Source organism: Anabrus simplex, chromosome X, assembly GCF_040414725.1.
Source record: "Anabrus simplex isolate iqAnaSimp1 chromosome X, ASM4041472v1, whole genome shotgun sequence".
NCBI classification, from domain to species: Eukaryota; Metazoa; Arthropoda; class Insecta; order Orthoptera; family Tettigoniidae; genus Anabrus; species Anabrus simplex.
The window spans coordinates 140359082-140503260 of NC_090279.1; the positions used below are offsets into that span (position 1 = coordinate 140359082).

At 40.9% G+C, this 144179-nt stretch overlaps 1 protein-coding gene and 1 non-coding gene across 3 annotated transcripts; both read right to left on the bottom strand.

Moving 5' to 3' along the window:
* Window positions 1–31528: 31528 nt before the first annotated feature.
* Window positions 31529–110876, bottom strand: LOC136886706 (uncharacterized). 2 transcript variants are annotated; one of them, XM_068230509.1, is made up of 4 exons: window positions 110219–110876; window positions 104149–104244; window positions 82993–83075; window positions 31529–32920 (listed from the first exon to the last, which is right to left on the bottom strand). In XM_068230509.1, exons 1-4 carry the CDS (start codon window positions 110282–110284, stop codon window positions 32902–32904), a joined length of 264 nt encoding a protein of 87 aa, XP_068086610.1. In that variant the 5' UTR covers window positions 110285–110876; the 3' UTR covers window positions 31529–32901. The 2 variants fall into 2 exon arrangements, with proteins under 2 accessions (XP_068086610.1, XP_067015612.2); XM_067159511.2 differs by lacking the exon at window positions 31529–32920 and having other exon boundaries at window positions 82875–83075.
* Window positions 110877–112633: 1757 nt separating this feature from the next.
* TRNAS-CGA (transfer RNA serine (anticodon CGA)) lies at window positions 112634–112710 on the bottom strand. The gene has a single exon. It is a non-coding gene; the product is annotated as a tRNA-Ser (tRNA).
* Window positions 112711–144179: the final 31469 nt, after the last annotated feature.

The following is a 144179-nucleotide window of genomic DNA, read 5'->3' on the forward strand; positions in this document are numbered from 1 at the left end:
GGTGTAGAAGAAGCGTACCTCTTAGCGTAGAGTTCTGTTTTTAAATTATGCTGTAGGTCACTGTTCCAATATCTCTCCAGAAATGCTTTCTTAAACCCTTCAAAATCTTCAAATGAATACTTGAACGCTTCATACCATGTTAATACTGAATTCTCCAAATAGCGTTCAGTCACCCTTAATTGGCGTTCAGGAGGTATCTTGTTATCTCTAAAATATTCTTGAAGTTCACGAATGAAGCTTTTGGGAGTAACGCCTTTAACATTATTGAACTTCTTTGGCTGTTCCTCATGTAATTTAATAATATTAACGATTTGAGTCTGACCTGAAATATTTGCTGAATTTATCCCACTACTGTCCTGATTTATGTAAGGATTTGTGTTATTTATGGGATTAGCCATGTCCACCCTATTATCTACTTTTGGAGTTGAAGACGGGACTTCACCAGACATCCGCTTTTCCAATTGACCTTGCCTTTCCAATAATGTTGAAGTGACAATATTGTGACTCTCGCCCTGAAGTTTGATTATCTTAAGCTCTTCAACCAGTTCGTTAATTCCATCCTGAAGTTCACTTTCGATGCTTCGGACTCAGCTTTTACTTCGCTAATTTCCTTGTCCACTTTCGTTTTCATTTCTTTAAGACCTGTCTGTGTTTCTTCGATAGTCTCATAGAAATATTCTAGCCTTTCTGACGTGGTTACATGAGAAAGTTTTATTTCTGCTACGACTCCCTTTTCCACCTGTTTCAAAGTTTCGTAAAGGCCGGTAAACTTTTTACTCCATGCTGCCTTAGTCGCTGTAAGGTCCTCTGCATTGTCCACAATTTTCTCCTCAATATTCTGAAAGTTTTTCTCCACCTCATTTTTGTATTTATCAAGCCCCTGTAGTACGTCTGTCTGGACTTTAGCGAGTCTCTCACTAACTTCGTTCGACATATCAGCTAACGAACTTGTAATACCCGCCTGTGTTTCACCTTTGAAGTCTGAGAAATTCTGTTTGACTGCTACAAGTTCACTTTGAATGGATGTTATTTTCCCATTAAATAATTTCACATCCATGTGCAGTTTTTTAATGTTTTCGTCCGTCCTATTCTGTATTTCTTCCAATGCACTTTTAAGATCGGATTTAAATTTATCCTGTCCCTCGTTCAGTTCTAATTTTAGATTTTCATTATTCTCACTTAGATCCTGTTTCAACTCCTGTTTTAATTTAGCACTATTTTCACTTAATTCAGCACTAAGTTCCTGTTTCAGCCTATCATTGCTATCCTTCAGGTCCTGCTTCAAGCTATCTTTCAAATTTCCTAACGCATTTTCCAAAAATGCACGCCATTCATCCATAATAACCATCTTTTTTCAAAGAAACGGCAGTTCAGACCTCGGGGAGAATAATATCAGAGTATAAACCAGAGTCCAGTTCCACGTCCACTAATGAATTAAGCTCACCTCCTTAGGGGAAGATTTTTATATCATTTCAATAATATTTAACCATTAAAATCCTAAATGTTGCGCAAATGCAGTCGCATAAAAAAAATGAAATTTTCCTAATCTCCAAGATTTTGTTTCAGGTATTCAACATGGCCCTTCCTGACTTTAACTAAAGTGCACTCTGCCACAGAGATCTGGGCTAATAAATGTTATCAAATAACCCAAAAATCCTATTGTCGCCGCATCTTGCTTATGTCCAAATTTTGGACTACAAGATCGAGTCCTTAGATTGGCGTCGCCGATGAAATTCGGGCCAAGCACGTTACGGGCGCCAAATTTGTACTACCTGCCCCCGTTTTGCCGGGCAGCTCAGCCGGTAAGCAAAAGTCCCAGAGGCGGAACGTTCGCTTACAGGCAACGCTAAATTATAGGGGACAGGGACAATCTAAGGACTGACGACAAATGAAAACACTAAAAAGAAATGGGTTTTAACATTTATTAAATAAAATATCAGCACTTTCCAGATTCTATAAATATTTTCAAAATCTTGAAATAAAAATATTTATCTCTTCCCTGCTGGAATTCACCCACAGTTCTTCATTAATTTGCATTCTGTAAAAATACGAAAGTGGGTCTTAATAAATCGTATTAGGAAATTAAATAAATTATTATTTGAGAAAATCCTATCTCAAAATATCAAAAATCTGAATTATTTTTTTTAAAAATTATTATTTAAGTTAACAGTACTCTGCGATTCATATTACCGTGAGTCAAATTTTTACCTCACACGAAAAATCAAATAAATCATTTCTATTAATTAAATATTATTCCAATTAATTATTTAAGCTTCCAATTATATAATAAAATTATTTTGAAATCCAATATCCAACTCATTAGATTCTTATTTTTATGTCAATTGTCCTAGTGTTGTGCACAACTCACAATAAAGACTTAAAATTCTCGCATTGTAGAGCTAAACATTTTACATTTTGTGAGCTTAGTTCATTGACGCGATCCTTGCTTAAGTATTTTCCCTCGAAGCAAAGATCCTAATCTATCTTATTCCGTCATAAAATTACTTAAAGATTCATAATTGAGCCAAATATGCTCGCCACAAAACAACAAAAAAATCGAAACTTTACGCTCTCAGCGTACACATAACATGAAGAAATATAACCATGGAAATCACAATTACAAACAAATCAGTCATTCATCCATCTCACATTCAAGCTTTGGTCCACGGCAATATTATCAAATAGATTTATCGAACCCTATCTCTTGATTTTTAATTTTAAATTTTATTTGAAATATGAGAGTTTCTCCCGACGACAATATCAGACAAGGGCTACAATTACGATCGTCTGACGTGTGATTGTGACAAGATTATCACTTTTCCAATGAAATAGATTCCACAACGATGTTCCAGGGTAATTTTACAGTAGAAATCACCACTAAAAATTCCATAGAACTGCCTACAGTCACAGATAAATAAATATTCGCGCATACGGTCTATGAGTCACGACTGCGTTATTTTTAATCTCCTATTATCTCAAATTATCGATCAATATGTGCTGCATAAGAAGAAATTATGTTCAAAGACACACTCTCTTCCTTAAGTGACTCATGTAATGGACACACAAATAAAATCCTATCTTAAGATCAATTTACAAGTCTCAAAAATATCAATGACAGTAAATGCAAAATTTGTGGACATTCAAACCACGACCAATATTCCAGGCCAACATCTACTTCAATATAGCACACATTAATCACTTACAAGCACAGCAATAATTACACTCATGACCTTTAAACATTCTATTAGACCGTAATAATGTCAATTATTATTATTATTATTATTATTATTATTATTATTATTATTATTATTATTATTATTATTATTATTATTATTATTATTATTATTATACGCGCGCGGTCGCGTCATCGCAGGCTATGGTTTAATGAAATCATAGATGACTCTATCCTATTTCGAATCTATGGTAAACCACAAAACATCAAGGAAAAATCCTAAATTCACAGAACACTTCGATATTCTGTCCCAAATAATTCAAAATTATTCCATCATTATTTTATAAATTAATAACTATTATCGCGTGGGTCAAATATTTTTAACACTTATCATCGACTTATCATGGGACAGTTAGAACATGTCACGAGGCACTCACTCAAATAGAACAAATTATAGGTCCCAAATACACTCTCACACACATCAAATCTACCAACACCATTGAAAGAAGAGTGAAATTCCTGACTACAAAGACTATTAGAAATGATTTCAAATATTCAAGCAAGGACTACGTCTACATAATTATTACAACAGAAAATAGAGAAAAGTATAATTTAAAATCTTAGCTGTAGTAGACTTGGCTTCTGGGCTCGGTTGATGATCAGTGAATATTTAACCAAACTCCATCTCCGATATTATTCTCTCCCGGGCTGAATTATGCCTCACATTTTAATTATACATGGCTGCAGCAGGCGAGGACTTAGGACAATTACAAACTCCGTTGTAATGCTGAAGTTCCATTCTTCCGAAATATTTCAGGACTACTAGGGATCTTCCGTCTTCTGGTGAGAGCTGAAACTAAAAGATATGTCTTAGAAATAGTCCCCAACACACACTCGATTCTTCAAGATGGCACAGTTTTTACCTACTTTAGAAATTCTCTTCAGATTTATAAAGTTAAGGAAATCTGAACTGCTGCGTTTCCGATATTTCTGTGTCACAAAATTTCCTCAGAAGCAGAAAAATTATCGTCTTTCATCAAATGAATGCTGGTAATGTTCCACGACGGATACGCCGTTTCCAATAATACATGTGCTCGAACAATTAATCCCGTAGACAACTGAGCAACTGAGCGAACGAGCAGAATGCACATGAGCAAAAAAGCAAAAGAGCAAAAGAGAATGATTTCCCCAGATACATGGGTATTTATTTCTTCAAGACGTAGGTGTGTTTGTTAATTGAATTTTATTGGCTAAGATTTAGCGATCGGGCTAACCTTGCGATTCAATTGGTTAAATATCATGACGTCAATATCTCAAAGTATTGATCGCTTTTAATCTGGTAGAGTTCCTGTCCACGTGCCACTCGTCTGGTGTCTTCAACAAGGTACAAAAAAAAACCAGACTCGCTTACACGGCACGGGAAAAACCTGTTTCCCTGCGGGCTAGCAGACAGTGCAGAGTTGAAATCACCTGCCTGGATGATAAATTTATGCATTGTTCCACCCCAGTAATAAAATATTCTTTCCATACAAACCAATAACCAATTTTCAAGGGTGCAGTGGTAAGATGCCAGTTTCTACCATGACACTGTCAACAACTGTCCAATTACTGAGCAGGAAGCTCTGCATGAAGAAGAATTCTGATCCTCTTAAAAAGAAGCTACTTGCAGTTATTGTTTTTTATTCTTAACCTACGGACAGGGACTACAATATGTTCATTACAATGGTTACAAGGTCAGTTCTCGATGAGAGAACATGAACCGTATTGAAGAATGTAATGTCCTATAAGACGGAATGAATATGTTTGCTGATTTTTTGTTAAAACTATAATATTGTTTAGGATCACTTCATAATTCTCCGATTTCTAAATGTTGTAGATTGATTGAGAAGCGACATTGTAACGGAAACTCAAATTAAAATCAAAACTAAAGGACAGGGATGAAAATTTCGTTTATATTTTCACAGAAAATTCTGTTCACTTGGAAAACTGTATGCATCCAGAAAACAAAATTTTCAATTTTCTTACCTTCAGGGATGGGATCTGGAATCCGTATTATAGGAATAAAGGGACTTTTACTAGTTATATGCAAATTCAAAAATTTCGTTTGTAAATTCCTTTTTGTATCTCTCCTGTTAAATGCAATATTTTGGACGTGTCCCCTTTTCCAGATGACCGACTCAGTCAGTGCCAATCGCTCAGCTTGACTTACGTCAGGAGAAAGTTTCTGTTCACCACAGGAACTGACTCCAGAGGTGAGAGAACTCAGTTCGTTCTGATAACTACTAGCAGTAGAACTTTGCTGTGTACCTCAAGAACTGACTCTAGACATGAGAGAACTCAGTTCGTTTTGATAACTACTAGCCGTAGAACGAGGAACTCTCAGTAACGTTATCAAGTCTAGCCGTTACTAGGAACGTACAACTTACCGGAAGTTCCATGGAAAGGTAAACATCGTTGCGCTAAGAAATGAGCAATGCAAATTACAACGCCTCAGTTCTCTTTGAATGAGAATCCAATTGCTTTTAGATGTTTCCTATTCGCTGAGATACGAGTATAAATGTCCTCCATCACCAGTGAGAGAAATTTGGCTACAAGTGAACAAAACGCATGGTGCATTCCCTAGTACAGCTACGAGGAAGAACGAAATCACTTTGGGCCCATGAATTAACCTGGTACTCATTTCTGGAGCAGGCTGAGTGAACCTCTGGGTCATGTGCTGCTCGAGAAAATGAAATCTATATTCTCACGTTTCTTGAACTCACACCCTTCCAGGAGAATCAAGGACGTGTTGGCAACCTCGACTATGCAGCCCTTGTTAAATAGAGGTCTTACTGTAAGGGTGAGTCCCAGTTCTGTGAAGACAGGTGACTGGTGTAAATTCAGGATATTTTTCCCTCTCTCGGACGACCAATGAGTTACATCCAAGTGTTAGGCGATTTAATACGCCTGCCTAACGGGCAACACAGGTGTTCATAGACAATAAAACTGCATTTTATTCGTCGTAATTTGACATTGAAAGAATGTTTACTCTGCGCGTTTAGCAGTTACAAGAACAAACAGGTGTTTTAGAAAATAACCTCAGATTGCTCGTAAGAAAGGCGTTGGTAATAAACAGTTGTACACCGCGGGTGTGATTGTACTTCTTAAAGTAGCTCACATTACGGTATCTGTAATGAGAAAATGTGTAGATCTGTTTTTATCGTGAGAGGAATGAGAACTACAAAGTATATCCAGATATATTCATGTAACAAACGTTGAAGAAACTGCAACTCAGGTACATTTTACCGCACGAGCTACTCATCTCATCATACATCACAATGAAAACAATAACAAGATATTCATAGCACAGCGGACATTGAGCAGGTACGGCAATTGCTTGTTTTAACCACTTGGAATATAATTAACCACTTCTAAATCCCGTAATGGTCCACATTGTTTATTTTCGTGTTATATTAGTTATATTACTCGATTGTAAGCACTTCTGATACGAATAATGGAAACACTCACTCGGATCATGAACTTAATAGTGGGCACTAGGAAAGTTTTGCAATACGCAGAACCAGTTGGCTGGACACCGCATTTATGGTGAGGGATGAAAAGAGGGTGAAAACCGGTCGAGAAGACAGCAAGGCGCGACCTTCACACCATTTGTTACCAAGCAGTGGGATTGATAGCATGTTAAGATGTCAGTGTGGTCTAAGGGTGAATATCGCGCAAATATCCGCTACAATTTTGCTCGTTTATTAACTGTTAACCAGTGCCTGGAGGAAATGACTCCGGTGCTGGGGAAAGACTGTCCACATCGGACACAAATTTTCCTCTGGTATAAGCAGTTCCAGAGGGGAAATTTTGGGGTTCAAGACGATCCTCATTCTGGGCGACCCTTTGAATCAGTGACTGAGGAAAACATTGAAGCTCTGAGGAAAATGTTGCAGCAAGAGGGACGGATGACATATCGGCAGGTGGAAGAGACCTTCCACATCCCTGCACCAGCTATTCATTCAATTCTACACGACCATCTCCATGATAGAAAGGTTTGTTCCCTTAGGATGCCCCATTCACTTTCAGAGCAAAGGGCACATCGAGTGAAATGGTACCGAAAAATGCTAAAACAGTTTGAAAATGAGACTTCACGTAACGCCAATAGCATCGTTACAGGTGACGAAACTTGACTCCATTATTAAGATGTCCCAACAAAATCTCAGAACGAGGTGTGCCTGTTTGAAGATGAGGGTACTCCTGTGACTGAGCGAAAGTCAAGGTCAGTGAAGAAAAGGATGATTGCAGTATTCTTCACTAAAGGGGTCATCCTGACTCAGGTTGTGCTAGGAACACAAAGGGGAGTTACTGCGAAGTGGTACAGTGAGACTTGTCTGCCTCAGGTCACCCAGGCTCTGAAGCAGCTCCGTCCAAGGTCACGGCTCAACACTTGGATCTTGCATCACGACAATGTTCCATCACAAACAATTTTCGGCTGGTATAAGGAGTTCCAGAGGGGAAATTTTGGGGTTGAAGACGATCGTCATTCTGGACGACCGTCTGAATCAGTGACTGGGGAAAATATTGAAGCTGTGAGGAAAATGTTGCAGCAAGAGGGACATCGTGCTAATGCAACAATGGATTTTCTTGCCAGATCAGGGTTGACTGTGCTTGTTCGCCCCCCATACAGTCCTGATCTTGTCCTTGTGACTTCGCACTCTTCCCAGAAGTGAAGATGAAGCTGAAGGGGTGGCGTTTTGCATCCAACGAGGAGCTTCTGGCAGCATGGGATCAAGCGTGTGAAAATGTAATCGAAGAAAAGTGGCAGAGTTGGTTCAGTGACTGGTTTTGACGTATGTAGAAGTAAATTGAGTGGGGTGGAAATTATTTTGAAAAAGTCTAAAGCGTTCACTCACATTGCAAAACTTTCCTAGTGCCCTTTGTATTGGGCATTTGGAAAGAGATCCTCTAGCAAACACCAATCCATGAGCAAGGGAGATGGAGGGAAAATATTTCGTTGATCAGTCACAGGCAGTGTGTGGGCTGAGAGCACAAGATTATCAGTATCAGTCAAGTAATTGAACGATAGGAAGAGAGAGTTATGCTCATGGCAGAGCACCAGGAGACCGTGAACAGATTGTTACAGAACTGATGACAACCTTCCTCTCTTAACACCAATCAGAGGACAATGAAGCTATCGATAAAAGGAAGGGAAGACTCAAACCTAACAGCGTCAGAGTCGGAAAAGATTAGGAGTTGACTAAGGAAGATCGGACAGTGAATACGAAAGTTAGGAGGCTCACAAAAATAACTAGATAGTGTGTTAGACTCAGCTACGAGTTTCGTGGTCACCAAGCGTAGAGTCAAGGAGAGGTTACCTCTTCTTTCTCCTACTTAGGATTATGTGATTCAGAGACGGACGATCTTTTCTACAGCTGTCCCCTATCAGTTCAATATGTCGCATCACTAATCAGATAACTTGGAGGTTACATAGAGTTAGGCACCCCTGTAAGTCCTTTCTTACGACCGCGCTCAGGGTGATTCTGTTCAGTCTGGTTGTTTGTATACTACATTTAAAATGATGAGCTTCGTATTGTAGCCAGAGAAGGGGTGTTAGGTCAGAGTGGCGACCGTGGAATCACGAGCTGGGTAAGACAATGTTTCCTCTCTCCCTGTCCGATATCTCTTGGTAAAGTCCTGGTCTCTTCTGACGCACAGTAAATCCCCCATTTTCTGTGGACATGTCTTCATTGCATTCTATTTTCTCCTTTGTTTTACCTGCGCGCTGTACCGTCCTGGTCACAATCCATACTTTGTAAGGAGCACGAACACTACATTTATGAAGAGCTCGCTTCCAAAATTGGCAAGTTATTGAATTACATGTAAAAATTACTTTATTTGTAATTTTTACTCGTAATTAACTTCTGATATTAAAATTGCAATCGTTACATTGTAGTAATCGAGATACATCGCAACAAGAGCTTGGTAACTTTGGAGCCCCAGCACTCGCAGCTTGTTGAGATTTAGGTAATCGTGTACTACATTGTTCAGACGGTGGTGGTAATTATTGTTCTAAGAGGAAGTACAACTGGACAACCATCCTCCATTAACACTAAGCAGAGGGAAAATGGAGGAGATATGACATTTAAAGTTATCGGCAAAAGAAAGAGTGGACTCCATAGGACTCGAGCACCTCAAAAAACCGTGGAAGAGACTCACACAAGACTCAGCTAGCGGAACCGTGGAGGAGCCTTACACAAGAGCCAGCTAGCGGAACAGTGGAGGGGGTCACACAACACTGAGGTAGCGGAACCGTGGAGGAGCCTCATACAAGAGCCAGCTAGCGGAACAGTGGAGGAGCCTCACACAAGACTCAGCTAGCGGAACAGTGGAGGAGCCTCACACAAGAGCCAGCTAACAGAGCCATGGAGGAGCCTCACACAAGAGCCAGCTAGCGTAACCGTGGAGGAGCCTCACACAAGACTCAGCTAGCGGAACAGTGGAGGAGCCTCATACAAGAGCCAGCTAGCGGAATCGTGGCGGAGCCTCACACAAGAGGCAGCTAGCGGAACCGTGGAGGAGCCTCACACAAGAACCAGTTAGCGGAACCGTGGAGGAGACTCACACAAGACTCAGCTAGCGGAACCGTGGAGGAGCCTCACACAAGAGCCAGTTAGCGGAACTTGGGAGGAGCCTCACACAAGAACCAGCTAGCGGAACCGTGGAGGAGCCTCACACAAGACTCAGCTAGCGGAACCGTGGAGGAGCCTCACACAGGAGCCAGCTAGTGGAATCGTGGAGGAGCCTCACACAAGACTCAGCTAGCGGAACCGTGGAGGAGCCTCACACAAGAACCAGCTAGCGGAACCGTGGAGGAGCCTCACACAAGAGCCAGCTAGCGGAACTTGGGAGGTACCTCACACAAGACTCAACTAGCGGAACCGTAGAGGAGCCTCACACAAGACTCAGCTAGCGGAACCGTGGAGGAGCCTCACACAAGACTCAGCTAGCGGAACAGTGGAGGAGCCTCACACAAGAGCCAGTTAGCGGAACCGTGGAGGAGCCTCACACAAGAGCCAGTTAGCGGTACTTGGGAGGTACCTCACACAAGACTCAGGTAGCGGAACCGTGGAGGAGCCTCACACAAGACTCAGCTAGCGGAACCGTGGAGGAGCCTCACACAAGGCTGAGCTAGCGGAACCGTGGAGGAGCCTCACACAAGAGCCAGTTAGCGGAACTTGGGAGGAGCCTCACACAAGACTCAACTAGCGGAATCGTGGAGGAGCCTCACGCAAGACTCAACTAGCGGAACCGTGGAGGAACCTCACACAAGACTCAGATAGCGGAACCGTGGAGGAGCCTCACACAAGACTCAGCTAGCGGAACCGTGGAGGAGCCTCACACAAGAGCCAGCTAGCGGAACCGTGGAGGAGCCTCACACAAGAGCCAGTTAGCGGAACCGTGGAGGAGCCTCACACAAGGCTGAGCTAGCGGAACCGTGGAGGAGCCTCACACAAGAGCCAGCTAGCGGAACCGTGGAGGAGCCTCACACAAGAGCCAGTTAGCGGAACCGTGGAGGAGCCTCACACAAGGCTGAGCTAGCGGAACCGTGGAGGAGCCTCACACAAGAGCCAGCTAGCGGAACCTGGGAGGTACCTCACACAAGAATCAACTAGCGGAACCGGGGAGGAGCCTCACACAAGAGCCAGTTAGCGGAACTTGGGAGGAGCCTCACACAAGACTCAGCTAGCGGAACCGTGGATGAGCCTCACACAAGAGCCAGCCAGCGGAACCTGGCAGGAGCCTCACACAAGACTGAGTTAGCGGAATCGTGGAGGAACCTCACACAAGACTCAGATAGCGGAACAGTGGAAGAGCCTCACACAAGAGCCAGTTAGCGGAACTTGGGAGGTACCTCACACAAGACTCAACTAGCGGAATCGTGTAGGAACCTCACACAAGACTCAGATAGCGGAACAGTGGAAGAGCCTCACACAAGACTGAGCTAGCGGAACCGTGGAGGATCCTCACACAAGACTGAGCTAGCGAAAACGTGGAGGATATTCACACAAGACCGAGCTAGCGGATGCGTGGAAGAGCCTCACACAAGACCGAGCTAGCGGAACCGTGGAGGTATCTCACACCGTTACCGAGGTAACTTTTTTAGCCTTCCCCTTTTATGTTTTGGACTGGCTATCGCTGTAGAAATTAGTGTCGCATCATGCTCATCTTTCAAACTGGTTTTCTACGACTACTTCTAAGTTACTGGGGGCCATACTCCTAACTTATTATTTCTACTTGCCTAAAACACTCTGTTCTATTTTAATTCAAGAACTGTCTGTTTGTGTTTTGCGTTATTCTGTGCCAGGTATGGACCATTGATGGACTAATTATTTGATCCTAAGTATAAAGTGTGCACTATGGAACAGTTAAATGAACTAAAGTGATATGCGGGAGAAATGGTCACAACATTTTGTAACTTTCTATTGTAGTTTAATTTTAGAGTTATCCTTGTAGTATATCGTCATTTTTAACTTTAACTATTAGAACGTAATATATATATATATATATAAAATAACTTGTCATGACTGACTGACTGATTCATCATCGCAGAGCCAAAACTACTGGACGTAAAGAAATGAAATTTTGGGGATATATTCATATTAAGATGTAGGTGCTCGCTAAGAGAGGATTTTTGGATATTCCTTCGCTAAGGGGGTGAAAAGAGGGGTGAAATTTTAAAATGAGTGTGTCTATATCTCGAAAGTTTAAAAGTTTACAGATGTAAAAATTGGTATTTAGAATCTTCTTTAAAAATAAGGAAACACGTATTTTTTTTGTTTTCAGAAAATCCCAATAGGAGGGGTGAAAAGGGGTGAAAATGTGGAAAATGGGTTGAATGCCCTTAATCAGGATACCAGTACTTATATCTCAGAAACTGAAGATATTACAGACCTGAAAAATTGGTACTTTTGATCTCTTCAAAATAAAGAAACACGTATTTTTTTGTTTTTGGAAAATCCAATTAATGGGAGGGTGAAAAGGGGGTGAATTTTAAAATGAGTGAATCTATATCTCCAAACTTTTAAAGTTTGCAGATGTAAAAATTGGTATTTAGAATCTTCATTAAACATAAAGAAACAAGTATTTTTTTTGTTTTCGGAAAATCGCAATAGGAGGGGTGAAAAGGGGTGAGAAAGGGGTTGTATGCCTTTGATGAGGCTACTTATATTTCAGAAACTGAAGATATTACAGACCTGAAAATTGGTGTTTGGGATCTCCTTTAAAAATAAAGAACAAGTATTTTTTGTTTTTGGAAAGTCCAGTTAATGGGGGGGGGGGTGAAATGGGGTGATTTATTAAAATGAGTGTATCTAGATCTCATAACTGTTACAGTTTATAGATGTAAAAATTGGTATTTAGAATCTCCTTTAAAAATAAAGAAACACGTATTCTTTTGTTTTCGGAAAATCCCAATAGGAAGGGTGTAAAACGGTGAAAAATGGGTTGAATGCCTTTAACGAGGCTACTTATATTTCAGAACCTGAAGATATTACAGACCTGAAAATTGGTATTTGGGATCTACTTTAAATGTAAAGAAACACGTATTTTTCGTTTTTGGAAAATCCTAATATTGAGGGGTGAAAAGGGGGGTGAATTTGTTAAAATGAATGTGTCTACATCATAAAACTTTAAAATTTACAGATGTAAAAATTGGTAGTTAGAATCTGCTCTAAAAATAAAGGAACACGTATTTTTTTGTTTCCTGTAAATCCCAACAGGAGGGGTGTAAAAGGGTAAAGAGATTGGTTGAATGCCTTTAATGAGGATGCATATATCTCAGAAACGGAAGATATTACAGAACTGAAAATTTGTATATGGGATCTCCTTTAAAAATAAAGAAAAACGTATTTTTTAGTTTTTGGAAAATCCTATTAATGGCGGTTAAACAGAAGTGACAAATTGGGGTGAATTTTTTGAAAGATTATCTTGGAAACGTAAAATGTTACAGACGTAAAAAGTGGGTGTTTGGAATCTCCTGTAAATGTAAAGAAACATAGGTGATTTGTTTTTGGAAACTCCACTTAAGGGGAACCCAAAAGGTGTGAAATTTTAAAATGAGAACTTTTACAGTATATCTAAAAAAAATTAACATGTTACAAAAGTGAAAAATGGCATTTTTATCTCTATTAAACATAAAGATACGTGTATTTTTAATTTTCGGAAATACCACTTGGGTGGAGGTGGGGGGGGGTTAAAGTGACTGAAAATTGTGTTAAATTCTTTTAATTAGGCTACTGATATCTTAAAAATGAAGATGTTACAGACGTGAAATTTGATATTTTCAATCTGCTTTAAAAGTAAAGAAACACGTAGTCTCGGAAAATCCAATGAAGCGGGGGGAGGGGTGTGAAAGAATTGAAAAATTAATTGACTTTAATTGTATGAGAATATATACATCTAATAAAAACTAAAGTTGTTACAGACGTGAAAATTCGTTTTGGATCTCCTTTAAAAACAAAGAAAAACGCGTTTGGGGGGAAAAAATCTTAGGGGGCGGGAGTGTAAAGGAGTTGAATTCCTTTCATGAGAACACATAAATGTAAAAGTGAAGAAGTTAGAGTCGTGATAATTGGTATTTAGAAGATCCTTCACTATTAAAGAAACAAGTATTTTTTGCGGGAAAATTCACTTAGTGGGGGAGGGGAGTAGTTTGAAATGAAGTGACAAAAGTAAATTATATTTATGGGGATACATATATCTCAAAACTGAAGGTAATAGACGTGAACATTGGTGTTTGGAATCTCCCTTAAACATAAAGAAACACGCCTTCTTTTAATTTCTTTTGGGGGGGGGGGGTTGGCAGTAAAAACTAACGGCGGTGGGGTGTAAAAGGAGGTGAGACCAATTGATTTTACTGTTCTTAATGTACTTATAAGGATCCTCCGTTGCTCAGGCGGAAGCGCGCCGGCCTCTCACAGCTGCGTTCCGTGGTTCAAATCCCGGTCACTCCATGTGACATTCGAGCTGGACAAAACGGAGGCGGGACAGGTTTTTCTCCGGATACTCCGGTTTTCCCTGTCATCATTCATTCCAGCAACACATAATAGTAATAATAATAATAATAATAATAACATTAATAATAATAATAATAATAATAATAATAATAATAATAATAATAATAATAATAATAATAATAATAATAATAATAATAATAATAATAATAATAATAATAATAATAATAATGTTCCGGACCGTCGTCAAATATGCGTACCGCGCTGGAAAGGGCTCCTGGACGGGTAATGACTAAGAATACAGTCCGGCCGCGGGTTCAGTGCCGCCAAGGCACCCAATATGACACCACGCCGGATCTCCTGAAGGATTTTATCCAGATTAAAAATGATTATAGGAAAATACGGTATGGCAAAAATTTACGGACCCAACTGACCGGGAAGAATACCTGAGCCTAGCCCAGGAAGTACGAAATCGATTGCTGGAAAGGAAGATTGAAAAATGGGAGGAAACGTGCCATAATCTAATAGAAAACGAGTCAGATCGGGAATTTTGGTGGATTCTCGCTGAAAACGTGTCAGATCGCGAATTTCGGCGGATTATATATCTAAAACAATAAGCATTCAATTATAAATTTCAGTATAATACCGTAGCGAAGCACGGGTACCTTGCTAGTTAGTAATATAGTTTACTTTTGCTTGCCGTAGTGGTAGATTGGTGTTAATAGCAGCAGACTTGGTTCAGTGCCTTATTTTTGTCGTGTTTATTTCCACTTACATTATTGACACATTGCCATTATCGTATTGATCGCTGTAAATTGTTATTTCCATTCCCATTATTGTCATAATCATCTCCAACGTTACTGAGAACAACGTAAGTTATAGTACCCCTGATGAACTTGAGACAAACGAACAGGCTCCCCTATTCCTTGCAAACAGTCCTCAAAACCTTTCATTTACTCCACCCTCCCCCACTGTCGCTGGAACCAGCTTTGCAGGCAACACACATCTATTGTCATCTGAGATTTCTTGCCATTCCCAGTCGAAAAGGGACATCATTAACCACCTGCTTTCTCCGTACAGTAATGCTCTAAATATTTGCAATATAAACGCTCAAAGCTTCCTTGCGGTGGCGCGAATGGATGAAATAAAAGCCCTATTTATGCCTCCCAGTTTGCACGCAATATTAATAACTGAATCTTGGTTAAAACCACACCACGCAATAGAAAGACTGCAGCTGGCGGGTTATACATTTCTTAGATCCGACAGATTAAGTAATCCCTCCGGGGGTACTGCCGCATATGTTACGACCAGCTTACGCCCTAAAATAATCTGTAGGTCTCCAGGTCCGTACGAGCGAAAACTTGAGTTCATGTTCCCGGAAATAACTGTGAGTGAAGTAAAATGTCTTCTGGGTGTAGTATATATAAACCACCGACAGCGGGTTTTTTATGCGATCTAGAGACTCTAATACAAGATTAAGTCCCTGATTACTCAAATATAATTATAACGGTTGACTTCAACATCAACCTTCTTGAACTTAACTATCCTCAGACAACCCACCTACTAACTTCTTTTAAAGCTTGCGATTTAACGTTTCTCCCTCTCAACGCTACACATCACACAGACACATCACACACTTTAATAGATCTCATTACCACTAACCAACCTGAATTAGTTCCTCATCGTGGTCAAATTAGTGCCCCAGGCATATCGAGACATGATGCTATATTTATGGCCTATTCTATTGAAAGTCCCAAGTTCAAACCTAAAATAATTTCATATAGAGATCTACGAAGAATTGATAAGAATAAACTTTTACAAGACACAGTTGCAGTGTCATGGCATGATATATTTAAACTTAAATACATAAATGACAAAGTGACTCTCTTCAATCAACATATGACTAAACTGTACGATAGACATGCCCCTGAAAAAAAGGCTCGATTTACGCGAAAGCCAGCTCCCTGCCTCTCAGATGAGATTAGAGCACTAATGGCTGAACGCGATGCTGCTTATAAACGAGTTAAGAAACATTGCACTCCTGACAATCTCCTGAACTATAAGAGACTAAAAACGCTACGACCCAACAGATTAGAAACGCGAAACTACGACACGCCCACAGTTTAATTCAAACAAATGCTTCAACAGCTGTATTGTGGAAATCCATAAAGAGCTTTGGAATTACCAAAGGACGAGACGACGACGAAAAAAACATACCCTTGGAAAAACTGAACGATTATTTTTCATCTAACTGCACATTAAATGCAGCCCTGAAACAGGAAGTTCTAGACGGGAATTATGCAAAGACGCGAACAGATAGAGAAAACTTCTACTTCCGTCCAACAACCCACTCACAAGTCAGGTTTGCTATAAATCGGATAACATCAGCGGCAAAAGGAAATGACAGTATAGGAATAGAGATGACAAAAATTATTCTGGATGTGATATTACCTGCACTAATTAACAAATTTAGCTCTTCCCTTGTAGAGAGCACATTTCCCGAAATATGGAAAGTGGGCAATATACGTCCTCTAAAAAAGTAGCATCCCCTTCTGAACCATCTGACTACAGAGCCATCTGCATACTTTCTGCTTCATCCAACGCGCTACAGTTCATCGCTCATAGACAAATAACAGACTACATGACGACTTACAACATACTTCATCCATTACAATCTGGTTTTCGTCAAGCACACAGTACTACAACGGCACTACTGAAGGTCACAGAAGACATCCGAGAAGCTATGGACAACAAGGAAGTGACAGTTTTAATACTCCTAGACTTGAGCAAAGCTTTTGACTCTGTTGAAATTGACATTTTGCTCTCGAAATTGTATTTCCTCTATTACTCGGACAGCGCCCTCCTTTGGTTGCATTCCTACTTATAAGGCCGTCAGCAGTGTGTTACAGATAGAATAAACAAATCAATTTGGCGGTCTGTGCAGTGTTGTGTACCCCAAGGTTCGGTGTTAGGACCCCTTCATTTTTCTATTTACATTAATGACGTCTCCCAAATCCTAACACACTGCAAATACCATATTTATGCTGATGGTGTACAAATGTACCTCCATACATCAACAAATCTAATATTTTTGGCCGTAGACAAAATCAATCAGGATTTAACATCGTTTTCTTCTTGGTCTTCGAGATGTGGTCTTAGGTTAAACCCAGCAAAAACGCAAGCCATCATCCTTGGATACCCGAAAATACTCGCGAAGGTCAATCCACCAGAGATTCCATCTATGAGGTTGTGTAATACTAACATACTATTCATGTCATCAGTAAAAGTCCTAGGTGTTACTTTCGACAAACTGGGGCAAATATTCATTTATAGGAAGAGGAGTTAGAGATTGGAATAACTTACCAAGGGAGACGTTCAAAAAATTTCCAATTTCTTTGAAATCATTTAGGAAAAGGCTAGGTAAAGCAACAGATAGGGAATCTGCCACCTGGGCGACTGCCCTAAATGCAGATCAGTATTGATTGATCGATGATGACATGTCATGGAAAACGCATATTACAAACCTCACCCAGAAAACATTCTCTGCATTGCACATGCTGCGCGGGTATAAATACTTATTTTCCTGAAAAACTCAAAAAATACTGGTAGAAGCTCTGTTTTTCCCTCATTTCGACTATTGTGACGCGATTTATAGAGACACTCGGAAGATGTTATTGAGCAGATTATAACGTGGTCAAAATGCATGTGTGAGATACGTCTGTAACCTACGGTACTATGACCACGTAACTCCTTCATATAACCACCTATCTTGGCCCCGACTAGAAATCCGTCGCACTGTGCATACCCTATGCCATCTCCATAAAATCCTTAATTCTTCAAAACCATTTTACCTTACTTCATATTTCAAATACCTATCCTCTTATCATACTCTTACCACCAGATCTGCTAATAATTCCATCCTTGCTTTACCTACCCATAGAACTGCCATCTACGATAAATCATTCACAGTAATTGCCTGCCGTGAGTGGAACCTCCTTCCCGAAAGTATCAGGTGGTTAAACGCTATTCGCACTTTCAAGGAAGCACTTTGGAGACATTTTATGCACTAGTAAGGATCATCTGTAAACTTGATGCTGCGACTTACAACCATTCTCTTGTTATGGATGTCCTGGTAGAGAGTCTAAAATTCTTATCCGATTTGTTTTTAAAATCAAGTTTTATGTACTGCCTCTTTCTTTTACATGTACAATATTAGTTTGAATAATTTATCCTTTCATTATATCTGATTTATTTCATCTTAATTTAATCTTAATTTATTTCCTTGTATTTTTATCAATTTAATTTGTATGAGATCTACTTATTGTGAGTAACACAATGTAATATATGTATATTTCACATCGTCGCCATAAGACCTATCTGTGTCTGTGCGACGTAAAGCCCCTAGCAAAAAAATGTATATTTCACTTCCTGGTTAGATGGAAGAGGAGGCCTGAGGCCTTATATATCGGTTTTGTTACAATCTGTACCCCTTCTGAATGTTCATTCTTGTTTTCATGGTTTCGCAAGGCTAAGTTCTTTACCATATTAGATCTTAAGCAGGCATATAATAAAACACCTCTGGCAGAAGAATCCAAACACCTGACAGCTTTCGCCACGGATTGGAATCTGTATCAATACTACCGCGCCCCTTCGGGATCCACACGTGTGCAGCTGTCCTTACTAGACAGCTGGAGAGGGTCTTCTCCGATATCAAATTCGAATATCTGACACATTACCTCGATGATGTCGTCGTGTTTTCAGTGACCTCCGAAGAGCACTTAGATAATCTGACGGAAGTCCTCAATCACCTTCGGAAGCCTGGGTTGACCGTTAAATTATCTAAGGTAGCCTTTTCTAATCCTTCTATGTTGTTCTTAGGGCATACTGTGTCGCCCGATGGTGTTTATATTGACCATTCCAGAATACAGGCTATTCGTGACTTCAAGCCTCCGAAGGACATAACGGGAATCGCTAGATTCATAGGCATGGCGATTTTTTCAGGAAATGTATTCCTAACTTTGCTATTAGGGCGGCGCCCTTTGAACTTACTTCGCAAGAAAGGTGTAAAATTTGAATGAGGGCCGTCGCAGCCAGCCGCTTTTGAAGACCTTAATTTAGCTCTTTGTAACGTCCCTGTACAAGTCATGCCCGATTTCTCTAAGAAATTCACTGTCCAAAGTGATGCCAGTTCATCTGCTGTGGCTGCTGTCCTTTTTCAAGTATTCTAGCTATGAATTAGAGGCTTTGGCGGTCTTGTTTGCCCCGGAGAAGTTCCGCCTTTATCTGGAACATGTCAAATTTGAATTGGAAAGACACAAGCAGCCTTAAGGTGGCCTCGTAGTAACGGACGTAACGCCCGTCGGGCTATCAGGATCTCAGCTTTCCTATGTGATGTACGACACATTAGGGGATCTGAAAATGTAGTTGCTGGTGGACTAAGCCACATGTTTTCTAGTGATATTGAGACCAGTGAACAGGAAGTTAGTTCTTCTCTTTCTATGCCCACACCTCCTAGTATTAATGCTATTTTGACTCTGTTTCGTGACACTGAGAATTATCAACCAGAAGATCCCGTGCTGGCTCCGATAATGGAAACCATTTCTTCTGGGGAACATGTTGTCCCTTATGTAATGAGGAACGGGGTTTTGTGTTGCCCTTCGAGACATGATCAGAAAATGAAGGTTGTGGTTCCAACCTTTCTTGTGCTAATGATGTTCAAATACTATCATGAGACCCCATTAGGGATCAAAGGGGAACGGGAATAAATTTATTATTATTGTATGTGTAGACGGCTTCACTAGATTTTCATGGTTGTTTCCCACTAAGCTGACTACCGCTCAGTCTACTATTTCTTGTCTTAATACTATCTGCTTCTTTTGCCCGTGTCAATATATAGTTTCTGATAATGCAAAGGCTTTCATATCTAACTCATTCCGGAAATTGTGTTTCAATCTGTCCATATCCCATGTAACAACTTCCGCTTATTACACTCAATCATCTCCGGCTGAGGGGATCAATCGTAATCTTCGATCCGTGTTGATCGCTTTTCATCATGGAGATCATTCCAAGTGGGATACTTCTCTGCATTGGTTATGTTTTGCTTTAAATTCGGCTGTTCATGAGTCCCACAAGTTCACTCCCGCCTCTCTCATGTTTAAATTTATTCCCAACACGCCGCTGTCTAATCTAAGGTCACTCAATGACAGATTACCAGAGACAATAGGTCCTGATAATATCAGAGACCTATGGAAGAAGGCTAAAAGTAATCTGAAGGCTTCTCATGAAAAGGTTAGAGAGAGATATGATTGTGGACGTAGGCCCACCAATTTAAAGTTTGGAGATCAAGTTATGGTTAAGAATTTCGTACCTGCAGGAAATCTTGCCCCCAGATTTCATGGGCCATATACAGTTTTTGGACTTCTTTACTCCTGTTATTCTTTTGGTCAGTTACCCAGCCACTGAGAGGATATTTAGAGAACACTTTCGTAGATTAAACCGGCATAATATTTTGTTTTGCAGTATAGGCCAATAAGTCATGGCAGTAAGAAATCAGCTATATTTATTCGGCGTCAGTTCTGTAAATTTTTTAAAAATATCACCGTGTAAGGTATATGGGGAGGCATTCTGCCCCTCACATATCCACCTGACGGCAGTATCTTTTGCATATACTTAATCCTGTACTACCTTCCCCTCTAGTTAGGTTTATTTTATCCCGTTGCCCGCCTCTAAGCCCAAGCCTGCTAGTCACACATGCAGGCCGCCTGATCTGAAACTGCAACTTAGAAAAATACACAACTCTCGCTCCCCACAAAAACAATTTTTGTCGCCAAATAAATGACAGTTTGAGTGCCCTCTCTTTCATCTGCGGCCGTGTCTCAACATCTGGCGAGGGATGCCGGCGTGTGGTAACGGCCCACTCTGCTCTGGCCCAGTCTCCTGCATAACGGCGTACTGGAACACCATCCTTTCAGGCGAGGGCTGTGGTGCCTACCCATCTTGCAGCATTATCGCTATATTTGGTCTGTGGCGACCATCACCATGGCTACCCCTCTCAAGGTAGCGGGAGAGATGTATCTGAGAGTACTTGGGGATCCGGGCGACCCCACCAGGCAACAGGTTGCGGCGGCTGCTCTTGCCGTCAAAACTTGAACTGTATATCTTGTACTGGTACGGTTGAAAGAAGACTTCAAGACTTGTTTTTAACGTAATTTCTTAAAAATGAACTTTTTCAAGAAAATTTCTGTCTGTAAAATACAACTTGGTATATTTTCTTCTAACAAGTAAAATGTCAAACTTTAACTGTGAGGAGAGACATTAAGGGAGGGAAGGTCTATACTGCAAGGTTCACCCACCCCGTTTATTTAAATGAAGCGCCTTGAAGAATGCCATTTGATATATGAATGTCGCAACTACTAGCGCAAGAAGTTTGGACTTTTATCTACAGATGCCTCTACCCAAAATCTTATGTTATGCCCTCTAGTTGAAGAGGAACTATTGAAATCTTAAAGTAATTTTTATTTTGAGGTTTCCTAAACTGAGTTGATTATGCTTTGTTTTTGGTGTATTCCAGTTTTCAACACTTCTATCTCTGTCCACTAATTTCAAATATCAACCAATATAATTTTTTTATATTTTCTTTTTAGCCAATAGGATTCGTATTGTACCTTTTTGATTATCCAATAAAATTTGGAGGTGTCTTGGGCCTTACCCCAGAGCTCTTTAGAACCTTCCTCTCGGGTATAACATCTAGTACCTTTTCGAGCTACCTTGCCTTATTGATCGTCCAGTCTACTGAGTTTGTGTTGATAGAGGAGGCGTGGGCGTCTCGCCCTTCATCGAGAATTCCAGCAGACTAATGTAATGGCAACCCTTTAATAACTATGTGATAGCCTCTGAAAGCTAACTCGAGGGCAGGGTTTCCGATCATTAACAATGTAGCAATAAATTTCCAGTCTTCTAAAATGTAAATTTCTACTTCAAATGTAAATTTTAATCGAGCCGAAAGGCACATGGTTGAAATTCGGGAATAGAGAGTGTGACACACTTTGAGTTCTCTGTCGACTTGACTTAGAGGTGACTATGACTTTGTAACCGTTTTCTGTCTGTAGCTTTCGTAACTTTAATTTTCCCCATCTAGTCGCCTCAGTAGTATAGGCTCAGCCTCTGTAACTTCGGGCCAAAGCCCAAACAGCGTTTTAATACTTTGAGTGCAAATTTCAAGGAGTGCAAGTGTCCGCCTCCACATCATTTTGATTTTTGGGCCAGTAACTTTAATCTGTGTTTTGTCTCCCACAAGTCCCGGTAGAATGGGTATTCTCTACTCCTGTAAAATTTATGTTAGACTGTTGAGTGTGTAAGACAGTGAATACGGTTTGAATTGTAAAATGTAGGTTGTGCCTCGAGAGACCTGGAAAGTGTTAATTTTATTGAGCAAATGTGCACTGGTTGTAAATGTAAAAGTTGAAGGTTGCCTTGAGAAGGCAGTAAGGATATAAAGTTCGGAGCGCAGCCTCCTAGATATATTCACAGAGCATAGACGTTCTTTCTATTCTTGTAGAGGCGTTAGTGTAAATATTGATTGGTGCCTTTTGGAAGGCGGTAACGTTGTAGAGCAAAAGGTGCTCTCAGAAGATTTTACGTTGTGAGTACTCTGTAAATGATATTGGGAGACCTGTCTCCTTGACCACTGAGTGGGTTTAGCAATAGTGCTCAAGTACCATTTGTAAAATTGGGAGCTTTAAGCGTGTATTGTTAATTAGCAATTTTGGTTGATTTTCTGATTTCTCCTATCTTGTATCTAAGCTAACGAGCTAGTTCTGTACCCGAAATCTTGTTCTGTTGCTGAGCGACATGTTTTGTTAAAACTTAGCATAAAAACAGCCAAAAAATTAATATACCTCTAATTTTTAAGCTTTTAATTATTCTTTTGATTGTCATAGATAGACCCATTCATGCTCGCACTTTCTCTGTCCACCACGGTCTCCCCGTAACAGAAATAAATGATGAAAAATTTACATTTTCTATGATGCCCCTCACTTGATTAAATCACTCAAATACAATCTAAAGATGTATTATTTAAATGTAGGAGGTAAAATTTGTAGCTAGTCTCATACTGAAGAATTTTATAATAAATATTCAACCATTGTTCCCAGCCTAGCCCCAAAATTAATAAAACAATGTATTTCACCTCCCTCCTTTTCACCAATGAGAGTGTGTTTAGCTGTTCGGACTGTGAGTTATTCGGTTGCTTGTCGCATAAAGGTGCATGTTCTATATAATTCACTACCACGCTCTGCAGCTATTAGAGCTGATTTAATTGAAATATGTGACATACTATTTGACGTCTTGAATTCCTCAAAATGTAGTATCACAGGCCCTAAGCAGTATAGACAACACCTTTGCAGTAATTCTAATCATTTAGAAAAAAATCCTCTTCTGCGAACCATGTGACCTTGCCGCGGTGGGGAGGCTTGCGTGTCCCAATGATGCAGATAGCCGAGCCGCAGGTGCAACCATATCGGATGGGTATCTGTTGAGAGACCAGACTAACGAATGGTTCATCGAAAGGGGGGTAGCAGCCCTTCGGTAGTTGGAAGGGCGGCAGTCTAGATGATTGACTGATACGGCCTTGTAATAATACTCAACATGGCTTAGCTGTGTTGATACTGCTACACGGCTGAAAGCAACGGGAAACTACAGCCGTAACTACCTCCCGAGGGCATGCAGCTCTCTCTGTATGAATGATGTACTGATGATGGCTTCCTCCCGGGTAAAATATTCCGGAGGTAAACTAGTCCCCCATTCGGATCTCCGGGTGGGGACTACACGAGAGGGGGCGATCAACAGGAAGATGGATACTGACATTTTGCGAGTCGGAGCGTGGAATGTTATAAGTTTGAATCGTTGTGGTAGGTTAGAGAATCTGAAAAGGGAGATGGATAGGCTAAAGTTAGATGTAGTTGGTACAAGTGAAGTACGTTGGCAGGAAGAACAGAATTTTTGATCAGGCGACTACCGAGTTATCAACACGAAATCAAACAGGGGAAATGCAGGAGTTGGTTTAATAATGAATAAGAAAATAGGGCAGCGGATAAGCTACTACGACCAGCATAGTGAAAGAATTATTGTCGTCAAGATAGACACCAAACCAATGCCCACCACAATAGTGCAGGTCTATATGCCTACTAGTTCAGCGGATGATGAAGAAATCGAAAGAATATATGAGGAGAAAGAAGATTTAATACAATATGTAAAAGGTGACGAGAATCTAATTGTGATGGGAGACTTGAATTCAGTGGTAGGCCAAGGAAGAGAAGGTAGTACAGTAGGAGAAATTGGATTGGGACAAAGGAACGAAAGAGGAAGTCGGCTGGTTGAATTCTGCACTGATCATAATTTAGTTCCTGCCAATACTTGGTTCAAACACCACAAACGACGGCTGTATACGTGGACGAGACCTGGAGACACTGGAAGGTATCAAATAGACTTCATTATGATTAGGCAGAGATTCAGAAACCAGGTGTTGGATTGCAAAGCATTCAAAGGAGCAGACGTGGACTCTGATCACAACGTGTTGGTCATGAAATGCCATCTGAAGTTGAAGAAATTGAAGAAAGGAAAGAACGCAAAAAGATGGCATCTAGACAAGTTGAAAGAAAAGAGTGTGAGGGATTGTTTCAAGGAACATGTTGCACAAGGACTAAATGAAAAGGCTGAAGGAAACACAATAGAGGAAGAGTGGAGAGTCATGAAAAATGAAGTCAGTAGGGCTGCTGAAGAAATGTTAGGAAGGAAGAAAAGATCAACTAAGAATCAGTGGATAACTCAGGAGATACTAGACCTGATTGATGAACGACGAAAATACAAGAATGCTAGAAATGAAGAGGGCAGAAAAGAATACAGGCGATTAAAGAATCAAGTGGATAGAAAGTGCAAGGTAGCTAAGGAAGAATTGCTGAAAGAGAAGTGCAAGGATGTCGAAGGCTGTATGGTCCTGGGAAAGGTAGATGCTGCATACAGGAAAATCAAGGAAACCTTTGGAGAAAGGAAATCTAGGTACATGAATATTAAGAGCTCAGATGAAAAGCCACTTCTAGGGAAAGAAGACAAGGAAGAAAGGTGGCAGGAGCATATCCAACAGTTGTATCAAGGTAACGATGTAGATAATTTGGCTCTGCAACATGAAGAGGCTGTTGATGCTGATGAAATGGGAGGCCCAATTTTGAGGTCAGAGTTTGACAGAGCTGTGAGTGACCTAAATAGGAACAAGGCACCTGGAATTGATGATATTCCCTCTGAATTACTGACTGCCTTAGGAGAAACCAGCATGGCAAGGTTATTTCATTTAGTGTGCAGGATGTATGAGACAGGAGAAGTCCCATCCGATTTTCGGCAGTATGTTGTTATACCTATTCCCAAGAAAGCCGGTGCTGACAGGTGTGAAAACTACCGCACCGTTAGTTTAGTATATCATGCCTGCAAAATTTTAACACGTATTATTTACAGAAGAATGGAAAAACAAGTTGAAGCTGAGTTGGGAGAAGATCAATTTGGCTTCAGAAGAAATGTAGGAACACGTGAAGACGCCTGATCTTAGAGGATCGAATCAAGAAGGACAAGGCCACGTACATAGCATTCGTAGATCTAGAAAAGGCATTCGATAATGTTGATTCGAACAAGCTATTTATGATTCTGAAGATGATAGGGATCAGATACCGAGAACGAAGAAATATTTACAACCTGTATAAAAATCAGTCTGCAGTGATAAGAATCGAGGGCTTTGAAAAAGAAGCAGCAATCCAGAAAGGAGTGAGGCAAGCCTGCAGTTTGTCCCCTCTCCTTTTCAATGTTTACATAGAACAGGCAGTAAATGAAATCAAAGAGAAATTTGGGAAGGGAATCACAGTCCAAGGAGAGGAAATCAAAACCTTGAGATTTGCCGATGATATTGTTATTTTATCTGAGACTGCAGAAGATCTCGAGAAGTTGCTGAATGGTATGGATGAAGTCTTGGGTAAGGAGTACAAGATGAAAATAAATAAGTCCAAAACAAAAGTAATGGAGTGCAGTCGAACGAAAGCAGGTGATGTAGGAAATATTAGATTGGGGAACGAAGTCTTAAAGGAAGTGGATGAATATTGTTACTTGGGTAGTAAAATAACTAGCGATGGCAGAAGTAAGGAGGACATAAAATGCAGACTAGCACAAGCAAGGAAGAGATTTCTTAAGAAAAGAAATTTGCTCACATCAAACATTGATATCGGAATTAGAAAGATGTTTTTGAAGACTTTCGTGTGGAGCGTGGCATTGTATGGAAGTGAAACATGGACGATAACTAGCTCAGAAAGAAAGAGAACAGAAGCTTTTGAAATGTGGTGTTACAGAAGAATGCTGAAGGTGAGATGAATAGATCGAATCACGAATGAAGAGATACTGAATCGAATTGGTGAGAGGAGATCGATTTGGCTAAATTTGACGAGAAGAAGAGATAGAATGATAGGACACATCTTTAGACACCCAGGACTTGTTCAGTTAGTTTTTGAAGGAAGTGTAGGTGGTAAGAACGGTAGGGGTAGACCAAGGTATGAATATGACAAACAGATTAGAGCAGATGTAGGATGCAATAGTTACGTAGAAATGAAAAGGTTAGCGTAGGATAGGGTGGCATGGAGGGTTGCATCAAACCAGTCTATGGACTGATGACTCAAACACAACAACAACATAGAAAAAAATGGTAGAAATTGAAAATATCTGAGGCAGATCATTGTGTTAAACAGAGGTGGTAATAGTAAACTCAACCCAATATGTATTCAATGTTGGGTAGATAATATCACTGCTCTTAAGATTTTGTGGTCAGAATTGATGGAGCAATGGATTTTCAATTTCTCTTCACTCGAAGACTGACACAAGATTGTCTGGAAAATTCATTTGCCATTGTCAGAAATAAAGAGAGCAATAATGCAGCTCCAGGTGCATCTAATATTCACAGTGCATTAAGAACTGTTAGATAAATAACTTACTATCCCCATCACAAGGTAGCAATTGTGAGGCTGATGCTGCAGTATTCCTAAACAAATACAATTATTTGAAAATGAGTTACGCTGTGAACGAAAGATTAAATATTAGTGATAAGAGATCTGATTGTAATGAAAAAGTGAGATCATCGACTGTAATGTGCAAACCACACAGGCAAATGTAGACAATTATGTTATTGTTTGGGCAATCACAAGACTGCCACACAATGAGTGTGAAAATGTTTCGATGTCCCTTGACCTTAATTCCAATGACCCAGAAAACTTCCTCTTACTAGTGAAGAAATATGAATCAAGTAACAAGATTTTCCTCAATGATTGTTCTCACATGTTGTGTTCTAAAATGTGCAGTGATTTTCAGAATAATCTAAATTAATTCATATGTGAAATCACTCAAGATGTCAAGAACAAGTTAGCGAAGACCTTAATGAATGAAAATGTTAGTGTAGAAGGTATGTGTGACAGTTGTTATTCATTGTTGGCACATAAATACATTGCAGTCCTCAATACAGCTTTTGTAAATTAAAAAAATGGTTTATACACATATCAGCAGAGTCCGGGTCCATGGCTAAATCGTTAGCGTGCTGGCCTTTGGTCACAGGGGTCCTGGGTTCGATTCACGGCAGCGTCGGGAATTTTAACCATCATTGGTTAATTTCTCTGACACGGGAGCTGGGTGTATGTGTCGTCTTCATCACCATTTCATCCTCATCACGACGCGCAGGTCGCCTACGGGAGTCAAATGAAAAGACCTGCACCTGGCGAGCCGAACTTGTCCTCGGACACTCCCGGCACTAAAAGCGATACTCCATTTCTTTATCTCAGCAGAAAAAGAAAAATGCCAAATTACAGAATGTAACACATATGTAATTTCTTGTTCAAGTGCATAGAAATATACATAATATAATATATATATAATGATGGTATTGCATGGTTGTCAGTACATATGGTTGCCTGGCCTGTAGTTGTATGGAAATTGTTACATAAATTTGTCATGACTAAACTTCAATTTGAGGAAAATAGCATGTGTACAGTAGGAAAATATATTTTTGGATGTATATGACATATTATGTGAAAATTGTAGACAGTGGGCTATCACATGAAAAATCAAGTTGTTTTGGTCTCGGTGTAGCCCTAAACTTGATGTTACTTTTCATGCCTTATTTCGTGACTAATAAAAATGTTATAACCGCACATCAATCATTTTGTACTTGAAAAGCTATTCCATAATTCGTTTACAACATAAAACCAATACAATACAATACAATTCAATTTCGAGACCTCTGGTTCAGGTGTTATGTCATAGCAGCCACAAGAAGCAGTCGACAGCTGTTCCTTTTTACACTGCAAGCCGCTAGATAGTGGTAGTGGCTGCACTTTGGAGAGTGTTTCTGCTATTATCGTTATAACCTGCTTGGTGTGGCCATGTAATGCGTAGAGAGGGCACTTCACATTACACCATCTGAAAACAGGCCACGTGGTCGGTCCTAGAAACACCTTCAAGAAGACATGAGGGATGTTCATCTTGTTTCAACTGATGCTCTTATAGAACAAAGTGAAGACTGGCTTACAAGAGACTGCAGACCCTGCTCAGCTGCGGGACAAGCGCTAAGACGATGATGATGGAATCCGTAGATCAGGTATTACTTGCCTATGATGTGCTCTGTAACAATCAGGATGTATCAATACAGTAAACTGTACTCTGGTCCGACATCAGTATCGTTCACACGTGGTAATACGAGCTTGTGTCATGAGCACGAATATCTTACTTACAGAGTTGGCAAGTAATTGAATTATTTGTAACGACTACTTTCTTAGTAACTTTTACTCGTAATTTACTTCTGAAAATAAAATTGTAATCGATACATTGTAGTAATCGATATACATCGCATCGAGAGCTTGGTAACTTTGGAGCCCCAGCACTCTTTCATTTACTCACAGCTTGTTTTTTTTGCTAGTTGTTTTACGTCGCACCGACACAGATAGGTCTTACGGCGACGATGGGACAGGAAATAGCTAGGAGTGGGAAGGAAGCGGCCGTGGCCTTAATTAAGGTACAGCCCCAGCATTTGCCTGGTGTGAAAATGGGAAACCACGGAAAACCATCTTCAGGGCTGCCGATAGTGGGATTCGAACCTACTATCTCCCGGATGCAAGCTCACAGCCGCGTGCCTCTACGCGCACGGCCAACTCGCCCGGTACTCACAGCTTGTTGAGATTTAAGTAATCGTGAGACGGTGGTGGTGATTATTGTTCTAAGAGGAAGTACAACTGGGCAACCATCCTCCATTATCACTAATCAGAGGGAAAATGGAGGAGAAGTGAAGGTATCGGCAAAAGTGAGGGAGGACTCCCTAGGACTCGAGCACCTCAAACCGTGGAGGAGCCTAATACCAGACTCAGCTAGCGGAACCGTGGTCACCAAACGACACTCCCAAGTTGACAGTCCTTGGTCCCCCTTAAGATCGCCTCATACTACAGGCAGGGAATACCGCCCCCACGTCGTGCAGAATAGAACCGGAATAAACACGTGACAGTAAAACAGGATAAGGCATTTGCACCCCTCTATTTGAATAAGTTACCCCGAAAACTCGAAAGTGACATTCTAATTTCGCTCGAGAGCTATCATTTCGAATGTCTGTTTAGTCTCACGCAGCAATGATAGCCACTTAATGTCCTTATACTAAAAGGTACAAAACAGACTAATGTATTTCCCTCTGACATACCCATGTAATAAAAACTCAGTGGTTCTCTGAAGACTCGCGTTCTACGATGATTGTAGCTTTACTGATTATATTCAGAAATTAATTTTTGCTCGGTAATTAATTGAGCCCAATCACTTTTGTTTGCACTTTTCCCATCACAGCTTAGTTACAGCATAACTAAAATGTTTCCACAGAGCTAGTGACCACATAACTGTCGGGAGAAAATGGGATCAAACCCCACCTCAGCAATATTTATTTCTGTGGTTTCCAAATTCCACACCAGGCAAACTAAGGGCTGAGTAACTTCCTTTCCTATCTCATTGTCGCCGTAGGACCTGTCCGTGTCGGATGAGAAAATACTGGGTGAACATCTAGTAGAGAACTTACCACCTGGTGACAGCCCTAAATGCAGATCAGAGACGACTGACTGAAGTCTGAACCCTCCTTCCCCAATACCACGGTTAAATGCATCAAGGAATCAAATGAGACATTTCTTGTGGGAAGACTCGCAAATTTGTTGGAAGTAAGAGTTAAAATGTTTAGATTGAATTGCATAATATCGCATAGTGCAACTAGTGACCCACTCAAGCTTCCTATGGGATCAATAGTTTCTTTGTAGCGACAAGTCTCTTATGTCATTGGGCGTTCTCCCCTGTGCATAGCTGAGTATGACAGCCCTCAGCTCCCTCCTTTCAACCTGTGTTATGTTCAAACCCATTCTGCCATTTCAATGAAACCACGGCAGCATGACATTTAGCTTGGGTTCGATTCCAGGTAAGTGGTCAAAAAGTCCTATGCGGCTCCATTGGGGGGTGCACCTGAAATTAGCTGCACTGATTCAGAGTGAGGACGCGAGTTTACTGAGACAACGGCTTTTCAAACCAAATATTCACTGCAAAAGATATTTTTATCGTCGTAAGTTAATTGAGATCATTAATTATTATTTTTTATAATTACTATGTAATTAATATCAGAATATGGTTTCTAATTTCAAGCCTGACTTTATGCCCTGGTAAATTCGCATTTCAAGCACTGGGATAAGTGGATCATTAGTCTGCCTCATTCTCCGCTGACACAGCCACTTGCATCGACTCTCACTTTCACCCCTGTTTAAAAATAATTCAAATACTTCTGCAGGGATCAATGCAGGAACTACTGAAAGCATAAATGTAGTGGTGAGGAGTGAAAACATGAAAATTATAAGACGACTGATGTGCTCATCATCTATATGATGGGAAAATTACGTACATTACTTCAAGTTTCCCATCTGTGACACATCTGAAGGCCACCTACCTATGTGAGATCATGCTACATATTTCTTTGCCAGTGTCTTCAACGGAAACGTTTCTCGAGGTCACTTACCTGGATGATCTATGGTGCTGACTATCCACACTGTCTACAGCTTCAACCACTTAATTCGAGGATACTGTGCTAGTATATTACTCTACCAACTCCCAATTAGAGAGCGTCATATGGTCCGCAACCCTGGGGAACAAGGGAAGATGGTTCTGGGGCCAACACTAACTCATATTTAACAGTTTTATTACCTTGAAACAATTTATTTACGTTGCTACAAGCCTTAGCACAGAATACCACTCGCTTCCAGGCAACGACACAACACAGAGTTCTTTGTAACCGGCAGGATCCCTCACTGTTGTAGTACTGAATCTCCGAGAGGAGGAAGGGCTCCTCCTCACCTCCAAGGCGCAGGTAAGGATCGTACTACGGATAGAGGGAGACACACTAGATTACTGTCGTGTCAAAGTAACTTACTTATTCAATGAGCACTGCTCTAGGAGGCGTACCACCTCATAGTGCCTTCCCCCTCCGTTTGACAAGGGTCAGAGCTGTGCAACTATTAGTCTTAGCATTGAGACTAGTGTGGTCTAGTGTGGTGAGGTACACAATTACTTCAAGGCAACCTTCACATGCAGCCACAAGTAGTGGAGTGTAATCATTAGTAGTCTTAACATTGAGACTAGAGGGATCTGGTGCGGTGAGATACTTCATTACTTCAAGGTGACCTCCCTAAGAATCCATCTGTAGTGAAGTGTAACCATAAATAATCTTTGCATTGAGACTAGTGGGGTCTTGTGTTGTGAGGTACTCCATTACTTCAAAGTGACCTTCATGTGCAGCCAGGTGCAGTGCCGTGTAACCACCACTGGTATTAACGCTGAGACTAGTGGGGTCTAGTGTGGTGAGGTACCTCACTATATCGAGGTGCCCCCACTGAGCAGCTTGTACACGAGAAGTACCCGGCAACTCCCCAGTAATACCTCCCTCCTCCACCAGGTACATCACCACCTGCACGTGACCCTGTATGGCTGACAAGGAAAGTGCAGGCACTTGTCTGTGGGTACTAATGTTTACATATATGTCACTCCTTCCAAAGTAGAGACAGTCCTCTCGACCTCGATTTTCTCCTTTCCTACCAGAGCCTCCACAACATGCAGCTGTCCCCTTCTGCAGTATGATTCAAATCGGTACGCTTCGAGTCCACACAGGGATTTCTTTCAAGAAGGAAATTCACCACATTGATATATCCCAGATCAGCGGCCCAATATAGAATTTGCTGAAGGATTTCGTGACCTGGTTCGTACTAGACGAGCAGTTCGCGCCACCGTGGACCTTCCTCTCTTTTCCGCCACTCCCTCTCTCTCTGGAGAGGAAGTTCCTCTCTCATTTCGCATGCTAGCTCTCTCTTCTCAACAACCTTCTCTCCGTCCTTACATGCTCTTTCCTTTTCCTCCTTACATGCTCTCTCCAACTCCTCTTCTCTCTCCTTACGTGCTTTCTCCACATCCTTTGTTTTCTTCTCGAATGCCTCCTCCCTCTGTTCTATCACCATCTCCCTCTTTTTCAGAACATCTTCCCATGAACTCGCGCTGTTCTCTGTCTCCTTAGGGGTTCTCCCCAATTATTCCACCACTCTGGTGTCATCTTCCAGCTGCAATTCCCTAATCTCCTCATGTTCTGCCAGTGACCCATAGAATGCCTCACACAGTCGCACCGAGTCTGGAACACACAATAACACCACAAATTAACAGATAGTCCTCCTTAAGGCCGGTTTACATGGGATCATGTTAATGAAACTGGCCACCATGATAATTACCTGAAAGGAAATTGATTAAGTTACGAAGTGCTGCAGATATGGCAACCCTATTATAATGTTCTAGAAACTTACTTCGTCAGCTGAGTGGCACTGTAGCCAGGTTGCGAACAAAGAAAGAAGGAAACAATTCCACGCTAAAAGGATGACTTAAACACTGAGTTTATTTTGTAATGTAGAGCCCTCATCTGTCATTTTGAATGCCACACATTTTATAATAAACTTCCTGTATTTCTCAATGTTGACGGTTGAATATTTACTTCTAGGATTGTTACGACCTGTCAATTACCGATGATGTGAATTTGATGTGATCGCTATCAGACGAGCAGAGACAACAAGGCCTAGAGGCAAAAGCTCGTGGATGGCTCTGATCCACCATGATCCTTCTGTTTATCAGTGTAAGCTGTCATGTATAGGGGAGCTATTTCCAGCGTAGATCGGTTTCATTAAATAACGAGTTTCACCTCTTCTCAAAATCTCTATGAAGCATATACACTGGCACAAGTTTGCCGAAGGGAGAGTTTTTACTTATAAAATTGTTAAGTATTGTTACGGGTAAATAACACATAATATTGGTATGATATGGAAAAGGAGGACATTTGAGTGATACCTGATACATATATATTACATACGTTCATGATTTGTCTTGTTTGTGGCACTGAATCCGTAGACGAGGATATGGAAATGTAAGTTAAGACAATAAACTTCATGACTGATTGTATTTTACCATACGAGATTATTGAGTAGACTTCTAAAAACTCACAATGCATGTCATATTAATTTAAGTTAATTTGTTTATACACACTTCTTTATTCCAAACACATTTTTGATACTGCGGGAAAGGTTATATTCATTAATTAAACTAAGTTAACGCAAAAATTAAAATCAATTCATTTTGAAAATTAAAACAAAAGTTGGATCACACCTAAAATACCCACTTCCTGCCGTCTTGTTTTCTAAAACAGGATAATTCACAGTTAACTTTCAGGATTCCAAGAGAATAATATTGAGGAAATACAACGAGTAAGGAGGCAAGCTCAGACAGTCTATGAAAAAATGAGCCTTAAAGCAGCGTTATTCAGTATAACAAAAGTAAATTATAACCTGTGGTTCAGCTTCTTCCTGTGTTGCAAAGTTACTAAAGGACAACACTCATTCTGCGCCAACTACATATCATTCATACAAGAACTGAGATGATATGCCATCTAGAGAAACGCAATTTATGAAGCAACTTGTGCAAAATTCAATACAGCCAATATTTACTGGTAGGCTGCATGGCATCCTCGATCAATGTTGTTTGAAGAACACTTCCATCTTCCTTCCGACGAAAGTCACAGGATAATTTACAACAAGATGAATGGGTTTATTTTATACAGCCCAATGAATATATTAAGATGGCTATGTGTAAACACATCTCCACTTCCACCACTCACGAACAGGTCCAATATGGCGTGGCTCGAACAGTGGCAACACAAGGCTGCCAATTTAGGAAATTTACAATACCGTTTGGCTGGATGGGTTAGGTCCGGCTGGTGAGGAAAGCTTAGGGAAGACTGCTCACAAAGGCAGCCTGGGGGGGGGGGGCAAACCACAAGTTTAAAGCCGCGAAGCTGCCCCGAGGATTGTAGTACCCTACGTTACATCACCACTGGTCTAGATAGTGACAAGACCACTGGTCTGCCTAGTGACAAGACCACTGGTCTGGATAGTGACATGACCACTGGTCTGGATAGCCACAAGACCACTGGTCTGGCTAATGATAAGACCACTGGTCTGGATAGTGACAAGACCACTGGTCTGCGTGGTGACAAGAGCACTAGTCTGGCTAAGGACAAGACCACTGGTCTGGATAGTGACAAGACCACTGGTCTGGATAGTGACAAGACCACTGATCTGGATAGCGACAAGACCACTAGTCTTCCTAGAGACGAGACCACTGGTCTGCCTAGAGACGAGACCGCTGGTCTGCCTAGTGACGAGAGCACTAGTCTGGCTAAAGACAAGACCACTAGTCTGGATAGTGACAAAACCACTGGTCTGCCTAGTGACAAGACCACTGGTCTGGATAGTGACGAGACCACCGGTCTGGCTAATGACAAGACCACTGGTCTGGATAGTGACAAGACCACTGGTCTGCCTAGTGACGAGTGCACAACTCTGGCAAATGACAAGACCACTGGTCTGGATAGTGACAAGACCACTGGTCTGGATAGGGACAAGATAACTGGTCTGGCTAATAACAAGACCACTGGTCTGGATAGTGACACGACCACTGGTCTGGATAGTGACAAGACCACTGGTCTGCCTAGTGACGAGAGCACTAGTGTGGCTAAGGACAAGACCACTGGTCTGGATAGCCACAAGACCACTGGTCTGGCTAAAGATAAGACCACTGGTCTGGATAGTGACAAGACCACTGGTCTGCCTAGTGACGAGAGCACTAGTCTGGCTAAGGACAGGACCACTGGTCTGGATAGTGACAAGACCACTGGTCTGGATAGTGACAAGACCACTTGTCTGGATAGCGACAAGACCACTGGTCTGCCTAGAGACGAGACCGCTGGTCTGCCTAGAGACGAGACGGCTGGTCTGCCTAGTGACGAGAGCACTAGTCTGGCTAATGACAAGACCACTAGTCTGGATAGTGACAAAACCACTGGTCTGCCTAGTGACAAGACCACTGGTCTGGATAGTGACGAGACCACTGGTCTGGCTAATGAAAAGACCACTGGTCTGGATAGTGACAACACCACTGGTCTGCCTAGTGACGAGAGCACTAGTCTGGCAAATGACAAGACCACTGGTCTGGATAGTGACAAGACCACTGGTCTGGATAGGGACAAGATAACTGGTCTGGCTAATGACAAGACCACTGGTCTGGATAGTGACACGACCACTGGTCTGGATAGTGACAAGACAACTTGTCTGCCTAGTGACAAGACCACTGGTCTGGATAGGGACAAGGTAACTGGTCTGGCTAATGACAAAACCACTGGTCTGGATAGTGACAAGACCACTGGTCTGGATAGTGACAAGACCACTTGTCTGGATAGCGACAAGACCACTGGTCTGCCTAGAGACGAGACCACTGGTCGGGATAGTGACAAGAAAAACTGGTCTGGATAGTGACAAGACCACTGGTCTGGATAGTGACATGACCACTGGTCTGGATAGCCACAAGACCACTGGTCTGGATAGTGACAAGACCACTGGTCTGGATAGCGACAAGACCACTGGCCTGCCTAGAGACGAGACCACTGGTCTGCCTAGAGACGGGACCACTGGTCTGCCTAGTGACGAGAGCACTAGTCTGGATAGTGACAAGACCACTGGTCTGGATAGTGACAAAACCAATGGTCTGGATAGTGAGGAGACCACTGGTCTGGATAGTGACGAGACCACTGGTCTGGATAGTGACAAGACCACTGGTCTGGATAGTGACAAGGCCACTGGTCTGCCCAGTGACAACACCACTGGTCTGGATAGTGACGAGACCACTGGTCTGGCTAATGACAAGTCCACTGGTCTGGATAGTGACAAGACCACTGGTCTGCCTAGTGACGAGAGCACTAGTCTGGCTAGTGACGAGAGTACTAGTCTGGCTAATGACGAGACCACTGGTCTGGATAGTGACAAGACCACTGGTCCGGATAGTGACAAGACCACTGGTCCGGATAGTGACAAGACCACTGGTCCGGATAGTGACAAGACCACTGGTTTGCCTAGTGACGAGACCACAGGTCTGGAAAGTGACAAGACCACTGGTCCGGATAGTGACAAGCCCACTGGTCTGGATAGTGACAAGACCACTAGTCTGCCTAGTGACGAGAGCACTAGTCTGGCTAATGACAAGACCACTGGTCTGGATAGGGACAAGATAACTGGTCTGCCTAGTGACGAGAGCACTAGTCTGGCTAATGACACGACCACTGGTCTGCCTAGTGACGACAGTACTAGTCTGGCTAATGACAAGACCCCTGGTCTGGCTAATGACAAGACCACTGGTCTGGATAGTGACAAGACCACTGGTCTGGATAGGGACAAGATAACTTGTCTGCCTAGTGACGAGAGCACTAGTCTGGATAGTGACAAGACCACTGGTCAGTCTAGTGACGAGAGCACTAGTCTGGCTAATGACAAGATCACTGGTCTGGATAGGGACAAGATAACTGGTCTGCCTAGTGACGACAGCACTAGTCTGCATAGTGACGAGAGCACTGGTCTGCCTAGTGACAAGGCCACTGGTCTGCCTAGTGACAAGACCACTGGTCTGGATAGTGACAAGACCACTGGTCTGGATAGTGACAAGACCACTGGTCTGCCTAGTGACGAGAGCACTAGTCTGCATAGTGACGAGAGCACTGGTCTGCCTAGTGACAAGGCCACTGGTCTGCCTAGTGACAAGACCACTGGTCTGGATAGTGACAAGACCACTGGTCTGGCTAATGAAAAGACCACTGGTCTGGATAGTGACAACACCACTGGTCTGCCTAGTGACGAGAGCACTAGTCTGGCAAATGACAAGACCACTGGTCTGGATAGTGACAAGACCACTGGTCTGGATAGGGACAAGATAACTGGTCTGGCTAATGACAAGACCACTGGTCTGGATAGTGACACGACCACTGGTCTGGATAGTGACAAGACAACTTGTCTGCCTAGTGACAAGACCACTGGTCTGGATAGGGACAAGGTAACTGGTCTGGCTAATGACAAAACCACTGGTCTGGATAGTGACAAGACCACTGGTCTGGATAGTGACAAGACCACTTGTCTGGATAGCGACAAGACCACTGGTCTGCCTAGAGACGAGACCACTGGTCGGGATAGTGACAAGAAAAACTGGTCTGGATAGTGACAAGACCACTGGTCTGGATAGTGACATGACCACTGGTCTGGATAGCCACAAGACCACTGGTCTGGATAGTGACAAGACCACTGGTCTGGATAGCGACAAGACCACTGGTCTGCCTAGAGACGAGACCACTGGTCTGCCTAGAGACGGGACCACTGGTCTGCCTAGTGACGAGAGCACTAGTCTGGATAGTGACAAGACCACTGGTCTGGATAGTGACAAAACCAATGGTCTGGATAGTGAGGAGACCACTGGTCTGGATAGTGACGAGACCACTGGTCTGGATAGTGACAAGACCACTGGTCTGGATAGTGACAAGGCCACTGGTCTGCCCAGTGACAACACCACTGGTCTGGATAGTGACGAGACCACTGGTCTGGCTAATGACAAGTCCACTGGTCTGGATAGTGACAAGACCACTGGTCTGCCTAGTGACGAGAGCACTAGTCTGGCTAGTGACGAGAGTACTAGTCTGGCTAATGACGAGACCACTGGTCTGGATAGTGACAAGACCACTGGTCCGGATAGTGACAAGACCACTGGTCCGGATAGTGACAAGACCACTGGTCCGGATAGTGACAAGACCACTGGTTTGCCTAGTGACGAGACCACAGGTCTGGAAAGTGACAAGACCACTGGTCCGGATAGTGACAAGCCCACTGGTCTGGATAGTGACAAGACCACTAGTCTGCCTAGTGACGAGAGCACTAGTCTGGCTAATGACAAGACCACTGGTCTGGATAGGGACAAGATAACTGGTCTGCCTAGTGACGAGAGCACTAGTCTGGCTAATGACACGACCACTGGTCTGCCTAGTGACGACAGTACTAGTCTGGCTAATGACAAGACCACTGGTCTGGCTAATGACAAGACCACTGGTCTGGATAGTGACAAGACCACTGGTCTGGATAGGGACAAGATAACTTGTCTGCCTAGTGACGAGAGCACTAGTCTGGATAGTGACAAGACCACTGGTCAGTCTAGTGACGAGAGCACTAGTCTGGCTAATGACAAGATCACTGGTCTGGATAGGGACAAGATAACTGGTCTGCCTAGTGACGACAGCACTAGTCTGCATAGTGACGAGAGCACTGGTCTGCCTAGTGACAAGGCCACTGGTCTGCCTAGTGACAAGACCACTGGTCTGGATAGTGACAAGACCACTGGTCTGGATAGTGACAAGACCACTGGTCTGCCTAGTGACGAGAGCACTAGTCTGCATAGTGACGAGAGCACTGGTCTGCCTAGTGACAAGGCCACTGGTCTGCCTAGTGACAAGACCACTGGTCTGGATAGTGACAAGACCACTGGTCTGGCTAATGAAAAGACCACTGGTCTGCCTAGTGACGAGAGCACTAGTCTGGCAAATGACAAGACCACTGGTCTGGATAGTGACAAGACCACTGGTCTGGATAGTGACAAGACCACTGGTCTGGATAGGGACAAGATAACTGGTCTGGCTAATGACAAGACCACTGGTCTGGATAGTGACACGACCACTGGTCTGGATAGTGACAAGACAACTTGTCTGCCTAGTGACAAGACCACTGGTCTGGATAGGGACAAGGTAACTGGTCTGGCTAATGACAAAACCACTGGTCTGGATAGTGACAAGACCACTGGTCTGGATAGTGACAAGACCACTTGTCTGGATAGCGACAAGACCACTGGTCTGCCTAGAGACGAGACCACTGGTCGGGATAGTGACAAGAAAAACTGGTCTGGATAGTGACAAGACCACTGGTCTGGATAGTGACATGACCACTGGTCTGGATAGCCACAAGACCACTGGTCTGGATAGTGACAAGACCACTGGTCTGGATAGCGACAAGACCACTGGTCTGCCTAGAGACGAGACCACTGGTCTGCCTAGAGACGGGACCACTGGTCTGCCTAGTGACGAGAGCACTAGTCTGGATAGTGACAAGACCACTGGTCTGGATAGTGACAAAACCAATGGTCTGGATAGTGAGGAGACCACTGGTCTGGATAGTGACGAGACCACTGGTCTGGATAGTGACAAGACCACTGGTCTGGATAGTGACAAGGCCACTGGTCTGCCCAGTGACAACACCACTGGTCTGGATAGTGACGAGACCACTGGTCTGGCTAATGACAAGTCCACTGGTCTGGATAGTGACAAGACCACTGGTCTGCCTAGTGACGAGAGCACTAGTCTGGCTAGTGACGAGAGTACTAGTCTGGCTAATGACGAGACCACTGGTCTGGATAGTGACAAGACCACTGGTCCGGATAGTGACAAGACCACTGGTCCGGATAGTGACAAGACCACTGGTTTGCCTAGTGACGAGACCACAGGTCTGGAAAGTGACAAGACCACTGGTCCGGATAGTGACAAGCCCACTGGTCTGGATAGTGACAAGACCACTAGTCTGCCTAGTGACGAGAGCACTAGTCTGGCTAATGACAAGACCACTGGTCTGGATAGGGACAAGATAACTGGTCTGCCTAGTGACGAGAGCACTAGTCTGGCTAATGACACGACCACTGGTCTGCCTAGTGACGACAGTACTAGTCTGGCTAATGACAAGACCACTGGTCTGGCTAATGACAAGACCACTGGTCTGGATAGTGACAAGACCACTGGTCTGGATAGGGACAAGATAACTTGTCTGCCTAGTGACGAGAGCACTAGTCTGGATAGTGACAAGACCACTGGTCTGTCTAGTGACGAGAGCACTAGTCTGGCTAATGACAAGATCACTGGTCTGGATAGGGACAAGATAACTGGTCTGCCTAGTGACGACAGCACTAGTCTGCATAGTGACGAGAGCACTGGTCTGCCTAGTGACAAGGCCACTAGTCTGCCTAGTGACAAGACCACTGGTCTGGATAGTGACAAGACCACTGGTCTGGATAGTGACAAGACCACTGGTCTGCCTAGTGACGAGAGCACTAGTCTGCATAGTGACGAGAGCACTGGTCTGCCTAGTGACAAGGCCACTGGTCTGCCTAGTGACAAGACCACTGGTCTGGATAGTGACAAGACCACTGGTCTGGATAGTGACAAGACCACTGGTCTATATAGGGACAAGACCACTGGTCTGGATAGTGACAAGACCACTGGTCTGGCTATTGACAAGACCACTGGTCTGGATAGTGACAAGACCACTGGTCTGCCTTGTGACGAGACCATCGGTCTGGATAGTGACAAGACCACTGGTCTGGATAGTGACAAGACCACTGGTCTGGAAAGGGACAAGATAACTGGTCTGGCTAATGGCAAGACCACTGGTCTGGATAGTGACAAGACCACTGGTCTGGGTAGTGACAAGACCACTGGTCTGGATAGTGACAAGACCACTGGTCTGGATACTGACAAGAACACTGGTCTGGATAGTGACAAGACCACTGGTCTGGCTAATGTCAAGACCATTGGTCTGAATAGTGACAAGCCCACTGGTCTGGAAAGTGACAGACCACTGGTCTGGATAGTGACAAGAACACTGGTGTGACTAGTGACGAGACCATCGGTCTGGATAGTGACAAGACCACTGGTCTGGATAGTGACAAGACCACTGGTCTGCATAGTGACAAGACCACTAGTCTGGATAGTGACAAGACAACTAGTCTGGATAGTGACAAGACCACTGCTCTGGATAGTGACAAGACCACTGGTTTGGATAATGACAAGACCATCGGTCTGGATAGTGACAAGACCACTGGTCTGGATAATGACAGGACCACTGGTCTGCCTAGTGACGAGACCATCGGTCTGGATAGGGACAAGGCCATCGGTCTGGATAGTGACAAGACCACTGGTCTGCCTAGTGACAAGACCACTGGTCTGGATAGTGACAAGACCACTGGTCTGCCTAGTGGCAAGACCACTGGTCTGCCTAGAGACGAGACCACTGGTCTGGATAGTGACAAGGCCACAGGTCTGGATAGTGACAAGACCACTGGTCTGGATCGTGACAAGACCACTGGTTCGGATAGTGACGAGAGCACTGCTATGCCTACTGACAAGACCACTGGTCTGGATAGTGACAAGACCACTGCTCTGGCTAATGACAAGACCACTGTTCTGCCTTGTGACAAGACCACTGGTCTGAATAGTGACAACACCACAAGTCTGACTAATGACAAGACCACTGGTCTGGATAGTGACAAGACCACTGGTCCGGATAGTAACGAGAGCAATGGTATGCCTAGTGACAAGACCACTGGTCTGCCTAGTGACGAGATCACTGGTCTGCCTAGTGACAAGACCACAAGTCTGACTAATGACAAGACCACTAGTCTGGATAGTGACAAAACCAATGGTCTGGATAGTGACGAGACCACTGGTCTGGATAGTGACGAGACCACTGGTCTGGCTAATGACAAGACCACTGGTCTGGATAGTGACAAGGCCACTGGTCTGCCTAGTGACAACACCACTGGTCTGGATAGTGACGAGACCACTGGTCTGGCTAATGACAAGACCACTGGTCTGGATAGTGACAAGACCACTGGTCTGCCTAGTGACGAGAGCACTAGTCTGGCTAGTGACGACAGCACTAGTCTGGCTAATGACAAGACCACTGGTCCGGATAGTGACAAGACCACTGGTCCGGATAGTGACAAGACCACTGGTTTGCCTAGAGACGAGACCACAGGTCTGGAAAGTGACAAGACCACTGGTCCGTATAGTGACAAGACCACTGGTCTGGATAGTGACAAGACCACTGGTCTGGATAGTGACAAGGCCACTGGTCTGCCTAGTGACAACACCACTGGTCTGGATAGTGACGAGACCACTGGTCTGGCTAATGACAAGTCCACTGGTCTGGATAGTGACAAGACCACTGGTCTGCCTAGTGACGAGAGCACTAGTCTGGCTAGTGACGAGAGTACTAGTCTGGCTAATGACAAGACCACTGGTCTGGATAGTGACAAGACCACTGGTCCGGATAGTGACAAGACCACTGGTCCGGATAGTGACAAGACCACTGGTTTGCCTAGTGACGAGACCACAGGTCTGGAAAGTGACAAGACCACTGATCCGGATAGTGACAATACCACTGGTCTGGATAGTGACAAGACCACTAGTCTGCCTAGTGACGAGAGCACTAGTCTGGCTAATGACAAGACCACTGGTCTGGATAGGGACAAGATAACTGGTCTGCCGAGTGACGAGAGCACTAGTCTGGCTAATGACACGACCACTGCTCTGCCTAGTGACGAGAGTACTAGTCTGGCTAATGACAAGACCACTGGTCTGGCTAATGACAAGAACACTGGTCTGGATAGTGACAAGACCACTGGTCTGGATAGGGACAAGATAACTTGTCTGCCTAGTGACGAGAGCACTAGTCTGGATAGTGACAAGACCACTGGTCTGTCTAGTGACGAGAGCACTAGTCTGGCTAATGACAAGATCACTGGTCTGGATAGGGACAAGATAACTGGTCTGCCTAGTGACGAGAGCACTAGTCTGCATAGTGACGAGAGCACTGGTCTGCCTAGTGACAAGGCCACTGGTCTGCCTAGTGACAAGACCACTGGTCTGGATAGTGACAAGACCACTGGTCTGGATAGTGACAAGACCACTGGTCTGCCTAGTGACGAGAGCACTAGTCTGCATAGTGACGAGAGCACTGGTCTGCCTAGTGACAAGGCCACTGGTCTGCCTAGTGACAAGACCACTGCACTGGTCTGGATAGTGACAAGACCACTGGTCTATATAGGGACAAGATAACTGATCTGGCTAATGACAAGACCACTGGTCTGAATAGTGACAAGACCACTGGTCTGGATAGTGACAAGACCACTGGTCTTGCTAATGACAAGACCACTGGTCTGGATAGTGACAAGACCACTGGTCTGCCTTGTGACGAGACCATCGGTCTGGATAGTGACAAGACCACTGGTCTGGATAGTGACAAGACCACTGGTCTGGAAAGGGACAAGATAACTGGTCTGGCTAATGGCAAGACCACTGGTCTGGATAGTGACAAGACCACTGGTCTGGGTAGTGACAAGACCACTGGTCTGGATAGTGACAAGACCACTGGTCTGGATAATGACAAGACCACTGGTCTGGATAGTGACAAGACCACTGGTCTGGCTAATGTCAAGACCATTGGTCTGAATAGTGACAAGCCCACTGGTCTGGAAAGTGACAGACCACTGGTCTGGATAGTGACAAGACCACTGGTCTGACTAGTGACGAGACCATCGGTCTGGATAGTGACAAGACCACTGGTCTGGATAGTGACAAGACCACTGGTCTGCATAGTGACAAGACCACTAGTCTGGATAGTGACAAGACCACTAGTCTGGATAGTGACAAGACCACTGCTCTGGATAGTGACAAGACCACTGGTCTGGATAATGACAAGACCATCGGTCTGGATAGTGACAAGACCACTGGTCTGGATAATGACAAGACCACTGGTCTGCCTAGTGACGAGACCATCGGTCTGGATAGTGACAAGACCACTGGTCTGCCTAGTGACAAGACCACTGGTCTGGATAGTGACAAGACCACTGGTCTGCCTAGTGGCAAGACCACTGGTCTGCCTAGAGACGAGACCACTGGTCTGGATAGTGACAAGGCTACAGGTCTGGATAGTGAGAAGACCACTGGTCTGGATCGCGACAAGACCACTGGTTCGGATAGTGACGAGAGCACTGCTATGCCTACTGACAAGACCACTGGTCTGGATAGTGACAAGACCACTGCTCTGGCTAATGACAAGACCACTGTTCTGCCTTGTGACAAGACCACTGGTCTGAATAGTGACAACGCCACAAGTCTGACTAATGACAAGACCACTGGTCTGGATAGTGACAAGACCACTGGTCCGGATAGTAACGAGAGCAATGGTATGCCTAGTGACAAGACTACTGGTCTGCCTAGTCACGAGATCACTGGTCTGCCTAGTGACAAGACCACAAGTCTGACTAATGACAAGACCACTAGTCTGGATAGTGACAAAACCAATGGTCTGGATAGTGACGAGACCACTGGTCTGGATAGTGACGAGACCACTGGTCTGGCTAATGACAAGACCACTGGTCTGGATAGTGACAAGGCCACTGGTCTGCCTAGTGACAACACCACTGGTCTGGATAGTGACGAGACCACTGGTCTGGCTAATGAAAAGACCACTGGTCTGGATAGTGACAACACCACTGGTCTGCCTAGTGACGAGAGCACTAGTCTGGCAAATGACAAGACCACTGGTCTGGATAGTGACAAGACCACTGGTCTGGATAGGGACAAGATAACTGGTCTGGCTAATGACAAGACCACTGGTCTGGATAGTGACACGACCACTGGTCTGGATAGTGACAAGACAACTTGTCTGCCTAGTGACAAGACCACTGGTCTGGATAGGGACAAGGTAACTGGTCTGGCTAATGACAAAACCACTGGTCTGGATAGTGACAAGACCACTGGTCTGGATAGTGACAAGACCACTTGTCTGGATAGCGTCAAGACCACTGGTCTGCCTAGAGACGAGACCACTGGTCGGGATAGTGACAAGAAAAACTGGTCTGGATAGTGACAAGACCACTGGTCTGGATAGTGACATGACCACTGGTCTGGATAGCCACAAGACCACTGGTCTGGATAGTGACAAGACCACTGGTCTGGATAGCGACAAGACCACTGGTCTGCCTAGAGACGGGACCACTGGTCTGCCTAGTGACGAGAGCACTAGTCTGGATAGTGACAAGACCACTGGTCTGGATAGTGACAAAACCAATGGTCTGGATAGTGAGGAGACCACTGGTCTGGATAGTGACGAGACCACTGGTCTGGATAGTGACAAGACCACTGGTCTGGATAGTGACAAGGCCACTGGTCTGCCTAGTGACAACACCACTGGTCTGGATAGTGACGAGACCACTGGTCTGGCTAATGACAAGTCCACTGGTCTGGTTAGTGACAAGACCACTGGTCTGCCTAGTGACGAGAGCACTAGTCTGGCTAGTGACGAGAGTACTAGTCTGGCTAATGACGAGACCACTGGTCTGGATAGTGACAAGACCACTGGTCCGGATAGTGACAAGACCACTGGTCCGGATAGTGACAAGACCACTGGTTTGCCTAGTGACGAGACCACAGGTCTGGAAAGTGACAAGACCACTGGTCCGGATAGTGACAAGCCCACTGGTCTGGATAGTGACAAGACCACTAGTCTGCCTAGTGACGAGAGCACTAGTCTGGCTAATGACAAGACCACTGGTCTGGATAGGGACAAGATAACTGGTCTGCCTAGTGACGAGAGCACTAGTCTGGCTAATGACACGACCACTGGTCTGCCTAGTGACGACAGTACTAGTCTGGCTAATGACAAGACCACTGGTCTGGCTAATGACAAGACCACTGGTCTGGATAGTGACAAGACCACTGGTCTGGATAGGGACAAGATAACTTGTCTGCCTAGTGACGAGAGCACTAGTCTGGAAAGTGACAAGACCACTGGTCTGTCTAGTGACGAGAGCACTAGTCTGGCTAATGACAAGATCACTGGTCTGGATAGGGACAAGATAACTGGTCTGCCTAGTGACGACAGCACTAGTCTGCATAGTGACGAGAGCACTGGTCTGCCTAGTGACAAGGCCACTGGTCTGCCTAGTGACAAGACCACTGGTCTGGATAGTGACAAGACCACTGGTCTGGATAGTGACAAGACCACTGGTCTGCCTAGTGACGAGAGCACTAGTCTGCATAGTGACGAGAGCACTGGTCTGCCTAGTGACAAGGCCACTGGTCTGCCTAGTGACAAGACCACTGGTCTGGATAGTGACAAGACCACTGGTCTGGATAGTGACAAGACCACTGGTCTATATAGGGACAAGATAACTGATCTGGCTAATGACAAGACCACTGGTCTGAATAGTGACAAGACCACTGGTCTGGATAGTGACAAGACCACTGGTCTGGCTATTGACAAGACCACTGGTCTGGATAGTGACAAGACCACTGGTCTGCCTTGTGACGAGACCATCGGTCTGGATAGTGACAAGACCACTGGTCTGGATAGTGACAAGACCACTGGTCTGGAAAGGGACAAGATAACTGGTCTGGCTAATGGCAAGACCACTGGTCTGGATAGTGACAAGACCACTGGTCTGGGTAGTGACAAGACCACTGGTCTGGATAGTGACAAGACCACTGGTCTGGATACTGACAAGACCACTGGTCTGGATAGTGACAAGACCACTGGTCTGGCTAATGTCAAGACCATTGGTCTGAATAGTGACAAGCCCACTGGTCTGGTAAGTGACAGACCACTGGTCTGGATAGTGACAAGACCACTGGTGTGACTAGTGACGAGACCATCGGTCTGGATAGTGACAAGACCACTGGTCTGGATAGTGACAAGACCACTGGTCTGCATAGTGACAAGACCACTAGTCTGGATAGTGACAAGACAACTAGTCTGGATAGTGACAAGACCACTGCTCTGGATAGTGACAAGACCACTGGTCTGGATAATGACAAGACCATCGGTCTGGATAGTGACAAGACCACTGATCTGGATAATGACAAGACCACTGGTCTGCCTAGTGACGAGACCATCGGTCTGGATAGGGACAAGGCCATCGGTCTGGATAGTGACAAGACCACTGGTCTGCCTAGTGACAAGACCACTGGTCTGGATAGTGACAAGACCACTGGTCTGCCTAGTGGCAAGACCACTGGTCTGCCTAGAGACGAGACCACTGGTCTGGATAGTGACAAGGCCACAGGTCTGGATAGTGACAAGACCACTGGTCTGGATCGTGACAAGACCACTGGTTCGGATAGTGACGAGAGCACTGCTATGCCTACTGACAAGACCACTGGTCTGGATAGTGACAAGACCACTGCTCTGGCTAATGACAAGACCACTGTTCTGCCTTGTGACAAGACCACTGGTCTGAATAGTGACAACACCACAATTCTGACTAATGACAAGACCACTGGTCTGGATAGTGACAAGACCACTGGTCCGGATAGTAACGAGAGCAATGGTATGCCTAGTGACAAGACCACTGGTCTGCCTAGTGACGAGATCACTGGTCTGCCTAGTGACAAGACCACAAGTCTGACTAATGACAAGACCACTAGTCTGGATAGTGACAAAACCAATGGTCTGGATAGTGACGAGACCACTGGTCTGGATAGTGACGAGACCACTGGTCTGGCTAATGACAAGACCACTGGTCTGGATAGTGACAAGGCCACTGGTCTGCCTAGTGACAACACCACTGGTCTGGATAGTGACGAGACCACTGGTCTGGCTAATGACAAGACCACTGGTCTGGATAGTGACAAGACCACTGGTCTGCCTAGTGACGAGAGCACTAGTCTGGCTAGTGACGACAGCACTAGTCTGGCTAATGACAAGACCACTGGTCCGGATAGTGACAAGACCACTGGTCCGGATAGTGACAAGACCACTGGTCCGGATAGTGACAAGACCACTGGTTTGCCTAGTGACGAGACCACAGGTCTGGAAAGTGACAAGACCACTGGTCCGTATAGTGACAAGACCACTGGTCTGGATAGTGACAAGACCACTGGTCTGGATAGTGACAAGGCCACTGGTCTGCCTAGTGACAACACCACTGGTCTGGATAGTGACGAGACCACTGGTCTGGCTAATGACAAGTCCACTGGTCTGGATAGTGACAAGACCACTGTTCTGCCTAGTGACGAGAGCACTAGTCTGGCTAGTGACGAGAGTACTAGTATGGCTAATGACAAGACCACTGGTCTGGATAGTGACAAGACCACTGGTACGGATAGTGACAAGACCACTGGTCCGGAGAGTGACAAGACCACTGGTTTGCCTAGTGACGAGACCACAGGTCTGGAAAGTGACAAGACCACTGGTCCGGATAGTGACAAGACCACTGGTCTGGATAGTGACAAGACCACTAGTCTGCCTAGTGACGAGAGCACTAGTCTGGCTAATGACAAGACCACTGGTCTGGATAGGGACAAGATAACTGGTCTGCCGAGTGACGAGAGCACTAGTCTGGCTAATGACACGACCACTGCTCTGCCTAGTGACGAGAGTACTAGTCTGGCTAATGACAAGACCACTGGTCTGGCTAATGACAAGAACACTGGTCTGGATAGTGACAAGACCACTGGTCTGGATAGGGACAAGATAACTTGTCTGCCTAGTGACGAGAGCACTAGTCTGGAAAGTGACAAGACCACTGGTCTGTCTAGTGACGAGAGCACTAGTCTGGCTAATGACAAGATCACTGGTCTGGATAGGGACAAGATAACTGGTCTGCCTAGTGACGAGAGCACTAGTCTGCATAGTGACGAGAGCACTGGTCTGCCTAGTGACAAGGCCACTGGTCTGCCTAGTGACAAGACCACTGGTCTGGATAGTGACAAGACCACTGGTCTGGATAGTGACAAGACCACTGGTCTGCCTAGTGACGAGAGCACTAGTCTGCATAGTGACGAGAGCACTGGTCTGCCTAGTGACAAGGCCACTGGTCTGCCTAGTGACAAGACCACTGCACTGGTCTGGATAGTGACAAGACCACTGGTCTATATAGGGACAAGATAACTGATCTGGCTAATGACAAGACCACTGGTCTGAATAGTGACAAGACCACTGGTCTGGATAGTGACAAGACCACTGGTCTGGCTAATGACAAGACCACTGGTCTGGATAGTGACAAGACCACTGGTCTGCCTTTTGACGAGACCATCGGTCTGGATAGTGACAAGACCACTGGTCTGGATAGTGACAAGACCACTGGTCTGGAAAGGGACATGATAACTGGTCTGGCTAATGGCAAGACCACTGGTCTGGATAGTGACAAGACCACTGGTCTGGGTAGTGACAAGACCACTGGTCTGGATAGTGACAAGACCACTGGTCTGGATAATGACAAGACCACTGGTCTGGATAGTGACAAGACCACTGGTCTGGCTAATGTCAAGACCATTGGTCTGAATAGTGACAAGCCCACTGGTCTGGATAGTGACAGACCACTGGTCTGGATAGTGACAAGACCACTGGTCTGACTAGTGACGAGACCATCGGTCTGGATAGTGACAAGACCACTGGTCTGGATAGTGACAAGACCACTGGTCTGCATAGTGACAAGACCACTAGTCTGGATAGTGACAAGACCACTAGTCTGGATAGTGACAAGACCACTGCTCTGGATAGTGACAAGACCACTGGTCTGGATAATGACAAGACCATCGGTCTGGATAGTGACAAGACCACTGGTCTGGATAATGACAAGACCACTGGTCTGCCTAGTGACGAGACCATCGGTCTGGATAGTGACAAGACCACTGGTCTGCCTAGTGACAAGACCACTGGTCTGGATAGTGACAAGACCACTGGTCTGCCTAGTGGCAAGACCACTGGTCTGCCTAGAGACGAGACCACTGGTCTGGATAGTGACAAGGCTACAGGTCTGGATAGTGAGAAGACCACTGGTCTGGATCGCGACAAGACCACTGGTTCGGATAGTGACGAGAGCACTGCTATGCCTACTGACAAGACCACTGGTCTGGATAGTGACAAGACCACTGCTCTGGCTAATGACAAGACCACTGTTCTGCCTTGTGACAAGACCACTGGTCTGAATAGTGACAACACCACAAGTCTGACTAATGACAAGACCACTGGTCTGGATAGTGACAAGACCACTGGTCCGGATAGTAACGAGAGCAATGGTATGCCTAGTGACAAGACCACTGGTCTGCCTAGTCACGAGATCACTGGTCTGCCTAGTGACAAGACCACAAGTCTGACTAATGACAAGACCACTAGTCTGGATAGTGACAAAACCAATGGTCTGGATAGTGACGAGACCACTGGTCTGGATAGTGACGAGACCACTGGTCTGGCTAATGACAAGACCACTGGTCTGGATAGTGACAAGGCCACTGGTCTGCCTAGTGACAACACCACTGGTCTGGATAGTGACGAGACCATAGGTCTGGCTAATGACAAGACCACTGGTCTGGATAGTGACAAGACCACTGGTCTGCCTAGTGACGAGAGCACTAGTCTGGCTAGTGACGACAGCACTAGTCTGACTAATGACAAGACCACTGGTCCGGATAGTGACAAGACCACTGGTCCGGATAGTGACAAGACCACTGGTTTGCCTAGTGACGAGACCACAGGTCTGGAAAGTGACAAGACCACTGGTCCGTATAGTGACAAGACCACTGGTCTGGATAGTGACAAGACCACTAGTCTGCCTAGTGACGAGAGCACTATTCTGGCTAATGACAAGACCACTGGTCTGGATAGGGACAAGATAACTGGTCTGCCTAGTGACGAGAGTACTAGTCTGGCTAATGACAAGACCACTGGTCTGGCTAATGACAAGACCATTGGTCTGGCTAATGACAAGACCACTGGTCTGGATAGTGGCAAGACCACTGGTCTGGATAGTGACAAGGCCATTGGTCTGCCTAGTGACAAGACCACTCGTCTGGCTAATGACAAGACCACTGGTCTGGATAGTGTCAAGACCACTGGTCTGGCTAATGACAAGACCACTGGTCTGGATAGTGACAAGGACACTGGTCTGCCTAGTGACAAGACCACTGGTCTGGCTAATGACAAGACCACTGGTCTGGATAGTGACAAGGCCACTGGTCTGCCTAGTGACAAGACCACTGGTCTGGCTAATGACAAGACCACTGGTCTGCCTAGTGACAAGACCACTGGTCTGGATAGTGACAAGGCCACTGGTCTGCCTAGTGACAAGACCACTGTTCTGGATAGTGACAAGACCACTGGTCTGGATAGTGACAAGACCACTGGTCTGGCTAATGACAAGACCACTGGTCTGCCTAGTGACAAGACCACTGGTCTGGATAGTGACAAGGCCACTGGTCTGCCTAGTGACAAGACCACTGTTCTGGATAGTGACAAGACCACTGGTCTGGATAGTGACAAGACTACTGGTCTGGATAGTGACAAGGCCACTGGTCTGCCTAGTGACAAGACCACTGGTCTGGATAGTGACAAGACCACTGTTATGGCTAGTGCTGAGACCACTGGTCTGGATAGTGACGAGAGCACTAGTCTGGATAGTGACAAGGCCACTGGTCTGGCTAGTGACAAGACCACTCCACTGGTCTGGAGAGTGACAAGACCACTGGTCGGGCTAGTGACAAGACCACTGGTCTGGATAGTGACAAGGCCACTGGTCTGTCTAGTGACAAGACCACTGGTCTGCCTAGTGACAAGACCACTAGTCTGACTAATGACAAGACCACGGGTCTGGATAGTGACAAGACCACTAGTCTGACTAATGACAAGACCATTTGTCTGGATAGTGACAAGACCACTGGTCTGGATAGTGACGAGAGCACTTGTCTGGCTAATGACAAGACCACTGGTCTGGATATTGACAAGGCCACTGTTCTGCCTGGTGACAAGACCACTTGTCTGGATAGTGACAAGACCACTGGTCTGGGTATTGATGAGACCACTGGTCTGGATAATGACAAGACCACTGGTCTGCCTAGTGACAAGACCACTAGTCTTACTAATGACAATACCACTGGTCTGAATAGTGACAAGACTACTGGTCTGGATAGTGACGAGACTACTGGTCTGGATAGTGACGAGACCACTGGTCTGGATAGTGACAAGACCACTGGTCTGGATAGTGACGAGAGCACTGGTATGCCTAGTGACAAGACCACTGGTCTGGATAGTGACAAGGCCACTGTTCTGCCTAGTGACAAGACCACTGGTCTAGATAGTGACAAGACCACTGGTCTGGATAGTGACGAGACCACTGGTCTGGATAGTGACAAGACCACTGGTCTGGATAGTGACAAGACCACTGGTCTGGCTAATGACAAGAGCACTGGTCTGAATAGTGACAAGACCACTGGTCTGCCTAGTGACAAGACCACTATTCTGACTAATGACAAGACCACTGGTCTGGATAGTGACAAGACCACTAGTCTGACTAATGACAAGACCACTGGTCTGGATAGAGACGAGACCACTAGTCTCCCTAGTGACAAGACCACTGGTCTGCCTAGTGACGGGATCACTAGTCTGGCTAATGACAAGACCACTGGTCTGGATGGGTAGGGTCCGGGCATTCACCAAACCATTTTGATGGAGTCCTGCATAATTTCTGAAAATTGATACCTCCAATTTTCAACACATTTGCCGACAATTCTGCGATGTCGTTCTACAGTTGTTGTTGTTTCTGTCCGTGTTATAAGCCCATAGACTGGATTGATGCAGCTTTCCATGTCATCCTATTCTGTACCAACCTTTTAGTTGTACATAAGTGCTTCACTCTACTTCTGCTCTAATCTGCTTGTCATATTCACACCTTGGCTTTCCCCTACCGTTCTTACTGGCTACACATGCTGAACAAGTGCTGGGTGTCTATCATTTTATCTCTCCCTCTCATCAAATTTAGCCAAATCGATCTCTTCTCACCAATTCGATTTAGGGTGATGATGATAATCTTCAACGTATCTTATTGCTTTTGGTGAAGGGAGTGATAGCCTTGGGAGCTACAGATTTATGTCTGTTTCAAACAACACGTACACGATTTTTCATTTAAGAATTCTTAGATCATTCAGGCCTCCTCTGCGAACCTTGTGACCTTGCCGCGGTGGGGAGGCTTGCGTGTCACAATGATGCAGATAGCCGAGCCGCAGGTGCAACTCTATTGGATGGGTATCTGTTGAGAGACCAGACTAACAAATGGTTCATCGAAAGGGGGGTAGCAGCCTTTCGGTAGTTGCAAGGGCGGCAGTCTAGATGATTGACTGATACGGCCTTGTGATAATACTCAACATGGCTTAGCTGAGGTGATACTGCTACACGGCTGAAAGCAACGGGAAACTACAGCCGTAACTAACTCCCGAGGGCATGCAGCTCTCTCTGTATGAATGATGTACTGATGATGGCTTCCTCCCGGGTAAAATATTCCGGAGGTAAACTAGTCCCCCATTCGGATCTCCGGGTGGGGACTACACGAGAGGGGGCGATCATCAGGAAGATGGATACTGACATTCTGCGAGTCGGAGCGTGGAATGTTATAAGTTTGAATTGTTGTGGTAGGTTAGAGAATCTGAAAAGGGAGATGGATAGGCTAACGTTAGATGTAGTTGGTATAAGTGAAGTACGTTGGCAGGAAGAACAAGATTTTTGGTCAGGCGACTACCGAGTTATCAACACAAAATCAAACAGGGGAAATGCAGGAGTTGGTTTAATAATGAATAAGAAATTAAGGCAGCGGGTAAGCTACTACGACCAGCATAGTGAAAGAATTATTGTCGTCAAGATAGACACCAAACCAATGCCCACCACAATAGTGCAGGTCTATATGCCCACTAGTTCAGCGGATGATGAAGAAATTGAAATAATATATGAGGAGATAGAAGATTTAATACAATATGTCAAAGGTGATGAGAATCTAATTGTGATGGGAGACTGGAATGCAGTGGTAGGCCAAGGAAGAGAAGGTAGTACAGTAGGAGAATTTGGATTGGGACAAAGGAATGAAAGAGGAAGTCGGCTGGTTGAATTCTGCACTGATCATAATTTTGTCTTTGCAAATACTTGGTTCAAACACCACAAACGGCGGCTGTATACGTGGACGAGACCTGGAGACACTGGAAGGTATCAAATAGATTTCAATATGATTAGGCAGAGATTCAGGAACCAGGTGTTGGCATGCAAAACTTTCCCAGGAGCAGACGTGGACTCTGACCACAACTTGTTGATCATGAACTGCCATCTGAAGATGAAGAAATTGAAGAAAGGAAAGAATGCAAAAAGATGGGATCTAGACAAGTTGAAAGAAAAGAGTGTGAGGGATTGTTTCAAGGAACATGTTGAACAAGGAGTAAATCAAAAGGCTGAAGGAAACACTATAGAGGAAGAGTGGAGAGTCATGAAAAATGAAGTCAGTAGGGCTGCTGTAGAAATGTTAGGAAGGAAGAAAAGATCAACTAAGAATCAGTGGATAACTCAGGAGATACTAGACCTGATTGATGAACGACGAAAATACAAGAATTCTAGAAGTGAAGAGGGCAGAAAAGAATACAGGCGATTAAAGAATGAAGTGGATAGAAAGTGCAAGGTAGCTACGGAAGAATGGCTGAAGGAGAAGTGCAAGGATGTCGAAGTCTGTATGGTCATGGGAAAGGTAGATGCTGCATACAGGAAAATCAAGGAAACCTTTGGAGAAAGGAAATCTAGGTGTATGAATATTAAGAGCTCAGATGGAAAGCCACTTCTAGGGAAAGAAGACAAAGCAGGAAGATGGCAGGAGTATATCCAACAGTTGTATGAAGGTAGATAATTTGATTCTGGAACATGAAGAGGCTGTTGATGCTGATGAAATGGGAGACCCAATTTTGAGGTCAGAGTTTGACAGAGATGTGGGTGACCTCAATAGGAACAAGGCACTTGGAATTGATGACATTCCCTCTGAATTACTGACTGCCTTAGGAGAAACCAGCATGGCAAGGTTATTTCATTTGGTGTGCAAGATGTATGAGACAGGAGAAGTCCCATCCAATTTTCGGAAGAATGTTGTTATACCTATTCCCAAGAAAGCCGGTGCTGACAGGTGTGAAAACTACCGCACCATTAGTTTAGTATCTCATGCCTGCAAAATTTTAACACGTTTTATTTACAGAAGAATGGAAAAACAAGTTGAAGCTGAGTTGGGAGAAGATCAATTTGGCTTCAGAAGAAATGTAGGAACACGTGAACACGCCTGATCTTAGAGGATCGAATCAAGAAGGACAAGCCCACGTAAATGGCATTCGTAGATCTAGAAAAGGCATTCGATAATGTTGATTGGACCAAGCTATTTATGATTCTGAAGATGATAGGGATCAGATACCGAGAACGAAGAATTATCTACAATCTGTATAAAATTCAGTCTGCAGTGATAATAATCGAGGGCTTTGAAAAAGAAGCAGCAATCCAGAAAGGAGTGAGGCAAGGCTGCAGTTTGTCCCCTCTCCTTTTCAATGTTTACATAGAACAGGCAGTAAAGGAAATCAAAGAGAAATTTGGAAAGGGAATCACAGTCCAAGGAGAGGAAATCAAAACCTTGAGATTTGCCGATGATATTGTTATTTTATCTGGGACTGCAGAAGATCTCGAGAAGTTGCTGAATGGTATGGATGAAGTCTTGGGTAAGGAGTACAAGATGAAAATAAATAAGTCCAAAACAAAAGTAATGGAGTGCAGTCGAACGAAGGCAGGTGATGTAGGAAATATTAGATTAGGAAATGAAGTCTTAAAGGAAGTTGATTAATATTGTTACTAGGGTAGTAAAATAACTAACGATGGCAGAAGTAAGGAGGACATAAAATTCAGACTAACACAAGCAAGGAAGAGCTTTCTTAAGAAAATAAATTTGCTCACTTCAAACATTGATACCGGAATTAGAAAGATGTTTTTGAAGACTTTCGTGTGGAGCATGGCATTGTATGGAAGTGAAACATGGACGATAACTAGCTCAGAAAGAAAGAGAATAGAAGCTTTTGAAATGTGGTCTTACAGAAGAATGCTGAAGGTGAGATGGATAGATCGAATCACGAATGGATACTGAAACGAATTGGTGAGAGGAGATCGATTTGGCTAAATTTGAAGAGAAGAAGAGATGGAATGATAGGACACATCTTTAGACACCCAGGACTTGTTCAGTTGGTTTTTGAAGGAAGTGCAGGCGATAAGAACGGTAGGGGTAGACCAAGGTATGAATATGACGAGCAGATTAGAGCAGACGTAGGATGCAATAGTTACGTAGAAATGAAAAGGTTAGCACAGGATAGTGTACCAGGAAAGCCTAGGTCCTGGTCCATATCAATCGAAAGAAACGTTATTCCAGCATAAAAGATCCGACCGACGTACGAACATCTATGTAAAGAATGTTCCAGTATGTGCCAGACCCCACGAGTGCACTAGGCGGAGTCAAGTGACGTCACCTGTCACTCGAAGCTCACCTCCCCTAGAGATATTTCTCGAAAAGAATTTTCTTTTGCCAGCTTTTCAACGCCTTAACCAATTTCAACAGGACAAACGCTGAATCGTAGCGGACGTCATAAAAGTTAATCCCTGTGAATTTCGAATTAATTCATCCCATGGTTGTTGAGTTATAATAATTTAAAGTCTAAAGAAATTACGCACTCACGGTCACATGGCCAAGAGATGCTACCCCTCCCAGCGCTGGTATCTATATATGTCAAGGCTAGCCAGCAAGCAGGCCAGTACAAGGACGAGTATACAGATGTGTGTGAGTGAGACAGAGGAGAGACCGACCCGCGTACAGTATGTTCGCGCAGTCACGGTGAAAGTACTTGCCGTCGCATTTCCGGAACACGAAGTTATATCGCCGACAGAATTATAAAAGACGTCGCACTGTATTTAGTACATCGCGTCGCGGCTACAGCCTAATTCTAAAAGACATTTAAGAATATAATACGAGTGAACTTATTGAAGTGCAAATATCAAATACTTAACGTTCACAGAATATGTCATTACGTGTAGACTTAGGTTACTTCAAATGATATTGAACTTCTACAGAAACTAATGTGTAGAATCACTAGAACTCATTTCTTTTCGAGTATTGAACTGTATTTCTTTATTCACGCCACATCAGTATACGACTTACAGTAGTAATTTGAGTGAAAACTAAGAACTTTTTCTGAGGTAATATGACGTTATAATAACAAGATAAGCAGAAAATAATCCTTAGTGACTTAATGACTGTGTTCAAAGACTGTGATTATCGACTATGATTTGCCTTTTCAAGTGTGAACTGTGTAATTATGAACGTTTCAGTAACGACTTTAAATAGTATTTCATACAGGAAAGACTGTGATTCTTCATTTAACGTCTTGAAATTCAATTACGCCATAAATAGTGTTCAACAGTAAATGACAGTGTCAGTGATAACTACTCGCACTAAGTGAATTTTTCGTGTGCGAAAAATCACCCTAACAAGCTGCAATTCTACATGATCCAGTTCCAGCCGTCATCACCTCATCGGGAACGTCAACATGGTGTGTTAAGGGAACATCGCCGATCCTGATTCTCCACGGAACATTCCAGATGTCCATCCTTCGACATTTTGTAGCAACATTTCTTTCAGTAAGTGAGTAGTAACAAACTGACTAAATTTTTTTTTCATTAATTTTGAACAGTGAAAACTTCAGTGCCGCGTGTGAACAAATATTTCAAAGTTCTCATTATTTCTCAGAAGTGATTAATTTAATTTCAAATTTCATTTTTATATCTCACAGAAAGACTTTAGGCTTTTCAAGTGTGCTATATATCAAGGTTTACAAACTGAAAACTGAAAACTTTTAACAGAAATTTAATTTCTCATATCAACTTACAATTACAAGTGTGTGCTTAGGTTTAGAAAGACTTTAGGTGGAAATTCAATACCTCATATTCTCACATATGAAAGACTTTGGAATCAGTGATATTTATTCCATTTTCATGAACATAATTCAGGAAGATAACGTTCAAACTTTTAATTTCAATGCCAGATTTGAGTCTAATAATCATATTGCAGGGTGAAGAATTAATAAATTGTTTTGAAAAAAAAATTTTAACCATCTATTATTCGCTCTGCGAGTCTATCCTACTCTGTATCGGCTCCAAAACCAAGTTCCACTCCCTGAGGTCCTACTCATGCCCTTTACCCAAAAACTTTTCCTGGTACAATAGGGTGGCATGGAAGGCTGCATCAAAGAAGTCTATGGACTGATGACTCAAACAGCAACAGATCATTCAGGAAAATGCATTTCTCTTTGTGGAATGACGAAGCTGAAATCCTTTCTTATCCTGTCAAAACCCAATGTCACCTAATATTAATCAAATTTCCTGCTTGAACTTCTCTGCCTGTTGGAAGTACTCAAAGAAAGGTCTTGGAATTTGAAATGGGCCATTTTTAAATCGCAGCCTGTACTGGTCAGTCAGCTCACGCTCAAGTACAAGAGGAAGCTGACTGGATTGAAATGGAGAAGCAACTGCGCGTTATTATGTCATGGAAAGCGTGTGATAAAAGGTAATTATATTTTGAAGTTTATGCATGTATATCGCTTAAATAATCTGAAATGAATGTGATACATTCTTAATCATAATATTATAATTTAAACATTTGTTATTGACATGAAAGGCTTGATGTTACCTGTATGTGTCATTGGTCACATAAAGTAGGCCTTTTTGTCCAGTTTCAGTTATGAATAGTATCTGATATTCATTTAATGTTTCCTCTCCCTTTTCAGTCTGATATTGGATGAGGTACTAGAAATGTTGGAAGATCTATATATCTATAGATGATATTACTATGTTTCTACAAAATGACAGGTATTTTACAGATGAGGGAAGTGGCGATGAGACAACTAATTCTGTCGATCTCAATCCCCTTTCCGGTAGAATGTTGAGGTTGACAGTGGAAATAAATATGATATCAGCAGATGATGGTACGCCGGTACCTGGTAATGAAATGTAGCAGGCGCCTGGTTTTTCTGGGAAAAATAAACGAGCACCTTCTAAGGAAAAATACAACAAGTTGTGGGCAGCTACGGAGGATAATTTTATTTTCCGATTGGGTGAGGGACGGGCATGAGGAACCTTCAGAATATGACGGACCGCAACTGTCTCCACTTCAGTGTTTTGAGTTACTGTTCATTGCAAAAGAAGAATCTCATTATGAAAATGTCAAAATTATACGTTGTGCACTGGAACCATATGTTGGACATGAATTCAGATGACTTAAGAGTTTATATCACTGTACTATTTTTGAATGGCAAAACGCATCTGGAAGACATAAGAATGTTTTTTGAAAAAAATCAGATGTTTACAATAACTTAGTTTCCAAAGCATGGGAAGAAATACACTTCCAAAAATTAATCAGTATTTGTACCCTTCAGAAAATATGAACCTTTCCCTCAATAACGAACTTAGCAAGGTACAAAAATACTTGACATTTCTTAATCAAAACTTTGGGCAGTAATTCGAGGGAATCGGTTCAAGTGATCTTGCAGTCGATGAAGCAATGGTTTCCTATTACAGCCGTCACAGCGCCAAGCAAGGGGAAACCTCTAAGATTCGGCCTTAAACTATGGTCAGTTCCTACGCGATTTGTTTACCTCGTAGCCTTTGAGCCTTACCAAGGATCTAAACCGGCCCAGCATCCGCGACAATCCAATATGCGTTAGGAGCAGCAGTTGTCTTCGCAATTGAAAGTAGGCTACCAGCAGGCTGCAAACTGTAACTATACTGACCAATGTAACCTACAGGTGGCATCCCTGTATTTCATGTTTTTTTTTTCTTTTGTGGAACACTTTGCCTCTAGATTTTTAGTTTTGCTTTGTTTTTCGTAATGTAGCTAACCTAATCTAAAATGAAATACATAGATCTATTCCGTACATTGCATTTGGGCTTTGACAGGTTAACCTGGGGTGTGTGTGTGTGTGTGTGTGTGTGTGTGTGTGTGTGGTAACTATCGCAGACTCAACGAGTGTACTATACCTCACATTGATGACTTCCAGTTACTTTCTTCAAGGAAAAAGAGTGTTTTTTAAATTAGACATGTGACAAGCCTTCTCCCTGACATGCTTAGCAGATGAAGATAAATAAATCTTAGCAGTAATCAACCCTTTTGGACTATTTCCATTCAACTACATGCCGTATGGGCTTAAAAGAAATCACATTTATTGGAATGTTTTGAGAAGATTGAGAACGAATATGGTAGGGGTGATGTAACAATAAAGGAGTGTTTTGGTTAAAATGTTACTTTAACAATTCAGAATTTTTTTCTGGAATTCTTCTTTGAGACTATAACACGATTGCGATGCAGAGTGCCAGAGCAGTTACCTACGCAACGCATTACAACATTTTGTATCAGCTGTTTCAGAAATAAGAGAAAATAATGAGAGGTATCAGGTAGATGAAAATGAATGTTCTCCTCCAACAACAAAAAGCTCTAAATAGAGTTCTGGTTTAAATCTGATTGTAGAAGCCAACGAAGTGTGGGATATAGCGATCAACCAAATGAAAGACCGATTACCACAGTCTCATATATTAAGTAGTTTCGAAATTTTGTTCCGAAAAGTTTGCTACTTTCAGAGAAATTTTCCCAACGAATTTAGTCAATACTTTTTCATTAAGTTGCAGTCCATTTATCGGCCAAGATAAACTGAGAAATGAACCTTCAGTGATTTATCGCAATTATACTTTAAGGATATTTCCTTTTGCCTGTGGTTTGTTTACATACTTCATGAAGCATTCCTCCGAAGAATCGTTCTCTGAGGTACACAAAACTCTACAAATTGCACTAACTACGCCAGTTTCAACAGTGAAAGAACAGCGAAGTTACAGCACATTAAAAAGAGTCAATGACTATCTTTGAATAATATTGGTCAAAACAGACTGAATTCACTCACTGTTTGTTCAGTTCATAAGGAGGAATCTGGTGGATGCCAATAAGTACTGTGCCATTTGTTGAGTTAAATGCTATTTCTTCATTATTAACCATTTAGTGTATATATGTAGGCCGATATATTTTGCTATACGTACTCTCCTTTGGAGTTTTGTGGTACGGTATAGATACCCATGTTTCAAAAATACCTGCAATCCCATTTCCACGACCGAAAACTCTATATAGGGCCCCACTGGCGGAATAGATCTCGAGCCGCCACTGTATGCATTCAGTTCTGATAAAATTGTAACTGGTCTTGATTCACGCTCGGGGACTGGGTGTTTGTGTTTGTCCCAGGATTTTCCTCTTCATATTTATGCAACACTAGCAACACGTAATAGTGATTACTTCCCATCACGTAGGCTTGACGCCGGGAAGAACATCGGGTCGTAAAACAGAGTCAAATCCACATGTGCGACACATCTCGCACCCACTGGTGAGCTAGAACATAACAGATCCATGCCATGGTTACGGTACCGGAGGTACACCCGCACCAGCGCCTTGTAGATCATGAAACCTGAAACTCATTTTGGAAATAGTGTGGAACATTTCTCGACAGATGTCACTATTATCATGTTGCGCCTCTGAGGTGGAGATGAACTACTATATTTAGAATAAATTTTGTGTGTTAAGTTTTCCTAAACTGGAATATTTAATGTTTGTTTTTGATGTTCAAAAATTATCACAAATTCAATCTCTTCCCACCAACTGAAGACGTTGGCCAGTGAAATTTTTTGTACATTTATGTATCGACCAATCAGAAATTTCTCATATTTAATAAATTAACCAATAAGAATGGGGGTGTGTCAGAGCCTTGGTCCAGAGTTTCCTGGAACTTTCCTCTCCGCTATAAAAGCCGAGGCCTGGTGACCGCTCCAGTCTAGAGCGTGTACGTAACGGAGGCAGGGGAAAGGCTCCCTCGTCCATCTTCTGGATGTCCACCAGCTCAAGGTAATGGCAGTCTCGGTCTAACTACGTAATAGTATTTGAGAGCTAGCTCGAGGGGAAGGTTTCAAATATTTAGTACTGTAACTTTTATTTTCTCAAATGTTAATTTCAAACTTTAAATGTAAATTTCAAACAAGTCACAAGAACTTAAACGAAATCAGGGAATAGAGGGTGATTAACTCTCTTGTGTTCCCTCTCAACTTGATATTGAGATGGCTATGATTTTATAACCGTTAAAATCCACCAGGCATTACTGTAACTTAAATGTTTTCTCCATGCAGTCACCTCTCTAACGTCGGGCCGTAATCCCAAATAGGGTTTTAAGAATTTCATGTAAATATCAAGGAGTGCAAGTGTTTGCCTCCTTACTTTTTGCTTTTACCAAAGGCCAGGTATGATGGGTACTTGTTACAGTTAACATCATTCATTTCATTTTAGGCAATCAGACTGTTGAGCAGTTAGGACAGTGACTACTGTTTACTTTTGTTAAATGTAGGTTGTGCCTGAATAGGTCTCTGAACTTGTAACTTTCGAGAATAGTCCACTAAAATGTGAATTTGTAGAACGAAAAGCTCTTCCACTGATGTAGAAATTGGGAGATCCGCCTCCTTGACTGTTGAGTGAAAGGATCAGTAGCGCTCATGTAAAAATTGTAATTAGAGAGTTTCATGCTCATATTGTTAATTTACTATTATCCGATTTTTCCAACATTGTACCAAAGATAACGCTAGTGCTGTACCTGAATCGTTATTTGTTTAGCAAAGTGTAAAATTTAAAATTTGAAAAGGAAAAGTAGAACAGAAAGAAATATAGCTCCAATTTTAAAGCGGCTGCCATAGTGTTGTGAGGGGATTGCCGTAATATTTCTGTACTTATCTATGACGAAACACTTCGAGGTACAGTCATGCGCCCCGTGTTCCGAGCTATTAACGAGGTGGGTATCTGCCAACACTCCTGCGTGACGGTACAAGCTACAGGGATGTATGAACATCTGCCATCCACTCTGAATGTTCATAAGCGAAAAAATTGCATTTATATTTCAGAGGAGACGTCTCTAGATCACCTTACATTTATACCATAGGCCCAGTAGGCTTCGAAACGCTGTGCCGGCGCAATCAACACATCAAAGCTCCACTGTTTCGAAGCACTGAAATTACTTCGTGTGTCGTGTCGAGTGAACAGGAACCATCGATGCTTCGGAACAGCAGAGCTTTGAAACAGTGACGGTGCATTGTTCATCTCCTCGCCAAAATAGAAACACTCCGCGTGACATTGCCCTGAAGAGAAGCCGAGACTCTTTATATTCCGAATCGCGAGGCAAGTGATTAAAATAACAATGCACTCCAAAATGTAAGGTCTTTCACACGGAAAAATGACATTATTGTTCTCAAAGGAGGGTCACATTATAACAAAGAAGTGCAAAAGTTTCTAGAATTATGTTTTAAAACTTTAATTTGAAGTACAATTTTAAACTACAATAGACCAAGTCTGTTACTATACACATAATACCGACCTTGGGCTCTTCCGATATTTTATTACTCATTTTGTAATTATTCAAGTTGTAATAATAATGATAATAAACATGTTATTTGCTCTACGTTCCACTGACTACTTTTACGGTCTTCGCAGACGCCGAGGTGCCGGAATTTAGTGCCGCAGGAGTTCTCTTACGTGCCAGTAAATCTAGCGACACGAGGCTGTCGTACTTGAGCACCTTCAAATACCACCGGACTGAGCCACGATCGAACCTGCCAAGTTGGGGTTAGAAGGCCAGCGCCTTAACCGTATGTGCCACTCAGGTACCGCATGCTTTAGGTATACATATAATAACTATTTTAAAATGTTTTTAAGTTTCGTTAATCATTTTATATTATTCACATTAGTTGCTGTTTAGTGTGCATTTAACGGCTTTTATTACCATTGTAAGCGCGTAATGAAGAAGGAAACGTTGTATATTACCGGTACTGTATACTGCTACTACAATACTGTGCATCATATATTTATCATACTGTACGTTGTACATCTGCTCATTAAATATTTCATGAACCTCATATTTTATATGTATCAGAACGTCGAATATTTTAGTCAGTGAATTAGACTTAGCTATGAAACGTGGTTCATGTTCCACCACGCTATCGTGAAGCACTGTTTCTCTTGCATTCCGAGACGGAAGAGCGCCGTGTGTCGAAATGCGCTGCCGTATGAAACATTCAGCAGTGACTTGTCTGTTACTAAAGCAGTATTTAAGCCACACGAGGCGGAATAATTCAGGCTTATCGCATTCTAAGTTGTACAGATATACTGACAATATAAAACTAGCAATGACTCATCTTCTTCTCTTCTACAATATCTTCATGGTATGTCGGCTGCCATCGGGGCGATCTGACCCTTGTCCTCAGCAAGTTGGGGTACCGAGTCCATACCATTCTTGCACAGTCCGTAGCCAAGGTTTTCTCCTTCTTCCCCTACACCTCTTTCTTTAAAGTGTATCTTTGAGATAAACGGAAGGAGGTCGTTTATTTATTTGCGTCAGTCGCATAATACAGTAAAAAGTACAAGGAAGATTACACATATTACAGTGGTGCTGCCTAGCGCCAGATACGGGCACTAGTATCAGGTGGATGTTATTCTTTACGTTGTCCCAGTTCGCAGTCTGTTTAAAAACATCCACGTCGTCCAGGGCTCTTCGTAGTCACGGAGCAACTTCTATTCAAGTTTCGCAAGTTCCAGGCGATCTGGATGAGCAGCCCTGCCTGATCATGTGAAAGCATCGTGAGAGAGAAGTTTTGCCTCGGAGTTGGCGCAGTGATACCTGCAAAGTGTGGCCGTAGGTACGTAGGTGTATCACTGTGCTCCAGTACCTCTGCCATCCACTTGACCTGCAAGTTTCAAGATGCTTCTTCATTCCTCACGTGAAAAGCATGGATCTGGGTTTTTGATGGATTTGGTTTTAACTTATTATTCTCTAAAGGTATAAACCACTGCACTACCTCATAATTTCGAATGATATTGATTCTGATATTGTACGTGAGTACTGTAGCCCCACATCTCAAAGGATGGAGTTCAGGCCTCACCAAAATTAAGACAGGAGATACACAACACCGAAGAAAACATGGACAGACAAAATGAAGTCCCCGTGGCAGAGGATTTAAATAATTCTCTTGAAGGCAGTCCTTGGGACCCAGTTTCAACAGGACTGCTCAAGCTGTGATCAAGTACGCAGGTGAGAGACCTAATGTACTGGACTTGCTTTAGTGATGTGCCAGCTACTCTCAACTTTATAGGTTGAATGTCATGTTTTCTTACGATCATTAAGTTAGTGTTTTCGTGTTTAAGCGCACAACTCTGTTCGACCACAGAGTTCGCTAATATCTCTGGACATTCAGCACTTATTGCAAACCGAAAGATATCATCCGCATATGGCAGATTAATTATTACGATTCCTTTAACAATACTGATATCAGAAAAGCACCCTTTCATAGAAGTTATTGAAGAGGAGTGGAGTTATAACAGAGCCTTGCCTCATCCCTTGCTTTATTTCAATAGCACAGGCGTTGATGTTATCAAACTTAAGAGATGCGGACTGATTTTAATATACAGTAGGTTGGCAACGGTTTGTATATCTTTTCCATCCAGACCAATACCATATAGTATAGCCTATTTACTATGTAACCAAAGAAGTCTCTGGACAACTGGGAATAAAGCAACACCAAGATGAATTAGTCTCTTCTGTAATGAAACTTCCTGTCTTTCATGAACATATACTATATACCTTGATCATGACCAAAGGTTTCTAGTGTAATGTGGAATCCGAACCAGAGGATGCCCTCATTTCATAACTCCCAAAATCCGTGGCCAGAACTCCAACCGAAGCCAGCTCAGCGACAATGATACTAGGCTATCATGCCTATCTTTATCGTCAGATTAAGTCAGCAATACCCTTATGATAGAAACATCGGTCCCAGTCGAAATGGGCCTCTACTTTGTGTTAAAATTGGATGTCTTCATATATGGCACCATTTGGATGGTCCACTGACAGAACACTAGCAAGGGAGATGTGGATCTACAGGAAGAGACCAAGAGAATTTACAGTTTTCTGTAAATGTGTTGGAAGGAAGATATTTTAAGATGTCCTTGGTGATGCGGGTAGTCACTTCACCACCGCCCGCTCCTTAAGCTCGAGAGCTTTCTGAACTCTTTGAGATTGTCGGTTTAGTCTTTCACGGCCGGTGTCTTGGCTGTATGCCGTTGTCGAATTGCGTTAGTAGTTGCCAATTCCCCACCGGAAACTGAGCGAGGCGGCAATAAATTTCTCTGAAAGGAAACATAAAACACTAAGTTGGTGTAGCTCTGAAGATGTAGCAAAATGAAACTGCCGTGAAAGTGGGAATCTGGCAACGCTTGTGGCCGTCGAGTGGAATGACGTCTTCCTACAAGCTGTGGCTCAGCTTACCTCGCCTTTCCGTTATGTATAACAGAGGAAGGACTGTTTACTACTCGGCCGTGTGTACATATTTCAAACTGCACTCAACATACAACAACCACACCCAGAAATCTCCTGAGCTATATAGTGATTACCTTCCTCATGACGGAACTGCAACGTGTGTAACAATTAGCCAAGTCTACTCCATCTCTTCGTGATGTGATGATGATGATGGTGATGATGATTGTTGATTAAAGAGGCCCAGCATCTAGGTCCTCGGCCCTTAATGATACGAAATGTAAGAGCAATTTTAAAGTCCAAATATTCAACCTCTGACCAGAATTCATACCTTGATTGTGAACAATGAATGAACGAATACAAAAGCAAGATAATCAGCGGATCCAACTCACAATATTAAACATTAAATGAATTCCAATGATCAATCCTCCGAATACAATTATAAACACGACGATGAACAATTATTACGAACTTAAAACAATCAGCGGATCCGGTCCGCAATGGCCTACCTTCCCAGAAGCTAACTTATAACAAAAGTATATACTGACCAAGGAGCTGCTTCCAAAGCACATCTCTGAATCGATGATGCTTTTTGTCTAAAGAGGTCGAAAATCTAGGTGAACGGCCCCACATAAAGGTACCTATCGCTACTAAAGAAGAACGATGGTATTTCTCAAAAGTAACGTAAATTTTCGGTGCTCCACACATAAGGGCGCAACCCATAGGCAATGCAAACCCGTGGTGTACTATTCACTGGCACCCGTTCCACCCTCTCTAGCTACTGGGTTACAGCTCAGACGTATAACAAACTCCCCGCCTTTTTGGTTACCCTTCCTTAGATCAGTCTCCCCCATAGCTCCTGTTGTTAGATATCGCTTTTAAGAAATCTTCCCCAGCTTGGACGGTATCGGATCTCAAATGATCGTTGTCAAAGAGATCACGATAGTTTCTCAATATTTCAATAGTTTTTGTATATAGTGTTCACCGTCAGCGAATTGAGATACGAGAAAAATTTCACGATATTTAGATAATCATCGCATGATTAAGGAAAATGCTCCATATTCAGAATGTCCTCCTGCAGTGAAATATTATATTTCCCCCAATCAGCCTTCTTAAAATGACATCATCTTCCGAAAGGAACTCAGATTCTAACGATTTAAAGGTAAGATGTATTGAACTAAGACGAGGCCACAGAACTAGTTGTAAATAGAGGATTGTGGTGGCGTTTAGTAAATACACATAGGGTCGCAGACTGAACGCTGAGAGGCATAAAAGTCTGTAATGAAGATGTATGTATGAAAAAGAACTGTCTGCGGTCAGATTGCAGCATATATCTGGCATATAACAGGACGATGAGGGATTGTTTGCCCCACTGATTTCGCTGAAAACCGAGATATGTGTTTGCTTACGCAGATACTGTAATTTAATATCTGGATAATATCCATCCTCCATCTCGCACTGTTGAATGATACTGGAAGTTTGTTATCATGCTGTAGAATTAGATTGCACGAATCTGTCCATTCTACGCCAGCCTCTCCTCTTTCGTCGGTACCTGGGTAGCCCCATGTAGTATTATGACTGTTGGTGTCACCACCCACAAACTTCACATATTGATGCCGGAAGGCTCCACAAGTCTAAATACAGTACCTGGTAGCTTATTAATTGAGATCTACTGTGAGAGTCACGGGAGATGATCTGGATGTTGGATAGCACTGAGGGTGTTCAACCACTAAAAGCATGACCTTGATTTTGGGACGGCGAAGATACTAGTCTCGGCGAGTTTCCTGAATGCATGTTATTAGAGCGTCGAGTAATTGCAAGGCTATACATTTTGTGTTTTTTTAAGATTCTTAGAATTAAGAATTAGAATTAAGTGAATAATAGAAATAAAATAAAGTCCAAAATATTATTGTGATAACTTGCGTATAATAAACCAGTAAACCCATACATACAGAGGACGACGATGAGCAGAAAATGGGAGTTGATAAGAGTTAAATATAGTCTGTGTATTCCAGTAACTTCTACAACGTAGTCCGGTGTATTTTGCTATGTGTAGGTGTGATTTGACGTTGGAATATTTTAGCGAATGTTTATCAGTTTCAGCTATTACTTTTTGTGCTGACAAGACACAAGTACAAATTTACTATACTTGCGTGTGTTAGAAGTGTCACTGTGTTATAACCGATATTTAGTCATATTTTTCATCAGGATGGGACGTTAGATTGAGTGCATTTCTCATAAAATTTGTTCAGACGTAATGCGGAATATGTTTGCAGTATAGCAGTAAAATTTAGAGGAATTATAAGTATGTTAATTTGTGAGATTTCATGTCCACAGACGTAGTATCTGTTGTGTATGCAAATTGGAAAGTTCTGGTCAACTTCTAATTCGTAAATGTCAGTAACTACAATATTTATTTATTTATTTATTTATTTGGCGTGTGGCTACATCACGAAAACAAATAATATTTACAAATATTATCCCATACTAATTACGATAATTGATTACATCACACTAATAAGATGAAAACAGGGGAGAATTCGATTTTAATCTATCTCAGCAGTATAACTAAACCTGAGGTTGCCTCAAGACATTTCCTGGCAAGCTAGATAATCATAAAATTCATATCAATTGCTCTGCCTTCACAAAGGGTCTCATTATTTTTATCCAACAATAGGCAGGAATGAATTCAGTCCTCGGAAAACTTCATGAAATTGCATCTAAAACGAACATAAGACTCATATTAGAAAACCCAATACATGGAAGGATCTATTCAATAATTACACAAACGAAATCTCGTAACTCTGTTTGGCAAAATTACTCAGGTAAATAATTCCAAATACTTGGGGAAGTCGTCCAACCATCTGCATTAAATCATGAAGCAGAGAGAGATTTCCATATTACAAGAAGGCCATAGAATCACATGGAAAAGTACGACAAAAATCAGTATCCCGGAACCTTATATTAAAATATTATAACACCGTGATTAAGCCTCAAATATTACACACGGCAGAAACCTTGATCAGTGGAGAAAGATCATTATCTAAACTGATCGAAAAACAAGAAAGAAAAGACCTCAGGGAAAACGTGGCCCAGTATGCATAGGAGTGTGGATGAATAGGAGGTCTCCGGAATAATATCACCATACTGAGAAGAAATCGGATACAATATTTGCAAAAGGTATTGTAGATTGATTGCCATACTCAAAGAATAGGTGATGAAACTCACTAAAAAGGTATTTTATAATGCTTCCTCACTAAAAGTCAGAATAACTGGATAATCGAAATTGAAAAGGACCTTCAAGAAATCAACATACCGGATGAAAGTGAAAGTATATGGGACACGCCTAGCTTTAGAACGTTGGTGAACACCATTTTGCTGAAAACCCAAGATGAGAACACAGTTACACAGAAGGAAGAAAAGATGATAAACACAAAGAGGGAAGAAACTCTGGCAGGAGAAAGAAGCACAACATCTGCAAAATAAGTACAATCGCGCTCCTTAGTTGGGCAAAACATTTTGAAATAATAATAAGTAATGGAATGAGTAATAGTTACCATCCACGTGGTATGCATTTTTTGAAGGGTCAGTCTGAGATACATTTATCAGGAGGTGATAGCTCGGGGTTTGGTCTATTGAGGTTTGGAGTCTATGTTGAAGTCAGTGTCATATGCGTCTGGAGTATTGTATTTCCTAGTGAAGTGAGAAACTTCGTAACTGTCCATAACTGTCGGTGGTAGATAAGTTCTATTTGTCCATGTAGTTATGAAACCATGCGACTCAGTTTGTGAGACATGCTCCTAGTAGATACTCGAGAGGTAATAGTGTAGATAATACCGAGGTTCCTTTGTGAAAATGCTCAGGGGAAAATCATCACGACAGAGTGTTTTGAAATATGGTAAGGTCCATTGACTGAACAGGATCCTATATCCAGAGGGATTATTTGTTCATCCAATAATTCTAATAGCACCAGTGAAATGCATATCAAATTCCACAGATCTCATTAGACTTGAAATTATTCGTGATGGCAATAATGTTGACCGCTAAATTCTGATGATACAAGGATTTGGACGACGATTTGTGCTGTAGTAAATGTCCATCCGTGACGAGATTGGTTTGCTCACTTGTAAGCCAGTGGAGAGCGGCAGGTATAAACCTGTTTGACGAGATAACAGGTGTTCACATTTATATGAGGCGGAACCTCTTTCGAAATAGAGGGCCGTGTTACTACGTTATTGTTGTTAAAATAAATTTTCCGGCGTTTGCTCTATTAACCAGCGTTTCGTCTTAGGTCTGACACTAGAGTGGGATGTGTCAGACTCTACCCACTGACGCTGGGGTGTATGCAGGTGAACTTCTCACAAGCCCTTATAAGAGGCACAGTCTGATAACTGCATATGGGAGATAAATCTCCACAATGGAAGTATAAATGGGGAGTAATTTGAATTTCAATTCTACTGCATTAGCAAATAATAGAGTGGATTCTCAGTAACATTCCCGAACACTTGACTATGTGTTCTAGTTTCGATAACACAGTCATAGTTCGTATTGCCACTGAGCATTTAAATAATTACTTTGGTGTCAGAAGGTTGTCCTTAGATATTAAGATTTCCATTTCTTGATATATTCGTAGTGCAGCTAGGTATTATGACTGCCGATGGCGTGTCCTTCAGTGGAAAGCAGGATGGAGGTTAAAAACCGCATGGAAGGGATTCTTGGGATTTCTCGGCCATGCTAGGATCGTGAAATTATGTAGCTAGCCAACTGCTCCTAGATGAGAGGTGAGTATTTTAGTTTGACACAAAGAGTCGGTACCACACGGTATTCCATAAGATGTAGTATCACCCTGCCAGTAGTCCATGTGCTACCCATGATTTATCGCCATGTTGTTCATAAAGGAGTTGTAATATTTTGTGTTTATATTTTAGGAGCACTATATAAGTGGATGTAGTTGAATTCCGTGACCTATAGTATGTAAGGGTTACACATGAGTCGAGTTAATTTTGTCCTTTTCACAGGTTTACATGAATTTATTCCAATCATTGACTTCAACCTGTTTTTTGGTTCATGAAACATCATTCATTTAATACAAATAACACTATTTTATGTCGTGTAATATTGCTATTATTCACTGGCACATGAAGTACACTTGTTTTTGAGGGTCACTTTGGTCATCACGCACGTTCAATTACAACGAGAGGTCACTTCGGTCACCAGGCACGTTTCCTCAACCTTCAACATTAATATAGTGGGTGACCATGATAGCTCAGTGATGTGCATTCGAGGTTACATAGATTCCATTGAGGGTCCAGGTATCTCGTCCTATGCTGATGGACAGTTAAAGGATGGCCTAAATTAAAAAGGTGTGGAAAACACTTCCTGATATTTAGACGATCAACAAATCGGAAGCATAACGCACAGTTGTTTATGGAGCTGAGCAGGTTGAATCCCATGTTGTATTCTAGTGAACCATAAACTGGTTTTCTGTAAATAGCCCTTCAGGCTTTCTTTTGTGGTGGATATTAATTTCAACCCGAAATCGTCGAGCCGCAGCGTTGTATTAACGTCGCTGACCGCAGACCACTCTTTAATGCCATATTTGTAACCACACCCGCCATCATATTTCATTGTCTTATATTGAAGAAACATCGTTAGATAATGTAAGCTTTGAATTTATGTAGGCCTTCCTTGATACCAAACAGTCATGTTTGGAAGTGACGAAGAGCCATTAAGACCCCCTGAGACACAAGAGTCAACAACTCATGCTGAAGACATGGAGCAAGCAAACATCAGTTTGACATGAGGAAAAAGAGTTCAGTACTCAGTATGTCTCTGCAAAACATGCAACGTTGAGATATGAGATTTTTAGTGACTTCCTTGTGGCTCCATTAGAGAAAAGAGAGAAGCCAATTCTCTGCAACGAGGTAAACAAAAATGGAGAAAAGTATACTGCAGCTGTCGACATACGGGTCCCTACTTAAGGACGCCCCTCGAGAATTACATGTTCTTCATTAATATCTACCGGCACTGAGGTAGAACTTTCAATTTGCATTCAGAACCGGCTAACAGTCACAATATTATCGTGCAATTGCCGTGGGAGCACGTACAGCTTTGAGCTACTGGTCTATTCATAAATGAAGGAACACGCGACATGTAGGAAGGGGAAGCACAGGTGTGCTCCGGTTTCAGCAACAATTTCTTCAATTGTGTCCTTTTTTGACTTGATTCGGCACTTACTTATTCCCTTGAATTGTTTATTCGAAAGCTCGAAAAGTTCATTCCTGCGCTTCTAGCCTTTTACCACTTTTCAATGCCATATGATTCTTCTGTGTTCATCCGGATTACTTCTTATCCTCGCATCTGGACGGCTCCCCAACGATTCTTAATGAGCACACTTCCACTTTAGTCCGAAAAGAGAAGAAGGGTCGTCCATGGTTGAGAAAAAGCGGTAATTCATGAAAAGTCTGTTACCTGAAAATTTTCTCTCGGAGAAAATGGCACAAGGGAATGGACCGCTCTCCGGTGTACATTATGAGGTATGCCGAAAAGGTGCCGTTCTAGCTGAAGAACTTATTACTTCTCTGCTGTGTGCGATCGCATAGGCCTCGCTACATCTCCGGATTCGGAGAAGGTCTTGTGGAACTCCGGACACTTGTGTAGTAGTTAGTGGGACGTTAAGCAAAATAACATTATTATAAAATCAGGTGCGGCTTAATCACGTCATGACGTAACGCTCGTAAGCCATCTCGCCCGTGTGAACCGAAAGCGTCGTGCTGCATGCGAACGATTTGCCAAGAAACACGGTGGAGTGCGGCATTTCTCCAGTGTGGTTCACATGTGCATGGTTAACTTACATGATTATCTGAACATTTTATCGCACTACTGGACAATCGTGTGTGTTCTGATATGAACTGTTAGAGTGACTTTCTTGGCTGAATATTTGCCACAGACATTACACCACTATAGCTTCTCGCCTGTGAGTCCGCGTGTGAACTGGTAGGTCACTTTTCTGGATAAGGGAATTGCAACAGATATTGCGGCAGTGCGCCTTACGCCCGTGTGAGTTCGCATATGACGTACTAGGTGGGATTTCCTGCTGAAAACCTTGCACCAGATATTCCACGAGATTGGCTTCTTGACTGTGTGTGTCAGCATATGAACTACTAGGCTGACTTTGATGCTGAAGAATACGCCGCAGATATTACACCAGTATGGCTTCTCGCCTATGTGAGTCCGCATGTGAACTCCTAAGTCGTGTTTCAGGATGAATGATTTGCCGATCACGTTGCATTAGTGTGGCTTATCGTCTGTGGGGTACGCATGTGACCTGTTAGATGGACTTTCTGGCTGAAGAAATTCCCACAGACGTTACAGCAGTATGGCTTCTCATCTGTGCGTGTCATCACGTGAATAGCTTCGACGGATTTACTGCTGAATAACTTGCCACAGACGTAACGCAGTGTGGCTAATCGTCTGTGTGTGTCCGCACGTGAATAGCTAGGACGGATTTACTGCTGAATAACTTGCCACAGACATTGCATACGTATTGCTTATCGCCCATGTGAGAAAGCATGAGAATAGCATGGTATTCTTCCCTGCTGAAAGATTCACCACAGACATTGTAGCTGTATGGTTTCTCGCCTGTATGGATCCGCATATGATAAGTTAGAGTGCCTCTCCGGATGAATGATTTGCCACAGACATTGCAGCACAGCACCTTTCGCCTGTGTGAATACGCATATGACCTGCTATATTATCCTTCCGGCTGAAGGATTTTCCACAAACGTTACAGCTGTATGGCTTATCGCCTGTGTGAATACGAATGTGACCTGCTAGATGATCTTTCCGGCTGAAGGATTTTCCACAAACGTTGCAAAAGTATGGCATATCGCCTGTGTGATTACGCATGTGAATAGTATGGTAGGATTTCATCCTGAAGGATTCACCACAGACAGTACAATTGTAAGGTTTCTCGCCGGTATGGGTCCGTATATGATAAATTAAAGTACTATTCTGGATGAATGATTTCCCACAGACGTTGCAACAAAATGGCTTTTCCCCTGTGTGAGACAGCATGTGATGAGATAGACTGCGTTTCTGGATGAATGATTTGCCACAGACATTGCAGGAGTGTGGCTTGTCGCCTGTGTGAATACGGATGTGACATGCTAGATGATTTTTCAGCCTGAACGATTTTTCACATACGTTGCAGCAGTAAGGCTTATCGCCCGTGTGAATAAGCCTGTGAGCTGTTAGAACATCTTTCCGGCTGAAGGATTTTTTGCAAACGATGCAGCAGTATGGCTGATCGCGTGTGTGGATCCTCGTATGACCTGCTAGATGATACTTCCGGCTGAAGGATTTTCCACAAACATTGCATAAGTATGGCTTATCGCGTGTGTGAATACGCTTGTGACCTGCTAAATCTTCCCGGCTGAAAGATTTTCCACAAACGTTGCACCAGTATGGCTCCTCGCCCATGTGAGACGAAATAAGGTCTGAACATTTCCTGAACTTATCCTGACTTACTGAACATTCGTTAATAATCCCGCCTATATACAATTGCGTGTCCTCCGGCAGCATTTTCTTCTGCGTAAAGCATTTATCCGAAAATCCGCACTTTAGCAGCGCGTGGATCTTGAGGTGTTCCGACAAGCTGTCCCGGCAGCCAAACACCTTTCCGCAGTGATCGCACTTGAATTGACGATCATCCTTGTGTCTCTTCAGATGTCGCAAAAGGCCCAACTTCCCAGCCAGGACTTTACTGCACACACTACACTTAAAACTAGGTGATCCGCCATCCGGAGGTTGACGATCTCTATAGCTCACCTCGGGTCTCGATCTACAGTGACAAATTGAAACCATGTGACCAATAGTTCAACAGCCAACTCCACTACAACTCTCACACAAGGGATTTGCTACTGGACATTCAATCACTGTTATCCAGTGCAGAGAGCTCGTTACTCATAAACATTAAATTCCTGAATGTAAACATCATCTGAGGTCAAATTCAGAGTGTACTGTTAAATTTCAAAAGCTCTCACTTGTTACGAGAATATGTTGCGTCTTTTCTTAATCGCGATATCACGCGCAAGAACTTGTCACGATTTAGAAAGGTACGAGTTAATACACAACCCCATTTAAAGAATGCATGAGAAATGGTCCGGCCTAAAAGGAGAAATACAAGCTCTTTAATCCAGCACATATTGTTCTATTGAAATCCGTAGTCTGTTCTCCTACATAAAGGACGGCATATGCTTTAGAGTATTGATCTTGTTGAACCACTCTGCGCTTTCTGGCAGGCAAGTAATAATTTTTGTAAAGGACCTTGTTGTTGAGGTTGTTTGAGAGAATGTCAGTGTTGTAGATATTAACAAAGTTGAGAACGTTTGCCAACAGTCCTGCGATCAAACAGAGGGAACCTACATATAGGACGGTACATTTATACAAGGACGTTCATACTTACTACCATGTACTACATCAGTCTACGTCTTAATTGCCGTATTTAACACAAGCCGTATGCAACACGGAAACCACTAATCCTGATGAAATCCTGGAAAAGCTAAAATATAACAAGTATACGACGGCTCTCTCCCTAGCATTGATACAATCTTTTATCCTCCAGATACTGCTGTTATAGATGTTATGAAGGCAACACAGAATATGGCTTTGGGGGTAGCGTTAAATTACAATGTTCTAATATCCTGAATATAAAACCAAACATAACGAATCATGCCCTTGAATATTCTTACAAGTATTACTTTTAAAATACGGATAGAAGGAGCAAGAAAATCAAGGCTTGAGCCAAAATTAGAGATGACAAGACGTTGAACTGCACCGTAGTGGATATTGCTGCTATGTAAAGGAAGGAACGATATTCCATTCATTTCAAAAGATCACGGGCTACATGATTATTTTTAGTGGATTGATAAGATAGGTAAACAGCATCCAATTCTGTGCCTGTCTCCCAACCGCAGGGTAGTTCTACATAACTACGAAAGAAGGGCGGGGAATACCAATTTCTTGATTAAAGGTGTGATCGACTTCCAACTCGCACAAGGAAAAATCGATCACGCAGGTTAAAATATATCGTAACATTAACTGGTATTTTCCAATTCATGCTGTATGAATTGAATTCACATGGTGCAGTCGAATGCATGACTAGCTCACAAGTGAAGTAATGGGAGGCTCGACCACGCATTGTTACTGCACTCTTAGGAGAAAATAAGTGGACAAAAAAAAGGGGGACATTGATTCCAGATACGACAGACTAAACCTCTTGTTCATCTCACAAGATATTGATGTTGACACCAATAGACAACAGGGGGCAGAAAATACGACACTGGATTGTATGTCATGCGTCCTGTGGCATATCACGCCAAGCAAAAGTGCAAAATTCTGTAACCGTTCTTCTTCATGTGATTACATGATTCTTGTGGCAAGTGATTTATCAGGTTCACTATTAGTTTTTCAGTAAAATAATGTTTCATTTTGCATTGATAAATATTCTCCACGAACCAGCTATATTGCTGTAACACATGGCGCGTCCCAGGTGGCGGATACGGGTTCTCCACTGGCCTGCCGATGAACTTGAGCAAAATATAATGGCTCTCGCGTACCAAACATATACAAGGTCTTTATGGCAACTTTGGCGGAGATGGAGACCTTCAGTATAGAGCAGATGGCAGAAGAGGTACCCTAAATTTATGAAAGTTAATGCAGAAAAGAGCATAGCGTTTCTTCTCTAGAGGAGTGGTTGCAAAAGGCATCTGTTCCCCATGTCCGGAGCTGCGTTACTACCTTCTGTCATAAACTCTAAAATGCTTCAAGACAAGCCGGCCATAAAATAATCCCGTCACATCATTACAGAAATATGTCTCATGGTATCGGAGCCAAGGTTAGTGCAGTCTCTAGAAGGGACGCGCATTGGCAGGGCCCAGTCAGCATGAAAAGTATGCAAGGGTTACACTCGCACGGGCTGTGACGGCTAACCAAGCGAGTACCCCCATTCGGTATCCCATCATTGAATTATGCCTGGATGAAGTAGCAAATAAGCCACTGCACTAGAGGAAAGGCTTGTAGGCAACTGTGAGATGCGGTAAAAAATATGGAGTGGAGAAAAGTCATGGGAAAACGGGTGTGGTTACTAACTGATGTACAACAGAAGCCGAAGAACAGCTCATGGTGTTGACATTGTCATATCAGCAAAATTTGACGGTTCAGTCTCCGGGGTGCAAAAGTTTGCACTCGCTTGATGTAACTCGTCCGCATTGGGGAGAGAAGGAAATTCTAATTTTTCAGTGCAACGCTCCACAAACTGAAGTACGCACGGAAACCAAAGATGCGTTCTGGGCCCCGTTTCATAAAACATCTTTCACTAATATTATTAGTAAGAAACCAATAATATTAACTAATAATATTAGTATTATGTTTCATAAAATTATTCGCTAATAATATTAGTCATTAGTTTATGAGTCAAAATTATTAGTAGATGTTACTAATAATATTAGTAAATTGTCTCACAGATAACATGACTAATAAAAGTTACTCATATTATTAGGATTATTTCCTTGAGTGTATTTGGACTCATAATTCATATTATCAGTAAAACCAAAGTGAGCGGTATTTTTATATTTTGGCATAAAATCATGAAGATCACTGAAATGGTCGACTCTGATTCAAATAGTGATAAGGAACGAGTATAGGTATTCACTGTTCAATAAATGTTACATCAAAAACAGCCTGTAATGACAGGTAACAAACATATGAATACCGGTACAATGGGAGATGTAGGTTAGATTACATAACTTTTGAGTTTTTGCTTGATAGGATTGGTAGCTAATAAAATGTTCCACTGCAAGGAATGAAGCATTACCTTAAAATAACAGCTTCGCATTGCACTCCACCGGTTGGTAGTGATACACAGTATCATTGTGTTTCTCTAGCGCAGTTCTGCTCGGACATTCCAAGTATCTTTTGAAATCTTGGCTTATATCACCAGTAAACCAAGATGATGCTGGTGAAGAGGAAGTAGGCTACAACTAGGCAACCATCATCTATAATAGCACTAATCAGATAGAAAAATGGAAAGGATCCGACATTTTGAAAGAATGTAGGTATCGGCTAAAGAAAGAGAAGGGCCACGAAGGGCGTGAAAATAAAAGACTCTCTCAGCCTCGCAACCTAATAGTATCAGGATCGGAAAAGTACAAGAGTTGAACAAGGGAAGTCAGAAGGGTAGATGAAAATAAGCCTGGCACAAGTAAGTTGAAGCAAAGGCAGGACTTATCTCAGTGCCCCATGTTCGCCAACACACGCTCCGAAGTTGAGAGCCCTTGGACCCCTTTTAGTCGCTTCTTACGACAGGCAGGTGATACAGTGGCTGTTATTCTACTGCCCCCCACCAACAGGGGGTAGTAAACAAAGATTTTGCTAGTCCATCTCAACAGATATTTTCAAGATCACATGAAATAAAAAAGTAAAAGGAACAAGGACGTTTATAGTGCGAAAAAGCTGCGAAAAGTTGACGCTTTAACTCAATCACTTTCCGCAAAGAAATTTTCTTCTCTCACATTATTTTCACTTCTTTTATCCATTTTCATATGTATTGAAGTCGCAACAACGAAATGTCAAGTGAGCCTTTTGAACATGTGGAATAATAGTCGGTTTTAGTCAAGAATTAGCCTACTGCTAGGAACAAACCCAAACCAAGAACATATGCAACAGGCTGATTCCAACCTCCATTTGGGTCAGCTGACTAATGAACTAATATTATTAGTGAAGATATTTTATTGGTCATGTGCAAATCTTTATGAAACAGAATTTGGTTAACCAATAATTATTTTTATGAGTTTTAATATTATTAGTTAGTTTTATGAAACAGGGCCCTGGGCACTGCCTGACAAGAAGACCACTGAATATCTCATCGCTGCCGATGATCTGAATGGACGTGTCGTCCGGAGGAAAGAAGAACAAACACTCCATGGCGTTCATTGACATGGAGAAAAGAACAACGATGGCCTACAAATTTGCGATTATTCTGACCATCGCAAACACACAGCTCAGAAGGAATGATATTCATCTAGTCAGCACTACAGTGGCTCCCATCCAATTTATAAGATGTTGTTTGTAAGGTAGTGTGCGATCAAGTGTAATGCCCAAATATTTGGGATACCTGATCTGCCGAAGTTCACAATGACAAAAACGTATGTGAAGTTTAATGCCAGCTTGGAGATTATTCAGGTGAAAACATGACACTTTTGTTTTGTTAGGGTTAGGATTCAGTTGCCATTTCTTGATTTATGTTTCAAGTGAAACCAGGTCTCTTTGTAGCACTTCTTCCGTCACACTAAGGTCACAATATTGAGTGCCTCTTGTTATGTCATCAGCATAACAGAATTTTCATGATGATGTTTCTGGGAGAACAGTAGGGGATACAGTACCGATCCTTGAGGTAATCAATTTTTGAGCTTCCTTTCTCTACTCATACTATTTCCCATACACACTCGAAATCTTCTGCCATTGAGCATATTACTTATAACCTGCATGATGGTCCTACAGGGTACAATTCGGAGAAGCTTGTAAATTAACCCTTCCCTCCAGAGTGTGTCAAAGCTGCTGTAAGATCAATGACTGCAGCTGCGGTCTTGAGTTGTTTCTGGATACCAGCTTCCATGTGGAATGTCAGTGAAAGCACTTGATCGCAGCAGCTGAGACTGGGACTGAATCCGGCTTGATCAACTGGAATACACTGAAAAATAGTTGCACTGATTCCGTTGTAGATTAGCGTCTATAAAAGCTTATAACAACAAATAAGAAGTACAACTGGTCTATAGCTGCTTGGGTCATTGGCGGGCTTACCTGGTTTCAAGATGGAAATCTCTTTCGTTCATTTGAATTCTGCCAGGAGTTGTCAGTTCTGTAGAAGGTCGGTATAAAACCTTGCCAGCCAACTTCTTGCATTCTTCCCTAAATGAATGCAAAATTCTGGATGAATGTCATCAAAATCTGGAGCTTTATTTGGTTTAACGTCTTAGAGGGCAGCATTGATGTCTTGCACCGTAAGCGGTTGTAAATACCTTGATGTGCGTGGTGTTCTTGATTTCAGAGTTTGGAGCTGGCGCCGTATGTATTTGGTATCTTTCTTATCTGATGGAGTCTGGGAAGTTGTGACGATGTGAGATGCTACTTCATCCGGAGTAACTCCAGGTTCTTGCTTCACCAAAGGTGTCCTTCCTCCAAGTTTTCTGAGGAGCCCCTAAGCTCTTCTACTGGAATGAGTTAAGTCGATATTCTCCACTGTTTCAATTCACTGTTCTCTCCGGGTAGTATCCATGCTGGAAAGAAGTTCATCAGCTATGTCTTCATCACCAGTCCACAGATATTCATTATAGAGCGCATCAGTCTCAACATTCCAACCAGGGATGTATTCTTTATTATGGCCTCCAGGCCATACTCTTCTTAGCCGCCATCATAACTGCACCTACGAAATGCTTGTAATTGTTGTGCTTGCGAGCAATCTACCGAACGCATTTATCCAGTTCAGTGGTGAATGTTGACCAATTTGCTATTCTGAAATTCCACCGAGCATGTGTTATTGACAATATAACAGGAAATTTGATGCCAATATCCACTATAGTGGAGTGATGTTGACTGTGGAGAAAATGTCTTAACACTTTACGACTGGTATGTAAGGGCTGTCCTCCCTCATTGCAGCTAACAAAATACACGTCAGGATTGGAATCCCTATTCCATGCAGATGATTGGAAAGTACCAAGATCTTTTGGGTCAAAATCAGATGGAGATTGTTCAATTCTGTTCATTCTACGAGTATCGTTCCATTGTTATTCGAGTACTTCCATAGTTTGTGATGGCTGTTGAAGTCGCCTATACAAGTGTTGGGGCAAAATTCATGGCAACTATTTCTTTTCTTGAAGATAGCAGTCCCGTTGGACAATGTGACATATACACATGAAAGGACAAGGTGTTAACTACATGTGTGGACAATGAATAGCACTGAAATATCGTAACACACTAACTTATTAGGCAGTATACAGGGCAATATGGCCTTCCCGGTGCAAAAGAATGAAAACACAGTACACATAAAGTTGACATGAAAAACCTGAACCTAAAGATCCTCAAAGTAGCCCCTGCTACTGACAGCACATGCTGCCAACTATTCTTCATTGGCTGTATGGGTTTCCTGTATAGCCACAACATCTATATTATTATGCAGGAGAACTTTGGATAGGTAGTCACATTTTGCTCTGCTGATGCTTTCAACGTTAAGCTTGAAGACACGGATAAAAGGTCCAATGTTTCTTGTCTGGTAGCTCTGGGACGAGATATTTTCATGAAATACTTTTGTCATTGCTGGGAGATCATTAAAAAGATAGGTCCACCAGCCACAGTTATTGCTTTCTTAGCACCCGCCGGGGGTCACGTGTAGGGCACTTTGAGGTTAAACCGACGGACGTGAAGCAATGATGTACCCCATATTTACCTACTTTTATGAGATAATAAACTCGTTTACTTGAAGAAATCTGAATTATTTTAGGCAACCTGCACAAATTTAAAACTCCACTTGTACCTATCCATTTTATTACTTTATACTAATTTTGTAAGTATGTTTGCAATCAACACACTACAAGCACCCGACTGACAATGAACACTAAAATCAATCAGCAAGTGTGGCCACAACACTGGAACGAACATAAATTCAGTACCACATATTTTTTTATGCTTTCAACAATGCAGACGTTTTATATGAAAACTATGATATCGAAAATGTAGCATTACTGATCTGAACGTTTCATTTCTACAACAGATTATCTGCTTTGGTGTCCACAAATGGAGGAATCTGACATAACACACAAGAGAACAGAAATGATAATAAAAAAGGAATCTAACCAAATAATTTAAAAATGACATTCCCTGAGTCATCACATTATTGAACTCAGCCATCATTATATTGATTAATGAAACTGATTATGTTAGTTAGAAATAATTTTATTCTTTACTATGTACATAAAACTTAATTTTGAATTTGTAGGTTCAATAAAATTACATGATGGAACACTACATGTGATCTTAAAGTTCCCAAAATATTTTAGATAATTTTAACCAATAGCATTTTAAGATATTTGCATTTACATGTAACCTCGTAAAGAAAGGATTAAACTGATGAAAATGGCCAGTTTTTTGAGATAAACCAACCACTACTGAATACAGCTGTGAATGGGTACAACATATTCCATATTGTATAGGATTTATAGTGTACGTACTTTGTTTCTTCTTTGATGTACGACAACAGCTGATCATCAGTATGTTCTTCTATGAATATTTCCTCCTTAATATCTTCGGAAGGCTGTAAGTAAGAAGTATGAAAAGGAGAGTAAAGAAGTAAGGGAATAAAATATATAGGCCTAAACAAGAAACAGCTGAGAAAATAAATTTCATAGTGGCACACTAAAGTATATAATTAATACATCTCTCATTTTAAAAATATAAGAATGAAAAGGGACAATCAATTCAAAATCAATCTAAATACAAGAGAGGTGTCTACCTTGGTGGCAAATGGTACACAAAAATACATTATTATCAAGCACTGAATTTTAAAAGAACAGAGAAGAAAACAATTTCCTAAAATACAGTATTACACAATTTATGCTATTTTTTTCTATTAAGCACACAGCTCATCCTTAATAAATCTATAAAATATACGAAATTTTACTCATAATATCTTCTGTATTACAAACATAATCAACACATGTACAACTTGTGCAACTACTTCAAATAATAGTATACAACTTCTATTAGATTACAATTTACATTGCATTTATTTATTTTATTTTTTACCCTTTTTGGAACCTAACTTGCATAATGACCTGCTGCGTTTTAACCCGAGTACCCTTTGCCGCTGCTTTTCAGAAAACTGATAAGATAGATAAGAACATGAAAAGGAACACACTGTTGCATAGCAGTAGACAAGGTAGCATAGAAAAGGAGGATCATTTGCAAATATGTAAATTTAAAATTACCTACATATTAGTGAATATTCAGAAGAGAATATGTACACATACATGTGGGGATGGAGGCACGTCCGTGCATGTGTACATGTACAATTTAAGGAAAATAAATAATAATAAACACTACCTCCAAATCACTACCCAATAACATTCCGTGCTTGTGTTTCTCTTTCTGTTGATCCCTATTTCCACAATGAATAGCTATTTTCTTCATCCTCATATATTCACATTCCCCTGTTCCCATCTTTCTACACAAGACTTGACTTGTCACTTCTTTGTTCATTTCCATGTTCCTATACACTTTCTTTCCAAAAACACTTCACTGTAATATCAAATCATCCACATTATTCCCACTACTTTCCCAACAAGTGGACAATGGTTAAATCATAAGCATAGAAATATCCATCATCCCTCTCTGTACATCACATTAAGACCATAAAACATAAATCAGTCAATGTCCCAATCAATGAATGAATCAAACAAGAGCATTTAGGGCTATTGGTTGTTTATATAGAGAAAGAATGTGGAAATATATGAAACAACTCCAATGGTAAATTATTTCAATCACTAAATCATCTTCCTATAAGTGAACATTTGCCAAAATTTGTCCACATGAATTCCAACTTGTCTTCATGTTGTGACCTTTCCTACACTTAAAGAACATGACTTAAATGTATTCATCAACTAATGTCATTCCAAGCCATCTCTCCAATGACATCTCAGAATATACTCTTTAATCAAAGAACTTGTCTCCTTTCTCCAAGTCTTCCCAGCTGAAACTTTGCAACATCTCTGTAACACCACTCTTTTGTTAGAAATCACCCACAATAAATGGAGCTATTTCTGTGGACTATTTCCTGACCTCTACTCAAGTAATAATGGTGATGGTCTCATACTCTCATTGCTGTTTTGCTGGATATTATATGCCCTCTCCTTTACTACCCGTAAATAACCTCAATCATATTAAGAGACCTGTAAATTTTATTATCAATATGTTTATATAATTACCATAATGAAGATATATCCTTATTATGAATAACTAGGTACTTACAGAGATCCCCACGAAGAACTTTCACCCCGTCAACACAATAATTAAACCAGAGAGGACTCTTTCTATTTTGAAACACAGAACCTGACACCCCGTTTACCTATATAGCATTGCTCGATGTCCATTTTACAATATTGTCAAGGTCGTTTTGCAGTTGCAGTTCTGAAACTTATTTATTACACAGTGCCTCATCACTTTTTTCAGTTCACTGTTCATATTGTTTACATATATCAGAAAATAAAGGCCTCATAATACTGCCTTGTGGGACCCAATCCTATAATTGTTACAGGATCAAATAAAGCTTAACCTACTCTAATGCTCTGAGTTCTATTTTCTAGAAATACACCAGACGTGGCCAAATTTTAATGGTAAAAGGTATATTCCCATCTTTATGTAAATTATCGACCTTTATAACTTAATCCTTGAACATGGTTGGTGGTAAAGTTACCACTTGGGATATCCCTGTCCACACTATTGTATTTTTTTCATATAGTGGCTACAGTGAGAACTACTATGTAATTGTATTATTCACATGGTTTTGTGTCACTTTTGTTAGTGATGAACATGTTCTGTTGTTTATCGTCTACATCTGCATATTGTTGCCGTATGGAAGTAAATAATGTGACCTATTGTTAAGAATGTGCATTCTGTAAGTTGCACATATTATTGATACTATTCACGAGTTCTGTTGATATTTCTTTGGAGTGGTTCTATAGAACTGTCAAATTTTGAGGTTATGGGGTGATGAAAGGACCTTTTGCCAAGAAAGGCATTGTCAGAGAGATGCTTGTTGAGAAATATTATTCACAGCAAGAGATAGATTCCAGGTTGCAAATATCACAGCAATCTGTAAGTAGAATTTTAAAGTGTGAAGATAAGAGGAAGACAAAATGTCAACAACGTGTTGGAAACTGTGGTCAAAAGTAGAAACTAACCCCAAAGAGGAAGCAAAACTGATTAATTTGTCAGTAAACAACCGCAAGGTTAATAGTTTGGATTTACGTAAGAAATTAGAAGAGTATGGGCCATTGGTACGAGAGCTGTTTAATGCTAGAATGAGAGCAAGATGACGTCAAAGAAAAGCGAGGATTACTTCTATGGCTGCAAAGAGGTTCCAGTGTGTCAAGACTCTCCAGAGTTGGTCAACTGATGAATGGAAAGAGGCAAGTCCATGACAATTACTGTAACTCCTCAATTATCACCCAATCTAAGTGATGTAACCGTACAGTACAGTACATATATAAAAGTTTTCTTTCAAACCGTACAGCTTATTGCATTTAATGCTAGGCTTACTTGTTTTATTTATTTCAGGTTTTTTAGTGACGAATCGGTATTTCCTGTTGAACAAGAGACAAGTCAATGTGTCAGAAGAAAAAGAGGAGAAGCATTCCATCCAGACTGCGTGAAGCATCCATCTTCAGTGATGGTCTGGAGTGTGTTTTCTAGGTACGGACGTGGACGATTATATATTGTAGAAGGAACTATGAGACGTGAACAATATAGCATTAAGAACCCATTTTATAGCTCAGGTACAGGAATGGTTTGGCCAAAGTGAATTTATTTTTATGCAAGATGGGCCTCCTTGCCACAAAGCCTAGAAACAGTCCAGACATGAACCCCATAGAACATCCCTGGGCGATATAAGAGAAAAGTCCGAAAAACGAATATAACGACAAAAATTGGTTTTATTGACAAGCTCGTTCAGATCTGGTGTCATGATGACGATTTAAGGAGTCGGTGTAAAATACTGATTGAGGGTATGCCCAGTCTATGCAAGTCACACATGAAAGCTAAGGGCTGCATACCAAATACTAAAGTCATCAACTTAAAAATAGGTAACATCTTATGTTTTCAATTCTCGATTTTTTAATGTTTAATAATTTGGCCACGTCTTTATAGTCACCCATTTAGCCACTATTTTATCTATCCCAACCACACTAATTTTTGTCAGTAGTTTACCGAGATCTACCCTATGAAAATCCTTAGATATGTCAATCGTGACACACCTGACCACGTGAATCTAATATATCCGCTATATCCTGCTGAAATCTACAAGATGAGCTTCAGTGGAATAATGTTTCCGAAGCCTGAAGTACCTTCCATCGAACCAGTTGGTAATTTCGTAAATGTGTATAAAATAATCAGAAAGAATGCATTCCAAGAGCTTGCATGCTACACCAGCCAAGACGACTAGTGTGTAGTTATTGACATTATGTTTAGCATATTTTCTTTACACACAGGGTGCTACTACACTAATTATTCATTCATCTGGTATAGCTGCTTCACACATACACTAATAAATAACTCAAAGAATTGACTTTCGTATATGCCCAGAAATTTTACCAATCGCAGTAGCGTTTCTAGTTTTAAAAATTTTGTATAATATTTTAACGTCTTTTTAGAGTAGGTCCACGTGGATATTGCAAAGTAATTTCAAAACATTGGATGAAATTGCCAACTGCGTCAGGTGCTGCAAAAGGACACCGCCATACTATTGGTGACATATCCTATGCCTCACGAGCAATGGCTGCGATGCTCATTAGCTGGTGAACGGTGTCTTTTTTTACATGGTGCAGGACTGCAATGCCAATCGACTAAATGCGTATGCACATTTCCATGTTGTGTAATTGCTACTCCATACCTTTCTCAGTCTGTCGAGATTCAAAACAGTACACAGGAACATGACGTAATAACATGCAGTATATTCTGAACTTCAGACGTACTGTTATCCATCAGTCTCAGAGTGTACCTGTGACTTCCCTTCATCTCATCCATGCTGCCTTTATCATAATTCGAACTTCAACATCTACCCCACTACCAGTCTGTAGACAAGATCCTAGGTACCTGAATCAATTTAGACGGAGCCTTTAGATGGTTCGGATGACTCCTAGTATTCACTCTTCCTTTTATTTATTCAAAGGTTGTATTGTGAGAAACAGGTATTCAATCTTCAACTTGATGCTGCAGTCCCATTCAGGGTCCATCAGCAAGTGCAACATCATCTGCATATAAGAGAGTCCTACAAACACTCCTTTGCAGGTCTCATGTGGTGGTGACCATGCTGACGACAAGAGGCAACAGGGACAGAGTGGTACATTGGTGTGCACACCAACTTTCACTGAGAAGCTCCCCGAGACGTTGACAGCGCAACATACATAACCTCTGATGTTCCTGTATAGCATCTTGATCCAAATTATAAGTATTTCTGGTACAGCATGGTCACGAGTGCAGACCAGATCACACGGTGTGGAACACGGTCGAAAGTCATTTCAATATCAAGGAAGACAATGTACACTGCCTGCTGCTGCTCTCAGTGCTTTTCAATTAGCATTCTGGCAGTGAAAATTGCATGAGTTGTTCCAACACCCTTAACGAAGATGCATCGGTTAGCAATAACGCCGACGATATCACCCAGTCAATAATGAAGGATAATCTCAAAGGTCTTCTCATGTACAACTGGGTGCAATTTGAATGGTAATTTACACATTCTGCTGGATTGTCATTTTGGTTCAAAGTAGGCACAAAGATGTTTACAGCACAATGACTGGAAACAGAGCCAGAGTCAAATCTTTCAATGAAAAAGCTTGTCAGCCAGTTGATAATGAGTTCTATAAATTGCTATAATTTCCAGAAGTTTGTAGGAAAGACATCTGGTCCTGGCGCTTTTTGGTTGTTCACACTCCTAATGGCACTCTCTACTTCCTTTGATGTGATGCATAATATGGGACTTACCATAAGGAATAGGGTGAGGTGGTAATTATTCCATGGAATATTTGGAAGCCAACACTCACAGAAGTGTTTCTCTCATGGGTCAGTTTATCTCCAAAGCGAAGAGATTGGGTTGGATCAAAAACATTACAATGACACTTGGGTGAATTATCAATTAACAAATAGTAAATGAAATGATTATCACTATTTTACTGTAAAACCAGTTACAGTATTAAAATTAACAGCTAAAAGATAGCTAGGCATCTAAGAAAACTGTTAATAATGTAGAATGACACTGTGTAAGCACTGTACAAATCTACAGATAGTTTCACTTTAAAGTTCTACACAACAATTTAATCCAAAAATGCAATTATCACATCACACATAGGATTTCTACAAAATATCAACCCATCAAAATATCAAAATAATACACTTTTAGTACTTCTGTATAATTTATACAGTAGTATATACTGTGGAAAGAAATTCTTCATCTACAACATATTTATCCGAATATGGCACAATTATAGTTAACATTGAGATTTCCGCAAAAACCAAATTTAATTCGGCTATTTATAACACCTGTGGTGAGGGCCAGGATCTGATAACCTTAGAGCACATCACCTTTAAGCTAGTAGCTGCATGCAGCTATCGAGCTCGGTGAGGAAGTTACAAAGAATACTGCATTATGGAGATATATTATTGAGCACATGAGGCAGCAGGCGCAGTTTAAGGCAATAATCACTCTCTGTGCTCAGTCAACTAAAACAAATAGCTTTAGCATTACAAGATTCAAAGGAAAAATCACCAACAGAACTAGGATTTGAACATGGAGCTCGCTTGGACCCAAGGCTGAAGTGCTATTCAAATATCTAACACCAAAAATTAAAACTTTTAATTCTGAGCAATGAAAACAATCGCTGAATTGGGTTCTCAAACCCGGAGCTAACTTCGACTCAGAACTAAAAGTCTTAAGTTCACAAGAAGAAAAAATGTTAAAAGTCCTCAACCCGACCCGGAATCGATGACGGGCTTTTCATTCACTGAAGACTAAGTGTGAACCATTAGCACAAACCTTTTCAATTGAATGTGGAAAGAGAATGCAACAAATTCTGTACTAAGTGAGGTCGTGACATACGTGCGTCTTAGCAAAAAAAGATTGATTCCAAGAACATTCTGATTAGACTAGGAAATATTTGCTGTGACATGAAATACAAAGTTCATTGTTTTTGCAATTAGTCTAGTATGCAAATCTCAGCAAAAGAACATTGGCGGTACGAGCAAGTTGACTAGACTTCGAAGTAACTTATTTGGTAAGACAGGGAATACACAGTTTATTGTTCGCGCATTGAGCTCTACACTACAGATTTAAACCCTGGAGACGTGTAATTGCCTGCTGGTTTACATCACTTGGTAACTAACATTAGAGAAGCGAGCAAATATAAAATCACCAGTCCGCCTGGGAATCAAAGTAACATAACAGCTAAAGGACTCAAAACCCACAACCTTCGAGCTAAAAGAAATTAAAAAACCAGCGACCAGACTAGGAATCGAACAAGTGGCTTCTTTACACGTGCATGAAACGAGCATGCTAACTAAATGACTGTACATTAAGAGCTTGTGTGTTTAATTGAAACACATCAAGTTCGACTTCCTTTAACGGGGTGGTGGACAAAAAAATCGCTTTACGTCTTAATAACCATACTCGAACGTTTGAATAGCTTGAAATAATAATTTTGAAGATCCAAGCTGCTGTTGTACTTAACACTCAACATTCATGCACAATAAGAAAGATAACCGTCTGAGCTACTCAGCTAGGCAATTAAATTATTAAGTGCCAAAACACACACACACACACACACACACTAATAATGATAATTGTACCGGGAGGTACACCTCAACCGCGTGCATTTCAATGAAGCGCATTGAAGAACGCCACCTATCACATAAAAATTGAAAGAACTAGTGCAAGAAGTTGGGACATTCGTAAACAGATGTCACTACTAAAGTGATAGAGTAACGTGTTATATTTAGGTGTCCTAAACAGACTACATTCCTTTTGTTCCCTTTTTGGTGTATCATAGTTGGCAACAGCTATTTCAAGATGTTCGGATATTTCTCCACAGATGTCTCTATTAAACAACTGATGTCATGCACTCTGGTGTAAAGTGGAACAACTAGAAATTTATAGAACTTTTGTGTTTATAGGTTTCCTGAACTGAACGGACTTTCTTTGCTTTTGATACTACTAGGTTTTGAACACTTCTTACTCATCCCGCTAGCCTTGTAGTCTGGCAAATCAAAAATTTCGTGTATCTATTTTTCTGCCAATCATAGACTTCTTGTAACTTTTTGACTGTCCAATAAAAATGAACCTTCCTCTCGGGTATAAAAGCTTACGTTTTTTCGAGTTAACTTGTTTTGCTGATCGTCGTGCTATTGAGTGTGTGTACTAAGAGAGGAGGCGGGGGTCTCATCCTTTGGCAGGCAGAATATCAGCTAAGGTAATGGCCACCATTTTCCATTTCAGTAGTTACGTATACTTCTCTTTCTTCTCATGTAAAAGTTCGGGTAAATCAAATGTACTTAACTAAAATTCGGGAATAGAGATTGTGACACCCTCTCGAGTTCCCTATCAAGTCGTTTTTGAGGTGACTAGGATTTTGTATCCATATTCTATCTGTAGCCTTGTAACTTAAATTTTCTCTATATAGTCACCTCAGTTTTGTGGGATTAGCCTCTGCATCGTCGGGCCACTAGCCTAAGTAGAGTTGTAATCTTTGTTTTCAAGGAGCACAAGTTTCCACCTCCATGCTTTTTGATTTTTGGGCTAGTATAATCAATTGAAATGGTCTTGTTAAATGTAGGTTGTGAGTAGAGAGGCCAGAAAGTGTAAATATGATTGAGCAAGACGCTCTTATCCCTAGTGTAAAAGTTAAAGTAGAATTAAAAGTAGAATTGTAGAGCATTGATGCTCTTTTATTCAAATGTATATATATTTATGTGATATTGAATGGTGCCTTTGGAAGGCGATAAATGGTAACCTTTGGAGCAAAGTGCTCTTGAAAATTGTGATTTAAAATTTTCTGTAAAACAAACTGGGAGATTCATCTGCTTGCCTATCTAACTAAACGCAACAGTAGTGGCGTAGGGACCTTGTAAATAGGGAGCTGGAAGCTCAAATTTTGTAATTAATAATAATAATTTAGGGGATCCAACTCACCTTCACACTGAACACTTAAGATGCATACCCAATAAGAAAAAAGCTGGTGACGGAATTTAGTCCTGAAGGAGTCTGCATCTTTTCAGAATCACCCACCTGGTAATAAATAATAAAATCCCTGACCCAGCTGCGAATTACCAAATTTAATAAACTTAAAGTAGCCTGCATTACACACACACACATACACACACAAAAAAATAAGAATTTAGAGGATCCAACCCACCTTTGTACTGAATATTCTACATGCCCACCTAATAAGAAAAAGAAATCTAGTGCCGGAATGTAGTCCTGCAGGAGTTTGCATCTTGTCAGAATTACCCTATCAAGAATAAAACCCCAACTTAACTGGGAATTACAAAATCTAGAATATTTAAATCAGCCTGGATTACACCTACGTGCACATTATTCCTGTAATATTCAATCATTACCAAACAAAATGCTTATCCTGAACCACAGACATGTTCCACATTCAGTTGTCAGAGACAAAAAAAGGGGTTACTCTACTGTAGTTTCTAACAAGTAGGCTCACAGCAACACAAGTTTTCATGCAGCATTTAATAATAGGTCAGAAAACTCATGAAACCTAACCAGTTCTTCAAAAAATTGAGGTGAATCTGTGATGGATAGTTTAGTATAATTACATACGAAAGGTAAAATATGATCATCGAAGAGACATATGCAAGTACCGGCCAACAAGGGGCATACCGTAGATGGTACAGGGGGGGGGGGAAGTGTTACGATCTCCGCTATATGATACGTATATTTCCTACCTTCGCATGCTGCTTTTCTCTGAACACGCCGCCGCTGCTTCACTCACTGTACTGCCCTGCTCACCTGCTGCCTGCCTACTCCGTCCATCCCGTGTCTCTACCGTTCTTCTCTACGCATCGCCTTCTCCACTTGCTATGTGTGTTTGTGTTATCCTGATTACGACGTTCTTATTTCTGGAACATGCTGGCTTTCAGCTTCTCTATTCATCTCGACGCTTCCATACAGCTATATATTCTCTCCTCCACCGCTCTAAAATTGAGTCTACCTTCGTCTCGGAGTGGTGGAGCACCGAACAACTGTGCTACGTTTATATCGTCATTACCATCTGGACTATAATTCTTCGGATTATTTGGTGAGCAAGGCTTATCATCACGTTATTTTGTCATTAGATTCTTCTTTGGGCCATCTGCCCTGGTTTGAACTTTGCTTTCGGCAGCTTATTTCGGCATCAAATTACATATGCGATTCATTATTCCTACTAAATATTTTTAAACATGAACTGTACTACGGACAATGGAACTTTGTTCTCACATTATCTGCTTCCTAGGAGCATTGCTACATTTTGCAATAATAATAATAATAATAATAATAATAATAATAATAATAATAATAATAATAATAATAATAATAATATAAAACATCCTGAAGTCTTAACTACACCCGATGAAGAGAATCCTTTCCCCAGTTTGATCCCTACTTCCATTCCCATTTTTTCCTTCTGTTAGCATCTTTTCTTCTCATTTTTTTAGGTTCTTGGAGTTTACCACTCTTTATTGTTCGCTTATACTTATTCATACGGCCTTTGATGTATTTCTGATATTCTTTATGGTAAATACGGCACAATTTCCTTGTCTTCTGAGGTTTCCTTTATATGCTGCAAAGCCTCTTGTTGGGCATTTGCTTTCTTGTTGAGAAATGTTTAATTACTAATTTACTTATCATTAAATATATATCTTATTTACATTGTTAACCTTTGGTTTCCTCTTGTCCCTATAATTTTCTCTTAGCCTAGTTCCTTCTCACTGCGAGTTTCTGTTGTTATTGTTCAATTATTATTATTATTATCATAATTATTTATTGTGTTTCTTCTTCCACTACTTGTATGCTTTATCTAATCTATCTATTAACTATTACTATAACTATATTATCTCAGCATCGTACGTACATAACGATGATAGCACGGCAACAGAAGATATAAACAACACACAAGCCGTCACACAAATAAAAGGACACAAGTGTATGAACGAGAATTGGCTACTTCGGATGTATTGAAACACAAGACACAACAAGTTACAAATAGTACTGCACAAAAATATTGAAAAATATTTCAAAATGAATCACAAAGGAAATATTACAAAGATCAGTGAGAGTGACACCAACATTTACAATTAGACTCATTAAAAAGAACAGATGATTCCTAACCAACTGTACAATAAGAAAGAAGAAACATTAGGGAGGATGTCGAAGTAAAAAAGAATAGAGGAAACACGCTGACTTAGTGAATAGCCAACTAATAAATGACCATAATCATCAACAATACAGTTTGTTGCCATGGTCCTAGATGGTTGAATCAAGATCCCTGGACTAGCCCAAAATGAAAACGTAATGTTCAAATTAATCTCCCAATTCAAAAAATGCCACTAATGCTTCTTACAGTCATGCATGGTGATCTGTTCATAATAAAAGTTGCAAGATTAAACAAGGTATAGAGAGTAGCTGTATATTGTTGGCAAATTATCTCACATTAATTCAACAATGGTACAAAAGTTCATTGAGATCCACCTATTCAGTACACATAGCATTCTTATAATTAAGATTTACATCTTGTCATACTAATTTAATGGAACATGTTTTGTATGGGCATCATCACCTGTGATCTCCTGCCTAAATAATCAAAATCAGGATCCTGATTACTCTAGTCAAAGTGTTACATAGGGAAACGTGTGTTATAAAAATGAGGAAACTTGTTGTAAGTTCACAAATGACAATTTACACAATTAATGCATGTCTAAAAAATGTGTGAGATTAATTGTTAATGTTGGTGGAGTTTTACATTGATATATTTAAGACAATTTAAAAAATAGCCAATCTGTGTATATTTACATGAACAATAAGAATGTCTATGGCTAAAATTATGGCCTCAGGTTACAAGTTTCAAATATGAATGGAACCTGGTTTAAGGCAACTCAATTTGAAGTCACAGAATGGTTACTATGGACCTTAAGTTGTTTTATTATTGAAAGATGACACTGAATACTCTTGTAAGAAGCTTGTAGTGTTATCAGAGAGTGTACAGCTGAGTGACTAATTGAGTTGTTACTGTTATTAAACAGAGTGTCCACCAAATCCAGATTTTGAAATTCCCTGACATTTCCCTGTTTTCCAGACATAAAAACCAGTATTTCCCTGACACACAATGACAAAAAAATAAAATTATAAAGGAATTTCCAGCTATGACAGCAATATTAAAATATATTTTGAAAGCTTAACATCCAAACTAAATGAGCAATTAATGTGCAGATTAAATTTTATAACTTGGAAGTTGAATTTATTCTAATTAAATTCAATTTAAGATGTTAAAAGAATTGATTACCCTTACTGCTGCAGCGAAGAAATTCCCTTGTCTATAGACACCAAGGACTGTTGAGCTTCTGTTCTTCTAATTCTTTCAGCAACAAAGTGGCCATAAGACCCTGGCTGCAAACACAAATTGTCCTCTGCCTACCACAGCTACCACAATGAACTCTATCACATATGACTCCACTTCTTCTTCTTCTACTTCCATTACAGAAGGTTCACCAGAGGCAAGATGTCTACAGAATTACCTTTCAACAAGTAACCAAAGCTGAGATTATATGGTGCATGCATACTGTCATGCAACACCATTATTTACGAGCCAGTGAAGCTAGTGTACGTTTGTTCCCTGTAATGTTTCCAGACTCTGAAATTGCTTTGAGGATTTACGCTTAGGAATAGCGAGCACTGTCGCATGTCCATCCGTGATGTATGACTTCAGTATCAAGCTTTACCCTCTTGCAAGAGGGTAAACAATCTCAGAGTGATCATTAACCAGCACTTCTCTTGGACAGATCAGACAATATCTGTTAGTAGACAATTTTTCTGCAATGCTGCACATATTAAACAGTTTCAAATTTACTTTTCTCGTTCAGTTTAAATATGAAACTATTTGAAACCCTCGTTCTTCCAATATTCAATTATTGTGATGTAGTTTACACAGACGTGAAAACTGAGCTTCGAGATAAACTAAAATGTGCATAGAATGCCTGTGTAAGATTTATATGTAATCTGAAATTTTCAGATCATGTTACCCAGTCTTACGTCAACCTCGGATGGCTATGCCTTGAAGAGAGATGCAAGCTGCATACCTGACTTCATTGCACCAAATCCTTGCCTTACAATCCCCATCCTACCTGTATGAACGATTTCATAGTCTCCCTGAACACCATGTCAAAAACATGAGAGTGCTCTCTAAGTCATTCAGATGGCGAGCTTTATGCGGCTTGTATACAGCACCTACTAAGCATTTCACAGTAGAGACGTGCATCAATGTCAACATGTACTCAGGTTTTCGCACATACTGCTGGGGCGACTGACAAATAATTTGAAGTTTCAAACACGAAGAGACAAAAGCACAGACCCCATCTCCCCCTTTGCCCAGTCTGTCATTCCTCAGAAGGCAGTAGCCAGGTACTTCCAGATTCTTAGCCTGATATTTGACTTTCAACCAACTTTTACTGCATAAGATTATATCAAAGGACAGCAGTATGAAAATCGCATTTAGTTCATCTATACGAGTTTGAGAAACTAAACTCTGGGCATTAAGGTGACATATGTCAAGTGCGCTTTTATGTGTATTTAGGGCTAACTGGAGAATGTGTGTTGTAGCTTCAAGGGGTGGAGTTCGGGTCAATGGATTAGCAGGTAGACAGTTTGAAGGGATGTGTGCAGAAGGGGAAGTGTGACAAGGTAAGTATTGCTATGGTCACAGGGATTACGGCTGTTTGTGGTATGCATTACCAACTGCTAAAATGAAACTAACTAGAACACAGCATGCAACTACATCCTAAGAATGGTCAGCAATTAATGTATTTTAGATAATTAAATTAATTAAAGTAATAATAATAATAGTGATAACGAGCAACAGCAGATTAGGCATACAGAATAGTCAAGTTGGAGCTTATTCTATGTAGTGTTGATGTTAGATCTATGTAGACGTAATACAGAGGCCTGACTTAAATTAGATCCAGTTAGGAAAATTTTATTAAAGAGTAAGTAGATCGACAGGTGGTAGGATAAGAAAACAGATAAGCAAATAGATATTTAGATAAATAGAAAAATAAATTTGGTAAATGGATAGATACGTAGATAGATGCTAGATAGATAAGGTTACTTGAAAAAAATAAAAAAAAAGCTAGCTTCTCAGCTGCGAATTACAGTAAAGGATGGGAGTTGACTCACATTGTCAAGTGATAAGGCAGCGCTGCAACAGGAGCTTATGCCATAGGAAGTTCCTTTAACTGGCACACTCTTAATTCCATCCTGTCCACCTTCTCGATTACGATGTCTACTGAGTCAGACCAAGTGTTTGTAAGAACAAAACACTGGATTGCTGTCTTCTGATAGCCGTTACATCTTCATGGATTGTTGTGGATAAGCCTTTCAGTTTTGTTTTCCTAGTGAAGTCATCCTGCTGTGACCGATAACAGACAAATTTCACTAGGATATGCCTTGTTTTCTCTCGTAATCAAGGTCCTACTCTGTGACACCTATCAATGTCATTAAGTCTAACATCTGCACCTACTATTTTGCACATGTTGAGCACTAGTTCATCACAGTTTTCGTTCGAACATTCAGGGATGCCGAAATTTCTTAACTTATTTCTCCTTCTGTACTGCTCCAATGAACTGCACTTGGCATCCATATCCTCCTACAGTTTGCGGATTTCCGCCTCCTTCTTATCATGTTTTTCAGTTAACTCTGAAAATGCTTCGATATTAAAATTTAAACTCTTTTCAAGTTCTTTTATAACCACTTCTGTCATGCGAGTCGAAATGGCCTGCACAATTTATTCAAAGAAGCTGTCCGAGTTAATGAAGTCCTCCAACACGCACTTCACGAGGCGGTCTACGTTAGCAGCACTGGTAGTGGCTGGGCTTCCAACTCCATCGTTTCCCCATTTTCTTTACATTGCAAATATGGAAGAAAAAGATAAACACCAACAAAACATATGGGTATATCGATTCGTAAATACAAACGTAACACTTCCGCAAGTTTCTATCACTTCCACTGATGTTCAACACATTCAAATCCCTTGATTACTGTGGAGCCTCACTCACTAACGTCCGTCACCAACCATTATATCATATAGGTTAGAAACTCAACATGGAGTGACTCGAACAATGTCACTGCAGGTTATAAATTTCATCTTCTTCGTCCGTATTGAAGATCTACTTGTGATACAAATTCTTATAATTCTGTTAATTACCACCTATTCAATACAATAAAAACATAGTACTAACTTACATATTTATTAAGATGTTTATATGGTACATGTTTCGTTCCTTTTTCGTGAGCATCATCAGCCAACTATCATTCACTTAAGGTTGTATAAGATCATGAAACAATTCTTTTGGATCAAGATTACTCCTATAAAACTAATTGACAATCTTATTATAACATTTTAAATGTCAAACAACAATAAAATTATGTCTAAGTTAAAACATTTTGTCTAAAATATTTCTAAGTCTAACATTTTATTGACAAAACTCATCTGGTGAACATCTTTTAAATTATTTAAAAAATAAAAAATAAACAAAAATAAAAAACTTTTGAGATCTGGCTAATTGTATTGATTCATGTTGCTTGACTTGTATGATTGTCGTTAAAACTTTGTGAACTATATTGACAATTTTCTGCAGTTGATCATTGCCTATGTTATGGACAATTGATTTGTACTCGTTGCTGGAGTAACATTTATATAAATGTATTGGTATTAATTTTATATTGTCAATAGGATAATATTGTTCGTGAACAAACTTGTTGATGAAACACTTTCTAATGTGATATTGGATTTAAAATGTTCTCGTACATTCCATAATGGCTTGTTGGTATAGTTTTCTTTCTGCTGCGTAATTGTTTGGTGTTACTCCTAGCCTCTTGAGAACTACTTGTTTTTCTGCTTGCACTTCTTGTATTCACTCAAATAATACAAGAAGTGCAAGCAGAACAACAAGTAGTTCTCAAGAGGCTAGGAGTAACACCAAACAATTACGCAGCAGAAAGAAAAGTAAGTGACAATTCTTCCAATAAGAAGTTATACAGAATTATAATCAAAACCATAAACATATAATTTTTTTATCCTTCATTACAGATATACCAATTAACAAAATTATAAGAATTTGTATCGAACAATGTCACTGTGCATTACACATTTACACAAGGTTTACCTACATCAGCACATTTAATAATTTAATAATTGTAATAATAATAATAATAATAATAATAATGAGCACTCAAGTGAGTATTATGTTTAAGTGAATTTCACACTTTCCTGCATTGAGTCAGTGTCTTTTCTCTTTTTTTTATGAGGTAGTGACTATTGCACACATCATTACATAGTAAACAAACACAGTCATTTGTTGGGTAGTGGAATTTTGTCTATATGCATATTCTGCTGTGGAAGCCATTCATTTAAGCGATTAGAAAACTGAGAACACAATATAGGCCTCACCACTCCCAAACAACACAGTAATAGTAAGCAGATCAAAACATTGAAAATTTGATCGAACATAGTCGCTACTGCCTGCTATATGCTATTCATATAGCTATTGAAGATATCGGTTACTTCATATTTGCGATCACACTTGGCTCAGGTTTCTTTACAATTTATTCCTGGCATAAAAGACATGCCCAAGATTAATCTTACAAAAATTGAAAAATGTGCTTCTATTAATGGACATTTCCTGGTTTGCCCACTATTTCCGGAATTCGCTGACATTCCCCGGTTACCAGTATTCCATATGGGTGGTAGGAATAATAATTTTTAACATGTGGTGCTAATGATGGTGCAGTAGTGTAGCAGGATATTAGTTTTTTTTTTTAAGCGGACACCCTTTTAATCCTGTATTTGTTTGGTGAGGCCACAGTCTTCTTATTTTTGTTGAAAACGTGAAAAAAGGTTCACGACTGTGTGTTGCCGTGTGTGTCTTTACTAGCTGATGTGATAGCCTCCTCTTGTCCTATTAGTCAAATGGGGATGCTTGTGCTAGAAGTTGGCTACAGCTTCAATGTTGAAATTGAATATTGAGGGATGTGTAGTGAAGAATCTGTAACGAGAGGAGGCTAGAAGCATTTTTAAGATTAGAGCAAAAAGGGAAAAATTTGACAAAAAACACTGTGTATAAAATTACTCACCCCGTCGACCTTTCTGGTGGGAACTAGTTGCCTTTGCAGCATCAGAACCAATGACAGTTGCACTTCTTGTATTGTATCTGTGTGATATTGATGGAAGGGTGTGTGGCGGAGGAGAGGAGATGGGGGGAACATTGAGCTTATTCGCTGCTGGCTGTAAGCTGAACATTTACAGTGATAATGGCACAAACTTCTTTGAAGCAGCAAAAGAAATCAAGGCCTTTCTGCAAAACAACCCTCAGAACACCAACTCTTCACACAACTGCAGGCATGGGACTGACATGACATTTCATCCCTCCTGCAGCACCACACTGGGAAGCAGCTGCCAAGAGTCTGATATATCACATGAGAAGAGTGATGGATTCTTATCGCTTCACCAACAAAGAAGGTACCACTCTTATAACACATACATCTTCTCACCAAATATTTTTTAAACGTGTCTTAATTGTGTAAATTGTCGTTTGTGAACTTACAAGCTTCCTCATTTTTATAACACACATTCCTCTATGTAACACCTTGACTAGAGTAATCAGGATCCTGATGTTTATCCCTTAGGCATGAGATCACGGCTGACGATGCCCAAACAATGGGCGAAACATGTCCCCTTAAATTAGTATTACAATATATAAATCTTAATTTTAAGACCCCAATGTATATTGATTACATGGATTTCAATAAACTCTTGTAACATTGTTGAAATAATGTACATTTCAATATGGACCAGTCATGAGATTTGTAACATATAATTATCTGAGATTGTTGTAAACAACCCATGGAGTGAAATTAAAGTCCACTGTTTGTATCGGAGTTGAACCCTGTACACAAATATTATATTAATATTGTGCAGCAAACTAACAACTCATGTAAAGACTATTAATCCAATCATAGATCAAGAAGGCCATCTTCTTGTTGGCAGAAGACTACAATACTCCTGGAGTGAAAAATGTAGAAATTCTGTATCACCTCACAAATATAATTATGATGACAGAACACCTTGGACTACTTCATCCTGGCACTCAACACTCTGAGAGACAAGTTTAGGATCTCTTCAGAAAGGGGAATGGAAAGAAGCCACACTCACACACGTCTCAAGTGTTACATTGTGTCATACTAATATATGTTTCGCCCATTGCATGGGCATCATCAGACGTGATCTCATGCCTGGGGGATAAAAATCAGGATCCTGATTACTCTAGTCAAAGTGTTACATAGAGGAATAATTAAATGAGAAATATACAAATGGTGCCTTTAACCCTGACATACCCATTCCTTAAAACTAGAATAGACTGTGCTGGCTCAGTTCTAATAAAAAGTTGTGTGAAATCGAACAAGACCAGATTGCCTAAATACCAAGGCTGTCTATATAGACATGATACCTTATCTCACCACAACATTTCTCTCCGCACTTGATCCACTTAGTTCTCATAGAGGTCAACCCCTGAACATTTACAGCAATAATGGCATAAACTTATTTGGAGCAGCTACAGAAATCAAGGCCTTTCTGCAAAATCACCCTCAGAAACCATCTTTTCACACAACTGCAGACAAGGGACTGACGTGGCATTTCATCCCTTGTGCAGCATCACACTTTGGTGGAATCTAGGAAGCAGCTGTCAAGAGTCTGATTTAACGTCCCAGAGAAGTGATGGATTCTTATCACTTCACCAACAAAGAATGGACCATTCTTGAAACACATACATCCTCTCACCAAAGCTAAATGATGAACCTTTTGACACTTCTTACCTAACTACAACCAATTTCCTTATACGAGAGCCAATTACTACACTCTCTGATCATGATTATACTTCCTCTCTCATCACAACCTTCCCCACGCGGCTATATTTTTAGCAGCTAACCCAGAACTTCTGGAAGAGATGGTGAAATGAATATCTCAATAAATGGGCAATGAAATACCCCATAGCAATATAGTCATAGTGAAAGAAGATGACACGCATGCTATGAAGTGGACGATGACAGTGATCAAATGTGCATCCTGGTAATGATGAATTCGTCCATGTAACGAATGTTCAGGTGAGTAATGGGCTACTCACAAACACTATCCTTACAAAGTATGAATCAGAAAGGCAAGGTAACCCTTGAATGGCTTATTTATTCATTGCATGTTTAAGTAATATTGTTCTGAGATTATCTGTGGAACGCAGGGAGGTGAAAGAAGGTGTCAGCTTGAATGGGTCTATCTACGATATCAAAGATTAATTTAAACTTTAAAACAAAGGTTATATTTCTTTTCAGATCTCAAATTTAACAAAATTCTTCACTAGGTCAAGGAACAAAATGTCAGGTACAAAATAACAAACAAGAATAGAAACCCAAGGGTTGGAAATTACAAGTTTTGAGCTTCCAGCTCCAATTTACAAGTTTACAACGTCACAAATGTTGCGTTTGTTTAGATAACGAGAGATATCTCCCAAGACATAGTTCAAGAGCACCTTGCTCCAAAGGTTACACATACGGCCTTCCAAAGGCCCCACTCAAAATTGCACAAATATCAGACAAGAGTTTATATGCTCTTTAAATTCAACCAAGGAGGCTGTGCTCCCAATTCCTTACAACCTACTCAGGGAGACATTACACAAAACCTTACAATTTCTGGCATCTCTAGACAGAACCTTTTACAATTCCTTTACACAGGGGTATCTAGTAGCCTAACCATACTACTGGGCCTTCATGGAAAAGAACAACAGGTTATATAACTGTCCCAAACTCAAAATGTATGCAGCCGTAAACTTGCGCACCTTGAAAACCAAGTTTTGAAACCCTACTTGGGCTTGTAGCCCGACGATGCAGAGACAAATTCTACACAACTAAGGTGACTCGAAAGAGAAGTGAATGAGTGATTTACAGGAGAAAAAAGTTACAAAATCGTAGTCACCTCAAGATAAACTGAAGGGGAATTTGAGAGGGAAACACACTCTCTATCCCCAATTTACCATTTAAGTCTGTATGAAATTTTACATTAGCAGAATGAAAGTTCACATTTTTGAAAACAGCTGTGAGTTTGCGGAGACAGCTACAGATATAGAAAACTGGTGGCCATTACTTGGGCTGACGTTCTGCCTGCCAAAGAATTAGGCACCCCACCTCCTCTCTTAACACACACACTCAGAAATTTGACGAGAACAAGACAAGGTAACTAGAAAAGGCTGCGGCTTTTATACCCATGGGGTAGGTTCGAGAAGGCTCTGGGGTAAATCCGACCACACCCTCCCATTTTATTTCATACTCAAAAAGTGACAAGAAGCTAATGATTGGCCGAAAAATCAATACAGAAAATTTGTGATAGGCCAGACTTCAAAGCTGGTGGGATGAGAGGGAAGTGTTGAAAAACACTGAAGTATCAAAATAAATGAAAGTCAATTTAGTTGAGAAATAAACCCAAAACTTCTTTAAATCATTAATTATTCCACCTTGCACCAGAGTGCATGACCTCAGCTTTTTGTAGGGATATCTATGGAGAAAAATGCAAACTTTCTGATGTACACCAAAACAATAAAGATATCCAGTCAGTTTAGGAAACTGTAAAATAACATATCACTCAGTTATTCAGAAGTGACGTCTTCTGATCATTAGCGGTTTCAAGTTTTGTTCGATAGATAGTGTTCCTTAAGGCGCTTATTTTAAATGTACGGGGTTGAGGTGCACCTCCCTGTACAAATATTAAAAGTCACAATGGACTAGTACCATCACAGACCATATTAGAGAGAAAAATAATATTTTTTACTTGCCAAGAGATGGCTACAATGTGTGTAGTATACAAGCGAACAATCACAGTAAATAAGCATATCACCTGCAACTTGTATCAACAAATTACTGTATTATTTAAAAAACAATAATTAATATAATCAATAAGATAACAAAGGTGTTTCATTTGGAAACAACTAGTAAAATATCCTGTAACAATAACAAAAGGATGTATCTTTCAGCTACTTTGTGTTCAAAACTAATTTACAAATCCAAAAGTATTAGTAGGAATGATACCAGCTACCAAATGACATAGACTAGTGGTCTTTGGAATAATTCTAACTGCTGCACAATTCATAAAGCAAGATCGTGGAACATCTTGAAGGAAAAGTGAAAACTCATATACAAGTATATTATCAGTAGGACTGTCAATCATGTGCACTAAAAGGATGGATCAAACCCCATTATCTGTTGAGCCATTTTCTACCCATTTCCATTATCTGACGATGGCTTATCAAATTATGTACATTACCTCAAGAGAGTTTTCCTGCAATGACTCTGGCTCGGTTAACTCTGATTTAACTTCTTCTTTCAGAGCTATCACTTTTGATGCATGTTCGAAATTTTCCTGTGGAAAATAAGATATATTAGGTATGCTCATAGCACACATCTACAAATACATTCATTAAAAAATGAGCATGTTAATTCATTAATTTCCAGTATTACAGTTACTATCGGAATTTCACTAATGTTTAAGGAAAATTTCTTCCAGCAGAGGATTGCTATAACCAAAGGCTGTACCGAGAAAGGTGTTACTATTCTTGCTCACTCCTTATGCAGAGAAAGGATGAGACTGAGAACAACATATAAAATGAGAAACATTTTCTAGCCATGTCAGAAGATATAATACCAGGGATGGAATTGGGGCTATCTCACACAGAATTTGGAAGGAAGCAGCCATAGGCACAACTACTAAATTGTATGAACTGTTTTCATATGTTCAATCATATCAATCAAATCATAAAAGTTGTCTGAACCAATTACAAGCATCACAACATTTCTAAATGATTTTTGTTCTCAGCATAGAGCTTGTTTATAGACATATTAAAATTACTTGAAATAATGGAATCACATTCTCTACTATGGTTTTGCTGACATCACATTAATACAGTTCTGTTTCAAACAGCATATTTCAATGATTCCAAGTGTAAAATATGAAACAAACATGTGTACCATTACGTTACAATTGACGTCAATTGACATGAAGATAGATTGGATGAAAAATGGCGCAGGTCAGCTTCAAGCATCAAAATGCACGGAGTAACCTTTTATGACAAGTTGATCGCAATTAAGAGGCATTGCCCAGCGAGAAGGAAAGGAAACTCTATGAAAAAAGAACAATTGTACGTAAAAAAAATTGAAAACGTCCTATTCTTATCTACTTTGGCAAAAAGATTACACCAGAAACAAGCTATAAAATTGTGATTACCTAACCAGAAGAACAGCTGTTATAATCGAGAGAACCGTACTAGAATCCATACGCGGGAAGAATCCAATAACAAACTATTGAAAACTACTTTTTAAAAAAATGGCAGGGAAGCACGTATAAAACACTCCAAGTACTGAGCTGAAGATGAGGTCTCGGATTACGGCATTCATAAATAAGGCCAATAGTAACTTAATAAGCTGCCAGATTTTCTCAAATAATACGAATAATTTATCTACAAGATTCAAATAACATTGTTTAGGCAATATATTTCACCAAGAAAGAACCAATTTATAAAGATACAATTAACTCTGAGCATTATCCTTAAAGAATAAGAAGCATGAATACAATTAGTCAATGTACTTGGAAGAGCTTTGTATACAAAAACTAAGATGTATTCTGTGAAATTAACAATGTCTTTTCGTTACATGGAATTTGGACTCGAAATGGAGCTAGCGTAAATCGATGGAGGAAGGCTGACCAGATCATCGTAAGCTCAGGCCCGGCGACTTAGAGAGATCCAGTATGGCGCAATCCAGCACGAGGCTAGATGTTCTGAGATGCCATGAGGAGGAAGAAGAAACCAACATCGGACATAAAAATGGCTTGAGATAAGTAACATTTTCAAGAAATTTAACACGTCATCACATGCCCCCTTATTTTTACATGACACCACGCCCCACGGCAATTTGCTCACGCATGTTATATATTGTTGCTCTGATTTTGAAACGAAGAAACCAATCCTCAAACGTTAACAACATTGTAAGAAAGAGAATTTACATACCAAAACATCATATTTAGGATTGTAAATCATTATTAGTAATTGAAAATATTTTACAACCCGAGAACACACTATGTTAGCAAACTGCCGCAATTCCAAGGCTGTGACCTGACATCAAAGCACGCCCTGTTAGCAAATTGCCGCATACTATATTTTACGCATTTTCACATAATTTGCATTAACACAAGTCCAGTTGAATTAGTAAAATATGAAATATAAACAAATATGATTGATTTAAGAAACATCGTAAGCATATTACTTCTGTCCAACAATCAGCCAGTCTAGTCATTTTCAGCTGGATCCTCCTGTTGGGTTGAGCATCTCGAACACGTTGGCACTGTATGTTCTCGGCAGATGGCAATATCACATGCGCAACAAATAACCATTGTTCTGCCATTTTTCCTTCTAGGGCAGATACCACAGATAGCATATTGACCTGGTTGCAGGGGCCTCTCATGTGGTTGTTGATCACTCACTTTAAAAACAGGCTCACGATGTTCAGGTTCTTGCTAAGCGCCTACTGAAAGGTTCAGTGCCTCTTCGTTGGGCGGTGAGGTGTGTTGTTCGTTACCAACCTCACACGGTTGTATTATTTCTTCTGCAACACTCTCTTCTGAGCCAATATTAACATGCTCTAAAATATCTGTTTCATGAACGTCACTATAACCAGAAGTATCTTCACCTAATTTACTTGAATGACATCCTGGAACACTGTCCACTAAATCTCTCACTGTAGCTTGTTGTACGTCGTACGGATCCATTTCCAGGTAATGGCGCAAACAATAAAACAGAAATATTGCAACTGTACCATATTAAATATACGCGAGAACTCGCCCGTTAGCAATATGCTAACTAATGTTTGTACGCGATAGCACGCAGGTTAGCAATCTGCTCACACAACGTGACACCACCAACACAAATGTGAACTGACGTAGAAAGGAGACGGCGACGAACTGGATTAGACTACGGTCGTTATACGTAGATGTGGGGGGAAGAATACCTGACTGCCCGCACATTCTTGGAGACAACAAAGTAAGATATTAGGGTTATTGTTCAAACGTGGCAAACTGCCGCGGGAGCGTGTGATGACGTGTTAACTATCAAATTACTTCATTCAGTGTAGTATAATTGTGGAAGTGCTGAAGTGCCAAAATATAACTTGTTTGTGCCAATATGTGAATTCTAAGGCATATGCCGGAGAAAATAACCACAGATATGTGTTACTGCCTTGCTCATAAGATGATCTTAGGTTAATGTGAGCAGTATCGGGAAGTGAATGATGATGTTTTTGAACCTATATGCTTAAGGGAACGTCGTATATCAAACTAGGCGAGGCTAAGATAAGGAAGTGAAGTGTATAGTAAGAAGACTAGGTTACCCAACGATCAGATCGACTAACAAGGCCAAGATCGTTCATATTTATGAAGAATTGGAATAAAGTAGCAGCTTGCAGTTTTATGAATAGATACTGAGGTAAAAGAACTGTTTTACTGCGATGTAGTATTAAAGATGGGGAAGTTGAGTAAAGATATTGGTTGTATCAGGAGGAATCACAGTAATTAGATGCGTGAATAATAATATGTTGTTGGTGTTTTGAAATGTTGAATAGTTATTGTGTAAAGAATGATTGAATGACATAGGCGCGAATTTATGGCCTAGCTACGGTTATGTTATGATTGAAAATGAGGCAAGCAATGGAATTGAGGCCTAGATACGTAAATATTAAGTATAGCATAGAGGTTAGATGGTCGATTGGTTGAACTTAAATCAAATATTGAGATAGATTGATCGTAATTTACATGTGTTTTGAAGCACATATGGGAAAGAGATATAGTCGCCTAGCAATATATCTCACATAGTGAATATATAATATTGGAGCACGTTTTAACCTAAACATGGCACATCGGTAGGCAGTAAAAGGATTCATCTCAATTGAAAATGCACATAGTATTTAATTGATCTGTACGACTCAAGCAGGTTATGACCAATTGATGAACATGGATATGGCACTCGTAAATGAAGATTTTCGATTTTATTTTGGCACATAAATTTTTTTAAATATAAGAATGTTGGAATTGATATTAATATGGTTAGGATTAATTTCTTTTAATTACTTAAGATGGCATTTTGAAGCCATAGTTGAAAAGGAGTTACTTATCTCATGCCACAGACAAGTCAATACGTATTTCCAAACCAATCCTAAAGAAGACTGCAAATAGACCTAAAGGAAAGAAAGACCACTCCCTCTTTTAATAAAGAATAAACCTTATTTATCCCCATGATGAAATAAAATCATGAAATGTGGTCACACAACTAAATAATAACTTTTTTTTTTTTTGCTAGGGGCTTTACGTCGCACCGACACAGATAGGTCTTATGGCGACGATTAAATAATAATTAATGCCCAAATGAATTAATGAGACCTACCCAATTTTAATTGTATTAATTCAAGAATTTGATTTGTCAAGAGTGATAATGTGTCACATTTGAGTTTATTTTCCTCTATTACTAGAGATTGATATTATTTTATTATTTGTAGTATTAGCATGCTAATAAATTAGTTTTGAGATTATTTAAGCATTTATGTTCCAAGGTAGAGATAGCAAGGTTAGTTATAAGATAATATATAGACTGGTATTTCGGAGTTATGATATATTTAGAGGCTCATATTGATTTTACGATAGGATTTCGGGGAGAAATGAGTAACTTATTGAACAAATTCACCCTCTTCAATGGAACTTACGAAGATAGATAGTATTATCGGATATATACAGATGTTTTACGCTGAGATGCTGACTAAACATTGACATGCAACCACCGCGCTTGATCTGTATATTCGTCCCCGATTTCGTATAGTTAATTAGTAGCATTTAAGATGAAAGGTAGCACGGGCAACAACATATTAAATTAGTATTACAACATGAAGCAAATTGAGAGGAAATACAGCACGGTTTATATACATATATTGTTGTCGGTCCAACATGGAACTTGATAAGAATTAGAGCTACGATGCCAGTACAGGTCACACATGGAAGAAGCAGACTTATCACAGTCATATAACAGTAAAAGATGTGATGTAGCCCAAGGACAAAACAGCTAGATATGAAATATTTTACTACTGTAAGCATGTTATGTTATGTTCTGTGAGGAGCTGAGGGGATGAGGACACCGTCAGTGGAGAATCAGCAGTGTTGGAGTGTATATCTGCAGTTTCAGAAGATCCTTTATGGTCTACTACGAGACATTTAAATTTCACTCTTGGATTCATAAAACCTTGTCAGCATTAAAGGGGGGAGGGACTGTAATTAAAAGCTTATATTCTAATGTAAGTTAACTAATTAATAAAAGTTAATTAAAGTATCAAGATGTAGAACATACCAACTTAAGACATTCAATACAGAAGAGAACAGTAGCTGAACGAAGGAATAGATGAAAAGAATGCACAAAAAGGACAAGGAAATAATGACAAAGAGGAAAGAAAAAATTTTGTTCAATGTGCTTTAAGTCCTTAAAGTGTCAGGCCCACTAAGAAGGGGCACATAAAAGTAATTATTCTCAGAAATCATACATTCTAGAGCCCTTAGACATGGTTCTCTATTGTATATATCATAGAATCTGACCTGTATTTGAGGAATAAAATGAGCTAATCACTATTCTGTATTTCTAGAAGAATTCAACATCTGAGCAAAATACTTATTTTGAGAGAACGTACATTCAGATTTTGAGCTATTTCATCCCTTGTATATCATAGGTAAATCTCCTCGTTCCTTAAAACACATAATATCTTCCAGCATATTGTGGATGTGAGGGTAACCCAGAATAATCACACCTGTGTTGACATTTCATTTAGCAGACTGGTGTATCCAGGCTCAAAAAACTAATAAAAGATTTGTGATTTAATTTCTTCTACACTAATTATGGTAGGAATAATAATTTTTAACATGTGGTGCTAATGATGGTGCAGTAGTATAGGAGGATATTAGTTTTTTAAAAAGTTAGATCAGCCAATCATCGTCTATTATAATCAAAGGGGAAAAATCAAAAAGGTGCAACCCCTAAACCAAAGTAATTTCAATACTGACAGTAAAAAGTACAGACTAATCCAAGCTTAAACTTAAGTTCCTATGAGTTGGCAGCTTTGTGTAGCGCATTGTGGTGTATTCCCAGACAAATAAACAAAACAGAGATGTACTACGCATATATGCTCATTTAGCAACTGGTGACTGCTGGTGTTAATACTGAGGAAGCACATAGAAAATTATGCCCCTGCCAAACTAATTCAGCTATTAAGGGTTAATTTCTGACCACTATAAAGTTATCTGGAATGAGACTTACAAGTGATGTAGTTGTTTTTCCTTCAATCCAGCCTGGTTCCTCTTTCATCTTTGCTTCCAGGTCCATTTTGCACTGCAAACTGAAGCAGTTAGAAGGTACTGGAATGGTTGATTACTTCCACTGACTGATTTCAGTGATTTCTAAAACAGTGATCCCTTCCATAATATAATTTAACTTATCTGTCGATATCAAGATCATAGTCATAGGACCCTTAGTACTGAAACATAAGCCAGAAAATTATATTACCTTATTAATGTCATTGATACTTATGGTGTTTGCTAACAGACTAAGCAACAACCTTGTCATTTTAAATGACCATCAATATTATGATCATACCAAAAAACCCAAAATTTTACATGACTGTTGATATTGTGATCATACCTATAGGACCTCAAGTTTTCTATGACTAATACTTCGATCAAAGCTAAGGACCTGCAGTTTTACATGATTTCTAAAACAGTGATCCCTTCCATAATATAATTTAACTTATCTGTCGATATCAAGATCATAGTCATAGGACCCCTAATATTTCATGACACCTTATATCATATAAAAAGCTATCTATAACACAGTTTTATATGGAACTGAAACAGCAACAAGATGAACTTTCTTGAAAATTCAGTGACTGTACGGTTTGCATATCACCCTGATCACCCGGGTCCATATACTGGAATCTTTCTACCACTTTTATCCTTTGCAATCAGCTTCAAAACTAACTGAACAAGTTCACAGTTCTTTGAGATATGTTCTATCAAAATTTTCCTTCCCAGGATCAAATTCTCTCAAACCATTCTCCTCTCGTTAAGCTTATTCACTATCTCTTAATTTAAGACATGTTCTATCAATCTGATCTGCAAGAACTTCTGATAACATGGTATTTAAAAGGCTTCAACTCTGTTTTTCTTGGCACCAGTTATTATCTGTGTTTCACTTCCATACGGTGTCATACTTCTTACTCAGTGTAAACATAATTTTAAAAGTTTTCAACCTGTTGAACCTAAAAAACATGATGGAGAACAGATGGGAATTTAAGCTGGATTCAGTGATTATATTTATCGATATTGGGAAGGCATATGTCAGTGCACCATGGCAAGTGGTCTCGGATGCACTGATAAAAAAGAAGGCAGGGAGAGGTGAAGAACCAATTATAAAAGCCATGAACGAAAAGTGAGTAAGTAGTATGAATACTACAATAGGACAAACAAACTGGTTCAAAGTAGAAACAGGACTTCAGAAAGGATGTGTTTTATCCCCTCTAATCTTCATTACAATCATGGATGAAATCCACAAGAGTATACCACAAAAATGGGAACCAAGGTGGCAAAGGCCTCCTCTTTGCAGATGAGACAATAATATGTGGAGAAGATGAAATGGAACCACAAGAACAAGATAATGTAAGGAATCAGGAGTTGGAGGAATATGGAATGAAAATAAGTGTGGAAAAGAGTACGATAGTAGTTGTGACGAGAGGTAATAGAGAAGGAAGTGGGAATATTGAAGTAAATGGAAGACCATTAGAAGTTGTGGAAAGATTCAAGCATTCGGGGAGAATAATTGAAGAAGATGGGTAAATAAAATAAGAAATTGGATAGAGCCTTGAACAAGCCAATGAGTTTAACCAATGTGTGAGATGTATAGTCTGTAACTGGGATGTCCAACGGAATGCAAGAAAATTTTGCACCCAATGTATTACACACCAATCTTGACATATGCACCAGGCATATGGACAACAAAAAAACATGATGAATGCAGAATGCAAAAGGCCAAGATGAAATTCCTTAGAGAAATAATAGGGAGGGCATAAAGGGATAAAGTCAGAAACATAGAAATGTGCGAGTGAATTGGATTCCCTGAACTGAAAGGCAAGATAGAGACACATAACCTGAAATGGTACAGACAAATGATGAGAATGGAAGAGGATAGAGTTCCACAGTAAGTATTTACAGAGAAAGTCATAGGAGAAAGACATCGGGGAATGCCCAGAAAGGGATGAATGGCTACGTAAGGAGAGTACAGAAAAGAGTGGAGTAAAAGTAGGGAAAAAAAATTCAAGGAAGGAAAGGAGTGGTGGAGAGGGAAAAACTGAGGAGGTTCTTGATTCACATTTCTACCCAGAAGACCAGAAATGGAAAATGAAGAAAATTCGGTTGAAATAAAGACAAAAATGTATACAATACTGCTATCAGCTCATTTCATTTAACAATGCCACCAACTTTTACTTAAGTGCCTTTTCTTTATTTTTCTATGCATGTCTTGTCTAATGACACAACCGAGTGGTGTTTACCAGAGTGCTCCTTGTAGGGAGTTCCATGTCAAATGAGTGGTTTAAATCGAAACAGACTTTCAACGTATTAAGTCGTGTTACGTACATATAGTACGTGTTGAAGAGATGTTAAGTACAGAACACAAATGGCCAGCCGGACACCAGTGGGATCCGAACCCACAACCTCCCGATTTCGCGTCGGTTGCTCTACCAATTGAGCTATGGTGGCCTAGGCCATCTTTGTTCTGTTTGAAAGGATCTGAGCTACAGGTCTGGAGGTTGTGGATTCAGATCCCACTGGTGTCCGGCTGGCCATTTTTGTTCTGTACTTAACATCTCTTCAACACGTACTATATGTACGTAACACGACCTAATATGTTGAAAGTCTGTTTCGATTACAATGCGGTCATGAAAATTCAATATTCATTGAGTGGTTTAAATGTTTAGCAGTTTTTATTATTCCCCAGGTGGCACAAAAATTGTCTATGTTGAATACCTCGAGTAGTGCCTCAGAGAGTTAATTTCACACAATAGCTGTATTCGCTAGTCACATTGTTATATTTTACTGTAAATGTAAACATACTGCACTAACAATGAATACTAAAATTTCTCCTACAGTTAATACAAGCTTCATTCCTGTGGCTAATTGAGTTGATTCTTATGCATTGCCAGGGAACAGATTTCTATGTAAACACATACCTATTCAGGTAACTATGATCAATTGGATTTTGTATATTTCACCGGAGGGGACAATACTGAAGAGTGCCGTGTTTACTTGTTCTGGCCATCACAGGTTATTCTAATAATATGCTACTGAATGTACTTTCAAGCAACTACCTTTTACAGTTTCAACAGCCAGAATTTATTCCTGAAGATTGCTAGCAGTTAAATGTTGCACTAACAACTCCAAGGGAAAGGGATAACATTAGGTATGCAGCAGAATTAATTAACGTTAATTAATCATAAAATGGGGATACCACAGTAACGCTTTTCAGGACTGCAGATCCTAGGATTCGACCCCATGCAAACTCACCATCACTCACCCCTGAAAATCCTGTACACACCAATAAATCAGAGAGGAAGCCAACTGTTACCAAAATCATCATGAATAAATACCAGATATAGCTGCTGTGGGGTAATGATGTGATACCGAAGAATCTCCATAACAACACTGATATAACAAGATACAGATATCCTAAATGGAAACCTCTCAAGATTTTGAACCCTACTACCATATGTCGCGGCATACAGAGTAAAGAACAACTCAACATTCACAGCATCACTATAAAATTGCACACAAAGGTAAGCAACATAGCAAAATATTAATTAAAGTTACACACTACATATTGCAATTTCTTTAAGCCATGCATGTCTCAGTGCAAGCAAAATTAAGGTGAAACCGCGAATGGCTCATTAAATCAGTTATGGTTCCTTAGATCATACCACTTTACTTGGATAACTGTGGTAATTCTAGAGTTAATACATGCAAACAGAGTCCCGACCAGAAGTGGAAGGGACGCTTTTATTAGATCAAAATCAATTGGTCGGCTCGTCCTGTCCGTTTGTCTTGGTGACTCTGAATAACTTTGGGCTGATCGCACGGTCCTCGTACCGGCGACGCATCTTCGGGCTGACATGCTCCACGAGGCTGCTCTCCGGGAGGAGAGTTGTGCTGGCCGAGCAAGTATAGCTTCCGTCGTCGGCAACGTGATCGGCTGATATGCTGCAAATCCTCATTCCACTAAATTTAGACATACAATATATTGCCACTACCAGAGTGCAAAATCTGAAGAAGTGGTGGTGGTGGGGGGGAGAAGGAACATAGGGCTTAACTACTAATTTTTTCGGGCAGTACCTGGTGGGGGGTTAAAATTCTGCTGTATTTTAATTACCCTCTCCACCCAGAAAAACGTATATTTGAGATCTTTTTGTTCGAATTTTGCTGTTATAACGGGAATGATAAACATTAGAACGTTATTCCAATCAGCTGAGAGGTTTATGAGAGACTCACTATCTTAAGAAAGGCCAGATGAGGTGCGAGTTTCCATGGTTTAATTGCTTTTTTCATGGAATTTTCCTCTACCAGGAATATGTGTTGACTGAAAAAATTTGTCAGTGTATACCCTGCTCAAGCAAATATTGTCCTATTGATACCTATAGGAAACACACCCACTTCAAGAAGTAGAGGAGTGGTGTAAACTCGAGCTACTTATAGCAATGACAAGGGAGGATCGACTTGCCAGCGTGAAACGTCAACAATAGGCTGCAGGTGCGGAGATACCACTGCTGCATTGTTTAATTGCTCAAGGTCCGGCAGTCATTTGCATAATTTCTGATGTTTTTATGAATATATGTCCAGTAAAAATCATTAATTTGAGTAATAAATTATGGGTTCTATATTTTCCTGTTTATTTTATAATGAAAGGAACCCCCCGGGCAATTTTAGTGGGGTGGGGGGACCTCTGAGATAAAATCATCGATGGGGGAGACACCCTTCCCTTCCCTTCCCCTACCCACCACCACACCCTGGCTACTAAATACACACAACTTGCAGGCACTTGCAAAGCAAAGGCTGGGAGTTTTCTATAAAGCAAGCGTATTCATTTTTCATGCTTAATTAAAATAAAGTTTAAGAAAATTTATAACATTAAATATTAAAAATATGTAGAATGCTGAAACTGAGAAAGATTAGTATTAACTTCTAATATTCTCAACTGTGATATATACATTTAGCAAAATTGAATTATTGAACTTGAACATTACCGACAGTATGTTAGAGGTTGTGGACACAGTGTAAAATGAAAGAAATCACTATCCCTCAATGAAGAAAATCCGTAACTCACTTAACGTAATAAGCTGTAGAATAGGCTAATACGCGCCTTATACAACAAAATACCAGCCACTTCGATACAAAACCAGGTATTTGAATGTTGCTTAATCACTTACACAAACTCTTGAAGAACAAATTTGATTTGTAACAGTCAGTAAAACAGGCTGAATTTAAGAAAGGATGTATTACTAGTGACGACTGCAGAGTATGCGACACTTCCTCTTCTTCACTTGAAATGTGAATGGGCTAGTTATATCACCCAGTTCCAATAACTGTAATAAATCATACTGTAACACTCATATACAGCAAAATACACAATTGTGGGAAGAGTTGTAGTTTAACGTATCCGTAATGTCTACAACTGTAGTATGGGACAATTACTGGAAAGAGCACTGGCAACAAAGAGAATGAGTAAGAGATGACTTTCAACGTTATTTTTCACTTCTGTACGCAACGGCTGCGCAAAGATCGCCAGGAATTGCACACTAGCGCCTCTAGTGTAAACAGGGCTGAACTAAAATTACCGGGCGGGTGATTTAAATCGTAGAGCGCGCGGAGGGTCCCCAGGTTCTCGTCCCCCCTCCACTCTTAAATATTATATTCAATATATTTTTCTTTTTTCTATTTCTCTTATATTTTTCTTTCATTTCCTTTTCTTTCTTTCCTTCTTTCTGTTACCTTTTTCTGAAATACTGCATTCTGAAAAACAATACACCTGGAGGTAGGCCTGTGCTTTATTATTATTATTAATAATTTTTTTGCTGGAGAAAAGAAGCTTACCAGCTTGTGCTGCTTATTATAATTATTTGATTTATGGAGCTATATTTTATTCTTACTAATTCACAAAGCCATGAAGGATGGGAGTGACTGGCCTTGCCTGTGCTGCTTTTGTTTGTTTCTGCTGAGGAAAAAGGAAGCTAACTCACAAAGGGAGGAAGGAAGTGACCAGAATGTGAGTGGGATTGGCAATCCTTATCTCAGATTAAGACCTATGACAGAAATAGACACTATCATCCCCTCCTACATCAGTCCTCTTTAACACTACTTAAGCCAACTGTAACAGTCAATAGTATCAAGATATGCCACTTCTGCAGGATATAAAATATAAATAAAATGTAAGAAAAAAAAACATACACAGGAACCAAAATGATGAAAGGAAACTCATATGCTAAGGAGGGAGTTTGTAGTATTCAAAGGTAAATTGAAATGAAACATGATATTTTGATTTATGGAGCTATATTCTACCTACTATCCATAGTGTTACAGGTATAAAATTGTATAGAAATTTGCACAAAAGTTTTAGTGATCATAGTATATCATAATCTCACGACATTACATTCAACAGTGTTAATCGTCAATTAATATTCATCAGCCAGACAACTATACAATACAACACAATTACAAAATCATTCATTTATGAAAGAAAGTCTGGAACTGCCAAGGTACAACATAATACTTATCTCTCTTATTGCAGTCTAACGTAGCACTGACATTGCAAAAGTTTTCAGCAACACCATTTGTATTTTCCCAAGGAACTTACTATATGATACATCTTTCAGTCTGTCAAAATAGGCACCTAGGGTCACACACTGAGAAATATTGAGATTTGTACTTCTTTTTCATCTACTAGAGGATGGCAAATCTCTGGCAGAGTAGTGTTTGAAGAAACCAAGACATGATAGCACATACTCTGTTCCTACATACTGCACCAAAACACAACATATCATTCAATCAGTCATCTGCATTTAGATGATAAACAATGTCAAGCTACAAAATTGTATGCATCCCTTGTATTCATTGATCTACACTATTTACAATAAAAAATGTTCTATGTGACAGTAGGATATATCTAAATTTTTCTGCTACATGGAAAAGGATGGAATCATGAATATATTTGAGGGTTTAAAAGACAAGAGAGCGCTTACAGATTCTGTGATTGTTCCCTCTTACAACATGCAGGAGGTACAAATAATGCTTCCTTTCAGTCCATCCGCAGGAGAGGAGTTCTAATAAATTGACAGAAATATGTAGCATCAGGATCTACATACAATAACATGGCAGGTGATCCAGCACAAAACATTCCCATGCCAAGTCACAACATAGCTCCACCTATTAAGAGCTATGTCCAAGGAATTGTTTGCTAATTTAGTTATGAACAATATGCTGCTACTTCCACAACATTGCAGTGTGCAAGGGACTTTGCTGTGACCTAAACGAAATGCCAGTTGAAGACAGTGGAAACTCACTTCAGACAGTGCCATTTGTACCTACTGTATATCAAAGGCAGAAATCTATGTTGGTGATTGCAGAGTAGGCTGATCTGTGGTCTGACAGCATGCACTCCAACCGGCCAACCAAGCAGAGGAGGGGTGGCTATGGTTCCACCGTGTTTCTACACCTCTGCATTTCGGACACAGAAACGGGCTGTTCCCCCACCACTGGCTGTCCTGAGAATGGTTTTCCTTTCGCCCGCAGTAAGGCAAATGATGGGACAGTTCCTAGTATATGTCATGGCCACCAAACATCTTGCCCTCACCACAAATCTCCTTGCTTAAAATGATGATAATTGTCGATTAATAGGGCCTAACACCTAGGTCATTGTTTGAAGAGAAAGTAGAACTAGGCAACCATCCCCTATATATATTAGTAATCGGAGAGAAGAAATGGAAGGGGGCCGACACTAGGAAAAATGATGGTATCAGCTAAGGAAGACCAGGGCCATAGAGGGAAAATAAGACTCCCTAGGCCTCCATACATAATACAGTTGGGGGCAGAAAAGAACAGGTGGTGATTGAGGTAGATCAGATAGGATAGATGAAAGTGGGGAGCCTGGCACAAGTAAGCGGAAGCAATGCCAAGATTCAATTAAGGGCTCCGTGGTCACCTACCCAAGCTCCCAAGTGCAGAGCCCACATGGGACCCCTTTTAGTCGTCTCTTACAGCAGGCAGAGGATGCCATGGCTGTTATTCTACTGCCCCAACCCACAGGGGGACAACTATGATAAGGCTAGTTGCTTTACATTGCACCGACACAGATAGGTCTTATGGCGATGATGGGACAGGAAAGGCCTAGGAATGGGAAGGGAGCAGCCCCAGCATTTGCCTGGTGTGAAAATGGGAAACCACAGAAAACCATTTTCAGGGCTGCCAACAGTGGGGTTCGAACCCACTATCTTTCGGATGCGAGCTCACAGCAGTGCGCTCCTAACCGCACGGCCAACTCGCCCTGTACTATGATAAGGAAAGTTTGTACAACTGTTACCATCATATCAAATGAATGGGTTACCGACATCACAAAATTCACAAATATTAATTTAGTTACCTTGACATTGCATACATACCAGTACATACTTTTGTATAGGAGGATGTGCATACAAACTGCAGTAAGAGAGGAGAGAGCATAATATATTTACCGGTCGAGTTGGCCGTGCGCGTAGAGGCGCGCGGCTGTGAGCTTGCATCCGAGAGATAGTAGGTTCGAATCCCACTATCGGCAGCCCTGAAGATGGTTTTCCGTGGTTTCCCATTTTCACACCAGCCAAATGCTGGGGCTGTACCTTAATTAAGGCCACGGCCGCTTCCTTCCAACTCCTAGGCCTTTCCTATCCCATCGTCGCCATAAGACCTATCTGTGTCGGTGCGACATTAAGCCCCTAGCAATATATATATATATATATATTTCCTGTGTTCTGATGAGAAATTTTCTCCAAAATACGAGATTTTCAGTGAAACTCCTTTGGTAGAAATGGATGCTTAACCAAAACTATACCGTAACTACTTTACACAAATCATTCACACAATATCACACGACACTTCCACTTCAGTATTTGATTATTATCATACAATTATACACAAATGATGATCTCATATAAAGGAATAGACTATGAGTACTGTAAACCACATGTTTGAAAGGATCATTGCTCTTGAGAATAACTCCACATTACAGTTTTTCACTTCCCATTTAGCAGATATGCTTCATGCTGTACTTAATCTCCCTATAGTAATATTAATAGTAATACTAATATTAATGATAATAATACATGTCCCATGAAGTTTAAATAAAGTGTTTGATTATATAACAAATGTAGGGCAGGAATTTATAAAAGCCATTAATGCAATTAAGACAAATGGGAGTCTGAAACATGCAGATGTATGGCATATTTTGAATCACAACACTGAACATGAACTGAACGTACTTGTTTTCCACCTTTATGAACAATTATAATGACGTTCTGGGCTTCATAATGATCTCATTTTTTTGCCTATGAGGCTCATATATCACCGATTCATGGCAACGATGGAATGGGCCTCAGAAGGATGTAACTGTGGCCTTAATTAAGGTATGGCCTTGTCTATTGCAAAGAAGGGAAACCATCTTCAAGATAGCTGACAGCGGGGTTCGAACCCACCACTGCCGAAGCGCAATTTCATAGATACATGACCACATTGCACAGCATACTTGTTGGGTTTTTTGTAATACAAAATTAAATACATTGATAAACAATCATTAGCATTCATAAACTGAAATTGTTTAATTTGAATGTAAAATTAACATTAATAACATTAGCACCAGTGTTCTCCCCAGAAATGTTTGTCAGGCGGGTGGCGGGTGGCAAGAATGAGTAGCCAGGCGGGGAGTACTACATAAAACTTCAATATGAATATAAATTTCAATTCGTTCCCCTCAGGGCGTTAACAATAATATCAGACAGGTAAATATTAACTGCACAATTGAACTATTTGAATTTTATTATCACGAACAAGTTATAACAGAGTACGTTGAACTTCTAGTGTTCTATTGCTCCTTCCAAATCATGTTACAGTGGACTTAGGCCTCCCAGTCGGTTGCTGTGGACATGTAGGCAGCATCTTTATACAGCATCCTTGATAGGGGTCCTGAATAGCTGGAGTGACGAAAGTGCCTTGAACACACAGTGCGGTTCCTCAGCTGCTTTGGAGGAAGCTGCCGCAACCGTTCGATCCCCACAACGTCCAACCACTCTCTGCAAATGTTAGGTCTAGCAACAGGAAAATGATGAAATAAGATCACACACTCAAAGACACAAATTTAGCAAACTACCGGGGAAAAGATTGGGATGCGTAAAAAGCATGAAATTAATTAATTTATTCACACGGTACCGTGGCTGCAATATAATACGAAAACGTAATTATATATCGAGCCGGAGAAATGCGCCGAAAACGTAATACTGATTTAATCCGCACGAAGTTTACCTCCGAATCATGTTGGTACTACTGACTACACGTGGATCTTGTTTTGATCAAGAAAGCGATTGATGACATTAACTATTTGCGGAGAAGGCTTATATAATAAACAGGATAAACTTGTAGGAAATGGAATGTTTAATTGTGTTAAATTGTACAGAAATTTCTGCCGAGATGTATGAAAACTTGTGCAGTTGAAAAGAATATGATTAGCGTCGCTCGCTATATTACCACAGTAACATCTAGCATGTGGTGGAAGATGAAACCTGTGTTTATATTGAGGTGTGAGGGCGTGATTGAAACGTAATCGTATGATATTTATAATATGTCTTCTAGTATAGTGTCCGGTATAGTACCAGGGTTTTTTCCCTGCCTGCGGTTGAAGTTGATAATAAAATTGACCCTTATATTTGGATGTTTCCTGCCAAAGCTCATTCCAGGTATTGGTGCTATCAATCCGTAGTGAGGTTAGTAAATCCAAATATGGCAGGGCAATGTTTCTGATATTATCTGTCGCATGTGCCGCATCCTTAGCCAGTTGATCGACAATGGTATTGCCAGTTATTCCCGAGTGTCCGGGTATCCATACTAACGTGATGTGTCGTCCTGCTGTTTGTAAGTCATAAAGGAGTTTTTTAACATTGTACACGTACCAGTTGGTAGAGGGTTTTAAGGACGATATGGCCTGTAGTGAGCTCAGTGAGTCGGTAAAAATATGACCTTTATTGTGTCGTGATTGTTTGAAAAATAAAATAGCCTGTCTTATAGCAAATAGTTCTGCAGTGAAAATGGATATTGTATGAGGTAGTGACATCTTTTGATGGGTTTTCGTTTGGGGCATATATATTGCTGCTCCGACTCCCGTCGCAGTTTTTGAACCATCCGTGTAAATTTCCAGACTGGGGGACGGGTTAGCAACCCGCAATCGCTTTATAGATGCCGGTGGAAGTGGATAATATTTGTTTGGTGTATGACTGTAATTTGCTGAAGGAAATATGATCGAGGGAGTATAAAAATATATATGTAAACTAAAAGCAAAATGTGGCTGGGACATACACTTTAGAATATCACCTTCATACTGCAACAATTGTGAGAATGCTTGAATCAAAGCCGGCTGAGGGAAATTACTCTGTTTAGTGCGCTGTAGGATTTCATACAAAAGTTGGAGTTTGGGCAGAATACCAGTGTTAGTCAGGGCCATCTTCTTAAGGATATATTTTTTAGCTAAAAATAATCTGCGTATGTGTAGTGGTTGTTCTCCTGCTTCTACCAACAGAGCATTAGTGGGTGTGGTTTTGAGGGCTCCTAGACACAACCTTAGGGCTCGAAATTGAATACGCTCTAGTTTTTGAAGTTGAGTTTTCTTAGCTATGTCAAAAAGATGAGCACCAAATTCTAATCTTGAGCGGATGGTAGCTTTGTAAAATGCAAGGGCAATAACGGGGTCCGCTCCCCATTGCCTTCTAACTACAGCTTGCAGAATATGTAAACAATGTTGTGCCTGTTGGGTTAAGGTTTGAAATTGGTATTTCCATGATAATTTATTATCCAAAATTAGTCCCAAATAGCGATGTGAGGTGGTGAGCGGAATGTTGATATTATCTAAAGTAATAGGGGAGGTGTCATATTTCCGGTGATGTGTAAAAACCATCGTGGCACATTTGGAAGGAGAGAGCTGCAATCCATGATCCGTTAGCCATATATGAACTTCCCGTAGAGTATTTGTTAATATTCTCCTACATGTGTCCAGATGTGCGTGACTAGTATAAATCAAAATATCGTCAGCATATGAGATAATACGTGATGTCCGGAGAACTAAGCGTTCTAGATCATGTAAGTATAATGCAAAAAGGATCCCACTCATAATATCTCCTTGAGGCAAGCCTTTAGAGGAGGACCGGAGTGGCATTGGGGAGCAGGGAGTTTTGATAAATAATCGTCGATCCATCAACAACTTACTCAAAATGATGAGGAAATTGTAGGGGAGCAGTAAATCTTGAAGCTTACGTAGGAGAAGATCAAGTATGACATTATCATACGCTCCCTGTATATCGAGAAAAGTTGCCATGACGGTATGTTTTCGAGCTCTTGCTAGTAGGATATCTGTTATGAGCACATTATGTGCATCTTGAGTGCTTCTTCCTGGAATGAAGGCGTATTGACTACGAGGAAGTAGGTTGTGGAAGTTGAGACACCATAACAGTCGATAGAGTAAAATCTTTAAGAAAATTTTTCGCAAAACAGAACCTAAAACAATTCCCCTGTAGTCAGCTGGGGTCGGTGGATATCTGTTTGTTTTTGGTATCGGGACTAGAAAAAAATTATTCCATTCAGTGGGAATCAATGTAGTAACTAGAATAAAGTTAAAATGATCAATCAAAGTCTGCTTGGCTGGTACAGGCAAAGCATGTATCATAGAGTAGGTTATATAGTCAGGTCCCGGAGAGGTTGATTTGTTGTTAATACTGAAATCCAACTCTCGAAGGGATATGGGATGCAATAAAGTATTGAAGTGGCTACTCGACGGTTGTAATATGAGAGGAGATATAGGTAATGCTGTGTCGGGCGTGAGTTGCTGATAGAACTCTTGAAGTGTATGTGGTTCAATTATGTTAGCTCCTGGTGAATGATTTCTATGGGTCAGAGAACGTAAGGCCTTCCAGATGATTTTGGCATTGGTCTTCATCGTAAGGTTGGAAATGAAAGCTTTCCAGGCTTCTCTTCTCTTGTTGTTAAAGATTCGTCTCATTACAGCAAGATGTTTCTTTAGGACAAAATAATTTTGGGGAGTAGATTCATGTCTATAGGATTTGAAGAGCTGCCTTCTCATTTGGACTAAATTATGGCATTGTTGATCCCACCAATGAATTTTTGTGGAGGCTGTTACAAACTTTGGAATAGTCATCACCAAAGGGTGATGAAGATCCAAATATTGCTTGATCAGAGTTAATAAGCAGTCATAAGTGAGGACATCCTCTCTGGTTTCAGTCATGCGAGCCCAAATATAATTTCGAAAATTATCTGGATCGAAGTTGGTGAGTGATCGATGGTAAGAATGATATGTTTGGCATGCTCTAATCGGATGCGAGTTGCTGACACCAATTGAGATAAGGATAGGGAAATGATCACTGAGGTGCGTATCCTTAATGGTTGTCCATGATATGTTATGAGCGAGAGGGATTGAACACAAAGATAAATCAACTGCACTTGGGGCAGATCCCGGGGCAGATAACCTGGTAGGTGAGCCATCATTCAGGATTATGAGTTGTTGTTCAACTAACGTATGATATAGATTGTTGCCTTTTGATGAGTTGTCTACACAACCCCAGTAAGTATGATGCGCATTGAAGTCACCAGCAATTATAAGCTGTGGATAGGGTGTAAATTGATGAAGCATGGTGGTCCATTGAGCGCGTGTAAGATATATGTCCGGGGGACAGTAAATATTAACAACTAGTAGATTAAGCAGCTGGATCGCAAGGACATATAGATTGGGGATAGAAGTCGGAAATGAAATCACTCTGTAAGACAAGTTGGTTGCTATGAAAGTAGCTATTCCATCACATCCATATCCATCTATCCTTTCAATGTTATAGCCCTTCAGCTTAAAGTTGGAGTATGGTTGAAACCAAGTCTCTTGTAATAAAATAATATGCGGCACATATTCCTGTATAAGGAGTCGTAGTTCGTTTTGTTTTGGCAGGATACTTCTGCTATTCCATTGTAGTATTCTGAGCATTTAACTTGAAAAAATTAGTGACAGTGTCCCGCAGCTTATTTACCACGGGGAAGGTCTGATCATTTGGCCCTAGGAGTTGTAGGAGCTGCAAAATAGTGTTAATAATTTCTGTTTGCAACTGCTTATGTTGTGTCATAGACGTAGATGCGGTACCTGCTTGAGGCAGTGGGACTGGCAGAGGTGAGGCTGAGGCCTCGTGAGTAACAAACGCAGTTTCATTCTGGGTCGCTGGTGGAAAAGTACTCGAATGGCTATATGGCTGCTGTTGCCCAAAAAGAATACGATGATAACCAGCTTTATTATAGCCGGGCCTCGGAACAGGTCGAGGCTCCCTAGCCACTATGGAGGTAAATTTTCTTTTCCTGGGTGTATCAATTGCTGATTGGGATGCTGGTACCTGAAGTGGGGGGAAGTGTTGAGGGTGTAAGGTTGGGGCATATGTTGCAGGTTGTATTTGCTCAGATGCCTCTTTGAAAGTGATGTTATCTGTACACATTATTTTTTTGATATGTACCTGGTATTCATGCATCGAACAGTCTTTCGATCCCACTTGATGATTCCCTTGACAATGGAGGCATATTAAACACTCCTGTTGGCAATCCTTGGTAAGATGTGACATAGCACAGCGTCCACATCGAGGTGATTTCGCACGACAATAAGCTGCTAAATGGCCATAACGCTGGCAATTTTTACAGATTAAGGGGTTGAAAATAAATGGTTGTACCTCCAGAACCACACTAAAGAGACTGACCTGGCTTGGCAACTTTTGTGCCCGAAATGTAATTTTCACAGAGCCAGTTGGTAGGTATTCTATTCCATTTTCTGTGACAACTTTTCGGTTAAGCCTTTGCGCTTTGGCCACTGGGAAGATGGACTCAATGTGCGCAAGTATCTCTGGTACTGTTATATCCTTATCAACTCCCTTTATCAAACCAACTCTATAGACATTGGATGTAGGAATATAGGCTTTTAGCTTTTTCTCCTGTAAGAGAGGATTATTGAGAAACTCATTGGCTTTTGCTGCTTGAGTAAAAACAACTTGTATTCTATTGCGCCCTTTTCTAACGATTTTCTTAACACCTGGAATTTTTTTATCATAAAATAATTTCCCTAGAGCCATAGGGTGAATTCCCGCCACATTTTTTTGATCTATGGATTCTACCATAACCAAAAAAGGGCCAAAATGTTCGCGAGAATAGGTTTCCTGAACCTCTTCCTGAGTATTAGTATCCAAATCCATACTTTTAGGTTGTTGAGTGCTTCCAATGTCACTCGGGGTATTAGTAGCCAAATCCATACTGTTAGTTAGCTGAGTGCTACTGAGGTTAGTAGGAGATGTTAAATCAGGTTTTGTAGGGTTGGAATTAATTGATTTTTCCTTCCGCTTCACCAGAAGTTTAGGTGGACGTAATGTCCCTCCACCCCCACTTTCAGCATCCATTGCCTAAAACTCGTCACACACACCGACGTTCACACAAAACACCACCGATGCACGACCGAAACACGTACACGCCAAGATCCGGAACAGTCCAGAAACCTCGACGTTCAAACGAAGACGAACCAACAACCTCGTGTTGACACTTGACGCAGCTCCCGTGTGTAGGGATCCAAGAAACAAACTAACTGGCCTCAGGAAATTAGTAAAACAAGAACAGTAAGGATGCTTACCTCGAATATCTTGTACTTTTTCTTCAAACACGCAAACGAAGATAACAGATATACGCATACAAATCAAAGGGAAGCAAAATGTCACAAACGTCAAAAACGTGGTCGTCCCACGTGGTCCAAGCTGTCAAACTCAAATCGACCAATGGCAATCGGGGGATGTTTCTACCAATAGGATCTGCCGTATTCGTCACGTGGGCTTACGGTGAGTGACGTGATGTACAACAGCGCGCCCACACGAGTGGAAGGCGAAAGTATTCAGTCCGAGCCGGGCCCTCGGAAGGGTAGGATCTATGCCGCTGTCAAACACTTGACTGGCAGCACTGGGTGCAATGTTACGCTATGTCTGGCTCAAAGAGGATGTATGAGAGAGGAGTCCCTCCGGGTGAAAAAAAAAAAAGAACGCGAATGCAAGTCCATAGGTCATAACGTACCGTGGACAGCCATGGAAGGAGGGGTCAACTGACTGAACTTTACGATCCAATTCTTCGTACACTAGGCCTAACGGAAATAAAATCTTACGGTTTTTATACATATACCGTATACATGCATTATCATTATAGTCCGCTATGCCTTTCAGCGTTCAATCTGCAAGCTTCTGTGAGTTTACCAAAACGGCACGTCGCGACAATCCTCTATTTGCAACTGGTACCGTGGTCTCATTTAGTTCTATACATCTTAGTTTTAAATCGTTAGAAACTGAGTCAATCCATTGTCATCTTGGTCTCCCTCTACTCCTCTTACCCTCCATAATATAGACTATTATTCTCCTAGGTAACCTATCCTCCTCCATTCGTCACACATGTCCCCACCACCGAAGATGGTTTACGCGTACAGCTTCATCCATCGAGTTCATTCCTAACTTAGCCTTTATCTGCTTGTTCCGAGTACTCTCCTGCAATTGTTCCCACCTATATGTAAAAGCAATAATTCTCGCTACTTTCATGTCAGTAGTATAATTGGATGGTTCGGCCGCCGCCTCCGCCGCCTAGCTCCCAGTGGCCCCCTCCGCCTCCGCCTCACGGGTGGCCCTCCCAGTGGCCCCCTCCACCTCCGCCTCACGGGTGGCCCTCCCAGTGGCCCCCTCCGCCTCCGCCTCACGGGTGGCCCTCCCAGTGGCCCCCTCCGCCTCCGCCTCACGGGTGGCCCTCCCAGAGGCCTCCTCCGCCTCCCGCGGGAAATTTGAATTGGTAAACAAAGCCACGTGCTTTTTGACAGACAACAACGCATCGCTAACCTCAGTACTGCCATCTTGACGGGCCTAAACCTCAGTAGTGCCAACTTAACCTCACTAGCGCGAGGTAAACAAAGCCACGTGCTTTTTGACAGCCACGTGCTTTTTTGACAGCTGTCATCCGCCATCTTTAAACTACAAAGCACTGTGCTGCCCTCTATATCGCAGTAGCTGCAAAATTCGTCACCTGTCATCGGCAGTGCTGCCATCTTGACGGGTCTAAACCTTAGTGGTACCAACTTAACCTAACTAGCGCGAGGTAAACAAAGCCACGTGTTTTTTGACAGCTGTCATCCGCCATCCTTAATCTATAGAGCACAGTGCTGCCCTCTTTAGCTACTTACCTTTGAAATGTGGTGGTGGATAATTTGAAAATATGCTTTTTGACAGCAGCCATCTTGCATCGCAAACCTCAGTGCTGCCCTCTTTAGCTAGATACCTGTGGTGGCAGACAATTCCACGTGACAGCAGCCATCTTTAATCAAGAGTGCACCGTGCTGCCCTCTATGTGGTGGCGGCAAATTGAAAAATTCCATGTGCTCTTGTTTGGAAACAAACTCACGCGCTTTTTTGACAGCCGTCATCCACCATCTTTAATCAACAGAGCACAGTGCTGTACTCTTTAGCTAGATACCTTTGAAATGTGGTGGCGGCAATTTGAAAAATTCTATGTGCTCTTGTTGGGAAACAAAGCCACGTGCTTTTTTGACAGCTGTCATCCGCCATCTTTAATCAATAGAGCACTGTGCTGCTATCATGCGGGCAATTTCGTCAGCTGTCATCCGCCATCTTTAATCCAGAGAGAACAGTGCTGCACTCTATGTGGTGGCGGAAAATTCCATGTGCTTTACAAACCTATGTGCTTTTCTGACAGCTGTCATCCGCCATCTTTAATCCAGAGAGAACAGTGCTGCACTCTATATGGTGACGGCAAATTCCACGTGCTTTACAAACCCATGTGCTTTTCTGACAGCTGTCATCCGCCATCTTTAATCCAGAGAGAACAGTGCTGCACTCTATGTGGTGGCGGCAAATTCTACGTGCTTTACAAACCTATGCGCTTTTCTGTCATCCGCCATCTTTAATCTAGAGAGAACAGTGCTGCACTCTATGTGGTGGCGGCAAATTCCACGTGCTCTTATTTGGAAACAAATTCTACTCGCTCTTCAGCTGTCATCCACCATCTTTAATCAAGAGAGCACCGTGCTGCCCTCTTTGTGGTGGCGGATAATTTGAAAAAATTCTTTTCGACAAGCAGCCATCTTTAATCCAGAGAGAACAGTGCTGCCCTCTTTAGCTACTTACCTTTGAGGCGGTTAATTTGAAAAATTCTTTTCGACAAGCAGCCATCTTTAATCCAGAGAGAACAGTGCTGCCCTCTTTAGCTACTTACCTTTGAGGCGGTTAATTTGAAACATTATATTTAACAAGCTGCCATCTTTAATCCAGAGAGAACAGTGCTGCCCTCTTTAGCTACTTACCTTTGAGGCGGTTAATTTGAAAACTTCTATTTAACAAGCTGCCATCTTTAATGAAAAGAGCATCGTGGTGCTATCTTGCGGGTAATATTTTACGTCACAGCTGTCATCCACCATCTTGCATTGCTAACCTTAGTGCTGCCCTCTTTAGCTACTTACCTTTGAAACAAAAAATCTATTTGACAAGCTGTCACCCGCCATCTTGCATCGCAAACCTCAGTGCTGCACTCTATGTGGTGGCGGATAACTTGAAAAAATCTTTTTGACAAGCAGCCATCTTTAATCAACAGAGAACCGTGCTGACATCTTTAGCTACCGCCATCTTACATCGCTTACCTCGCTGCTGCACTCTATGTGGTGGCGGTAAATTCGAACAAGTTTAATCACGCATCGGGAAAGCTAGAGTAAGCACGTGCTGCAGTGATGACGTTATTGTACATGTTTAAACCCGTTCGTTGACTAAAAGCTTTAGTCTTCGAGAAACAGTGATAGAGAGTGGAGTGCAAACATGACGAAAACATTAATAGTTGATGTGCAAGGCTTTAAAGTAAACGGAAACAAATTTGTGTTTAAAGAGGTGGCTGTGTTAGATTGTAGTGTGTTGTGGGCACCAAAACTTGTTAGTTTAGTATTTAGTCCACCGTTCCCTTACTGTTTGCAAACAGATGAAGATAAAAAGCAGACTCAGTGGATTGAAAACAATTTAGGTTTGAAGTGGGAAGAAAAAGGAATACCTTATCGTTTTCTACCTTTAGTGATGAATGCACATTTGTCAAGAGCAGATCTTGTTCTTTTAAAGGGTTGTGAAAAGAAAGAATGGTTGCGTGATTTTCTACCATCATAATGTGAAGTTATCGACATGCATGAATTGGGGTGCCCATCATTTAAAACTCTTCCGAAAGAGCATAGTAGAGAAACAACTAAACAGTCTTTACAACATGTATGCATGCTCTTTGATTGGTTGTGTCGCAGTGCATGCCGGGAAGTGAACAACATATGTAAACTGCAGTGTCGAAATAACCTTAGTGTAAAAGAAACATTTCTAGAGTAAAGACATCATGTCATTTCTAACAGATACTAAGTGTAACGCAGTTGAAAAGGCGATCGTAAAGTTTTATGCATGCAAGAAGAAACTAAACACTTTTACTGAAGAAGAGTTAAATGCATTACCAAAGGCATTTTTAGTTAATGTAGCCGCGAATGCTGTAAAGAAGATTTGGGAAAAGGTGCCTCGTGAGTGGACTCAAGATCCTGTTTTGTCAGAGCTTCAAACGTGTAGTTTACATCATGAACACGTGAGTTTAGCTAGAAGACCTTCTGTGAGACAGTGCCGTACATGTCAACTAATTAAACTGTATCACGGACCTAAAACTAACGAGTTGTCTTCGCTTATAAACACTTATCATGGCTGTGGAGAGACTAAATAAGGAAAGGGTGAAGAAACGTGCTGGGAGAAAGATGAGGAAGCATGTTGGGCGTGGACTCATCAATAGAGTGATTGATCTTCTTTTCTTCGTGCTTCATCTCCTCTGCGGCCCTAGAACACGTTTGCCTGACACGTAGTTACATGCTGCCTGCATAGAGTATGTCGTGTAGCTGTTACAATCTGCTTCGTAAAGTTATGCCGTGTGTGTGTGTGTGTGTGTGTTTTATTACCTAGTGCTTTAGCTGCTCAGAAGAATATAGCAGCACTTGTCGTTGTTGGTGCAATAAAACGAAAACTGAGTGACAAAGACCGTAAAATAAACAAAGGATAAAAATGTATATATTCTAAAATAAATATGAATTGTCAAAACATATTACAGGTGTTGTTTAATCCTACAGCATGTCCTAGTGACTTAGAAAACAGGAAACGTAGAGGATTAAAAGAAAACACACATAAGATTTAAAGTACATCCTCTTTATTAATCCATGAATTAAAGCTGTTATTAAAACCAAGCCATTTAACATACAGTTTATTACCACGACGTCGAATAACACGTTCAACTAAATAGTGATCAGGATATTTTGTTTTCTGCAGTTCTTCGATGTAGAATCCTCCTTCAATAGGCTGTCCTCTGAGATCGCGAAGTAAATACGTAACTGGATTAGTAAGCTTAAAACTTCAGATTTGAAAAATTTCAGTGCTCCAGTTAGGTGTGTATCCTTTTGCAAAGATAGACTTGTGTTTGCTGATGCGAACGAAATCACCTTCTTTAACCCTTTTGCTCTCAGGCTATTTTCACCGGTCAAGCCCAAAACACTCAGGCCATTTTTCATGGTTATGCATGTTAAAATGTAAAAAATTGCCGTATAAGGAAATCCCCAGTTACAAAATTGAAAAAAATTACAGTAGTACACTATTTAATATCGTTTTAGGAAAAAAATATCCCAAAATTGTTCATGCCATATTTTACTTCAAAATAAATTTTCAAATTTGAAAATATATTGCAAAAAAATAAAAATCTGTTTTTAAATACTAAAAAAGTAATATGTTCTTTAGTGATATTGTTGTTCAGTCATTCTGAAAATAAGAGCATTTAATTCTGTATAACATGATATAATTTTGTTTTTGTATTCTTATTTAGTCATGAGTTATAGCACCTGACGTAAAGAACTGTACACGTACCTTCCGGAGTCAGCATTTGTGTTTTACAAAACATTCTCCTATCATCAGTACCTGTAAAATCCGAATCACTTCTTCTTTATCTACAGCTTTTCCCACACCTGTGGGGTCGCGGGTGCGAACTGTGTCGCACATGTGGATTTTGCTGGTGGGTTATGGCCGGATACCCTTGCTGACGCCAACCCTATATGGGGGGATCACTATCGTGTGTTTCCGTGGTAGTTTGTAGTGTAGTGTGTTGTCTGAATATGAAGAAGAAAGTGTTGGGACAAACACAAACACACAGGCCCCGGATCAGAAGAATTAATCAATGGCAATTAAAATTCCCGACCTGGCCGCGAATCAAACCCGGGCCCTCTGAACCGAATACCTCAACGCTGATCATTCAGCCAATGAGTCGGACTGAAATACGAATCAATATCGGCTATAACGTCACCGTCATCGTCTAAAGCATCTAAATAATCCAAAACATCGGAATTATTTAGTCTAGAACTTGGCCCAGCCCTGTAAAAAAATTAGGCCTACTCGTGGCACGAAAATCTAATAACACGAAATGTTAAGCTAAAATTCACTTGAGAACACCGATAAATGTAGAATATAAACAAAATATAATTAACAATAATCTATTATTAAAATGGAAACAATAAAACGAAGGAAAACACGTATTTTGAAGCTTAAATGAGACTGTACTGGCAAGCAGCACACTTCAACTCGTCATGCGGTGAACATACGCGGTTTGATAACTTCATTTGTTCCAAACAGGTGAGCTTAGTGTCTGTATCTCTCGAGATAAGTGTAAACTAAATCCAAAAGCTACTATTAATGTCTTTTCCTGACATCTGGGGGTCCATTAAGGTACTTATACAGCCGTCCGAACACAAAGCCGATAGATCGGCACGCTGAGTGTTTTAAGCAATACCACCCGAGCCGATAGATCGGGTCGCTGAGCGTATAAGGGTTAAAGCGATAGCGACGTGGATCAGCTGTTTTGATTACAAGATGAATAGCATCTAGACGAGGTGTATTCTTTGTAACAAGACGTGGCTTTGTTCCGATAGTGCGATGAGGTGTATCGTTGTAGGTAGATAAAAGTCTAGGTAGCAGATCAATCCAACGATATGAACCTTGCGCTGTAAATTCTCGCCACATCATTGTTTTGAGTGTACGATTAAAGCGTTCTACAACACTTGCCTTGAGATTGCTGAACGTAGAGTAGTGTTGAATGCCAAGTAACTTGAGGTAAGAAGAAAAATCCTTGTTGTAAAACTCTTTACCTTGATCAGTTTGAAGAAGCCTTGGGCAGCGTTTCGATTCTTCAACAATATGTTTAAATGCTTCTTTAACTTGAGCTGCTGTTTTAGAACGCACGGGTTGTGCAAAAGCAAACTTTGAGTACACATCGATAACAGTAAGTAGATACTTATAGCCCTTATTACTAGAAGCATATGGAATCATTTCTACTAAGTCTGCTTGCCAGAGATCATCTTTTCCTCGTGTAATAACGCGTCTGCGACAGTAGGTGCGACGTGCTGGTTTATGTAACTCATGTGCGATGTTTACCTTTACAGGTGAGATCTTCTCTTGACGAGCCATTACAAAATAATACCGGCATAACGTAGTTCTCTTTCTATTTCTAGAATTTCTGATCCGTGACCAGTGTGACCAGCCTCTTGCGATGCTCTTAAAAGTTGTAATCGTTCAACGAGTAAGTTTGGGTCATTCCAGTATCTTACATCCACATACGGCAACAAAGGCTTGTAGATAACGTCTAGACTACGTGCAGTGGGAAACAGCTTAGAAATAAACTCACGATACTTGTAACTCTTATTCGCATTTACAGCTTCTGTTCTCTTGTAATTACGTCGTGTTGCATCAGTAGCAAAAAGTATTGCTTTATACTTTTTAAGATCATCTTGTAAAATTATATCCTTGTCAGGTATTCGTGAGAAAAGAAGTTCTAAGATTCCTTTCGTAGGTTTATAGGTAACACCTTTTACAATGAGTTTGTTGCTATTAATCTTAACATTTGAATTTCCTATCCGGAAACAGTCATCTTCGTAGCGAATACCATAGGTAGTGTCAGTTTGTCCTGTAAAAAGTTTTTCTATATAAGGTGCAAAGAGAGATCCATAGGTATCTTGAATAAAAGTTCTAAACTGATTGCGATACTCTGGTGTAATCATAACCTCAGACAAAGATGGTAGATTTTGCGTCGATGTAGTAGGTGTTTCTGCAATAACATCTGTAGTTAAAAACTCAACACGCTTAGATGGTGATGTATCATTAAGTTCTTCTTCTTCCTTATCTTCCTCTTCTTGATCTGCATCCTGCTTCTTCTCTTCAGTATCTTCTTCATGCTTTTCTTCTTCATGCTTCTCTTTATGATATGATGTTTGCATAGAAGCAAAACTTGAAGTAGACTGCGGTAATGAAGTAGAATTAAAAATTTCTTTGAGTGGTGTACTTAGTTGTGTTTTTAAAAATAAATCCGTGTCTGCTTGAATACGTTTAAGCTCTTTAAATTTCCGTCGAATATTGTTTCGAGCTTGGATGATATGTTTTGTGATCTCCTTGCTAGATGTTAACATGATGGTGGTTTTTAATCAAGTAGTTACTGTAATTCTGTGTTAATGCATATAAAATGATCGAAACCCATGCGATATCGTCCATGCTGTACATCACTTTCTTTATCAATAACTAAAAAACTGTAACGGTGTAATGACCAACATTTAGCACACATACGTTTAAAGTCATCGAATGTCATATCAGTGTTAACATGATCGTTATACACATGTCGCATGTTGCGCTCATCTTGCCGAAAAAGCACAATAACATTTGCGTTGTCGCGTATCAACTGCTTAGGCACACGAGAATAGGTTTGGCACAAATAGATGCAATCAACATATTTATGTCGACCCATACTAAAGAATGCACGAATAACGTTTTGCTGTTCTGTTGCGACATCATCAAAGATCATTAGAGAATTAGGAAGCACATCGTCTGGTGATGGTACTTGCTCATGTGAATTAAATTTAAAATATCTTATTCCATCTTTAACTAGATCGTGCATTACAGTTTGTAGAATAGTATATAGCGGCTGATAGAGTGACTTTGCGAAAACGTAAATATTCTCGAAGCGTACACCATTTACAGAAGTAATAAGTGTGAGTAAAAGATTTGTTTTTCCGCATCCCGACGGACCTGATATAATACATCGAACAGTAAAAGGAAACAACGTTCCATGACGTTTTCTAGTAGTTGTACTAGAACTAGGTAAGAGATGTGGTACAATGTCGGTAACAGGTAGCGTGTCTTGCTGCTTTATAATCTTCATGATAACTGAATCCTAAAGTACGTAATAGTAATATATATATTAAACGAAACAAGAGGCAACGGTTAGTTTATGATTTGCTCTTGACTAGTAAAGTCGTATCCAGCATGGTGAAACAACGATATCCAAACGACATGAAGAAGAAGAAGAAAGTAAAAACTGTTGGATGGAAAGATGTTATAAAGGCCGCGCAAAAAGCTATTCGAGGGGAATACAATCCTCGTGTAGCTATTACTAAGGCGTTACGCGCAGCAAGAGCGAGAATTTCTCCAAAGTGCAGAGCAATATTTAGTAAACGTGCGCGAATTATTCCTGTACCAAAACGAGGAGGATTTCTTCCTGCGCTGTTTGCTGGCCTAGCAGCTTTAGGGTCATTGCTAGGTGGTGCTAGTGCTGTAGCGAGAACTGTCAAAGCTGTAGAAGAAGCGAAACAACAGTTGAAAGAGAGTGAACGTCATAACAAGACCATGGAGGCAATTGCGTTAAGAGGCAAAGGTGTGAACATGAAGCTAGCGCCATACAAGAAAGGGCTTGGTATCTACATTTCACCAAAAAACGTCTACTGAATGCACTGCCATATCGAGCTCTAACGCATGATGAAGTTTTTACGTTTGCTAAACAACTAGGAATTCATTATTTTCGAGGAGTGTATATGCGCGATCAACTCCCAGCGCGCCCACGTGAACGTGAAAGTGCCGTAATTAACTTGGACGACAGTCATGGACCTGGAACTCATTACGTTGCTTATGTAAAACGTAAATCTAAAGTATGGTATTTTGATAGCTATGGAGATTTACCTCCTCCTTTTGAGCTCATACGTTATTTCGGAAGCAGTGCAGACATTGTTTACAATAAAAACCGTGTGCAAAACTTTAATACACGCATGTGCGGACGATTATGTCTTATGTTCTTATATCAAACCCAGACAGTAGAGAAAGTGCATTAGTGTCTACGTGATGACGAACAGTGAAAGAACGTTTGCTGTACGTGGGGAAGGACCTGAAACAACCATCTATTTTAATCCACCAATCGAACTTGGTTATCAGCCGCATAGTCTTGGACTAGTATCGTTTGAAAGCTACAATAAAATCTATAATGTGCGTGATGGTTTAAACATACGATGAGTATGTGCTAACACTACCCTCAGGTAGTTATACAGTAGATGATATTCATGACTATATTGAAAGTACGTTAATTGATCAGTTTGGGGAAGATAGTTTTAGTAATCATAATTACAAGTTCTCAATCACTATAAGCAACATTACGCATAAATGTGTTATTGAATCATCATTTAAGATTGACTTCAAATCACAACCTGATTCGATTGGACCACTGCTTGGATTTTCATCGAGGGAGCTCCTACCGAACGTACGTTACGAGTCTGATCAACCTATAAAACTCTTCGATGATTATAATGTGAACATTACTTGTAATATTATTACAGACTTGAATAGTAATCTACAACCTTCGCACGTCCTGCACGACTTTATTGTTACAGAGGAACGTGGATATACTATTTGTGAGAAACCAGCAGTAGTTCTTTATCATCCTGTGTCTGTAAAACACATTAGCAACATTACTCTTAGACTTGTAAATAAACATAATCAGCTTATTCATTTAGATCAGCACGCGTACGTAGCTTACAAACTACATCTTAAACCAGTATGAAAACCATCTATAAAACACGGTGTACATTCCGAAGACATACTACATGTGTGCAGAGACTCATCGAGTTAACAGATACCCATAAGCAGATACTCCAAGATTTAGGATATACACTACTACAACAGAATGGAAGAAATGCTAGACATTACGAATACAGTAGAAAGTCGTGAAGGTGTAGTACGAAGTGAGCTTCATTCCTATCAACCTTTTACGTTTGGATTAAATAACAATGATGAAATTCATTTTATTATTAATCAACAAGATGTTTACACCATACCACACGAAAGCTACCTCTATATTGAAGGACGATTAGAAAAGTCTGATGGAAGTGGACCAAGCACTTCACAACTAAACAACCATGCTCTAGCTTTTCTCTTTTCTGAAGCGCGATATGAAGTAAATAATGTTGAAATAGATCGAACGAAGAATGTTGGTATTACAAGTGCAATGAAACTCTACCCTTCTTTCTGTGATGAAGAAAGTAATCTTTTGCGGATGGCTGGATGGTGTCCAAAAGCTACTAACAACTGGATAATTAATGAGGATGGAACTTTTACGGGTATGTTATCACTGAAACATATTTTTGGATTCGCAGAAGACTTTACACGTATTATAATCAACGCAAAACAAGAGCTTATTCTAATCCGTGATCGAAGTGATTACAATTCTCTTAACACGTTCCCTGCGGCAGTGAATTTCGATGACTTAATGTTACGTCGTATCGGCCCACCGGTGACCCGATGCTGCCTTTAGTTATTATCGGTTCGGGTCACCGGTGACCTGACGAATTTGACTTTGTTTATTCCCTAGTATGACATCCTAAACCATGCATGTGCACTTGTTGTGTGCGTTATTGTTGAGGAGACATTCCAGCGTATTTACCTGTGCGACAGTGTTCCTATTCAACAATTGCGTGAAACAGAAATGACCCCGGAAATAATTGGGTCACCGGTGGGCCGATCAGAACTAGCAGTATGCCTCGATCCTTTACTTCCATTGGAACAATATGTTGTCGATTAGTTAACGGAAATTCGTAACTAGGACGTAGTTACTCACTTCGCAATTCTGAGAAGTTCGCACCGACGGATAAGAGTAACATATTTCGGGGCACATGGTGACCCGAACCACACGGAACGTGATATAAGCCTACCCCAGTGCTGTCCTAACCCTCTTTCTTTTCCGTTCCACCGGTGTGTCAGAATGTGAAAGCTCCATACCTCAAAAGGACGTGAAATTGCTTGTAAATATTATATTCGGAAGAGAATAAATATATCAATAACTACTCCAGTAACCTCTATAGGCTTTCCTAAGAGCAATGTAGAAAGCAGATATCAGAAGGGTTACTCCTTAAACAACAATCTACCATCTGCGGGAAGCAACACTCTAGGCTTCATTCGCCGTAACCGCGCTAAGCGATTCCCGCGTAAAAATATAGGTCAGACAACAATCGGGACTCAGGGTGACCCGAAGCGATATGAATGGAAGATGAAAAAACTTCCTTCGGGTCACCGGTGGGCCGATCAAAACTAGCAGTATGCCTCGATCCTTTACTTCAATTGGAACACTAGGTTGCCATTAGTTAACGGAAATTCGTAACTAGGACGTAGTTACTTACTTCGCAATTCTGGGAAGTTCGCACCGACGGAGAAGAGTAACATGTTTCGGGACACATGGTGACCCGAACCGCACGGAACGTGTTAAAGCAGTAGAAACACCTGTAGAATCGAAAATAACACTGCATCGTATACTGTGGCGGATCCCACATGTAACCTTATCTGATCGTGAAAAACTTCGATTGCTCAAGATTGTAGAAAATGATACACCATTAGCTATACGTTTTAGAAGTTGGGAGCTGCATGAATATCCTGTGTTACCACCTACAAACAAGCATAGCTGGGCTGTTAAAACATCACGTTTTACTGAGAAGCCCTTGTACATTATTTTTGGATTTCAAACTAATCGTAAATTCAATCACGAAAAAGATAGCTCACTGTTTGATCACTGCAAATTAAGACACGTTAGACTATATCTCAACGGAATTACGTATCCCTACGAAAACATCGACATTAACTTTGAGAAAAATAAGTTTGGGATGCTCTATGACATGTTTTACAAATTTCAATCATCGTATTATCAGAAAGAAGATCGTCCGCTATTTACACCTCAAGAATTTAAAAATAAAGCACCGATTGTAGTTATAGACTGCTCTTATCATGAAGAATCTATAAAAGAATCTCCAGTTGATATTCGTTTAGAATTTGAAACATCTGAAAACATTCCTGCTAACACAGCAGCCTATTGTCTTATTATTCATATGAGTGATGTTACTTACCATCCGCTAACGAATATTGTTACGAGACTATAAATAAGAATAGATCTTTATCATTTTCATTAGTGTGTGCTTCGACATCGTACGCTATGGAACAAAACTGTAAATGTGCATGCTGTTTGCATGCTCATACGCAATATCTTATTTATGTTTCACGAGTGAGTGAGGCTATTAAGATGTTCTATAAACGTAGATCGTCGATGCCGAAACATCTTATTCAATACTTACCACCAGGATTTTTATATACGTACGCTGCCTCTTACGTGCATAATTTTTGGGACATCCTTCCTCTACACATTAAGATGTCAATCGAAGTAGCTTTATGCAGAACTTGTGAACGACATTACAAGCATCGAGGAGAAGATGGTGATGATGATTGGGATGGAAAAATCCGAGGATTGAACACTGTACACAGTGTATGAATGAACTTTCTCTAGTACCTCATGATGATGATGATGATTCCGAAAAGGAATAACAGCAAGGTAAGAAGTATATGATCTTCTCTGTAAAGCATAACATACTTAGTATAATACATTTCTAAATGCTTTGTTTAATTTGAATGTTGCAGGAGGCATTTCAGAAGCGTACGTTGTTAAGAAGCACACCAACCTTGTCAGCAGCAAAAACGAACACTGTTGTAGTACATTTGTAAATAAATATTTGATCGCATTCAAAAAATGTTGTACTTATTGCATTGCTTTGCACCGACTTACTCTTAAGAAAAACGATCAGGTCTAAGCATGCACAATGACGTCATGAGAACAGCACGTGCTTACTCTAGCTTTCCCGATGCATGTTTAAACTTGTTCGAATTTACCGCTACCACATCCCTTTACACCGACTTACTCTTAAGAAAACGGACAAGTCTAAGCATGCATGATGACGTCATCACTGCAGCACGTGCTTACTCTAGCTTTCCCGATGCGTGATTAAACTTGTTCGAATTTACCGCCACCACATAGAGTGCAGCAGCGAGGTAAGCGATGTAAGATGGCGGTAGCTAAAGATGTCAGCACGGTTCTCTGTTGATTAAAGATGGCTGCTTGTCAAAAAGATTTTTTCAAGTTATCCGCCACCACATAGAGTGCAGCACTGAGGTTTGCGATGCAAGATGGCGGGTGACAGCTTGTCAAATAGATTTTTTGTTTCAAAGGTAAGTAGCTAAAGAGGGCAGCACTAAGGTTAGCAATGCAAGATGGTGGATGACAGCTGTGACGTAAAATATTACCCGCAAGATAGCACCACGATGCTCTTTTCATTAAAGATGGCAGCTTGTTAAATAGAAGTTTTCAAATTAACCGCCTCAAAGGTAAGTAGCTAAAGAGGGCAGCACTGTTCTCTCTGGATTAAAGATGGCAGCTTGTTAAATATAATTTTTCAAATTAACCGCCTCAAAGGTAAGTAGCTAAAGAGGGCAGCACTGTTCTCTCTGGATTAAAGATGGCTGCTTGTCGAAAAGAATTTTTCAAATTAACCGCCTCAAAGGTAAGTAGCTAAAGAGGGCAGCACTGTTCTCTCTGGATTAAAGATGGCTGCTTGTCGAAAAGAATTTTTTCAAATTATCCGCCACCACAAAGAGGGCAGCACGGTGCTCTCTTGATTAAAGATGGTGGATGACAGCTGAAGAGCGAGTAGAATTTGTTTCCAAATAAGAGCACGTGGAATTTGCCGCCACCACATAGAGTGCAGCACTGTTCTCTCTAGATTAAAGATGGCGGATGACAGAAAAGCGCATAGGTTTGTAAAGCACGTAGAATTTGCCGCCACCACATAGAGTGCAGCACTGTTCTCTCTGGATTAAAGATGGCGGATGACAGCTGTCAGAAAAGTACATGGGTTTGTAAAGCACGTGGAATTTGCCGTCACCACATAGGAGTGCAGCACTGTTCTCTCTGGATTAAAGATGGCGGATGACAGCTGTCAGAAAAGCACATAGGTTTGTAAAGCACATGGAATTTTCCGCCACCACATAGAGTGCAGCACTGTTCTCTCTGGATTAAAGATGGCGGATGACAGCTGACGAAATTGCCCGCATGATAGCAGCACAGTGCTCTATTGATTAAAGATGGCGGATGACAGCTGTCAAAAAAGCACGTGGCTTTGTTTCCCAACAAGAGCACATAGAATTTTTCAAATTGCCGCCACCACATTTCAAAGGTATCTAGCTAAAGAGTACAGCACTGTGCTCTGTTGATTAAAGATGGTGGATGACGGCTGTCAAAAAAGCGCGTGAGTTTGTTTCCAAACAAGAGCACATGGAATTTTTCAATTTGCCGCCACCACATTTCAAAGGTAAGTAGCTAAAGAGGGCAGCACTGTGCTCTATAGATTAAAGATGGCGGATGACAGCTGTCAAAAAACACGTGGCTTTGTTTACCTCGCGCTAGTTAGGTTAAGTTGGTACCACTAAGGTTTAGACCCGTCAAGATGGCAGCACTGCCGATGACAGGTGACGAATTTTGCAGCTACTGCGATATAGAGGGCAGCACAAAGCTTTGTAGTTTAAAGATGGCGGATGACAGCTGTCAAAAAAGCACGTGGCTGTCAAAAAGCACGTGGCTTTGTTTACCTCGCGCTAGTGAGGTTAAGTTGGCACTACTGAGGTTTAGGCCCGTCAAGATGGCAGTACTGAGGTTAGCGATGCGTTGTTGTCTGTCAAAAAGCACGTGGCTTTGTTTACCAATTCAAATTTCCCGCGGGAGGCGGAGGAGGCCTCTGGGAGGGCCACCCGTGAGGCGGAGGCGGAGGGGGCCACTGGGAGGGCCACCCGTGAGGCGGAGGCGGAGGGGGCCACTGGGAGCTCGGCGGTGGAGGCGGCGGCCGAACCATCCAATTATACTACTCATGTCTGTTACTTCTAACTCATGAATAAGATATCCTGAGTCCACCCGGTTTCCGAACTCGTGAAGCAAAGATGGTCTGGAAACACACCGATATAAAGACAGTTTCATCCGGGAGATGACTTCCTTCTTAACACTCTTTATCGCAACTCCCGGCTCACTGCATTAGCTTTTATACAGCAAATACAGCGGAGACGATGCGCGAAACTCTGCGAGATTTCTAGGGACGGCGATTTGATCTCCCTCTAGCGGGGTGACCTGAGAGTTACTAAATCTGTCATAAGAGCACGAGTACGTGTTTGTGAAGTTTTTGGCGTTATTTATGCGTTTGCATTAAGTTGACATAAGTAAATAGTAGCGTGCGTCATTTCTTTACACCTGCTCTCAATATGAGTGGAAAGATATCTGCTGTGTCTGGCTGCAATAACTATGAAGTGCAGAAGGATTCGCGGTCTTTCTTCCGTTTCCCTCGTGACAAGAAAATGTAAGTAAATATTGTGTTTGCATATATATTCTTCCAGTTACAAAGAGATTTTTATAGTACTTCCTAAACTTGTGACCTGCGCGACCCACATTTGAATTGGCTAATACGCGTACAGCTTCATCCATCGAGTTCATTCCTAACTTAGCCTTTATCTTTATCTTTATGTTATTGTATAGTGCAGCAGTTAACCTTCAATATCGATGTGTTGTTGTAGGTGTGATCTGTGGGTTTGATTTCATTCAGGAAAATACGTATGTATATATGTGTGGCTAGTTGTGTTCCAAGTTAACCCATTTGGAATGCCGTAGTGCGTTGTGAAGCACTGAAGAAAATATGAGTGATTTAAGAAATGTACATATTTTGTTGAAACAATGCGATGATGCAAATTTGCTTTACACTAATGAAATGGCATAGTGGCAAGTATTGCTTACAAGGAAAGTTTGAATGTTTTCTAGGCAAAATTTATAGATTTTCTTTCTGTTAGTAGGCTTCAAGTTGAAATAAAAATTCTCCAGCTGTTAAGTGTAAATTAACTGAATTATGTGTGTAAGGAATGTGCCGATATTTTTGTTGACAAGCGTTTTAATGTGATCATACTATGCTTTGAAATGAGATAAACGACAAATATAGCCGTGAACGTTCAGGCAGGTATGCTAAAGCTAAAAAAGTAATGCATAAATAAAAGATCAAGCCCTTTCACAGCAGTCCATCTTACATCTTGATTATATGTCTAATTTGAGTCCTTAAATAATAACCTATTAAATAATTTTTCAATTGCTTTAGCAACTTTGAAGTTAATATCTTAGTAACACTTTCTTTCAGGACGTAATTTATTTGTCCATTTCGTATATACATTTCCATTGATATTTGAATTTAGCGCGAATTTTCAGGTCACGCCCCTAGGAGCGCCATTTATGACTCGTTTCCCATTTAAACAAGGCTAAATCCGGAAGTGTCGCGTAATGCCTCTGCTGTATTTGACTATATCTTGATTCAATCTCACTTACTATATTACCATCCAGGGGGAATAATAATTACAATAAGTTAGTTTATTAATTTGACCACCTAATCAATACAATAAGTCTTGTGTTTGTTGATATACATAGACATGTAATCCTGGGAGAACACATTACAAAAATACTTAAACTTATCTACCTTTTCCAGCTTTGTATCACCAATCTGACATTCAATTCTGTTGACTTGCTTACCTACCGACATCAATTTAATCTTTGAGAGACTAATTGTTATTCCATACTCATTGCAACTATTTTCAAGTTCCAAGACATTAGACTGCAGGTTTTCGGCACAATCTGCCATTAAGACGAAGTCGTCAACAGAGGCCAGACTGCTTACTATATTTCCACCTAACTGAATCACTCCCTGGCAAATTATACCTTTCATCAGATGATCCACGTAAACTACGAAGAGCAAAGGTGAAATATTACAGCCTTGTCTAATCCCTGTAAGTATCCTGAACCAAGAACTCATTCTATCATCAATTCTCACTGCAGCCCAATTGTCATCTTGAATGCCTTTGATTGATTTTAATAATCTACCCTTAATATCATACCCCATCCCCCCAGTATGGTGAACATCACTTCCCTCGGTACCCTGTCATATGCTTTCTCTAGATCTACGAAACATAAACACAACTGTCCATTCGTATCGCAACATTTTACATTTACCTGGCGCGTAATGAACATCGGATCTTGACAGCCCCTCCGTGCTCTGTAACCACACGGGTTTTCATCCAACTTCCTCTCAACCACTGATCGCACCCTCCCTTCCAAGATGCCAGTGAATACTTTGCCTGGAATACTAATCAATGAGATACCTCGATAGTTGTTGCAATCCTTCCTGTTCCCTTGCTTTTAGATAGGTGTAATTACTGCTTTTGTTCAATCTGAAGGTACCTTACCAACACACCATTCTAATCTTACTACTCTATGAAGCCATTTAATCCCTGCATTCCCACTATACTTCACCATGTCAGGTCTAATTTCATCTATTCCTGCTGCTTTATTTCAATAGAGCTTATTTACCATCCTTTCAACTTCCTCAAGCGTAATTTCACCAACATCACTTTCTTCCTACCCATTAGCTTGGTTGTTCGCGACATCACCAGGAAGATTTCCTTTTACGGCGAGAAGATTTTAAAAATATTCCCTTCACCTTTCCAGTGATTCCCTGGGATCTATTATGAGTTCACCTGAATTACCCAAAACACTGTTTATTACCTTTTTCATTTACTTCCTAAGATTCATTATTACTGTCA

Coding starts and splice junctions, on each gene's coding strand:
- LOC136886706 (XM_067159511.2), bottom strand. CDS start 110,284: ATGGACCTGGAAGCAAAGATGAAAGAGGAACCAGGCTGGATTGAAGGA. Junction 104,245..110,218: donor GAAAAACAACTACATCACTT/GTAAGTCTCATT, acceptor TATTTTCCACAG/GAAAATTTCGAACATGCATC. Junction 83,076..104,148: donor TGCAGGAAAACTCTCTTGAG/GTAATGTACATA, acceptor TCTTACTTACAG/CCTTCCGAAGATATTAAGGA.